Genomic DNA, 118,452 nt, shown 5'->3' on the forward strand with positions numbered 1-118,452 from the left:
TTAAAGAGCCAAAGCACATTTAAGTCATCAGCTAGTCCCACTGCTTCATATTATAGATGGAGACACTGAGACCCAGTGTTAACATGCCTTCCAAGGTGTCGCATAGCTGGTCAGAGCAACCGTCTTATCTTGACTCTAAGGATCAGAAGTCTTCTCTTCTTAAAGCACAGCAAGATTTTATAAGAGAGACCCAGCAGAGCCTACAAGGTAGGTGTGAATTTAAGGCCTGAATACACTCATTCACTCAACAATCATTTATTGAGTGTTTATATGAAAAATGGTAAAGGGTGGTAGGATATTGTTGAATTAGACATGATTCTTTCCCTTTCATGGGCTGCCACTGGATTTCTGAAGAACTCACACAGGATGAAAATAGCCAGCGTTTAAGTGCTGTGCCACAATTCAGATACGCACTGATTGTCCTGTGCGTTGGGTGGAACCAGCTTCCCTCCCTGTGGGGTGGGGGCTGGGATGGGGAACTGACTGATGCCCTTATCATGAACCTATTTGATAAAATGAAGATGTATCAGAGATGATGTTTGTGTTTTCACATCACAACTTCCCCTCATCCCTAACATCTTCATAAGGGGCAACATTGGTTCTGCTGTATTCAGGAGAGAGGACCTCTAATAAGAAATTTGCAATCAAATAATGATTTAAGTGGTTTAAACTCTTTCAAAAACTAATGAATAAGCCTATGGTTTTGCCTCCCTGTAGTTTTGTAATAGCTGTCTTGACTTTCTATGGTAACTTAATGGCAATTTCACCAAGAAGGAAGGGAGAAAGTTCTTGGATGTGAAGGAAGGGACTTAGGAAGAGTCATTTCCTTTCTTGCTTGGCCTTTCGATTCTTTAATAGGCTGTGGGCTGAGGTCCAGGCATAGCACATAAGCAGGGTGACAATAAACGTAGAGCAAAACCTTCTAAAGGAGGCTGCTGATTGTTTTGCAGCATGTATACTATCCCATGATGAAAGAGGCAGGTTGCCTGATGGTAATGTGGGTGCTTGGGTGGTTTAATAGCCATTGAGTGGATTTGATTTCTAAATAAGAGATTTGCTCTTTCTATCAGTCTACTGGGCTGTGATCTTCAAAGTTTCTGTGCTATTTGTGTTGCATCTCATTTCTTCCCGCTAACCACAGCTTGGAATTTGGATGAGTGAAGTATGTTTTGGGGGAAGGTTAAAGTATGTATTAAGCTGTGTTACTTCCTCTTGTCCTGACCACCTTGGTGCAGAGTTTGGCTTTGCTCAGTGTAGTCAGAGTCTTGGTAAGGATATGCAGTATCCTCTCCCACTTGGTAGGCTGGCTGGGAGGAGGAGGGGAACAGAGAGAATAGGTGAGGCAGGCGAGGAGTTACATGGGAGGAATGGGGCGAGGGTAGGGAAAGGTTGGCAGCAGAGTGAGGCAAAGGGCCTTGAGAGAGGAGGCCTCTCCCTGACAGAGGGGGCTTCTCCCCTTTCCCTGGTGTCCAGGTCTATATAAGCCAGCTCCCTTCCTTGTCCTCTGAGAGAGAGACTATGCTCTTCTTGGAGCTCCTTTTTTTTTTTTTTAATAAGGGAAGAAGCAGAGTTTCTTTAAACAAAAGCCATATGGCTGTGTCTTACAATAAGTAATTTAATTGTATTTCTGTCCTCACACCTCATAAAGAGAGGTTTAAGTTCTGTGCAGCAGTGACACTTGTGAGAAAGAGGTGAAGAAATTGTTCTGAGAAGCCTGTGACAGCATCCAAGTTCAGTGAGGCCAAAGGGCGAGGAGAGCAGCCAGAGCAACAAGCATCTGGCGGGGTTTCCCTCCTCACCGGCTCTGTTTTCCTCACTCTAGAGGCCCCAAAGAAGAGGGTCCTGTTGGGGTGCATTATTCCCAGCACTGACTAGAAAGCAAGTACCATAAAATCAATTAAATTTTGTTAATTAATTCGTTAACGCGTTAACTTATTTTGTTGACTCCTTTAAGATTCTTACAATATACGATATAGAGTATACATTTGACTGTAAACTGTGTTAAGTTCAGAGGTGTGTTGTATAAACTTCAGGACAACAATGTAAAAAGGGAGATATATAAATAATAAACTAGTAGTGGGAAAAAAAAAGCAATCACAAAAAAAAATTCTCAATCCCAAAATAATGCAGGGAAAGCAGAAGAAACGAAAAAGCAAAGCAAAACAAACAACAAAACCAGAAGGAGAAAATAGAAAATTGTGAGATGGTATCTGCAAGGAGTCTGGGAAAGCTTCACAGAGGCAGTCACATAAACTAGACCCTCATTTTGTTCGTTATGAAACTAGAGATGAATTTTAAATATGGACAAAACTCCCAACACATTTTATTGAAAATTTGGGATAGAGAAATGTAAAAGTTGAAAACAAGCCCTGTAGCCTTCTGTACAGCAGTCATTTGGCCTCTGGGGGTTCCATCTAGTCCTTATCTGGTCTTCTCAGTGCAGCTACTAGCAGAGTTATTAGCAGAGCCTTGTGTAGCTGAAACACACCGTCACACATTGTCAACAGTTCTAACGCATCTCTCCTCCATTCTGAAAGCTATAAAAATATGTTAGGTAAAAGCAGATTTGTTCTTCCCTGCACCGCTTTAATAGATTCATTATTTTTCTTTAGCCTATAAGAACTGTAGGAAAAAACCCAGGTGCCTGGTAATCACTGAAGACATGTCATATCAAATTTTTTATTCTTTAAGCAAATCTGTATTGAGATAACTGGATATCCACATGCAGGAGAATGGATTTGAATCCCTGTCTTGCACAATAAACACAAATTAACTCAAAGTGAATCATAAAGCTAAATATAAGAGCTAAAACTATAAAACCCACAGAAGAAAACATAGGAATAAATCTTTATGATGTTGGATTAGGCAATGATTTCTTAGATATGACACAAAAGCATAAGCAATAAAAGTGAAAACTGGCAAGTTGGACTTTATCAAAATTAAAAACTTTTGTTCCTCAAGGGACACTACCAAAAAAGTAAGAAGGCAACCGTGGACTGGGTATCACACATCTGATAAGGGACTTATATCCAGAATGCATAAAGACGTCTTACAACTCAATAATAAAAAGATAAATAACCCAATTAAAATGGACAAAGGAATAGTTATTTCTTTAAAAAAATACACAATGTCCAATAAAGACATAAAAAGATGCTCAATATTATTAATCATTTGGGAAATGCAAATCAACAACCACGATTAGATTTGACACAACATTGTAAAATGACTATAACTCAATAAAAAAATGTTCAGAAAAAAAACCAAACCACGATTAGATGCCATTTCACACCCAGCAGAGTGGCTGTAATCAAAATGATGTACAGTAATGAAGATTGATGAGGATGTGAAGAAATCAGAACACATATACATTGCTGGTGGAATGTGAAATGGTGTAGCATCTTGGGAAAAGAGCGGCAATTTCTGAAATGTTCCTGAAAATGTTAAACATAGGTTACTGCATAACCCAGCAATTCTACTCCTAGGTATTTTCCTTCTTTTAGTTGGGTTAGAGCACCAAGTGACCTGAAATTGACACTTAGTTAAATATCTCTTGGCAGGAATTAGTTTGTCTGGCTGACCCCTTGTCACAGGGTCTACCTGCGGCAGGGCAAAGAAGTGGACACAGACGAAGAGCCATCAGAGGGAAGAGACTTGAGTGGTGCTTGGAGTGCCCTCTGGTGGGGACTGTCTAGATGTGCAGCAGGGCCTGTGGGCAGTTGGGGGTTGGGATGAGAATTATGGGCACCCCATGGACTGGGGAGAGAGGCCAGAAATGAAATAAGGGGTAAATTTCAAAGGAGAGAGAGATGGTTAACTATAAGGAAGACAAAGAACCTGGCTGTGAGTTCCCCATCACTGGAGTGTTCAAGAAGAGTCTGGTAGATGACTTGAGGAAGGTCAGGTTAAATGGAAGCCATGGTTTAGATGAGCATTCTCTAAGCCCACTTCTCAGTTCATGACTCTTAAGTGCTGGGCATTGAAGACAAAATTCCTGGTTGACAGGTTTTCTTGTGCAAGCCTGGCCTGCAGTTCCAATTGGTTCATCGAAATCAATCTAGCCCTGCAGAGGATCTCTCAAAGCATCAATAATTTAGTTGCACTGGGCTCCGAGTCTGAGCCAGTAACACCTGGATATAAAGGATGGAAAAATGCAAGACTCAAAAAGTTTAGCTCAATTCCAGGGATAACTATCTCCTGAAACACCAAATTCTGGGCAACAGCTACTAAACGTCTGACTACATAATTGAGGTTAGTGCACCAAAACACTTGCACGACTTGTATTGAAGGGAGTTAGTGAAAGAAGAAAGATGGAGAAACTGATAGAGGAGAAGAAGCTCTAGAAAGATGATACATCAGTGACTTGATGATGCAGATCACTTTATTAGACAAAAAATGTTTTCTTCATGCATTTTTAGGAGAAAGAAAAACATTACAAGAAAGCAAAATGATATTAGAGATGTCTTTTCTTTGTCAACTTGATAAATAATTTATTTACAACTATATCCATTTCAAGTATGTATATGAATTTGACAGTTACATACACCCATGAAGGTACCACTCCACTCATGATATAGAATATTTCCTCATCCTCAAAAGGTTCCTTACGCCTTTTGCAGTCCATTCTTCCCTCCACCCCCGGTCACAGACAACCACTAATCTGCTTTTTCTCACTGTAGGTTAGTTTGCATGTTACCTAAATGGAATCATACACTGTGTACTGGATTATGTGTGGATTCTTCACTCAGCATAACGTAACAGTCCAGAGCATCATCCATGTGTTTGTGTGGACTAGTAGTTCATTCCCATTTAATGCCCAAATAATACTGCATTAAATTTACCAAAGAATATCACATTTATTTATTCTTTCACATGTTGATGGATATTTGGGTCATGGCTAGTTTTTGACAATTATAAATTAAAATGCTATAAACATTTGTGTACAGATTTTTGTATGAACATTAAGTTAATGTCTAGTTGCTCCAGCACCATTTGTTGAAAAGTCTCTTTTCCATTGATTTGTTTTGCACTTTTGCCAAAAACCTGTTGACTATATTTGTGGGATCTATTTCTACACTCTCTATTCTGTTTCACTGATTCGTGTATGTCTTTTTATCAATACTGCACTGTCTTGATAACTGTAGATTTATAAGTTTTGATATTGAATAGTGGGATACTCCAATTTTTTCTTTTTTACAATTGTTCTGGCTATTGTAATTCCTTTGCCTTTCCATATAAATTTTAGAATCAGCTTATTATTATCTATAAAAAACCTTTTTTTTTGATATTTTTATTTGTATTGCATTGTAACTACAGCTAAATCTGGAGAGAACTGACATATTAATAAGACTGAGTCTTCCAATCCATGCATATTTATGTAGGTCTTACTTGATTTCTTTTGTCAGTGTTTTGTATCATTGTTTTTCTGTATACAGATCCTGTACATATTTTGTAGGGTTTACATCAAAGTAGTCCATTTGGGGATGTTGATGTAATGACATTGTTTTACAAATTTTGAACTCTAATTTACTTTTTCAAATTTTAAAAAGTAGAACCTTAGATTTCTTATTTCCTAAGTACTTAATGCTATAAATTTCCCTGGAAGCATTGCATTAGCTTCATCCCACAAATTTTGGTATGTTGTATATTCATTATCATTCAGTTCAAATATTTTATTTCCTTTATGTTTTATTCTTTGACCTTTGGACTACTTAGAAGTGCTTTATTTAGTTATCAAATATTTCAAAGTTTTTCAGATATTTTTAAGTTACTGGTTTCTAATTTGCTTCCAATGGGATAAGATAACATACTTTGTATGGATTGAATCCTTCTATATTTTTAAAAACTGCTTTGTGACCTAACATATGGTCTACATTTGTAAACGATCAATGTGCACTTGAAAACAATGTGTATTCTGCCATTGTTGGCTATCGTGTTTTTTAAGTACAATGTAAGTGAAGATGATCAATAGCAGATTCTACTTTTAACTTTTTTTGGTTTCGTTATTCCATAAATTACTGATAGAAGGTTGTTAAATTCTTCTGTTACGATTATGAGATTGTTTATTTCTAAGTCTATCAATTTCTGCTGCACTTATTTTGAGACACTTAGGGATGTGTGTGTCCATTTTTTTATTGCTATATCTTCTCAATTGAGATAAAAAATTAATAGATAACATTAACATTATGAAATGCTTCTCTTTCTCATTGACAATGCTTTTTATCAGAGAGTCTGTTTTATCTAATATTGATATATCATTCCAGCTTCTTATCTTGACTGTTTATGTGGTATATCTTTTCCATGTATTTGCTTTCAATTTTTGTGTCTTTATATTTAAAATACATCTCTTGTAGGCAACATAGGTTTAGTTTTGCCTTTAAAGAATCAAGTCTGATACTTTTTGTTACGTTTAGTCCACTAGCATTTAATGAAGTTATTAATATGACTGGATTTGAGTCTACCAATTTATTATTTATTTGGTTTGTCCCTTCTGTTCAGTGTTCCTCTATTATTCATTTTCTGCCTTCTTTTACATTATTTATATGTATTTTAGAATTCCATTTTAATGTTATGTATTGGATTTTTAGCTATACTTCTTTGTGTTATATTTTTAGTTAATGTTTTAGGAATTACATATCCATCCATAGCTTTTCATGGTCTTAGAATGAATCTTAGACTTAGTAACTTTGAATTAATTTTATATCATTTCATATATAAATATATATACATTCCTTGCAATTGTGTAGATCCATTCATTTATGCCCCACCATGCTTATTTTGTAGTTGTCATATGTGTTACATTTACCTACATAGTAAACTCTATAAGGCAATGTTAAAATTTTGTCTTTAAACAACGATCTGTGTATTATAAAGAAATTAAGAGAAAAAATCGTCTTGTACGTATATCTCTATACTTACTCTTAACTTGAATTTTCTTGTGGTATCATTTTCCGTCAGCCTAAAGAACTCACTAACATTTCTTGCAGTGCAAGTTTGGTAGCAATGAATCCCCCTAGGTTCCCATTATTTGAAAATATCTTCATTTCACCTTCATTCTTAAAAAATATTTTTTGTGAGATACAAAATTCTTAGTGAACAGTTTTTACCACTGTGTGCTGGCCTTTGTGGTTTCTGATGAGAAATCATGATCATTCAAATAATTGTTGAATGTTATGTGTCATTTTCAGAAATCATATTTCAGGATTTTCTTTTTATCTTCGGTTTTTCAACTGTTTGAACGTGATGTGAGTAGGTATGGTTCTCTTCAAGTTTATCCTGTTTGGGTTTCATGAAAGTACAGAATTTGTAAATTTAAGTCATTTACCTAATTTTGGAAGGTTTTGGCCATTATTTCTTAAAATATTTTTTCTGCTCCTCTTCCTTTCTCCTCTTTGTCTTTAACTGCATTTACTTATGTGTCAGACCTTTTGAAGCTGTTTCCTGTATCCATGATGCTATGTTGATTTTTTCCCTGTTGTTTAGATTATATACTTTCTATTGATCCACCTTCAAGTTACTGCCTTCAGAAGAAAGCCACAAAAAATAGAGGAAGTTATTGTTTCCCATTGTGTTCCTTGCAGCAGATTTCAACTCTCCTCCAAAAATTGCCTGCTTTTTTTCCATCTCTAGAGTCTCAGGTAATTGTTTTTGTATTTTGTCCAGCTTTTACTACCTCTTATATACAGCAAGATCAGGTTATTGGGTGTTCATTTCCCAATACAGTAATCAAAATAGCAGAAACCAAAGATAATATTTTACCTTGAAGTCAACATAGGTTTAACCCAGTCCCTTACAATTTATACAGTCATATTCATAGACAGTTCTTGATGAATTAATAATAATAGTGACTTAAAGTCTGTAAAATAAAGAAAGGTTTTAAATTATCCATTGTACCACACTTATTAATGAAGGAAAGAACTCATACATTTACTACATTTTTCACTGATTTACTCCTAGTTAACATGAAAGATCTTGCTGACTCTCAATGCCTTGGTTTCATTATCAGTTTTTTAAAAAGTTAGAGTATATTGGCCTGTCCTGAAAAATATTCTGCAGTAATAAGAGATGTTGTTTGCAAAAAGGTTGTGTGAGTAAATACATTTGGAATCTGTAGGATTAAAAAAAGTTGAATAGGATTTTTTTCTGTAGGATTTTTCAGAGCCTTTAATATTCTAATACATGTTCTGAGTTTCCAAAAAGAGGATAAGGTATTACTTATTTTTGCTTTTGTCTTAGGTTTTAAAATGGCTTGGCATGCCACTGTTACCGATTCTGCCTTTGTTTAAAACCTCAACATTTTATTCATCATGGACTTTTTAAAAAACATTGATTTGTCTTTAAAATGCTGCATTAGAATATTATTTATCTTGATTCCTAAGTTTTTTGTGTCTCCTAAAATTTTGCACTTGGAGTCAAGTATCTCATTCCCCTCACTTGCATCACTCAATCCTGTGGCTGATAGCAGCTGAATTGATAGATTTTCTAATAAGGCTCTGTATTTCATGAAGTCAAATTTATCCGCTTACAAGATCTTCTATGGCTTGGCTCGTATCTTACGAACCCCTTGTGTATTTTTTCTATACTCAACTTCCTTCATGTCATGTTAACATTCTGCACTCAATTACGTCTTCAAACTTTTGTTCCTCTTCCACGCAAACCAAGAATATCTCCCCCACTCCATTTATTTTCCTCAGCTAGTTCAACTTTTTCTTCAGAATCCTGCTCAGGTCTCACTCCCTTCTTTCAAGTTCCCCTGACATCTAGAGGGAGGTCAGACTTACTCCCTTTGCTGATCTGTAGTTCATGAATTTCTCAGTGATCCCGTACAACTTGCATGTAGAGAATTCTTAGTTGGAAGCTTTTTCCTTTCAGCACTTTGAGTGTGTCATGCCACTCCCTTTTGGTTTGTAAAGTTTCTGCTGAAAAATCTGCTGATAGCTTTACGAAGTTGCCCTTGTATATAATAAGTTGTTTTTCTCTTGCTGCTTTTAAGATTCTCTCTCTCATTTTAATTATAATGTGTCTTGGGGTGTGTCTCTTGGGTTTATCTTATTCAGAACTCTGTGTGCTTCCTGGACCCGGATGTCTGTTTCTTTCCCCAGACTGGGGAAGTTTTCAGCCACTATTTCTTTAGGTATTTTCTCTGGTCCTTCCTCTCTCTCAACTCCTGGGACCCCTATAAGGTGAATGTTATTTATTCTGCTTGATTTTGTCCTGAAGGCCCATTAAAGTATCTTCACTTTCTAAAATTCTTTTTTCATTCTGCTGCTCTTTCTGGGTGAATTCTGTTACTTTGTCCTCCAGCTTGCTGATTCGTTCTTCCACCTCGTCTGCTCTGCTGTTGAACTCCTCTCCTGCATTTTTCAGTTCAGTTATAACTTCTGTTTGGTACTTTCTCATATTTTCTATATCTTGGTTGAAGTTCTCACTGTGTTCACCCATTCTTCTCCTGAGTTTGGTGAGTATCTTCAAGACCATTAAATGAACCCTTTATCATGCAGATTGCTTACCTCCATTTCATTTAGTCCTTTTTCTTAGGTTTTTTATCTTGTTCTTTTGATTGGACCATATTCCTTTGTCTCCTCCTTTTGCTTAACTCTCTGTTTGTTTCTATGTATTAGGTAAATCCACTATTTTTTCCCTGTCTTGAAGGAGTGACTTTATTTAGATGTCCTGTGAGGCTTAGCAGTACAATCCTGCCTGACCACCAAAGCCAGCTGCTAAGGGGTGTCCTCTGTGTGGGCTGTGTGCGCCCTTCTGTTGTGGTGAGTCCATGGCTGCCGTGGGACGTTGGTGGGCAAGACTATTGCTCAGTTGACTGTGAGGTCTGGCCACGTGCAGACATGGGCGGGGCTCTTGATAAGGCATGCCCACTGGTGCTAGCAGGTTAGATAGAGTATTCCAAATGGTGCCTGCCAGTGCTCGTGTTATCAGGGTAGCCTGAGATCACATAAATGGCTCTCACTAGTGACCCAGTCCCTGGGGAATGTCCTAAGTGGTTCCTGCCTCTTTGGCAGATGCTTCAAGATTAGTAAGTAGGCCCTATTTACTTATGGTTCATGCATTTTTCAATCTAGTGTCTTTGCAATGGTTTTGGGTTGAGGGAGTCTTTGTGCAAACCCTTTAAGAGTTTTTTTTTTTTCCCCTGCAACTCTAGTTTTCCTGGGTGTACTCCCCATTGATTTTCAAAGCCAGATGTTTTGGGGGCTTATCTCTCCTCTGTCTGATCTAGGGGCTGAAGTGCCTGATATGGAGTCTGTTGCTTCTCAGGGAAAATATTAATACCTTTTTGATCCCTTCTGGTTGTGGATTGATGTGGCTGGGATGTGGGGTTTTCCTTGGCAAGACCTTATTTCCCCCTCTCCTATCCATCCAGATGCTGTCCTTTCACCCTTGGTTGTGGAGGCTCTGTTCATCCAGTATTCAGGCTGTTTTTCTGAGGGAATTATTCCATATGTAGTTGTAAATTTGTTGTGTTTGTGGGGTTTGAAGGAGTTCCTTCCAAGGATGTGCAGGTTCATGAACGCTTTCCTGCAGACAGCCCTCAGCTCCTCAGGGGTAGATCTAATGCCTATGGTAGCCCAGGTCCCAGTCTACTTCCCACCAGCATAAGTAGCAGGACTTTTCTTGCTTGGAAATGTAGACATCTGACCAAGGATATACCTGATGGAATAGTGTGTAGGGTGGTGTGTGTTCTCTTAAGACATTGTCTCTATTCTGTAAACTATCGGTTGTTTCATATCCTCCTTCAAAGAGAACCTTTAAGCAATGTTGGGTCTCCCGCCCCTCAAACTTATCTCTGTACCCAGTAATTTGCCTGCCTCATCTGTTGCAACCAGGAGGGAGTGAATGTTTAAAGGATTCTTCATGGCTTACTGCAGGTTTTCTCTAGGAAACAAACATTTGAAGCTTAGATGGAGAGCGAAGTGCTCTGGAACTGAGAGATCTGGTGATGTAATCCTTCTTAGTCTTCTTTCTGTTAAGTTAGTCTTCATTATCAGAAACAGAGCCCACAATTTGTGCAAAAAGATCATAATCAATATGACAAATAATTGATTCTCTGAGTCTTTCCATTGACTCTGTCTATTTTATGAATGCATATTAAATGTAACTGTGTCTATTTTATTAATGAGCGCCTTGCACCGCTACAGCCTGGAATACAGAACAATCTAATGCTGGCTTGCTAATTGATCCTCTTCTAGAAGGGCTGGTTCAGGGCCTTTCCAATGGGAAGAGGCTGCCTAAGCTGGTGTCTCTCAGGATGTGCAAGAGAGAGAAAGGGCTTTGAGAAAGAAGACTGGATTGCAGTCAGATGCTTGTCATGCTGTTTTTGTCTTCATGGTGCCTGTATTGTTGTAAAAGTGAACACAAGTCTGGGCAATGAGAATTATTTCTTACATCAGTTGTTTGTTCAACTGAGCTGACCTTTTGCCAGCTCCCAGGAACCCCCAAGATTAGCTACCATGGCCAGCACAGGCTCTCCAGGGAGCTATACAGAGGAAAAACTTCAGGCAAAAACAATGTGTTATTGCAGGTTTTCCCTCAGATGTGTGGTGAGCTGGCTGACCACTCAGCTTCAGAATGGATTAATGCTGACCTCAAAAGCAGGTAAGGGGGTCTTTTGATCACTTTGTCCTGGGCCACTCCCTGTTCTCTTCCTCCCAGGTGAGGGAAGGCTAAGAGAAGTAAAGTCAAGGAAAATCTCATCAAAGACTGAAGGAGGAAGGGGTTTCCTTGCTAACGTCTTGTTCAGAGGTCACCTAGGTCAATCTATTTGCCTTCATACTTGGTGTTCAAACTTCCCAGGAGGTCAGGGGACAGAATAAGGGGCTTCCAAACAAGAGGAAACACCAGAGTGATCTTATAAGCCAGGAGTAGGTACAGATAATAAAACAGAGACCCAAAGTGATTAAAAAGGTACATTGCTTGTGATAGCCACGGTCCATAAACTAGCAATGTATATATTATATATCACAATAAGAGGGATTATTCCACAGACATAAGGATGGCTCAACATCCAAAAGGGTATTAGTGTTATTCTTCACATAACAGATACAAGGAAATGCTATATGATGATTCAAATAGGTGCATAAAAAGCATTTGAGAATCAATACTCGTTGTTAGTGATTAAAAAGAAACTCTTAACAAACTAAGAATAAAAGAAACTCCTCTCTTGATTTTACAAACAATGCCCTTCAAATGCTACAGAGAGGATCACATTTAAGAGCTAAACCTCAGGGAGAAGCGTGCTTACCTTTACAATGCAAAATAGCATTAGAGGTCATAGCCATTAACAGGAGATAGGGAAAAAAAAATAAGGTATGGGAATTGAAATGGAAAACACAAAACCATCTTTATTTACAGATATATTTTTGTTTTCATAGGATTCCAATGAATATGAATACAATGAGTAGAAATAAAAAGAGAATTAAGGAAATGTTTTGGTTAAAAGAATTAACAGAAATTAATAGCTTTCCTTTATACTAGAAATAATCAATAGTTAATAGAATAAAATGCCATTCATAGTAGTAACAAAACCTGAAAGGTATTTAGGGATAAATCTCATTAAAAATGAAAGATGTACTAGCCCGTTTATAGAGAACATTAGAAAACATACTGAAGGACAAATTATACCTGAATCAACAGAGAGCTATACTGTGTTCCTAGATGAGAAGAGTGAAAAATAGGAACTTATCAAGTGTCCATGTACCACTTCATAAATTTGGTGCATTTCTGGTAAAAATCCCAACAGGGTATTTCATGGAACTTTATGGGCTGATTCTAAAATTTATAGGAAACAGATAAGAGAAAGCCAATGTGAGCAAAGACAGTTTTAAGGGAGAAAAAATTTAGTAGCCTTTCCTAAGCAGAAATAAAACTTATTTTGAAGATACAGATATTAAGGAAAGTATGCAATTGAGTTGGGGAGAAACAGTTAGGCTACTGGAATAGAATGTGGACCCTGAAACAAATAAATTCATAATGATGTTGATGATATTTTATATATATATAATCAGAAATGGCAGATCTTACAAATGGGGAAAAGATCACTAACAGTCATTTCTGGGACAGTTGACTAATTGTCCACTTGGGAAAAAATTAGATTTTGGACTCATTTCATACAAAAAATAAATTACAGTTAGATTAAAGGTCTAAATGTGTGAAAGTGAATTTTTAGGAGAAATTATAGAAAAATATATTTATGACTGTGATACAGGAAAGAATTTCTTTAAAAATGACTAAAAAAAGTGCAAAAAAGAAAACAATTGATAACAACTTTAAAAAAACTTATGCAGAAAAAAATGTACGATAGAGGTGGTTAAAAAGACAAGCCATTGCCTTAAAGAATGTATTTGCAATAAACATATCCAATCAGGAACAGTAATCGAGACTATGTGCACAACCTTCACAAACCAGTAATCCCCCAATGGCAAAGATTTTGAAGAGGCAATTCATGGAAGAGGAAACCTGAACAGACAATTACTCTATGATGAGAGGCTCAGCTTCATGACTGGTCGGGAAAAAACAAAAAAATGAGATATTTGGCACCCATCAAACTTACAAAATTAAAATATCTGTCAATACTGAATTGTTGGCAAGGATGCACAGAAATGGAAACTTTCATACAGTCACTTTGCTTATGTTACAATTCAACAATTCTACCTTTAGGCACATAGCCTGTAGCTGCATTCTGTTACAGTAGCCTCTAGCCACATGTAGCTATTTGAGCACTTGAAAAACTGAGATGTAATTTAAACATAAACATCAGATTGAAAAGACTTAGTATAAGAAAAAGAATATACAGTATCTGATTCACAATTTCGTACTGATTACTTACTGGAATTATAATACTTTGGATATGTTGGTTAAATACAGCATAGTATTAGGATTAAAATTTAACCTGTTACTTTTAATTTGTTAAAATGTGGCTACTGGAAAATTTTAAATTATATATATGGCTAGCATTTTATTTCTACTAGACAGTGCTTGTTTAGAGAAACTCTCACACATCTACTCAAGAAGACACGTACAAGAATGCTTGTGGTCGCATTTTTCTGCAATCACAAATTTAGAAACAACCTCTATGTTGATCAACAGGACTATTAATAACTTGTGTCCATGCAGTGAAGTTCTATACAGAGTTAAAATAAATAAATTAGAGCCACCTATGTAAGCAAGGAGAAAGCTCAGAAACAGGTTATGGAATATTATGCAGAGTATTTTAGGCAAAAAAATACAGGTAGTAGAATATTACATTAAGTGTGATATCATTCATTTGATGTTTTAAAAACTCCACAGAAAAATAACAAATGTTGTTTATGAATATACATATGCAGTAGAAGTATAAAAACACAGGAATGATACAAACCAATTTTGGAATAATTATTGCCTCTGGGAATGGAAGGACGAAAATGAGTTTAGGAAGAGTTATATCAGAGTCTTTAACTGTACTATTAACATTTTATTTTTTTAAAAAAAAGATTAGAAGCAAAAATGGCAAATTGCTAGAATTTGTTAAAGCCATAAAGTACATAGATACATCATGTGTGATTTTTTTCTCCATAGTTTTCTCTATGTTAAAAAATTGTTCGCATAAAGAGTGAGACTATACTGTGTGAGACGGATTTTTAAAAGACTAAATTTCAAAGACTTGGCGAAGATACTGCAATCTAAGAAATGTGCAGGGAAGGAGGTTGTGTTTACACCATGAGCTGGAAATAGAGTAGCCTGAGGTAGTGGCACACGCTTAAAGCTTCGGAGAAAGACCACCCAGGTTCAGATCGTAGCTGGGCTGCTTTTAAGCTGTGTACCCTTGAGCCATGGCATTAAGTGCTCATGTCTATGAAATGAGGATCACAGTATTTGCCCTTCAGGGTCGTTATGAGGTTCACAGTGACATACACACCAAGTGTCTGGCACAGCCGACATTCTGTAAGCTGTAGGCTCATGTACTTCAGTGCAGATTCTCATTCCCTTCCTTTCTGTCTCAGACTTTCCATACACCTCCTGCTTTCTTCCTCACTTCAAAGCCAGAAGAGGAACCCCTCTCAGATAAGAATCACACCACAAACACATATGACTGTGTCCCTGAGAAAAGAGAAAGGCTGCTAACATAATGAATATACCTGTTTTGGCAGGATAGAATTTAAGCAAAGCTTTATTGTGTAATGGAAATAACACTTGTCTAGCTGATCTCTCAGAGCAGCTATGAAAACAACTTCTATGATGAGTGGGAAAGCCTTCTCTGGACACTGACAGATCCTTGCCTCGTCTGCAGTAGTTGATTTGGGGGACTTGCCCTCATTTTGGCAGGTCCGAAGTGGAAAACGTGTAGGCAGAGGGGGCTCTGAAACCAAGAAGTGGAACTGCAGAGATCTTGGGTGCTTATTATCAGGATGACCTTAAACCAGTTCCCAGTGAATGACAGCTAGGGTTAGAATTGAAATCATCTACAGCACAACGTTCTCTAGTGTTCCCCACAGATACGCAAATGAAGTAAGATTTTCCTAAGGGATACAGCACTCTGCTTATGGAGGTGCTCCAAGGACTGACAAAATTGCCTGAGTTCCTTCCTTTGTCAGTCAGTCCACACATCCATTTATCCACCCAGACATTCATCCTTCCACCCAGTCAAAAGAGAAGGCAAACCATAAAGGAGAACCTACTATGTGCCAGGTGCTATGTTATGTGTACTGTGTGATAATTGTAACCAGGTTGTTTTGTGCTGGGTGCTCTACTTAAGAGTATTGAGGTGAATGTGGCATAGTCACCGAATCAGAGGTGTGACAGGGGAACAGGGGCAATATTACAAGTACACAAATAGCTAATACACACCTCAAAACAAAAATTGCCAGGCTTAAAGAAAATGCTACAGGAATCAAAGGAAGAGATGTCAAAACCAGGGGCCAGCCCTCAGAAACCATGAAGCCTTTGAACTGGTAACAAGTAATTAGGCATGGCCTGGGCACAGAGCATCCCAAGTGTAGGAAAACAGTGCACAAGGCACAGAAGAGGGAAGTTCAGGCCGGGAGAGAATTATCATAAAATATGAACAGATGGGATTGGAACCATGGGCCCATTCCTTTTATTAAATGACTTTGCTGTAGTCCAAAGAGGGTCCCTCTACCTTCAGCATCCAACCACCCCAAAAACCACGTGTCTCCTACACTGTCAGACACTTCTAGCTCTGATCATTTGAAAAATATGCCTAAAGCAAAACTGAAACTTCACATTGTGAACTTCTTCCTTTTTTACAGTTTGGTATTCTGGGCCCCTGATTTTCTTCTTGGGTGGAGAGTTTTTTTTTTTTATTGATTTATAATCATTTTACAATGTTGTGTCAAATTCCAGTGTTCAGCACAATTTTTCAGTCATTCATGGACATATACACACTCATTGTCACATTTTTTCCTCCGTGAGTTATCATAACATTTTGTGTATATTTCCCTGTGCTATACAGTGTAATCTTGTTTATCTATTCTACAATTTTGAAATCCCAGTCTATCCCTTCCCACCCTCTACCCCTCTGGTAACCACAAGTCTGTGTTCTCTGTCCATGAGTCTGTCCTGTATTTATGCTTTGTTTTTGTTTGTTTGTTTGTTTTTGTTTTTGTTTTTGTTTTTTTAGATTACACATATGAGCGATCTCATATGGTATTTTTCTTTCTCTTTCTGGCTTACTTCACTTAGAATGACATTCTCTAGGAGCATCCATGTTGCTGCAAATGGCATTATGTTGTCGGTTTTTATGGCTGAGTAGTATTCCATTGTATAAATATACCACCTCTTCTTTATCCAGTCACCTGTTGATGGACGTTTAGGCTGTTTCCACGTTTTGGCTATTGTAAATAGTGCTGCTATGAACATTGGGGTGCAGGTGTCATCCTGAAGTAGATTTCCTTCTGGATACAAGCCCAGGAGTGGGATTCCTGGGTCATATGGTAAGTCTATTCCTAGTCTTTTGAGGAATCTCCACACTGTTTTCCACAGTGGCTGTACCAAACTGCATTCCCACCAGCATTGTAGGAGGGTTCCCCTTTCTCCACAGCCTCTCCAGCATTTATCATTTGTGGATTTTTGAATGACAGCCATTCTGACTGGTGTGAGGTGATACCTCATTGTAGTTTTGATTTGCATTTCTCTGATAATTATTGATATTGAGCATTTTTTCATGTGCTTTTTGATCATTTGTATGTCTTCCTTGGCGAATTGCTTGTTTAGGTCTTCTGCCCATTTTTGGATTGGGTTGTTTATTTTTTTCTTATTGAGTCGTATGAGCTGCTTATATATTCTGGAGATCAAGCCTTTGTCGGTTTCACTTGCAAAATTTTTCTCCCATTCCGTAGGTTTTCTTCTTGTTTTACTTCTGGTTTCCTTTGCTGTGCAGAAGCTTGTAAGTTTCATTAGGTCCCATTTGTTTATTCTTGCTTTTATTTCTTCTAGGAGAAAATTTTTGAAATGTATGTCAGATAATGTTTTGCCTATGTTTTCCTCTAGGAGGTTGATTGTATCTTGTCTTATGTTTAAGTCTTTAATCCATTTTGAGTTGATTTTTGTATATGGTGTAAGGGAGTGTTCTAGCTTCATTGTTTTACATGCTGCTGTCCAGTTTTCCCAACACCATTTGCTGAAGAGACTGTCTTTATTGCATTGTATATTCTTGCCTCCTTTGTTGAAGATGAGTTGACCAAAAGTTTGTGGGTTCATTTCTGGGCTCTCTATTCTGTTCCATTGGTCTATATGTCTGTTTTGGTACCAGTACCATGCTGTCTTGATGACTGTAGCTCTATAGTATTGTCTGAAGTCTGGGAGAGTTATTCCTCCAGCTCTTTCTTTCTGTTCAGTAATGCTTTGGCAATTCTAGGTCTTTGATGGTTCCATATAAATTTTATTATGGTTTGTTCTAGTTCTGTGAAATATGTCCTGGGTAATTGGATAGGAATTGCATTAAATCTGTAGATTGCCTTGGGCAGTGTGACCATTTTAACAATATTGATTCTTCCAATCCAAGAGCATGGAATATCTTTCCATTTTTTAAAGTTTTCTTTAATTTCCTTCATCAATGGTTTATAGTTTTCTGTGTATAATTCTTTCACCTCCTTGGTTAGATTTATTCCCAGATATTTTATTACTTTGGGTGCTATTTTAAGGGGATTGTTTCTTTACTTTCTTTTTCTGTTGATTTATCGTTAGTGTAAAGAAATGCAACTGATTTTTGAATGTTAATTTTGTAAACTGCTACCTTGCTGAATTCTTCAATCAGCTCTAGTAGCTTTTTTGTGGACCTTTTAGGATTTTCTATATATAGTAACATGTCATCAGCATATAATGACACTTTTACCTCTTCTTTTCCAATTTGGATCCCTTTTATTTCTTTCTCTTGCCTAACTGCTGTGGCTAGGAATTCCAGGACTATGTTGAATAGGAGGGGTGATAGTGAGCATCCTTGTCTTGTCCCAGATTTTAGTGGGAAGCTGTTGAGTTTTTCACTGTTGAGTACTATGCTGGCTGTAGGCTTGTCATATATAGCTTTTATTATGTTGAGATATGTTCCCTCTATACCCAGTTTGGCGAGAGTTTTTATCATAAATGGATGTTGAATTTTATCAAATGCTTTTTCTGCATCGATTGAGATGATCATGTGGTTTTTGTCCTTTCTCTTGTTGATGTGATGTATTACATTGATTGATCTGCGTATGTTGAACCAGCCTTGTGTCCCTGGGATGAACCCCACTTGGTCATGATGTATAATCTTTTTTATGTGTTGTTGGATTCTATTTGCTAAAATTCTGGTGAGGATTTTGGCGTCTATGTTCATCAGTGATATTGGCCTATAATTCTCTTTTTTTGTAGTGTCTTTGCCTGGTTTTGGTATCAGGGTGATGGTGGCTTCATAGAATGAGTTTGGGAGTATTCCCTCCTTTTCAATCGTCTGGAAGAGTTTGAGAAGGACTGGTATGAGTTCTTCTTTGTATGTTTGGTAGAATTCCCCGGTGAAGCCATCCGGTCCTGGACTTTTATTTGTAGGGAGGTTTTTAATTGCTATTTCTATTTCCTTTCTAGTGATCGGATTGTTCAAGTGTTCAGTTTCTTCTTGATTCAGTTTTGGTGGACAGTATGTTTCCAGAAACTTGTCCATCTCCTCTAGGTTATCCAGTTTGGTTCCATATAGTTTTTCATAATATTCTCGTATGATATTCTGTATTTCTATTTTGTTTGTTGTAATTTCTCCATTTTCCTTTCTTATTTTGCTAATTTGTGCTCTCTCTTTTTTCTTCTTTGTGAGTTTGGCCAGAGGTTTGTCGATTTTATTTACTTTTTCAAAAAACCAGCTTTTGGTTCGGTTGATTTTTTCTGTGGTCTTGTTAATCTCTATTGTATTTAATTCCTCTCTGATCTTTATTATTTCCTTCCTTCTGCTGCTTTTTGGGGCTTTTTGTTCTTCTTTTTCTAATTCTTTCAGGTGGTGGGTTAACTTGTTTATTTGAGATTGTTCTTTTTTGAGGAAGGCCTGTATCGCTATAAACTTCCCTCTTAGCACTGCCTTTGCTGTGTCCCATAGGTTTTGAGTGGTTGTGCTTTCATTATCATTTGTCTCAAGGTATTTTTTAATTTCAGCTTTGATTTCCTCATTGATCCATTGTTTTTTCAATAACATATTGTTTAATCTCCATACTTTCCTTTTTTTCTCCTTTGTTTCTTATTGTTGATTTCCAGTTTCATGGCATTGTGGTCAGTAAAGATGCTTGAGATAATTTCTATCTTCTTAAAATTGTTGAGGTTTCTTTTGTGCCCAAGTACATGATCGATCCTGGAAAATGTTCCATGTGCACTTGAAAAGAATGTATATCCTATTTTTGGGGGGTGTAATGCTCTGAAAATATCCACCAAATCTAGTTTTTCTATTGTAGTATTTAATTTCTCTGTTGCCTTGTTTATTTTCTGTCTGGAAGATCTGTCTAGTGATGTTAATGCAGTGTTAAAATCTCCAACTATGATTGTATTCCCATCAATATCACCCTTCATCTCTGTTAGTAATTCTTGTATGTACTTAGGTGCTCCTATATTGGGTGCATATATATTAACGAGTGTAATGTCTTTATCTTGTATCACTCCTTTAATCATTATAAAATGTCCCTCTTTATCTTTCTTTATGGCCTTTGTTTTAAAGTCTATTTTGTCTGAAATCAGTACTGCAACACCTGCTTTTTTGGCTTTTCCATTTGCATGGAATATCCTTTTCCATCCTTTCACTCTCAATCTATATGTGTCCTTCTCCCTAAAGTGGGTCTCTTGTATGCAGCATATTGAAGGTTCTTGCTTTATTATCCAGTCTGCCACTCTATGTCTTTTGACTGGAGCATTTAGTCCATTAACATTTACAGTAATTAATGATAGATGTGTGTTTATTGCCATTTTGAACTTATCTTTGCAGTTGAATTGGTATATCCTCTTTGTTCCTTTCTTCTTCCTTTTGTGGTTTGGTAATTTTCCTTTGTATTATCATGGATTTTATTTAATTTTTGTGACTCCCTTGTAAATTTTTGACTTGTGGTTACCCTTTTTTGTAAATCTATTAACCCCTTACTATAACTGTTTTTATTAAAGTGATAGTAACATGATCTCAAACCCATCCTACTGTTAAAAAAAATTTAAAAAAGAAAGAAAAAAATATTCTGTATTTCCCTGCCTCCCTCTCCCACTCTCAGCGATTTGTATGTTTTCTTTATTTGTAATTCATGAGTTATCACCTTTCCAGTTGTGAGTTTCTCATTTCTGTAGCATCCTGCTGCTTTTCTATTTAGAATAGCCCTTTCAATATTTCTTTTAGCATGGGTTTAGTGTTGCTAAACTCCTGCAGCTTTTTTTTGTCTGTGAAACTCTTTATTTCTCCTTCTATCCTAAAGGATAGCCTTGCTGGATAAAGTATCCTAGGTTGCATCTTTTTCTCATTCAGGGCTTTGAATATATCTTGCTACTCCCTTCTGGCCTGTAGTGTTTGTGTAGAGAAATCAGCTGAGAGCCTTATGGGGGTTCCCTTGTAATTCACTCTTTGCTTTTCTCTTGCTGCCTTTAGAATCATTTCTTTATCCTTGACTCTGGCCATCTTGATTATGATATGTCTTGGTGTGGGTCTATTTGGATTCTTCCTGTTTGGGACCCTCTGAGCTTCCTGTACTTGGATATCTGATTCCTTCTCTAAGTTTGGGAAGTTTTCAGTCGTGATTTCTTCAAAAACCTTTTCAATCCCCTTTGATCCTTCTTCCCCTTCTGGGACCCCTATTATGCAAAGATTGGGACGCTTTATATTATCCCATAGGTCCCTTATGCTATTTTCATTATTTTTTATTTGCTTATCTTATAGTTCTTCTGAATGGGTGCTTTCTATTGCCCTGTCTTCTAGATAACTAATTCGTTCCTCTGCGTTATCTAGTCGGCTTTGCACAGCTATTAGATCATTCCTCATTTCTTTCAATGAGTTTACCCATTCTACTTGGCTCTTCTTTATAGCTTCAGTTTCATTTTTGACATATTTTATATCTCTAAACACTATCTCTTTTAATTCCTTCAGCAATTTGATCACTCCTTTTTTGAAATCTTGATCTAGTAGGCTATCGATGTCTATTTCATTGATCTTTCTTTCAGGGGATTCCTCTTGTTCTTTTAATTGGAAAAGGTTTCTCTGCTTCTTCATCTTGCTCATACCTCTCTGGCACTGTGGTTTATGGAGTATCAGTTGTCTATTTTGGATCTTAAGGATTTTATCTATCTAATGCCTATTTAGGAATAGAACTTAGGAAAAAAAAGAAAAAAAATAAGAGAGAGAGAGAAAGATTTTTAAAAGAAGGGAGAAAGAGAGTTTGAAAACAGTGTATAGTGAATAATAGAAGAGCGAGTTGAAGCAGAGTATTAATCGGGTTGAGACGTCCTGGGTGGAGAGTTGAGAGCACTTGAACGTGCTTGGAACCTGGAAAGACTAGGTACCTTATAGACGGCACAGCAGTGGCTTAGAACCAGCAAGAGGCAGAGTCACACATGCTGGAGCCACTAGGATTTTTGACTCCTTCCCTCCAACTGCTTCAGTTATCTGAACTACATCCTCACTGTCCTCTTGATGCCATGAAGGCATGCCTACCTTTCCTCTGCCTCCATGAGGACCTTGATGCATTCCTGCATGATCTTTATCATTAAACTCTATTAGCTTTAAGCCTCTCCCATTAAAGAATAAAAGCAAACTCTTTCCTAATGCCAAATCCGTGCTACTTTTATCAGTCATCCATCAATCCCTTATAGTCAAGTTCTTGAAAGAGTTCACCTGCATTTCCATTTTCTATTTCCTCTTATATAAATCACTGTTTAGCCTATTGTGTCTTGGATTCCACCCCAATGCTCCACTGAATGGCTCTCAGGGTGTTAGTTATCTAATGCTGGGTAACAGATTACCCCAAATGCTATCTCACACATTTTCTTAGGATCAGGAATTTGGAAACAGCTTAGTTGGGTGGTTCTGGCTCAGGGTTTCTCACATGCTTGTGGTAAAGCTGCCAGTGGAGCTGTGGTCATCTCAGGGTTCAGCTGAGGCTGGAGTAGACTTCCACGTTCCCTCAGATGGTTGATCCTTCGGTTCTCCCTAGCCATTGTTCAGAGACTTCTGTTCTCATCACATGCGACTTCTCCATGGGGCTTCTCACAACATGGAAGCTTGCTTCTCCTAGAGCAAAAGACCAGAGAGGTAGACAGAGACAGAGACAGAGACAGAGACAGAGACAGAGACAAAGAGAGAGTGTACCCAAGACAGGTGCCACAATCTTCTATACTCCAAACTTAGGTGTGACTCATCACTGCTCTCATCACATGCTGTTGGTCATGCAGACCAGCCCTGTCGTGAGAGGGATCACGGCAGGGTGTGAACACCAGCAGGTGGGGGTGGCAGCAGGAGCCCTCACGGAATTAGTGCCCTTAGAAGCAGAAACATGGGACAGTTTGCTTCCTCTTTCTCTCTGCCACATGAAGATGTAATCAGAAAGAAGGTTCTCTTGGTTGGCACTTCCATCTTGGGCTTCCTAATCTCCAGAACTGTGAGAAATACATTTCTATTGTTTAAGCCGCCCAGACTGGTATATTTGTTGCAGCAGCCCAAACTAAGATACCAAACAAGGAATTTTATCTCCGTGTAGGATTTCACTTACCTGACCACCCCCTCTTCTCTCCTGGTGTTTGTGATCGTCCCCTCCTTTGGATTTCCTCCAACTCCTTGGGCGATTAATTCTCAGCCTCCACCCCTCCTCCTCCTAAGGATTAGTGTGCTCCCGGGAGAATGTCCGCAGCTCCCTGATTTCCTCTCCCAAACTGCGTGGTCCCAAGCTGAACTCATAATCTTCCTTTTATAACCTGCCCTCCTTTGGTCACCACGACAGTAACTGGTCTGGGACCTCAATTGCTCCCCAACATCAGGAGTCTCTGCAATATCAGAATTATTGGCTAAACTCTAGGTTGCAAATTATGGAACCTCAGGAATACGTTGTTTATTTAAACTAAATAGTGTTTACAAAAAAGAAAAATGACAAAAATCCAGATTTTCACTTACCCTTTAGCCCCAAATTTCCACCTGACAACAGTAAGTGGGAGCTGAGTGGCAGCTACCCTGTTTATTCTAAGCACATGCCACCCAATCTGCTATGCAATTTGTCACGGTCCCCACTCCTGCGTGTTGATCTCCAACAAGATACCTGACATGCTTTGCTTTTTAAAAATTACTTGCACAGACTTTGTAGTAAGGTGTATCATAGATTTGTCTGGAAACATGCTGGTTCTTTAAAAAATGCAGAAGTATTCATTGCACGTGCAAAAAATAAAGATACTATTGCAATAGTATAGGAAATGTGGGTTTTACATTGCTCCAGCTCAAACACTACCTGAAGGAAATTGAAGTCATTTCCAGAGTGAAGTATCTGTGGCAGCTGCTCCCTGCCCCTGGTCTGGTTTATGCTGTTAATTAGACATAGCAAATAAGCTGCCTGATGAGTTTGCACTTGTCCAGCATTTAGAGAACTTAGAGCATACTTGGTCCAAAACCTATGGTAAGATCCCACCCAAGCTCAGTGAACAAGCCACCCAAGTTTGTTCAGTGATTTCTGCTCTCTTGGTTGGGCCCATTTAGTTGAGTCGGATGGGTTGCTGCTGAATACAGCTCTCCAGGTCATCCATTTGGATAGAAGGTGTGTGTCACTTCTATACACCACTGGCTTATTCCAGCGGGGGTGGAGTCAAGTCCTCAGGAAGCAGGGCAGTTGCTTACACGTTTTGGAGATTTAGCTCCTTCCTGAGCTGAGCTTCTAGGTAAGAGAGAGTGCCAGGCTTTGGAAATACTGGGTTACGGGTTGGTAAACTCAGCTGGATGTAACAGGGATACCAAGGGCCCACACCTGAGCCTGAACAACTGTTTCTTTAAACAGAAAACAATGCTTTTGAAAACTCCAAACAAGAATTTATTATAGTATTAAATCAGGGGTAAATAACATGTAGGAATAGATTATAAACACAGAAAACTGCTACTAAGTGATAGATGGTCTGTTTAATCTGTTTCAGTTCACTGATAACATTTTGCAGGTGTAATCAGGGTTCTGCTCTGCTAACCTGGGCCACAAATCACCTTGTCTGCCTGCAGTTTGCTGGTTTTATTTACAATCCTATTTCATCCACATGTAAAGATCTCCAGGAACCTAATTTTTCCAGAAGTCTCCCTTCCTTACAAAAGTTTATGTACTGCTCTCCCATTTCCTGTCATAAAATGGGGGATACATTTTAAGAATACGTTTCTTTGAAAAGATCCAAACAATGTTTTTTTCTCTTTTTCACTACACTAAGCTATATTAAATACATAAAAATGTGTTGTGAGCCAAATACACTCATATTTCAACAAAATACAGTTTCTCTGCAGGCACTGAGATTTAAGTATCCTATCAAATTAAATCAGCTACACATTGAATTCCCCTCTCTGAGCCACCAAACTTCTGAGATCTTATTACTTTTGGCAATAGAAGAAACTGGTCACTCTTACAAGTAATTCAGGCTGGACAGGTTGGGGAGTAAAACCTGGTCTCTTAACTCAAGGGAAGCCAAAGAATTAAGGTAGTCTTAAATGGCACCATTTGCTGCTTTAACCCGAGTCTTACTTTCCATAAGTAAAAGTAGGGTTTGAGAATGAATGTCAAAGCAACTTGGCCATCTGCTCCAATTTTCATTTTATTTTGGCAGCTCTCCTTTGGCTGGGTGTATATGAAGTTGACTCTTGATTCAAAAAGAAAGCAGGATAAAAAGAGAAGAAAGGAAGAGTAAGTAGATACTGGGTGAAGGGAGTGGGAAAGGAAACATCTATTGAGAACTGACTATAGCGAGGCATTTTGTTTATTTTATCCCATTTAATGTCATAAACCCCTGATAAGTAGGTATTGTGTCCACTGATGATATGAGACTTTGAAAGACTGGCGAATTCACAAACCCATGTTCTTTCTATTACTACCTAGAGAATAAGAAAAAGTGAGAAGGAACAAATTTTAAAGATTATGACCCATCCACTTCAGGGATTTGTTCAAAAATTGGTGCAAGGGAGGTGTGGGGCTCAAAGGGCTAAGTTAAGGATGAAAGGCTAAGAAGTATCATTGTAAAAGGCTGAGAATCAAATGCAAGGTCCAAGAAGCTCTGGTAAATTTCCTGAAGCTTAAGCTTGTGTTTTGATGGTTTTGGAGTGTTTGGAAGAGTTCTGTGGTTCCTTGACTTAGACTGATGTGAATGGTGAGTAATAGAGAAAGCAGTATGTTCTATGCATTAAGCAGCAGGTGCCAGACATGATCTGACTTGAGCGTTAAAAGGATGACTCTGCTTGCTTTGTAGAGCATAGACAATAGGGCCTCAGGTGTAAAACAGAGCACACCAGCCATGGGGTATGGCAGTAGTCTAGGTGAGATGGGATGATGGCAAGAACCAAAGTGGCAGTGATGGACAGAGTGAGAAGTGGTTGGATTTATATTACATTTTGAAAGTAGAGCCAATCTGATGGCTGATGGATTAGATGTGATATGTGAGACAAAGAGAGCTCAAGAATAATACCAAGATAGTTTTTGTTTGTTTGTTTGTTTTCGGCCTGAGCAATTGTTTGAAACTTTGATGGGGGACTATCTGAGGAGAAACATGTTTGAAAAGGGTGAAGAGGATTTAAGCCCCAGTTTGGGATGGAATAACTTTGATATTATCTATTTGTCATTCAAGTGAAATTATTTTAAAGACAGTTAGATACACAAATCTGAAGATACTGCATCAGGACTGGAGGTATGTACAGAAATGTGTGGCATTTATATCTGTGAGACTGGATGAGATCACTATAGGGGTGAGGGTAGACGGGGCAGAGAAGAGGTCTGTGGATTGAAGGCCACTCTGGCTTTTGTGTTAAGAATCATTACTGGTCCGTCTTGGAGCCATCCACAACTTTCCTGTGTTACACCCCGCATCAATTTCATCAGCAAATCCATGTTCTCATGATGACCCACAGCTATCATTCCAATCCCAGCTGCCATGATGACGCCACTCGGTGATGACAGTAGCTTTCCAACTTTGTTACTGCAGCCTGAGCAGGCTAATGCAGATGGTAGTGGCTTCTTGCAGGGCCTGATCTCTGGGTGACAGTACCTCTCCCCACCTCTTCCCATTTTGGTTCTCTAGTCCTTTTTAACACTTTTAAGCAGTATCTCCTGCATTAAATCCTTTTGTGCTGAAAAGCGCCTAAGGTGATTTCCATTTTTTTCTGACTAAATCCCGATTGACCGAGTATTTGCCTCCAAGGATGATGATACATCATATTGGATCAAAGTACGTCTATTGATACAGGTGCAATTGCCAGGGATTTTGAAACTTCTGTATTATCTTGAGCAGCTGGAGGGGTTACTATCAGTTTGCTTGTTTGGTTAACTGAAACCTGGACTCCACAGTGGCCTGATTCAATGAAGCTGACATGCTACAACTTCTTTGGTGTAACAGAAAGGAAGATATCCAAAGGCTTAGGGAGAAGATTGGAATACATTTTTCAGATGTGACCCCCTCCACCCCACATTCCACTATGTCCCCAGGAAGAATCAAAGCATTGAGGAATGCACTGATGAGGGAAACACCATAATTCTGTAAAACTCTGTACTGCCTGTCTCTTGCTGGCTGGGCAAGAAAGTGATAGAAGCCACTTTACAACGCACCCTAAAAAAGTGCCTAAGACCAAGTGTCGGCACTAAGCTGCCTGAGACAACATGGCCGCCATTAGTGAAATGGTCAGTAGGGGTGAAACAGCCATCTGAATGTTGTAACCCATTGTGACAATCTGACCAGCATCCTTGGCACTTTGGTCCTGGATACTGCACTCTACTGCACTCCTCCTTCATCTCTTTTCTGGTTCCTGCTCATCCTAACCTCTAATCTGGGAGTTCCCCAGAGCTCAGTCTTAAAATCTCTTTTCTTCTCATTTCCTAGGTGACCTCAAATAATGTCATCATTTTAAATACCATTTATATTGTCTTAGTGCGTTCAGGCTGCTATAACAAAACTACCATAGACTGGCTGGCTTAAACAGCAAACATTTCTTTATCACAGCTCTGGAGGCTGGAAAGTCCCAGATCAAAGTGGTGGCAGATTCAGTGTCTGGGGAGAGCCCACTTCTTAGTTCATACAGGCCATCTTGTCATTGTGTCTTGACATAATAGAAAGGGCAAGGAAGCTCCCCAGGATCTATAAGGGCACTTATAAGGGCACTGATCATCTTCACAAGGGCTTTGCCTTGATGACTTAATCACCTACCAAAGGCCTCATCTCCCAGTGCCATTGCACTGGGGATTAGGATTTCAATATATGAATTTTGTTAGGGACACAAACATTCAGTCTATAGCATTCTACTCTGGCCCCTCAGAATCCTTATCCTTCTCACATCCTAAATTTATATCTCAATTTTTGATGTCTCCCCTTGCTTCTAATCTTGTAAACCTGAATATTTAATAGACATTATAAGTGTAACAGATCCAGAGCAGAACTCTTGATCTGCCATCCTCCAAACCCATTCCTCTCCCATTAATTTCTCACTATTTATCGAGTTGCTTGGATCAAAACTTTGGAGTCATTTTAATTCTTTTCTTTCCTTCATACCTCACATATAATCCATTTGCTAATCCTTCAACTATATCTTCAAAATATATCCTTACTCTTTCCATTGAACTTTATCTCATTCTTACCATTCTGGTTTGTGTCATTGTGGTTGTTTTAAAATATTTTTATAAGTTGTTTAATTATCTGCTTTCAAAAGTTGGAGCTTAATTCACCTCCTCTTGAGTGTGGGTTATACTTAGTGACTTATAATAAGTACCATGTGGTAGAAGTGACGATGTGAAATCACTTGCTCTGGAGAAGGCCAGTTGCCATGTCATGAGGACACTCAAGCATCCTTTTGGAGAAATCTACATGGTAGGGGACTGAGTGGCCCATCTTGGAAGTGGATGCGTCAGGCTTATTCAAGTCTTCAGTTAATGTCAGCCCTAGCTGACGTTCCTGATTGTAACTTCATGAGAAACCCTAAGCCAGAACTACCCAGCTAAGTTACTCCTGGAAAATAAATGTGTGTGATGATAAATGTCTATTATTTTAAGCTGGTACGTTTGGGGATTTTTTAAATTCAATAATATATAAATAATATACTTTATTAGTTTCCTTGGGTTCCCATGTCAAATTACCACACACTAGGAGGCTTAAAGCAACAGACATTTGTTTTCTCAGTTCTGGAGATCAGAACTTTGAAATCAAGGTGTTGGCAGGACCACATTCCCTTTGAAGGGAGAAATCCTTCCTTGCCTCTTCCAGCTTCTGGGGGTCCTAGGCGTTCCTTAGCTTGGAGCTCCATCACTCCAGTCTCTGCCTCCATCTTCACATGGCATTCTCCTCTGTCTCTATGTCTTCTCCTCTTCTGTCTCTTATAAGAACATTTGTCATTAGATTTAGGGCACATTTGAAGAATTCAGGATGATCCCACCTCAAGATCCTTAATTATGTGTGCAAAGATCTTTTTTTCCAAACAAGGTCACATTCACAAGTTCCAGAGGTTAGGGTGTACAGTATCTTTTGGTGGGGGGAGCACCATTCAACCCACTATATATATATCATTATTTCTTATCAGAATTGATGCAATAGCTTTTTAACTGGCCTCCATCTTTTAATTTTTGTATCCCCCTAAAAATACATACAGAATTTGTTTTAGAATAGAATGCAAACTTCTTAGCATGACCCACAGAGTATGTAGATCTGGCCTCTGCCTATCTCTGACCCTATTTATCAGATACTACTGATATCACCCAGGCTTATAAGTAGCCTCCACACAGGGAAGACCAAGGGCCAGTCAAGTTCTCATGAGGATGGGAGGCCAGCCATTCTAAGAAGGGGTATGTAAATAACACATACCCAGAAGCTTAAGCTGAAATCAGTACATAAGTTTCATAGAGGCTGGAGGGAACAGACAGGGGATGAGATGGCTGGGAACACTTCTAGGGATTGAGACTCAGAAGGAGTGGGCAGAGTAGACATCAGAGAACAAGGTCAGAGACACACTTGTGGGGCTTGGCATAGGCAAGGGAGCTGAGTCCATAGGAGAGACAGAGCATTGTTATGGCGACTGATGAGAGTCTATTCATTTCTTTGTGCATGGATCCTGCACATATGTAGTGGTACCAGAAGGAGGCAAGACTCCATAGAAACTTGTAATTGACTGCAGTGGTTACCTCATGTTTAGGGAATAGACCCTTTGCAAAAGTGAATTATCCAGATTTGTGAATATCAGAATGGTGGAGTAAAAACAATATGAATCAGAAGTTCCAGTTTTTTCACTTACTAGATACAGACTTAAGTTACTTGGAAAAGTAACTTTGGAAAAATTCACCTGGGGAATGGGGACAAAAGCATGTGTGCTACAGATTATGCACTTTCTCTTTGGCCAATAGCCAGATCTTACAGAGAGCATGCTGAGGAAGAAATATGTCCAAAAACAGGAGTCTGTGCTGGATGCTCTGTGCTGGGTCCCTTGGTCGCCATTTTAGCATTCTTCTTGCTGGAGAGGCTAGAAGGCTAAAAACTACATTTCTCAGATTTCTCAGTTCAAGATGTAATTTTGTCTTACCAATTGATACATTTGTATGATTTTTAGTAAGTTAGAGGTGAAAGGAGGCCATTTTCCTGGAAAGAAGTTGTAGAAACATACAGCATCCCTATAGATGTTTGTAGGGTCCAGCTTCCAGCTTCCTGAGGATAGAGAAAGAGTTGTAGTGTCCACAGCTTCTTGGTATGACTTCTAATCCTGATGATAGCAAGGACTGTCCATTCTCCAATTTTCTGAGTGTAAGAGGTAGTTGGCAGGGTTATGGGTTTTTGTTTTTTTGTTTTTTTTTTTACATTTTTATTGATTCATAATCATTTTACAGTGTTGTGTCAAATTCCAGTGTTCAGTACAATTTTTCAGTCATACATGGACATATACACACTCATTGTCACATTTTTTTCTCTGTGATTTATCATAACATTTTGTGTATATTTCCCTGTGCTATACAGTGTAATCTTGTTTATCTGTTCTACAATTTTGAAATCCCAGTCTATCCTTTCCCACCCTCTACCCCGCCCCCCCCCCCCTGGTAACCACAAGTCTGTATTCTCTGTCCATGAGTCCATTTCTGTCCTGTATTTATGCTTTGTTTTTGTTTGTTTGTTTGTTTTTGTTTTTTAGATTCCACATATGAGTGATCTCATATGGTATTTTTCTTTCTCTTTCTGGCTTACTTCACTTAGAATGACATTCTCTAGGAGCATCCATGTTGCTGCAAATGGCATTATGTTGTCGGTTTTTATGGCTGAGTAGTATTCCATTGTATAAATATACCACATCTTCTTTATCCAGTCACCTGTTGATGGACATTTAGGTTGTTTCCATGTTTTGGCTATTGTAAATAGTGCTGCTATGAACATTGGGGTGCAGGTGTCATCCTGAAGTAGATTTCCTTCTGGGTACAAGCCCAGGAGTGGGATTCCTGGGTCATATGGTAAGTCTATTCCTAGTCTTTTGAGGAATCGCCACACTGTTTTCCATAGTGGCTGCACCAAACTGCATTCCCACCAGCAGTGTAGGAGGGTTCCCCTTTCTCCACAGCCTCTCCAGCATTTGTCATTTTTGGATTTTTGAATGACGGCCATTCTGACTGGTGTGAGGTGATACCTCATTGTAGTTTTGATTTGCATTTCTCTGATAATTAGTGATATTGAACATTTTTTCATGTGTTTTTTGATCATTTGTATATGGGTTTTTGTTTCTATAGCTACAGTGACAGGCTCAGAGGAACAGCTCCCACAGCGGGATCAGTTCTCTGTTTCTGGGGATTTTTCCAGAAGGGCCAGTCTGGAACCTGATCCTTAAGCCCTTCTGATGATTTTGAAAAGAACTAATCCTCTGAATCAAATCCTTTCTTGCTTAAAATTCTCAAAGTAGTTTCCTTTTCCTGAATTGGAGAAGGGGACCCATAGAAAGGCACAAGGAGTGCTGCCTGGGAAAGACCAGTTGACTCAGCATGAAGCAGCCTCACAGTATAATGTGGCATTTACCTTGGTGAGTACACTGAGATCCAGGTTGGGCCTTTGGCTTACTGTAATTCCCAGACTTGGTTTTTGGCACCTCACCTCTTCTTTTTCAGGCCAATCTTGTGTTTTCAAGCTGTGAATATTAGCACTTCTTATGGCATCTTAACCTTGCCTTAGGTACAGAGATGAGGACCCTCAGTCAGTAGCCCTTAGAAGTCCATGCTTGATGGGAAAATGTCACTGTCCGAGAGAGGGCTGGGAAGTGTTGACACAGAGACAAGACATGCAGGCAGGCAAGGGGGAGACTGCAATATGAACATAGGTTTGTGTCTCTCTAGGCGATTTGCCAGCAAAAGACTCCAACAGGACTTTGTTCTAATTTCTGTCTAACGTTCACTCTCTTTAGAAAAATGTGCAAGATCTGAGCAAAGGTCTGCTGTCATCAGGAGGAGTAGGCTTAATATTGATTAATGAAGAGTCAACTTTGGCTCTTAAAGAAATGATTATATTTAGCAGAACATCTCAGTAAGCTATGTTTTGACATGAAAGAGTAGCCCTCAAAGAATTTTCTGGATTGGCTAACATCAATCTAAGAAGACCAAACCATTTCTGTACAAATAATAAAAGGAGAAGTTTGAGTGACCAAGGGTAATCTAAGGAGGGATAAAGTGAGAACACCCTCCATCCCTGTTATCTTCCTCCTTCCTCCAAGGACACAAGGAGTAATCTGAGGGAAAGAGAGAGAGTGTCTTGGGAGGCAGTACAAGCAACAGCACGATGAGCACAGCTGAGGAGGGGAGGCAGGTGAGAGGTTCTATATCCAACCTGGGAAATGTGTGGCAGCTGTGACGTTCCAGCCTGTGTCCCAGGGTCTTCATTAAAACCCTCCTCTTCATAACTGCCTATGTGGTGGTGCTTTGGAGAAACAGGGGAAAGGGACTGAGCTCCAGGTTTGGGTTGTTGCAAAGTAGAGAAGACACTGCAGGAGGGAGGGTGGCACCGTGTGCAAGAATTCTGTGAAAGGAGGATTTGGATCAAGTGATGACCAGGAGGGATATATAAGCCGTTAAGAATCCCCAGTGATTGTGGTAGAAGGAGAGTGCCGAGCATGCATCATACTCAGGATCGAGTTCAACCCACCTTTACCTAAATCCTAAATGACGGGCGATCTGGGTGTGCTGGAGAGCACAGGGCACCCCGCATCAGTGTAGTCAGGGGCTTCAAGGTTGGTTTAAAGAAGAGGAGGGTGTTGAGTACAAGACAGTGTAATTAACCCTTGTGTCCTGCCCTTAGAACAGATAATTGTAACTTCTTAGTATTCCTCTTGTCCTCTTGGAAGGTGCTAATAACTTAACTTTGCAGAAGACAGAGAGGGAGGCTTTTCTTCTAGTATTTCATAGACTCTTTCCCCTCCACACTGTGTTGTCTGACTGACCAACATGCTTTCCTGCTAAACCTGCTAAAAGCATCCCTGTACTTTCTTCTAATTGTACACAACAGGAGGTATACCGATTCATGCTTCTCTGGCTTTGAAAGACACATTGCGCCTCTTTGTTAATTTTAAGAACTTTGATGGAGAACAATAAAATTCTGTCCCACTAAATAAGTTAATTGCAGGATTTTAAATGCTTGACAAAAGGCCCTTTCCCTTGAGGAGAGAATATCTTCTTCCAATTAGAAAGAAATGATCCTCAAGGAAAGTCACACAGCTCGCTGCGTGGTCCCCACAGGAGGCTTTTACGGGCTCCCCAGCTGGGTTTGAAGTCATGTGGCATAAGAAACTCTTGAAGAGACCACTGAGTAGGGGAGTAGGAATAGTCAGACAGCTACATGTGTTCTCTGGATGATTCTTTGTGGCTGCCAAATGCTTCCCCTGAAAGAGTGGAATAGAGTGTCTGGGGGCAATTTTGACAGTAGGCTATCCAAAGCTTTTAAGAGCCTTAGTCAGGGCCAGAAATCCTTACTCATCAGAAAGGATTCTGTGGGTGAAGGTAAAGTTTCAAACTTAGTTTTTTCAACTTCATGAATAGAATCATAGTGAAATGTATAGTAAATAAAGCTTTGTGAGTTACAGCAATGTTGTTCACAATAGCCAATAGGTGGAAGCAACCTAAGTGTCCATTGACGGATGAATGGATAAATAAATGTAGTATATACACACAGTGGACTATTATTTCACCTTGAAAAGGAGGGAAATTCTGACACATGCTGCAACATGGATAGACTTTCAAGACATTATGCCAAGTGAAATAAGCCAGTTACAAATATACTGCATGATTTCACTTATATGAGGTACCTAGAATAGTCAAACTTATAGGGACAGAAAGTAGAATGGTGGTTGCCAGGGGCTGGGGGAGGGCAGAATGAAGAATTATTGTCTAATGGGTGCAGAGTTTCAGTGTGAAAAGATGAGAAGAGGTCTGAGGATGGATGTTGATGATAATTGCCCAGCTTTGTGAGTGTACTTAGTGACACTGAACTGTACCTTTAAAAATGATTATGATGGTAAAAATGATTCAGTTTTGTGTTATGTATATTCTGACACACACACACACACACACACACACAAAGCTTAGTGAGAAAGATGTGCTGTTTGCAAAATTTTGCATTTCTTTGAATCATGTTCTTCAACATGTGTTCCGTGAAAGTACTCATGAGAAAAAGATTCTGTTGTTTGAATCAGCTAGGGAACCCCCCAAATACAAAGCACATTAGGTATAGAAAAGTCTCTGACAAACCTGCATTGAAAAATTTAAGCTTTGTTTAATCCAGATTTTCACATATGTGTTTGACCCTAGAACACCTTTTCCCAGAGTTCCCTTAAACTCCTGTTAGAAATGGTATTCTGCAAAGCTATCAGCTTGGAAAGCACTATTTAAATCTTCCTTCAACCTGTATAGGAGATGTGTCTAAAAAGTAATGGATGGTTTTCTTTGGAAGCTCCATTCTTTATAGATAGACCTAGTGAACTTTGTGATTAGAAGTTAGAGATTAATTTGTTATGCTATATTAGTACAATAAAGAGAACATAAATAAAAAGTTCTTAGCATGTGGATAGGTCCTCTGACCCACCTACTTGAAAATAGTCTGGATTTTGCTGATAATGAAGTCAACCCCTGTCATTCTGATGGCAGCAACCTGGACTGCAAATAAAAGTCAATCAGGTGACAATAACAACTGTCCCACAACTGACTTTTTAAAAATCTGCCAAGGGCTCCCCTTTACCCTGACTGATATAAGTGGTCTATTAGTCCTGCATGGATGGAGAAGCTGATGTAAGGAATGATCTTACTTTACAGCTATCATTTTATGCTTGAATTTTGACCTGTATCTCCATACAGGAACAGTTGCAGAAATAGAAATTATCTAACAGTGTATCTCATGCCCACAAATGAACATTTTGGGCAAATTATTTCCACCTTCTGGATTTCATATTCCCCAACTCTAAAATAAAGAGCTTGGATTAGGTTGCAAAAGTTCCTTACAGCTTAAAATTTTTTTTTCAGATAAAAGGGGGTCATTTTCCTTTTTATTGCAAGTCAACATTTCTGTCTTTACCTTATGAAGATTTTGAAGTCTAGATATTTCTTGTTTTATAAGTAGTCACAATTTGCATACAGTGTTTTTTATATTTCATACCTACAAAACACTTTTTGAAAACAGTTCTGTTGTTCTGTCACTTTTATTGCCAGGTTTTTGACCAATTGTTCTTAGAAAAGGTGGAAGTTTTAAAACTACAGCTATTTTAGAAGAGAATGGAACATTTAAAGTGAAGCAAAGCAAAGTTTTAAAAACACCTATAAATGGCAACATTCAAGGACACCCATTATAAGAATTGAAATGGAGTGTAAAACTTCCAAACTAGAAAAGAGAAAGAAATGGAAAAATAAAATAAACATGCCAGAAACTCAATATTTAAAAAAAAGAATCCTATAAAAGAAAACACAAAGTAAAATGGTAGAAACAAGCCCAAATATTTAATCAATAAAATGTAATGACTTAAATATTTTAGTTAAAATAGATTTAGAATGGTTTTGAGAACAGTAACACAAAATTCAGCCATGTGCTTTTACAAAAGAGGTAATGAAAACTTACAGACATTAGAAGGTTAAAAGTAAAAATGATAGAAAAATATAAAATGTACAAGTCCTAAATAAAATAAAACTGGTAACAAGATATTAATTTCAGATAAAATAGACTCTAAGACAAAAAACATCTTGAGGAGTAGTATCTATTCCTGCCCCTTCATCATTCTTCATCTTGGTAAACTTCACTTAGGTGGAACCAGCTCCATCTTTCCTGCTACCTTCTTCTCATTCACTCCTAATGCCTTCCTCAACACACATTTTAATTCATCACAAAATGCTACTGATTCTATCTCTAAAACACGTTTTTTGAGCTATTACAGACGCATCCATATCTGTCTCTAGACATTTAACCCAAGTCACCATCATCCTTTAACTCCTGCCCAACCTCCAAACTGATTTTCCTGTTTCAACTCCTGCCCAAATTTAATCCACTCTCCATGTAGCAATAAAAATGATTTATAAATAGATATAGGATAATGTCTCACACTTACACATAAATTGCACTCCACCATGATGAAAAACTATCAATGGCTTATTTCACTTAAAACACAATAAAACCCATACCATGGTCTCAAGGTCCTGAATGATCTAGCTTTCCACACCAACCTCCCCCTGAACTGCTTTTCCACTCACTCACTGTGCACTGATTTCCCTCCTCCCATCAGTACTTCAAGTAACTTATCTTTTTTTCCATCTCAGGGTGTTCGTACAACATGTTTGCTCCACAGAGAACATTCTTTCCACCAATCTTTGCCTGGCTAACTCTGAGTCAGCACTCAGTTCTAACATCACTTCCTCAGTACAACTAGCTTTCTGCTTTTCTGTCTCTTGACAGCCCATTGTTTTCATTTTAACAGCCCAGTTTGTAAATATATATTAATTTGTATATTTATTGGTTTAATGTCAGTTTTTTCCTAAATATTTTTAATCTCTGTGAGGACAGAGATCAGGCCGTTTTTGTTTATTTGTTTGTTTGTTTTTTCCACTGTGTATCAGTGGGTATAGTTCCTGGCCCATAGTAGATACTCAATAAATATTTGTTGAATGAATTTTTAAATTGAATATAATGTAGATAATGATAAATTCTCCAACCCCAGGGCAGGATCAATTATTTTATTTTTCTTCATAACTCTCTCTACTGCCTTAATCCCTAGCACAGCAGGAGTATCATTTCTTCCTACAAAGTTATATTTTATAGCCCTCTATATTTATATATACAGTGCTACTAAAGTCACATAAATGAGAAATAAATCACTTTTTCTGTAAATTACTGAGGTTTGGGGGCTGCTCATTGCTACAGTTTAACCCAACCTACACTGACCCATAGACTGATTTCCTTAAAGTTAGATGTGGCCAATATGACTAATTCTGCCAAGAAAATGTGAGCAGCGGATATATGCATCACTTAGTCATATCTCTTTAGGCTTCAGAAGTCATGCTTCTGGGTCCAAATGCAGTGGAGTGAATCAGGAACAAGATGTAGAGAAGATTAGATATTTATGACTTGGTAAAGAAGGAGAAAATGAGATTGCCTGGAAGAAATTTTTGCATCTTATTCAAATGTGCCTTGACTCTCATCCATATCCTTACTGCTGCCTTTGGGCCACTCAGCATTTTCTTGGATAGGACCAGCCCTAAGGGTCCTGAAGTCCTGGATGTCAGAGACTTAGTCCCATCTTTGCGTGGCTCCCCATACGTGAAGTGAAGGGATGTTGTACCTTACTGCAGCAGTGTGGCCTAAGGCAGGCTCTCAAGAGGCGTTCAGGCTCTCAAGAGGCGTTCACGCTCTCTTCCTGCCCCCTGGTGGTTGCTGGTGTGTCCCAGTGTGGGATTCAGGGCCTTTCCCCCATGAAGTGCCTAATTGACATCACCAGTCTATTGATAGATGCATGTGTAGGAGGTTCTTGGGAGAGAGGCTAGCAGACATACTGCCAAGCTCCAACTTCTGTTTCAGGAAACATTTCCTGAATACTTGCTCTATTCCTGGCAATTAACAAACATTTCTCCTTGCAACCACCAGGTAAGGAAAATATTGTCTCCATTAGACAGATGGGGATTTTGGTTCAGAGCACGTCTTGCCCACGGGTGCAGAGCTAGTGCGTGGAGAGCATGGGATTTGAGCACAAGTGTTTGAATTCCTTTCCCCCTTCCCTATTTCTCTCTTTGACTATGTACTAGTGATGGTACACATACCACTAACGTGTAACTAATCTCTTAATATTCCCGTCTCTAAATCTCATTCCTGGGATCTGCATTATGTTAAGCTTTGTACTGAGCGGGTCTTCCCGCCCTTCTCCCCCACCTTTCCCTTCCTTTCAGCGGATGCTGGTAGGAGAGGGCTAGATCTCTAGGCCTGTATTGAAAGGGAAGGCAGGGGCTGGCTGTGTGCAAATGGATGCCATGCCAATTACTGTTTCTTGGAGTTGATCTCTGCCTCCATATCCTAGTCTTACACTTGAAAGCTGGGTTGGTAATTGCCGGCAGGAGCTGGGCTTTAACTTACTCCTGGTCTCATCCTGCACAGTTCAGTACAGCACCATGCTGCTTCCTACACCATGTGAAAGCGAATGGCAGCTTCCACACCTTGTGTCCGAGCAGAAAGGGACTGTATGTGGGGGTCTTTTACTTAATGAGGGGGCACAGGAGAAACCTGGGGAGACCTTCTGGAGGAAAAGGGAGGCTCTGGTCTGACAGCCCAGCAGGGGGGTTGTTCCTTTCCAGAGGGAGGTAAGAAGAGACTGTCTTAGCTTACTGCGGATTTTTGTAAGGTCAAGCCTGTGACATGAGCCCTTCCAGCCAGAGCTGACTCGGTTGGTTGGGTGCAGTTAGGTTGGCATCATACCACTGGAAACCATGAGGCCTAGGAGAGGGCAGATGTGCCCAGCTCACCCTCCCTCTGCCTAGGGTTGGCTTTCTTTGAGCCACTTCCTGGTTTCCTTCCTCAACCTCTGCCCAGACCAGTTTTCCCACCAGTTCCTTTCTAAATGTCCTTATAACTTTCACTCATCCATTTCTGGAACACTTCCATCCCTTCAGCAAACATTCTTTCCAAACTCATTCTGAAATATTCCTCACAAGGAAGCACCCAATACCTGCCGCGACAGAGTTCCAAACCATGAGTAACTCCCGTGTGACGCACTGTTTTGTGGAAAGTCCTGTTGCACATAAGCTAGCGTTTCTGGTGACTGGGGTTTACTGAAGCCAAACTCTCTTTTTGATTCCTGGGTTTTCATTGTTGGTTGTTGCCATTTTCTTTTATAAATGTTAAGGGTTTCCTCCCTGACTCTTCCTCATGTGTCCAAATCCAATATTGATTAGATCTGTGGACTGGCCAGTTACCAGGATCTACATGAACTTCTCAGTCTTGAGAGCAGTGTGGGTGTTCAAGTTGTAATCTTGGGGATCCAGTAGAGAGGAAGGAGCCCTGGACCTGGATTTAAAACCTGTGGTTCAAGTCCAAACTCTGCTGCTCGCTCATGCTCAGAACCTATCTCTTCAGATGAAAATGGGGCTTATAGCTTTATGTAGTGCTTATGAGGATACCTTGCATTGACGCACATAAGAGAACTGTGGCGCCATACAGCCGTAGTGCGTGATGACGGTGGAGGAGAGAGTCGCAATGAAAATAAGCCTGAGGTTAAGCTGACTTTCTCTTTTGGCTGGGAGGGAAGCCGACTTAGCCAAACTGTGTGAGAAGACTCGGTGCCTTTCCCTCAGCCCTCTAGAGCTGAGTGGAGGTCACTGAGCATATTTATTGACCTCTACCGTGTGTTAGTAGGGATTCAAAAAAGTAGGAGCTGGTCTCTGCGTTATGTGCCGTAATAGAGGTAGGCATACAACACCATGGAAGTAGATGACGGAGCAGTGACGTTTCCTCAGGGTGGTTGTGTACGAAAGTCTGAGGCTGTGGGCTTTGAGGAGCTGGTTGCATTTAAGCTGAGCTTTCAAGGATTTCATTAGGGGGAGAAGTGGGGAAAAGGAGTTCTAAGCTGAGGGAGCGACCTGGGAAGCATGGAGGTGTGGTGCTGCGTTCAGGGGTTGGGGAATAGTCTAATGGCCAAAAGATGGGTTGTGTGGGTGAGGTGGCTGAGAGTGGGACTGGAGGTGGGCCGGGTCTGGATGCATCCTGATGGCACAGCCCTGTGTGCTGGGGCAGAGTGGTCTGTGCTGGACTCCGGGGCCTTCTCACTGTCCTTGGAATCTTCCTGTTCACATTGATTTGAATTTTAGGGCAGCTTTTCCCTTAAAGCCGTGAGTCTTTGCAGTGGATCATGTACTTTCCCTCCTCTTTAATAATATATATACACTCAAAACTGTTGCACGCGCATCACTTTCCACACCCACTCCCAGTATCTGCAGGGCAAGGGTATAAATGGAAGCCCATATGCTGAATGTTCACATATTTAAAAGTTGTAAACCAGCTTAACAAATGTTAAATCAAAAGGTCCTGTGCTCCTCGCTTGACAAATGCATCTTCATAAGCACCTTGAAGGCCAGGTTTTAATTTATAATTTTCAGACTCTCAGAGAACTGCCCTCCCCTGCCTCATAGTCCATCTCTCCTTCCCACCCTCAGCTCTGCCTCACCCTGTGATGGTCCTCTCTCAGTCAGACGAGTGGACAGTGCAGCCCACCTGTCCCAGCTATGCCCACTATTCCCAGGAGTCGCCTTCAGGGGACCTCGGGATGCACACATGAGGAGCCGAGGGGCCGGCATGATAAGAGTGCAGTTCTCCTTTGCAGAAACAGACCAAGGAAAATGGCCAGCTTGGGCCTTGAAGTGAGCTGGGGGCCATTTGGCAGGAACCCGGGTGTGTGTGGAGCATGCTATAAAAGGGGCAGTGAAGTAGGCTATGAATGGTTACTTTCCTTAGGCCCAGAGGACTTCTCACCCAGTGGGGAGGGGAATAACCACAAGAGGAGCAGAGAAGGGCCCTCTAAAAGGCAGCCCCAAGGCAGCACCACCTCTTGCCTGGGCCTCGGGGTGGGCCTGTGATGAGCGTCTCCTGCCCTTGGTGAGTCCTACTTTCAGGGTTACTAGGCTCACTTTGTAGGAGTACCTGACCTTGCCAGCAGGAGGACTTCTTGTCACCTCCATCCCTCCATTATAGAGTGGATCTTTTAAGGGAGTCCACTCTACACATTGGTGGACACAAGCCTCAGGCTGACAACATATTTTGGAATGCCACAAAATGCTATGAGTATTCCAGAAGCTTATTAAAGAGAGAATTACCCAAGAACACTCTATATTAGGGATCACTGGTCCAGACAGTTACATGAAAATGATAAGCATAAAATAAAGCACTTTTATCATCTGATATTATTTTCTTTTCCTTAACATTCTGGCTACACTGATGTTGGACAGGAAGTGGGAGAGTCTTGTAGTAAGGCACAACTTGCTCAGAGATAGGTGAGGCTCAGGGGACATGACTAAAAAGAACCATTGCCCATTTGAACAGGCTATGCCATTGGAAAGAAGGATGCTAAAAAAAAAAAGAAGTCCAAGTATTATTCCACGCCATAATACTCTGGAATGCCAGGACTGGGAGAGTACGTGGGGTTTTATAGAAGGAAGGGGTCCTGCCAGAAGTGTCAGGGAGGAGCAGATCCTTGGTTGTCACCTGAGTTTCTTGTCTTCTAGACTGGGACTCTTTCCTTGGCTTCATCTCAACTCAGTGTTCAGTTGCCAGAATTCTTTAGGCCAGTTGAATGGGGACTCTGTTAATAATAAAGGCATGGGAGGCTGGTAAGATTTCGCCTTGGAAAAAGATGTTCTTTTTTTTTTTTTAAATAAACAAATTCACAAGCTCTGCTCACAGACCCATCATTGAAGCACTCTGATTTAGCCTCCAGGCGAGGTGCTTCACACGTTTCCTGGGAGCTAATACTTAACTGGCACCCCGGACATGGCTACTGGGGCTGTGTGGGTCATTCAGAAGATTCTTATCACCCTCATTCCTACTTTCATAAGAGATTCTCAGAATAATGGTGATGATTAGATAGAGATGATGAATAGGGAACTTTTTATAAAGTGGAATCACTGATAGTGATCGAGACTGAAAAATTATAGTTGCCAGGTCACTAACTAGTCTGGTCTGGCTGCTCACCTGGGTATAGAAGACAGCCAAGAACAGCAGGGATAGGAAATTTGACTAAGAGGCCTTGGGCTGGTCCCTGAGGTAACCTCAGTTGCCATTCTGTTTTCATCATCCTTGGGGTCCACTCCTGTTACTCCTTCCTCTGGGTGATCTGTCATCCTTTTCGCCTGCTCATGTCCTAAATCTATCAGTACTCTGCTTGGGCCCACAGATGTCACTATGGGGGGTTAAAACCTTTCCCATCCAGGTTCATGTTCCCTCCATGTTCCAGGAAGCTACCATGCTACCCAGGGGCACTGCCTTCTAGAAGCTTCCTGCTTCTCCTAAAGAAAAAGGGCCAAGTCCCAGTGTTGGGTAGATCCTGCAAGAATGCTCCAGCCTTTGCCCTTCTCTGCACATCCTGGGCCTGGGGTTCTGGAGGAGAATGGCAGTAATCACAAGTTCTGTTTCATCTGCTTCTTCTGACAGATGGAGGCTGGGACCTGGGACCTTTATCTTGGTCCCCAAGGAGTCAGTTGTCAGATGTGACAGCTATGATTGCACTGACTTCCCACTGCCTGTTTCTTCTCTCTCCCTGGATCTTTTTTACACTCTCCACTTCCTTTGGGATTATAGAATTCCTTAAGATTCTTGTAGTCTGAGGCCCGGTTTCTGCTCACTGTGTGATCTCTGTTCACAAAGCACTTTATGAGGACTATAAGAAGAAAGACAGAGATATAAACTATCTCTGTGTTTTTTCAGAAGACAGATCTGAAGGGCTCCAAGCCAGCTTCTGCCCCACTGCACACCAGTCCCCTTGCTGTTTCATTCTCTACTCTCCCTGCTCTGATCCTCTTAAGGCCAAAGTTTCTCACTGCTGATACCTCTTCAATGTTAAGTGAGACCTTTGAGACCTTTACCAGTGAAGGAGTTTCTCCCCTGTCTCCAGCACCTGTAATGGGTGGTGGTGAGCTAGGAAAACCTTGTCTCTACTCTTTATGGTTTCAGAAGATTCTAGAATCAGAGGAACTTCAGTTCAAATCCTGGTTTCCCCTTACCAGCCATGTGAATTACTTAACCTCTCTGAGTCCAGACAGCTTTTTCACATAGAAAACGAAGTTCATCTATCTTTACGGATATTGGAGAAAGTAAGTGAGATCCACATAGAACTCCTAACTTAGGACCTAATACTATTAGCAGCTTCATAAATCTTTGTCCTCTTCAGAATGTCTCCACTATGGAGGTGATTTAACCTTGACCAGTAAACTAGCCTCAGGACTGGAGGCCTTCCATTGCAGCATTTATAGTAAGAAATATATACTCTCCTAGAAGAGCTTAAGGTTACTTGCTAGATCAGTGAGGAGATGTGCATGTCTTAATTTTCCCAATAATCACAAAATGCACTAAAATAAAGGTAACAGTATAAGAAATCTCAAATCTCTCAGTGAGGATTGCTTAGTGTGCTGTGATGTGGATGCAGCACTGGAGCTCGTGAGATTAAAATTCATGCTTCACAAGTGGAGCTTGGGAAGCTGAATAGCTGCATGTAAATCAGTGAAGTTAGAACCATACACAACTCACCATACACAAAAGTAAACTCAAAATGGCTTAAAGACTTAAACATAAGACAAGACACTATAAACCTCCTAGAAGAAAACATAGGCAAACATTCTCTGACATAAATCTTAGCACTGTTCTCCTAGGACAGTCTACCCAAGCAATAGAAATAAAAACAAAAATAGACAAATGGGACCTAATTAAACTTATAAGCTTTTGCTCAGCAAAGGAAACTATAAACAAAACAAAAAGACAACCTACAGAATGGGAGAAAATATTCACAAATGATGTGACTGACAAGGGCTTAGTTTCTAGAATATACAAACAACTCATACAACTTAATTAAAAAATAAACAACCCAATCCAAAAATGGGCAGAAGAACTAAATAAGCAATTCTCCAATGAAGACATTCAAATGGCTAATAGGAACATGAAAAAATGCTCAATATCACTAATTATCAGAGAAATGCAAATCAAAACGACAATGAGGTATCACCTCACACCAGTCAGAATGGCCTTCACACACACGCAAGAATGCACACACGATAACTGCTGGAGATGGTGTGGAGAAAAGGGATTCCTCCTACACTATTGGTGGGAATGTAGTTTGGTGCAACCATTATGGAAAACAGTATGGGGATTCCTCAAAAAACTAAAAATAGACTTACCATATGATCCAGCAATCCCACTCTTGGGCACATATCTTGGGGGAACTCTTAATTTGAAAAGACATGCACTCCAGTGTTCATAGCAGCACTATTTATACCAGTCAAGACATGGAAACAACCTAAGTGTCCATTGACAGATGACTGGATAAAGAAGTTATGAGATATATATATATATATATATAGATAGATAGATAGATAGATAGATAGATAGATAGGTAGATATAGATATAGATACACACACACACACACACACACACACAAAGGAATACTGCTCAGCCACGAAAGAGAATAAAATAATGCCGTTTGCTGCAACACGGGTGGACCTGGAGAATGTCATTCTAAGTGAAGTAAGCCAGAAAGAGAAAGAAAAATACCATGTAATATCACTTATATGTGGAATCTAAAAAAAAAGACACAAGTAAACTTATTTACAAAATGGAAACAGACTCACAGATGTAGAAAACAAACTTATGGTTACCAGGAGGGGAAGAAGGTGGGAAGGGATAAATTGTGAGTTCGAGATTTGCAGATAATACTTAATAATAGATAAAATAGATAAACAAGTTTATACTGTAGAGCACAGGGAATGATATTCAATATCTTGTAGTAACCTATAATGAAAAAGAACATGAAAACAAATATATGTGTGTTCATGTATGACTGAAACATTACGCTGTACACCGGAAATTGACACAATGTTGTAAACTGACAATACTTCAATTAAAAAAAAGAATTGATACTCTATTCAATATCAAGAAAAAAAATCATGCTTTGGAAAAATGGCAAATATTATGTCATAAAACTTTGGAATTATTCACAAACAGCTAAAATCCCAAATATTAATCCACAAATGCCAAGGATCAACTGGCCTTCAAGGCTCTAGAGAGAAGGGTAGACAGTGGGAGAGAAAATGACAGCCTGGCCATTGTGAATATCACTGTCACCCATATTACATTAATCAGAACTCAGTAATATAGCTTTATCCACAATAAGAGGGCTGGGAAATGTCGCTTCTGGCTGGCAATGGTTTCCCAGCAGAAACTCTCCATTAGAGGAGGGCATGAATATTTGGTGGGCAGGTAGACATGTCTGCCACACTTACCTTCTATTAGGTGCAGGGAGACAGACAATACCCATGTAAGTGAGCACATTATATAGGATTTCAGAAGATAATAAGAAAAATAAGTCAGAGGAGGGGAACAGGGGCTGCAAACAATTGTGGAAATAGTTTTCCCCAATGGTCCTCATCCAGCCATACTGTCTACAGAGAATATGCGAACTGATCCTTTGAGTGAGCCAAGTAGTAAGGACCCTCCTTCCTGAATTGTGCTGGAGCAGCTCAGACTGGAGAGATACCTGACTTGGTATCCAGACAAGCCCACGTTGTCATTGTCACACTGATGGTAAGATTACAGAGTATATTGAAAGACATAATAGATGCACACAGATAAAGTGGATTTAAATTTGCTTCTGGGCCTTTTCTGTTCTTTGAGCTTTTTGTCTGAAGTATTGGCCCAGGCTGAAGTTCAGATGCTTTTAGTTTTGACTCTGTATCCGCTTTTAGACAATCCTACCTTGTTGATTATAAAAGGATCTACTTCCCAGACGTATATAGGAAATAAAAGGTTGATTTTCTCAGTAGTAATAGTAATAATAGTGTGGCCTTTATGCTGAAGAGTACTAGCTGGTTACCTAATATCAACGACAGAAGATTAGTTGGAAAGAAGCTGGTGAGGGACATTAAATGGTGCTAAGAATATATGATGTGATGGAAGAAAGTTCCATTATTTGGTAAAAGGCAGAGGCTTAGACATTTCTGAAACCTCAACTTATTCCCTGCATTGTGGGCTCAATTCAATGAGAATGTATTCATCCTTTTTCTATACCTGGCCATATGCTGGGCACCAGCTATATAGCTGTAAACAATTCTGCTCCTGGTCTCAGGGGTTCACCATCCAGGCATGAGAGAAAGACACTTCACTGACCAGAAGGCTGGATTTCAGCCCAGCTGAGAAGGCTCAGGAGTGCTATCCTAACAATCTTGGGTTTCATGCTTCCTAGTTCGTGAAGAACCATCAAAGAGATGATTTCTATGCTGGGTAGTGGGTGATATATGTAGAAACTGGTACTTGCTTACTGTATGACAGTTGACAACTCAACCTATCTGACCACCATTTTCTTTGTCTAGAAAGGGAAGATAATAATAATTTCCCTGCTCATCTTGCAGGTATTTTATAAGGATCAAAAGAAATCACATTATGCAAAAGAAATGTTATTCAGGCATCAAGAACTATTATTAGGACTGGTTAGTAATGTAGACATCTGGGAGAACATGGGAGGACTTGAGTGCTGGGCAGTGATGCTCTGAGAATATAGCAAGACCTTTCATCTGGAATGGGCATATGTAGGAGGGAAACCAGTATTTTTTTAAAAAGCCAATAACTTAGTAAAAAAAGAATAATCTGAACAGAGGAATATTTTGAAAGAAAAGTGATTTTTTTTCTTTTCAAGTACAGTTTGTTGTAAGTGAAGAAAATGGACAGGAGATGCCTGTTGGGCATAGACAAAAAGGCACATCTGGATTCAAAGAGCAGGAGTGAGCAGACCAGAGGCACGGCTGCAGAGGCAGGTTACAGGCTGGTAGTGAGACTTCTGCAGGGATCCGGTGGTCTGCCAGGGCACAAGCTACTTGAGAATCAACTCAAAGGCAGTAAAGGCTTTATAGCTGTCGACCCAACCCTGATCAAGTCTTCAGGGAACACTCCAGGGTTTTCTGAATTACTCTTCCTTTTGCAGGGAGCACTGGGCCCCAGGAGAGCTCATTCTTCCAGAAATAACGACTTGGCTGTTGGCAGCATTTTCCCTCTTCTTATCTCTTATGATTTCCTGAAAATGTTATTCTAAGAAGAAGAGGCTTGTATCCAGGAGGCCTCAGGGTTTTCCTGTGGACTTTGGGACCCCACAAGCCAATGAAGTGCATATTATACACCAAGACAGTCCTTAGGAAAATGGAGGAAATTAATGTAATGTAAGTTGTAGTTGGCCTATTTCAAGACCATGAAGTTCCATTATTCAGCCCAAGTTTAAGAATTCATCCCAACGTTGAAAGCACATACAGAAGATCTTCAGCTTAGGGAGGGTGATATTTATTTTAGTCTGTGTCCCCCTAATTTATAGCATCTTGGAAAATTGCAGAGAAGGACATAGTCAGAAATATTTTTCTGAATTAGAAGTAATCATACTAAGTCAAAGGTTTTGCTGAGTCTCAGCATTACAGAAATAAACTAGTTATTATAGTTATTATAGAAATAAAATCTGAATGACAGCATAAGCCCTTAATGAAAATGTGTTTCACTTTCATTTTCAGTGTTCCATAGTAACTGGAATTTCATCTTCAAGTAAGAGAAGGGGGCTGAGTGGGAAGTAAATCAATCTCTATAGTTGGATCTCTGTATCCACGGATTTCAAATCTGCAGATTCAACCAACCAAGGGCTGGAAGTGAGATCCAGGATTAGTTGAATCTGCATGCTAAACTGTAAATACAGATGTAAAGGGCCAACTATATTCACTGTACTTTTATATATCATTTTATATAAGGAACTTGAGCTTCTGCAGATTTTGGTATCTGCGGGAGTCCTGTAACCAATCCCCCGCAGATACTGTGGGGCAACTGTACATATTGAGTATTTACTATGGACAACACATCTTACCTCTGCCCTATTTAAGTCTCACCAGAGTGGATTCCTACAGAGTAGGTATAGTCATCCCCACTTCCTAGATGAGAGTGAAGCCAAGAGTTATTTTTGCCATAAGTCACACAGAAGTGTTAGGGCTAATATTCAGGTTTGTCTGCCTAACCCCAAACTTGAGCTCTTTAGTCAGCCTTCCCCCTTTACCTTCAAAGTGTTCTGAGACTTTGGCTAGAGACTGGCTGGGAGGAAGTGGAGGTCTGGTAAAGCTGAGTAGATCAGTGAATAGAGGGAAAGCTTCTCAATCCCAGAGGTGTGGGCACTGTCTGGGCAATCAACCCATTACAGAACACCACCCAAAGCTGAGCCCCTCTACGTCTTTCCGACTCCTTTCTTCTTACTCCTTTTAGGGCAGGATTTCTTAGTAGTGACTCTATTGACGTTTTAGACCAGGTAGTTATTCCTTGCAGAAAGCTCTCCCGTGCACCTGTAAGGTTAAATGTTCAGTAGCATCCTTGGCCTCTATTAATTAGATCCCATTAGCACCTTTCCCTAGGCATGACAATAAAACCGATGGAAGAAATTTTCACATATTGAAGTACGGGGAAGTCATTCTGGCTTATATATCTTTTAACTTAAACTTTGTGCTAATTAGAACAGCCTATTTTGACTATTAGACATACATTGTACATCTGCTTTAACTGATAAAGAGAAGGGTCCATTGGCCAGAAGTAAAAATATCTGTTTTAGAGATAAAGATTAAATGTCTCCCTTCCTGGGGCACCAGCGCTAGTACTACTTCAATGATGAGGCTCCTTTCCCAAGCCCCAGGGCCATACTGCCTCGCCGTAGACATGTGTGTACGTGATGATCTGTCTTCTTTGGAACCTTGAAATAATGTACGCTTGTCATGTTTGATGTTCTTTGTTCTGACACGTTATAAACCTGTGCTGAAAACCATGCTTCTCTGAAACAGTTTCTCACAGCAATCTGGGAGGCTGTCTCCCAGACTATAGTCCTCAGTTTAGCTCAAATAAAACTCTCTTCTATTCTTGTTATAGATTGATTATTGATGATTTTCTTTCACATTACTCGGTGTAGTCAGCAGGATATCTGAAAAACCCACCTGAGGTCACCTGGAGTCTACTATGGACCAGCTCTCAGTACCAAGCACAGACCCCGTGAGCACCACCACCCCGGCTTCACCACATTCTTCTGGTGCCTTGGTGAGTTCTTCTGATATACGGACCTCCTTATCTTAGGTTTGACCTTCCTTTGACTTTTATTCTAGTTGTTATTTGAAGACTTGGCATTTTATTGCAGTATCAGTGCATTTCCTAGATAAAAAGGAACTAGGAGGAGATCCTAGGCAAGAAAAGCCTAGAAGAAACTTTGGAGTGCTTTCCTAGGCAGAGACCTTTTGGTGATTTCTTACCCAGAGACCTAGAGGGAATTCTTAGACTGGAAAAGCCTAGAATGAACTTTAGAGTAAACTGGGTTGGCTGACCTTTTTCTCAAATTTGGCTTAAATTGGAAAGATTTGTGTATATATATTATGAAGTAGCTATTTGACAGCAAAATGAGAGATCGCATCCATTCAGCTCTCAAGAGAAGGGCGCTAGTTCCTACCAACCTAGAGACATTCTCAGGCAACCTGGAGGAATCATCTGAGAACTGATCATAGTGATGAGTAAGGTCCCATAGGGAACTCCATCATGACACTTCGTGTAATTTATAATTCTCCTGGGATGCACACGTAAGAAATGGTCTTTCAGTGCTCTGATCCCCCACAGTGGTTTTAGACCACTACAGGAGAAGATGAGACATGAAAAAGCTAGACCAACTCAAGGGTGACACCTTGATAAACTTAAGCTCACAGGTAGCACACTTCTGACCCACTACACTGCCCTTAGAAACTGTTCAGACCTTATAAATAAAATGAAAGTAAAGGAAAATGGGAAATAGCACTTCTAAAGCCTCCCAGCTCCCAGCTGGGCAGCTACCCACTAGCAGTCGGGCTGACTTCATGGAAAGTTGATACTGAACCAATACTATGAAGTACTTACCTGGCCCTAACATGACCAGGGTAGGGCTCTTCTGACATTCTGAAACTGGTTTTATGTATGCAGCTGGAAAATAAAGCTGGCTTGATAAAACATCTTTTCAAAATTCTGACCCAGAGGGAACAAAGTACTTCTTGGAGAAAGCTTAAAATTCTAACTTTTACCATGTCCTTGAAATGTAAACATAGCCCACATCACCTGAGACCATAGCCTTGGCTTAATCAGTAGAACCTAAAATTTAAAACAAACAGACAAAAAAGAACAACAATTAAAAAAAAAAGAAGAAGAAGAGAAAAGAGGCCTTTTCAAACTCAAGCGGGAAAACTATTAGATCTCTATCTGTGTATATCTGGGTATATGTGTGTCTATGTTTGATTATAGACATGGTATGTCTCTACCTTTGGATGGTATTGTCAAAATTAATTTGTAAAAGAGCTCTATTTCATTGGCTTAAACAAGTAAATGCTTATATAAATTCTCAGAAATAAAATAGGAACTCACTCAAAGGAATTTTGGGTTCATTTGATCTGGGAAATATTCATTATTAAATTAATGTTCAGTATTAAAGTTAGTTTAAGCTATTGGTATAATTAATACAGACATGTCTTTAGAGTCATCAACAATGAGAATAATACTTTTATTGTACCTGGCTTTACAGAAAGTCAATAAACTCATGTTATCTCTGTTAGAAGATTTGTCAACAAGAAAATTAACTTGATATGATGATATTTTCATAAGTAATAAAATAGAGATAAATGGTTTTTAAGTAGATTACTTAAGAATAATTATGTTTTATGGTATGTCTACTTAAAAATATTTTTTCCAGGTTTTTTGTTACTTGAAACTTTAGAGTTTTGCTAAATTAAGTTTAATGATGGGAAGTCATTTAATGTCTAGATCATTTTTAATAATAAGATACTGAAATATTAATTGCCAAGCAAGTCTATGTTAACCTACTTTTGTCTTTTATTAGAGAAAAACTAAAGATGTTTGGTTTATTGCACACATGTCTTATATCATATTGAGGAATGAAAGTATGCTGTGAGTGTATGTATGTTTCTTGAAGTTATGGAATATTGTATATACGTTTGCCAATCAGGAAATGCTAGTATGGCAGTTCGCAATTGTTGCTTCTTGGGTTTTGCTAGAGATTAAGGCTCAAGGGTTAAAAATTGTAATATATATATATATATATATATATATATATATATATATATGTAAATTAACCTACTAGAAATAATAAGAGAAACATTTCAGTATGCAAGGAAAGTAGGGTGTGTGATTCCAGTAAAAGAAGGTATGAGAAATGGAAATGCATTTTGTTAAGGTAAAAAGAAAATGATTTTGTCCTGAATCTGGTTATTTCTAAATGGGAAAGAAAATAAGAGACAAACTAATCTGGGTATAGAAAGTTGTGGGAGGTTTGTGAGAAAAGAGCTTTGTGTGTAGTCAGGACTGGCTAAGATTAGACTGAATTTAACTGAGTGAATAAATTTTAATATTAAAGGTAAGGTGCGGCAAAACTAGAATTTGGTTCTCTCTCAGTTAGGATGACAAAGTTTTCTTGGAATATTGATTTGTTTTGATAACAGATTGTAAAGGTTTCTTTACACTTTGAGCAATCTGTTGTCTTTCTGTATTTGCATTTGAAATATTTTATATTGTCCCTTTGGTTAAGTGAATGACTAAGCATTTTTTGACAGTGACTTATTTGACTAAACATTTGAAAAACCTTTTTGTATTTTTGGAAAACTTTCCTATATTCAAATCCTAAATGAAGTCTTTTGGTTTGAAATTAATTTTGAGATATTTCTCCCTCCTTATAAAAACAGATGTATTAAACTAATTAGGCACATTGTCATGGGAAGCATTGTCAAATAAAAAGTAAGATTCAGTCTTTATGTAGTGTCCATGTAAATATGCATTATAAGTGTTCCAGAGATTACATGAAATTCCTAGGAGTCTTACATGTCCTGACATAAAACAGTATCTGTCATCAAAATTGAGACTTAGACTAAAGGGACTGAACCCAAGTATCAGGGAAATGCCCTAGCTGACTTTTATGAAAAGGCAGCAACAACAGAATCTGTAAAGATTATGGCATGTGTAAATTAAGTCCAGTCTTCTTCTGCAGAAAAAATTAATTCCCCATTGTCAGACTTTTGCCGTCTTGATGTCCTTGAAACATGGCAACAGTCTGATCCCAGATCAGAGAAATTAGGATGAGTAAGGAATAGCTGTGAATTACAAAGTTGGGCCTTGGGAAACCCAAGATGACCACTTGGCTCTTCCTGGATCCCTGGCAAGCCCCAGTTTTCATTTGATGGGTTAAAGCCTTCCCTTACTGCAAGGCTGATGCCCTCACAATGACAAAGAAACTGCTATAAAATACGTTTTTTATTTGAGGTATACTGTCTACAATCTCCAGTGATCAGTGCACCCAATTTCTGGGCAAAACATATGAGCCTTAACAAAAGCCTTGCAAACTTCTTCAACTTGTCACTGACACTATCACCCTCAATCATCAGGCAAGGTGGACAGAACTAAAGGAAAAACTGGGCTCAAGCAGACCAAGAATTAGTTACATGGGATTGAATGAACTGATAAATATAATGATAATTTTAGTGATATTTTTGTCTGAAATATTACTGACTTTTCATCTTTATTTTTCAGATATAAGGAGACCTTTCTCTTAAGCTAATTATGACTTATACCAATTTGGTAAATTACACCTTTGTATTCAGAATTCAATCTTTATCTTTTCTCCCTACCAGATCCCACCAGAATTTGGAAACTCTTAGTGAATACTCTTATTTTCATGGCAATATAGTTATTTGCATAAGTTCAGTAAGAATTTGTTCTCCTTATAACAAGACACAATTGGAAACATTGACTATATTACCATGGCTTTGACTGAAGTGTCATATTCAGGACTATACATAAGATGAAATATGACTAGATAGTTTTAAGAAACTAGGGTAGACTTTATGGAACTATAAAACTCCTGGTACCTTGCTTACAGGGTTCCCAGCAATCTTACCAGATTAATAAGGAAGGCTACTTTCTGGCACTTGCAGGAACCTCAAGATATTTTTGACCTTGAGAAGAGAGAAACCTTCCCAAACCTATAGGTATTGCAGGCAGAATCTGATGGCAAGTCTTTGACATGGCTTTCCTGGCCTGGAGAAGCCTTTTGTAAGTTCAATTTGGGATTCCTTATGAAAAGTTCCAACAAAGTCAAACGTAAAAGAGCCTGTAAGATCAAATAATCAAATAATAATAGGGTAACTGTGTTGAAATCAGACATATTTTGCAAACAAATTAGTCTTAATTTGGCTGTATTTTGTAGAAATGATGATAATTTTAGAGAGAAAAAATTATGTTTCATTTATATACCTTCATGGATATTAAGTTCTCATGTAGTTAATTATCTGTGAGGTTTGGTATTTACTGCCTGAGACTCACTTCCCAGATGGCTCCTTTTTTCTGTGTAGCATTATTATAAAGTTTAATTGAATTATTAAAAGGACATTCTAAGCTTGGTTCTGAAGCTTACCTCATTAAACTATCTTTGAACAAAGATCAGATGCCCCATGACCTGAAACCAGGAGATGGTGCACATTGGAAATAAACCAAACAAAATGTTCTTTGCAGTCATGTTGGACAGGACCTTATCAGGTATTATTTACTAATCCATGTGCTATCAAATTAAAAGGCATAGACCCATGGATTCACATCTGTCATTTAGAAAAGGCCCCTCCACCTGAGTAGACCTTGACACCTATTTCTGACACCTATTTCTGGCACCTGGCTTCTACTGACTAAGGCAAGCACCACCGAAGCCAGGATAAGATGACGACAGTGGTAGACAGCTGACCCAAGTATCCAGAGACTCATCCTACCAGTTCTATTGAACTGTTTACCAAATGTTTGTCTCCCTATCAAATAGAAAATTGTCTTATTTCTGACTATACTTTTGTCTCAGTGTTCAGGATGGAAAGAACATTCTCTAGTAAAGTCACAGAGTATAGCTACTGGGGGAGATATAACAGATTGTTGAATCTGTCATCAAATTCCTTGGTCAATACAAGACTGACAAAGGCCCCTCATAATACCCTCCACTGACTTGTCAGATGCTCCTAACATTACCACTCATCTAGACTGACCTCTCTCTGGCCTAACATTTCAGGTTCAAATTCTTCAACATATTAATGTGTACATCCCTTGTCTGATACAGTCCTCAGTGTTTAGAGACCAGACACAACTTTCCCTAGGACCACGTCACTCCTTTTCCTATAAAAAAGAAGAGAGGAAGTCCTAGTCCTGAGAAACATATTGGGCAGGCAGCAAGCATTCTGGCATCAAGGGACAAATATTTTGATCATCAGTGTTTTCTTTTGAGAGATTTTGTTTCAATCAAAAGAAGGAAATGATGGAAGAAATTTTCACATATCAAGGTATATAGGGAAGTCATTCTGGCTTATACATGACCTTAACTTTATGCTAACCAGAGCAGCCTGTGTTGTGGCCTATTAAACATACACTGTACTTCTGCTTTAACTGATAAAGAAAAGGGCCCACTGACCAGAAGTAAAAATGTCCATTTTAAAGATAAAGTGTTTCCCTTCTGGGGACACTGGTCTAGTACTCCTTTGATGATACGTCTCCTTTCTCCAGGTGCCAGGGCTATGTGGACCTACTGTGTATGTGCTGATCTGTCTTTTATTTATTTATTTTTTTGAAACCATGAAGAAATGTATTCCTGTCATGTTAGATGTTCTTTTTTCTGACAAAGTATAAAACAGTTCTAGAAAACCATGTTTCTCTGAACAGTTTTTCAGTTATCTGAGAGACTGTCTCCCAGATTAGAGTCCTCAGTTTGGCTCAAATAAAACTCTTCTATTACTATTATTTTTATAGATTGATTATTGATGACTTCTGTCACCAAAACATATCACCAGAACAAAACGCCAGACATTGCCAGGAGACTCCCGGGGTGGGCATCCCGACTCCCCAGTTAAGAACCACTGTTCTATGATGACCAATTATCTTAATTTTCCCTGGACTGAGGAATTTGCCAGGGATTTTTTAGTGCTAAAACCAAGACAGCTGGGGACAAACTGGGATGATTAGTCCCCCTTCAAGTGGAATTTCATCTCCTGACTAAATAAAGGCTGTTGTGGAGAGGGGTACTGTGCTGATAACATGGATGTTATCCTGGCTGTCTTCAGTTTCTCTAAGTTATTTCTATACCAAGCACATCTTCCCATTACTGCTTTTGTCCCCCTTGAGCCTTTGAAAGGCTAGCTGAGTAGAAGACCAGAGGGAATGCTGGGGTGTGTGTGTGTGTGTGTGTGTGTGTGTGTGTGTGTGTGTGTGTGTGGTGTGTGGGGGGTGGTGAGGGGCAGTTGGGTGCTGGACTTTAGAGAGCCCATTGGTGCTGCCCGGGTGGGTGATATGCATGTGTGTTTATACTCGGAGTTAATGGTTACTGGATGGGTGAAGGTTTTCAGCTCTGTATTAATTTGACCTATGCCTATGAGATATGCACATTTTATTTGGTACAGTATTTGAAATATTTTTATGAGTTATGCTGACAATTTAATCAAGGGCATTTCCATGAGAGAAACAAATAAAAAGAAGTTCTCAAAAGTGGTTCATTATCGGAATTATTTTTGTTGTGCTGTTGAGAATACATTTGCAATAGTAATAAAAATTTGGGTTGTTTACAAATTTACAAAGCACTTCCAAAATACATCATTCATCCCTTGGCCTTTTGCTCTTGGTGTCATTCATTTACCTATTTACAGGATGAAAATAAGTGAGTTCTGAAAGTGGTAAGTGATCTGCAGAGGTCAAATGCCAGATTTTGCATGTGAATCACTGGGCTCTGCACTTTGTGACTCCATCCTTCTCCAGGCTGTGAGAGAATGAGCCCTGCATGTGCGTGCTGAGTCTGGGTTGCTGTAAACCTAAATGGTAAAATGAAAGTGTAGATGCAGAGGCTGTGAATCATCTCTATAGCTATGGCTATGACTATGACTATGACCATGGCCCTGCCCCCTTCTCTGTCTTAACCAAGGGGATGTTGTAGTTTCCACGAGGATACAGCCTAAGACCCATGGTCATCTGGCACCAAGGCACCCTGTCCCCCACCTTGGTGATACCTGTCTGTGTCTTCCTCTGTGCTTTTTCACAAGGTGTTAGGGATGTGATGTGCTATGTATAATTGTTTGCATTTTCCTTGATTATGTAAACCGGTGGCTTTTGCCAAGAACTCTCCGTGCCCTGAAGCTCTAAGCTGTGTCCCTCCCATTGGCTGACTTCATTTCATTTTGTGGGGAGGAGTGTTTTTCAGGTTGCAGAGCAGTGATAACTGGCAGTGTCTTTTGGGTGTAAGGTACCTGGAGTTCAGAGACCCCCAACCCCTGACAATGACAGCAGATGAGTTGGTTTTCTTTGTGAATGGCAAAAAGGTAAGCAGAAACTGACCTCTCCTTTGGTCCCCCTGCTCCCTAGGAGGGGTATGTATCCTCTTGAAATGGCTCATTTTTGTTCTTTCTCTTTTGTGTTCTCTATCATTTGTTCACCTTCTCTCTTTCTTTCTCTTCCTTCAAAGCTGTTGCTGCATTTGGGGTAACGTTGGGGAAAGAAGACCTTCTCAGAACTAGAACGCTGTCAAGATACTCAAGGGGCAAAGGAGTGATGGGGAGGGAAATGAGCAGAAAGGTGTCTGTGAGCTCCACCCATGCTCCCTGCCGACTTTTTGCAGTAGTAGAGACACTGGCATGAAGAAGAGAAAGGTGGACGGGGTTCTAGTGATACTTGAAGGTCACCCACCACACCTCTATTTCTGTGTTTAATCAAATATACCCAAAGATTTTTGTTGCTCTCTTTACTGAAAAAATGAACAGGAACATGTTTTCTTGCTAATCTCAGGGTATAAGATGTACATAGGTTTGATTCTCATATTTCATCTCTAAAAATGTAACAGCTAACTTGTATGAGGACATATACTGACATCTTGTGGCAAACTATAATTTTTGTTTCATAAGGGGCATGCTCCCCCCATCCTGACACTTAGTTATACATACAAATATTATGAATCTCTTTGATAAAAATTGCCCACTTGGAGGGACCCAGAGGAGGTGGGGGTGAGGTGGGGCAGAGTGGGTCTTATGATATGGGTACCAGTTCTTGCAGCACTGGAAGGATGAGAATCTTTGCAGATTTTAATGCAGATCCAAGGAGAGAGTGTGCAAGTACATCACATTGTCTCCACTGTCCACTTACCCTCCCCACACCAGTGCTGAGCTGCTTGCACCTACTTTAGCTCTCTGGTTGGGAAAGAAAGGGGCAGTAAAAGGGCAATCGTGGCTACACATTGTGAAAGGCCATGTGGACAGTGTGAGTAATGGTTGTACCCAGTGGTCAAAGAGCAATTTTATTTGTTTTGCTATATTGGCACTTTTGCGTTAAGAAACTGGACAACTTTGGAGGCAATTTTTAAGAAATAAAATGTGCTTCATAGGACGTCTAGAGCTTAAATTGTTAGGGTGTGTTTGGGGGACTAGCAGGGGAATTCTATGAACCATCGCAACATCAGTGTGCCCAGGTCTGCTGGATTCAGTTTGAGTGGTAGCACTGGGTGGGACCGGGGAATGGGGTCTGCCATGCTCTTCCAGGTTCCGAGTTGTCCCTCTGTGCCAACTTCCTTTCAGGATTGGCCTCTGGCAGCAAACCAAGAGGTAGGGCAAAGCTTCCATGTTGGTGGTTGTAAGACTTTTGCAGCCAAGAATTCTGACAACTTTGTTACATTCAGCAACTACACTGTAGAGATTTGCAAAAGTTGTTGAATTGGCTTTCTTGACACATTACTTACACAGAGGCATCTTCTTTGGCATCTTTCTAAGCAATTTTTACATTGGGTGAACAGCTGGATTCAATGACTTCCAAGGCAAAGTCTCACTCTAAGTTTTCATATTTATCAAGACATCAACTCATGTGTCACAGGACAAGTTTCTGCTCCTTTTTAGGGATGGTTTGCTATGATGCACTCGATCTAGTAAGGAGCATTTCAACATAAATCTAGTTTGGTAAAAATTGTTTCCCCATGTATTTTATCTTCACATTAGGAGAGCAGTTTAAAAATTGTCAATGGTATCATCACATCAAACTCGACTATCTCTTGAAGCTTCTGCTACTACCAGTTTCAGTGATGAATATCCATGCTTTTAATTTTATAAACATTTGGCCTCTTGAGAATCTGCTGGAAAGGTGGAGAGGCAATGAAGGAGTGATGAGGTGAAAGCAGCGTTATAAAAGCTAGACCAAGCAAAGGAATTCCCAGTCAAATCGAGGCAGCTGTAAATTTGTTCCCAATTCTGTCCCCAAAAGTTCTAGATCTTTTGTTACCTGGTATTGGCAAGGACTTTACCAAAGGAGTTGTTGGAACCTGGTGACTCGCTCTTAAATACAAGCTTCCTACTCTCCCTGTTTCAGACCACTGCCCAGGACTGTCTTTACTCATTGTGGTCCTGGAGAGGGTGTGAGATGCAAATGATCAAATGCCTCGAGGGCCTTCTGTGGTGGTGGTGGGCCTTGCTGACTGTCATTTCCACATCTTCTGATCTATAGTCAGAGTCAAAGGGAGAGAGCTGCCCAGGATTTTGGTTTCACTGTAGTGACCATCCTTTTGCAGGGCAGATTCTTGTTTTTCCAAGCAGTCACTCTCTGGTTAGTGGAGATGATGGCACCTGGAGGAATCTGGGAAGATTCAGCATGTAGGGAGCAACTGAAGGTGTCCAGGAGTGACCCCCACAAGAAGCAGCAGTCAGCAAGTGAGTCAACACTCACTCGCCCGTCCACCCACGTCGTCAACATTTACAGGCTCCTCCTAGGCCTGGGCCTTGGGGACACATCTGCACTGGAGGAATAACACCTCTAAGACAGGCACTTACCACCTGGGAACCTGGGAACTAGTTGTAGAGGTGGATTATGATTAGCTGAAGTACCGTATTCCAAAATGTATTTCAGAGACAACCATCCCCATGAGATTTCCTTCTTAGATATTCTTAGACCACTTTGTACAGTGTGGGCACATAGTAGGTGCCCAATTAATGTGGACAGAATGAATGGGGGAATGTTAAAACCTTGAGAAATCCTCCACTGAAGGAATTTATTTTTTAAACTTTGTGTTTTATTTTAAATTTACAAAGCAGTTACAAGAAGAATACAAATAAATGTTAAAAAGCCTTTACCCACATTTAACACCTAACATTTTGTCACATTTTCTTTATCTCTTTCTCTCTGTATGCGTTGATCTATAAGTACAAAATAATTTTATATATTTATTTAGTGCATATAATTAATCAGAATAAGTTCATAAACTATAAAATTTTCTTTCTGAATCATTAAGGATAAATTTCAGACATTATGCTCCTTTAACCTTTAAACTAAAAATAAAGGCATTTTTACAGAACTGCAAACCATTTATAAAAATCAGGAAATCGAGTGTTAATATAACCCTAGTATCTAATGTATAGGCTTTATGCAAGATTATTCCAATTTCCCCAGTAAGGTCATTTATGACTTTCTTCCCACCAATCCAGGATCCAGGATCATGCTTCATACTTAGCTGTCATGTCTCTTTAGTCTCCTTTCATCTGGAACAACTCCTTAGCTTTCCTTTGTCTTTTGTGACATTGATGTTTATAATGAGGACAAGCCTTTTTTTTACAATGTCCCTCCTTTTGAATTGGTGTCACAGTTTCTTATAATTAGATTCAGAGTGTGCATTTTGGGCAGGATACCAGAGAAATGATATGTCTTTCTCAGTAGGTTATATCAGGAGGCACATGTTATAAACGTCCCCCTTTATTTGTGTTGTGAACTTTGATCACTTGGTTAAGGTGGTGTCCACCAGGTTTCTCCACTGGAAGATTACTCTTTTTCCCATTATAATTAATGAGTAATCTGTGAGAAGATACTTTGAGGCTATGTACATACTTTTATTACCAAGCTTTCACCCACTAGTTTTAGCTCGCATTGAAGATTCCTGACTAGATCTATGATTGTGCTGATTACACAATGGCCAACCATGTGGACAAATTGGCATTTCTCTGTCAGGAAGAACTTTCCCTTCTCTCCTACTTATTTTCTTGTTTATTTATTAATGATCAGTTCAGACTCATGTGTTTTATTTCTATTTAATGGGCTGTAATCCATTATGGTTATTATGTTTTGATGCTTGAGTTTTACCAGAGCAATCTGCTTAACCCCAAATTTCCTGAGCTCACTTCCCCACAGTGCTTTTCCTTTGGAATACCCATTTCCTTTGAGCATCCTGCTGGGAGAGGGTTCAGCAGAGTTTGCTGGGGCAAATGCTACAGACATGCCATGAGAGTGACGTGGACATTCTCTGTAGGAATTCAAAGAAGGTCGGACCACTTGTGGCTGGGGTGGTATGGAAAGCCCTTACTAGGGAAGTGTTTGGGGTCTTCTGATAAGTCAAGATGAAGGTGGAAGACGAATGGAGTGGCCAAAGGCTTAGGATCAGAAGGTAAACGTTATATTTTCACTGAAATACGAAGACCAGCTTGGTAAGGAAGTTGGAGGGGGAAAGGCTGAAAATGAAGATTGGGGACACGTTGAAGGGCCTTGAAAGAAAATCTAAAGAACTTGGGTGCTACCTTGAGTATGTGGGAGGTCACTGAAGGCACCGGGCAGGGAACTGATGTGATGTGATAAAGGACAGCAGCAGGACAGGAGGAAGGAACAACTTCAGGGGAAGGTAGTGTGCAAAAAGGCTCTTCCTGCCACCTGGGAGGAAAGTAATAAGGATCTTTATTTTGTGCATTTATAATGACTCTTTGTGTGAAATTTGTAATCAGGACTTTGAACAAGCTGGACATGTGAGGTGTAATCATAAAAGAAGATTAATTTTATCTTCCAAGGGGTAAATTCTGGTAGTTTCATGACCTCCTGGGTTACTCGTAGTCAATAAAAAAATTCTATAGACAATTATAAGTTTCCAAACACAGTCTGAATTTGGGACAGAGAGGAATGGGTAGTGAGAAAGTTCTTATTTAATTGGTGCTGGTGTAAGATGGCTTCCCACCACTGGGATCCTTCCATTGCAAGTCTCACTACATAAGAGATGTGTTTTCCTCAGTCTGGCTGCTCTTCCTCAGCCCTCAGCCTTCACACAGACTCTGATGGAGGTCCCATCACCTCCTGTAGTCAGTCTTTTGGGAGTTATTTAGACACCTCAAGCAAGCTGTCTCTCTCATGCATGGCCTCTGCATGTCCATGACTGACATTTTCACATCCTTTGCTCTTCCCAACTCTTATCACACCTTCTCTCCCCTTGACCACCCCAATCACCCAAACTCTTTTACCCTTGATGATGCACAAGGAGAAGCGAAACAGATTTTCATAGATTTCGTTTGATGATTTCCATCAGGAACTGGCCCTGCACCTTATAGACCACCTTTCCATCTTATTGAATATTCTGTTCGGGACTTTGGTTTGAGATTTTGCCTCCATTTCTAACCTGTGTTAATCTTGCTGAGTGTGATAACCCAACGCATACAACACTCCGCTATGAGTACAGGCCGACAGACTGCTGTCTACTGCCTGAGAGTGAACACACCAGGAGGCTCAGCCAGAGGTCTGCTTGCTGCAGTGCTCAGCTGTCCCCGGTGGTCACAGATGTGATCTGGCAGCTGGAAATGAGAGGACATGCTCCATTTGAAAGGGACTTTGCCTTGGTCAGCCCAGCAGGGCAGGTGCAACACCTCTGGGTTCTGTGGTGGGCCTGGAGCTGAGCACTGATGCGAAATTTAGGATCACAGAGTGTCAGCATGTACACAGTTTGGCTTGCAGTTCCTGTGTTCATCTTACAGAATTATCAAGAAAAATACCTTCATTTTCAGGATATGTTTAGCACGTCCCCATTAACTTGACAAATTCTTGGATGAGACAATGGCTGAATATACCTATGATATAGTTTTCACTTGTTTTTGTTTTTATAGGTGGTGGAGAAAAATGCAGATCCAGAAACAACCCTTTTGGCCTACCTGAGAAGAAAGTGTATCCTGACTTTGGAGTGGGGGTGAAGCCGAGGGGGCACTGGAGGGTCATTCTCTGGGCCTTATGCCATTTGCTAGTGACTGGTCTGGGGGCCGTGAAGTGCTGAGGAAAGAGCCCTGGGCCAGGGCCCTGGTCACTTGGTCACTTGCGTTTTCATTGCAACTCTGTCACTTGGCAGCTATGTGACTTGGGAAGTTATTTGGACTCTGAAATTCTCAGCTGTCCAGTAAGGATATTGTTCTTGATACTCTTCAAGGTCTCTTGCATTTAAGACTCAGGTTTAGTCCTGGGCCTGTAGAACAAACGGCTCTGTAAGGCCCTCATCAGCCCTGGCCAGCTTCATGGTCATCCCTCCCCACAGGAGGAGTGGGCCCTGCCTCTGCAGACCTCTGTGAACACATACATGGACTTCCCAGGGAGCGTTTCCAACTCTGCCAAGTTGGAGGGGAAGTCCAGGGATGGGGTGTTTCTTGGGAAAGGGGTGCCTCAGGTGGGAACTGTGTAGAGGCTCCCTGCACTGTGGGAGTGGCGGGCACTGGGAAGCCTGGGCTGAGGGACTCCCAAGCGGGTTGGGGTACTGCTCTGCTCCCGGTGTTGGGGTGGAGCTTCTATAAGACCCCCATACCTTTGGTTTTTCCAAAGTAAGAAAGTATTCTGAGGCCCCAGGAAAAAAAAAAAAACATCAAAGATAGGAGCTTTTGATGGCAACTGACCACATAGAGGTGAATTTCAACATGATGTGCGTAGGTTACCTCACTATCCCACAGCCATTCCCTTGGATGGAGGAGGAAGTGAGGCTGGACGTGTTACGAGACACTCCTCTCCCACGTGTATTCTGGGCACATGCTGGCAGACCTGGACTGAAGCCCAGAGCCACACTCTTAACTTCCCTCCCACACTGGCAACTCTCTGGGGGCCTGTTGTGGACCAATGCTCCTCTTGACCTCTGTCAGCAAGCCCTCATCTCTCCCAGAAGCGGAGTGTCTGGTGACTCCTTCTGGTGATGTATTTGGGAACAACAAACAACACCCACGGAGACAAGCCTGGACTCCATGACCTTCCCTCTGGTTCTTTCGCCTCCTGTCAGAGAGAGGCTGGCTGTCATGTACTTTGTCCTGGATTTTTGACCTGGAGGGGGCAGGTCTGGAGGTTCACAGAACACAGACCTGATGGCGTTTTTGTAGAGGTGGAATTGCTCAGTGGGGTCAGGGGACTGCATGGAACTCCATTTCCAGCCCATCTACCTGGGCTGTCTGGGAAGAGAGGCTCATTCTCAGGGATTGTTAATATCTATTTCATTTTTCTAACAAAGTTTTGAAGGCTGGAAAGCCTCATAAATTCTTGACCGTAGTGGTTGGCTGGTTTGAGGGACAAATCTCAAATGAAATCCAAACCTGAAAGTTGGCGTATATCTCTGAAGGCCTCATGGCTCGTTGCTGCCCATGCTGAGGGTTCATCTGTGGGAGTTCCGGGCAAAAGAGAAGACCCTGGGCTCAACTTCTGCCCTGGCTTCCAGAAAGATCCCCTGGCCAGCAGGCGACCTCCAGACTGCTCTGAGCACCTTCCATTTGTTCCAGTGTGCCCCTAGAGTGGTCTGAACTGCTGATCTTGTATGTCCTGACTAGTGAAAAAAAAATCACTCAGGATCTAGTAGGCCCTCTTCAGCTGTGTTTTAAAAGAGGCGGCAGTGTGGTGAAGGTGGAGGCCCCATGTCTGGAGTTTGGGCCCTAACACTCAGGGTAACAGGAGTGACTGTTACCTTGCAGGACTCATGCCACGTCTTGGGTCTTAGTTTTTTTTTTTTTTTAAATACATGGGGAAATGGTGGTTTATGCCCCACCTGCTAACCAGATTAGTGTGTCAGTGAAACCGGTCCAAGGATAAGTGCTTTCCAAGTATAAGATGCTCTGTCATTATTAGTATTCATTTTGTCTCTAAATCCATTCATCTTTATCTCTATTAATTTCATCAGCTCCCTCCATTTTCAGTAGGAAGCTGGATGGTCTGGAGGCCTGTGGACCTGAGGGAAAAGCAGCAGAGGAGCCCACGTGTCCCAGGGAAAGAGGCCGCTATAATTGTGGTTCTCCAGAATAATCTCTTTGTTAGTTAGGCACTTTTCAAATGCAAAGTATCAGAGTCTTTATTTCCCCAAGTCTATGTAAGAAAGGGCTCCAGTATTGATTCCTGACTTCAAATATATCTTCATTTTAATTCCATTCACGTATCATATGGGCTGGAGATTCAGAAAGCCCTAGTCCAGCCCTAATTTTGTTCCCTGGACCTCATCAACCCAAAAGGTTTTAGGGGGAAGGCTGGACTCAGCAAGTCCCAGAAGAGATCAAGAGCTCATTCTGGTCCGAATGGCTTCATTGCACGTGGGCTGGGGGACGTGAGGGCTGCCCCACACGCTCAGTCTCTGGGATGCCTGATTCACCTGCCCAGTGAAACCGCAGGGGTGGGGCTCTGTAAGACCATGCCTAGAAGACCCCAATCCCAAGGAGAGTCTCCAAGACTAAAGAGGAATAGAACTCCAGTCCCAGGAGATGAGACTTGGGTGCGGATGCCTTTTCTCTCTGTCCAGTGGGGCTGGCCCCATGTCCTGCCTCCCCAGGGACAGAAACCTCTCTAAACGGAAGGGCACCTGGGTCTGCTGCCTCCTGGGTCGAGGAGCCTGAACCTGTGTGTGGACGGATGGCTCTGCACTCACAGGTAAGCCCATTCGTTTTTCAGCAGCCTAGCAAAGAGTCTTTCCTCTGTGTTCATGTTCCTTAACCTTGACCATCCAGTGGGGCTGAGAGGGACCAAGCTGGGCTGTGGAGAAGGGGGCTGTGGGGCTTGCACAGTGATGCTTTCCAAGTATGATTGTCTGCAGGACAAGATCGTGTATCCTTTGCCTGCAGGTGGATTGCCCTTGTGAGGACTAGGGTGCAGGGGGCCAGCTTTTGACTGAGTGTACATGTGTGTGTGTGCACGTGTGGATGAGCCCCTGCATTTCTGAGAAGGCTCTGATCATGGACAAGCACATTATAGAATGACATCTTAGGAAGTATCTTCCTGACTTATAAATATAGACAAGACTCTGAACTGCTGATAAAATGACCTTTCTAAAATGCAGACTCATTCCACATCCCGTGAAATCCTTCAGTTGGCCCCCCATTGCCCCCAAATTAAAGTCCAATCTTTTTGCTCAACACATGAGGCCCTGCAATTTGCCTCCCCTTTCCAGTTTTCTTTCTCTTCATGGACCCTGCACTCCATTCATGCAGAAACATTGGTGAACTACTGATGCTTCATACCCACTCATTTCTTGCTCTTTGCATAAGCTGTTTCTTGTCTTGGATGTCTTTTCTTCCAGGATTTCTCTAGCTGGCTAACTCTTAATAGTTCTTTAGGACTGAGCAAAACATCCCCTCCTCCAGGAAGCCTTCTTTGACTTCCCAGATTGGGTTAGATACACCTTGTCTGTGCTGGCCCTGTAGTGCCCTATGCACAGCCCTCCTGAAGCAGTTACTGTAAGATATTTAAACTGCATCTTCACACTGGCTTCTATTTTCTTGAATTGAAGGCAAGCTATTAAAGGACTGAGACGTCATCTTATTCACCTTTATTTCCTCAGCCCTTGGCAGGGTGCCTGGCTTATGGTTGGTATTCAGTAACTCATATTGGCTATATGTATGATTGAATGACTGATGAGTAAAGGGGTGGATGTGGGGAAGCTCTAAGGGGATGGTGTTTCATGTCACCTCTGGATTTTCCTCTCCGCCTCCCTGCAGAGGAAGGGGTGAAATGGAGGTGGGTGAAAGCAGGGAAGCAAAAGTGACAGGAAATTCTGAAATTAAGGAGGCTAAGGAAGGGCCCAGCAGAGAGAGGAGCACGTGCTGGGCCTGGAAACTGCCAGAAGCTTCCTCTTTACTCAGTCTCCAGGGTGGGGCTAAGGAAGAGGCAGCTGAAATTGACACTGGCTCCAGTGTTCCAGCTCAAATGCCTAGGTGCACTGATGCCTGATCCCAGAGGACCCTTAAGGGGTTTGGGCCCTGAGCCTTGGGTGGAGAGGTGAGGACACCTGTGGAAAAGACAAGAACATGATGTATGTATGAAGAGAAATGACACGAAGCATCACAGATCTCCCAGACCCTGCACTCAGGTCCACTCTGATGACCTGAGAGGACAATGAAATGACCTTAATCTGGGGTTCCAGCCACTTTTGTGCCAATGCCTGCCTCACTCCCATCTGCTCCTTACACCATATTGCCGTGACAACCGTGGAAGGAATAGGAAGCACCAAGACGAGGCTGCATCCTGTCCAGGTAACCGGAGGCTCTTACCAAGGCTGCAGACTTGTTCTGGGTTGTTGGGTTGAGTGTCACTGCCTGGGCAATGGAGGCATTCTGACCTGACCACCTCTCATCTCCTTGTGGGTGGGCATGGGGATGAGGGTGGCTGTGAGGGAGAAAGAGGAGGCACCTGAGCCCGAAGTCCCCTCCTGTGGCCTGGTGGATGTAACATTGCATGGCCTCCAGGGAACCAAGAGATGAACTGGATCTGGTGGCTGGGAAGTCCAGCTGTGCTAGAGCTGGAGGGAGGAGGGGCAGGGGCACTTCCTCACCTTGTGCCCAAGTGGGCTTAGGAAACCCCTGCCTTCTCAGATGGACGATTCCAAAAGCTCTGTGCCCCTTGATAAAAGCCCACTGGCTCCCTGCTCTCTCCCATGGTAATTCCATTGCCCCTGTTACCTCCCACCCACAGATCATACAAACGTGAGCTCAGCCAGGGCTGAGTCAGAGAAAAGAGACACCCGGGTGTCTAATCAAGGCTTTCTCTCTGATGGTTTCAAGCACCTAAGGAGGGATTGAAATTGGGAATGTTTCGGGGAAGAGTGGGCAGTAGTCTGAGGGGTTCATGGAGAGAGAAAGGATGCTCGGAGACAAGGTGGAATGGAGCCCACCTGGAAACGGAGCACTGTGGGAAGGAAAGGGCACTGTTCCCTGTGCTTCTTGTTTAGGGAAACCAAGGCAGGAGGTCACGAGAGATTACAGTCACAGAAGGTGCCTGAGCCAGGCCCTTTTCTTAATCTTCCCTTGACCATTTGAGGAGACATGCCATTCAGATCATGCCTCCCTTGGGCCACTCACGTGCATCCTGGAGCCTGGGCCACGGTTGAAGTCAGCTAATTATACGTCTCTGAGGGAGCATCTTGGACCAGTTGCAGGGGGTCAGAGCAGGGTAGGGTGGGATTCCTTCATCTCTGTGACTTTGCTTCCTAGGCAGGAAAAGGGCAAATTACTAAAATTGTCCAACCTGCAGCAAGTATGAGAGGATTAATGAGGACTTGTAATTATCTTTGAAACAAATAGATGAACGAATGAAACTTTTAAATGCTGAGATCATACTCGTATAATCAGGCGAAAACCCTCCCTTTCCAATGGTGCAGATCCTTATTCCTGATGCACTTCTTTTGGATCCATATAAGCTGCAGGGCCAGACTACACTTGGCCTTGTCCATTTACGTTTTTCTCTTGGTTCCTGTGACACTACACTTCCCTTCCTTCCTCCCATCTCCACGCTTGCACCGTGTGCGGCGGCTCCTCTGCTCAGTCCCTAATCGCTGCAGCACCCCAGGGATCTGGCCTGGGCCCCTTCACTTCCCCATCTTCACACTCTCCCCGGGTGAGTTTAATACCATCCACATGTGAAGGCACCCATATTTCTTTCTTCAGCTTTGACCTCTCTTCAGAGGTCAGACTCCTATTTCCAGCTGCCTACTAGACATCACTAGATGGATGTCTAATCTCCAACTTAACAAAACCCTATTCCCCCAACCTTCTTTCTTCCCAGTCTTCCTCCTTCTGAGTCAGTGGCAAAGGCATTCACCCGATTGCTCAAGACAAAATTATAGGAGTCATCTGTGTTGCTTTCTCTCAGATACCCCACCCAATCAATCCAGAAGTAGCATCTCCTCTTCCTCCAAAACCTCCAGTGAAACCTCCATGTTTTTCTCAGCTTCCCCTATTACTGCTTGGTCACAGCCACCACCCCCTCTTGCCTGGGCCACTTTAGTGTCCTGGTCCCCTGTTTCTTCTCTTGCCCCCATAACCCATTCCCAACAGCTAGAGTGATTCTTTAAAAATGCAAATTAGATTACATCAAGTCCTGAAATTCCCCTAAAAGGTTCCCATCTTCACACCCAGAGTAAAAATCCAGGCTCCTAACCCTGGCCTATGACAGGCAGCACGGTCTGGCTGCCGCCCCTTTTCCCAGCTGGCATCTCTCTCCCAGGGGCCCCACCCACCCTGGCTTCTCAGTGGCTTTAGCACACCAGACTCTTTCACTGTTGGTGCTCAGAGCCTTTGCACCTGCTCTTCCCTCTGTCTGGGATACACTCTTCCCTGTTCCAAATCACATTATTAACTTAGACTTTAAGGTCATATTTTCAGAGTGGCCATTTCTGACCACTCCAAGTAGCTACAAGTAACTCTGGGTCATGTCATCTTGTACTAATTCTCTACATAGCGCTGACCTCCACTTTAAATTTTTGTCAGTATCTTGCCTACTAGGATACGAGCTTCATGAGACCTGGGACCTTGTCTCCTTCACTCTCCAGCCCCAGTGTCTTCACCACAGCTGGCATGTAATAAGTTCTCAGTAAATATTTGTCAAATGAGCAACTGTATATACCTGGCACTGGGAATACAACATTCTAGCAATTTTGCTTAACATAAGCACCAAGAGAGATTCCCAAGGGACTGAAGAATAGTATGGATGAGGAGACTCTCCTTGTAACCTTGCAGGGTTGAATGAGAATTCTGTGACATTCAATGAAAGCACAAATTCTACATGACACATTTCCCAGATCTTACGTCTTGATTGGACAATACAGTAGCATTCTAATTTGAAATGAAATGCATTCATTTGGTCGATTTCATCTTGTGGGTAGTGCAGTGAAAGGAGCCTGGCGCAGCGCTCACCTTCACCTTGTGTGATCTTGCATAAACCTGTTAAGCCTCTAGGCCTGCTTCTGCCTCTGTCTAGTGAAGGGACTGGCCCTAGTAGTTGCTGTTCTTTGAGGAGACTTTCCTGTTAATAACTACTGTTGGTCGACTCCCTGCTCTGTGCCAGGCATGATGTTAAGAGTCTTATATGAATAATCTCATTGGAGCCTCAGCACAGCTCTAGACACAAATGCTGGGAGGATCCTACAGACAAAGCTTAGGGAGGCTTGGGAACCTGGTGGAGGGCGCAGTTGGTAAGTGGCAGCAGTAGGATTTGACTGTGCAGTGACTGCTACACTGCACTGCCTGTCAGCGGGACTGGCTTCAGCTGAGCCATGTAGGGAGCCTGCAAGGGGTTCTGCCAAAACGGATGTCTACATCGTCTGTCCCTTTTAGGAGAGAATTGCCAAAAGCCATGGCTCCCAGTGCGGGTTCTGCACCCCCGGCATCGTCATGAGCATGTACACGCTACTTCGGAATCAGCCCGAGCCCACCGTTGAGGAGATCGAGGATGCCTTCCAAGGTACGGCCCCTGAGGCCCGGCCCAGGAGGTGGGGTGGCACGTGGGGCTCTGAGGAGGGCAGGCAGGGCCAGAATGGAAGCTAGGAGTGGACTAGGGGTTTGAGGCACTGCCCTCTGAAGGAAAGGCTTGGGCCATCCCAGCACAGTGGCTAAGATTTATTGGAAGGCTGGCCCTTTCCTATTAAAAAAATTTTTTTAAACTTTATTTATTTATGTATTTATATTGCATAATCATATTTTAAAAATTAAAGTGTAATTGATGTACAATATTATCTGTTACAGGTATGCAATATAGCAATTCACAATTTTTAAGGGTTATGCTCCATTTCTAGTTATTATAAAACATTGACTATATTCCTCATGCTTGGAATACAATACATCCTTGTAGCTTATTTTATACCTGATAGCTTGTACCTCTTAATCCTCCATCTCTGTCTTGCCCCTGCTCCTTCCCTCTCCCCCCTGGTAACCACTAGTTCCTTCTCAACATCTCTGAGTGTTTCTTTTCTGTTATATTCACTAATTTGTTGTATTTTTTTAGATTCCACATGTAAGTGATATCTTACAGTATTTGTCTTTCTCTCTCTGACTTGTTTCACTTAGCATAATGCCCTCCAAGTCCATCCATGCTGTACACCAGAAACTAACACAACATTTTAAATCAACTGCACTTCAATTAAAAACCAAGCAAGCAGACAACCCATTTAAGTGACACGGCTTCCGTCCCCTGCAGCTTTCCCCAGAACAGGATTCTGCAGGGCGAAGGCCACGTATGAAGAAGGTGGCTGGGATTCTGAGCCTCAGGCAGGGACTGGCTACCCAATTTGCCTTCTGTGAGTGGGCTCAGGTGTCTGGACCTGGTGTCTGTTTCTCTGAATTGAATGGAGAAGGCTCCCCATCCATTCATCGTTTCAATCCATCATTTATGCAATCAGTTATATTCAGTCCTATCGTATGTCAGTCACTCTACAAGATACAAGGGACACAGGGATGAAAGACTCAGTCCCTACTCTCAAGGAATTTGTACTGTGAAGGGGAAGAGAGTTTACAATGTAGTTTGATAAATCTATGACTAGGGACCATGGGAGCATTTAGGAGGGGTACTTGATTCAGTCTAGGCATTCTAGGGAGGCTTCCTGGAAGGAGTGGTAGATGTTTTGAAGTCAGAGATGCAAGCAGGAGGAAGGGCCATTCTGAGCAGAGAAAACAGAATATGTAAAGAGAGCATCTGTCTGAGCTGGGAGCAAAGCCACAGACCCATTACCTGCCCTGGGGCTGCACTGACATTACAGCTTTTTCCTTGGACCATAGGAAACCTGTGCCGCTGTACAGGCTACAGACCCATCCTCCAGGGCTTCCGGACCTTCGCCAAGGTATGTGGGGGCCCCAGGACAGCAGTGGCCCTGCTCCTGAGGCAGCAACACTCAGGGATCACAGTTGGGAGGGATGCCAAGGGCCTCTAGGTTACAGAGAAGAAAGATAAGATGGCCAGTGATCAGGTCCTCCTGCTGCAGGTGCCTGGCGTGAGCGTTGGACTCTGCCATTCTTATTCTGGGATGTCGGGGGACGTTCTCATCAATAGCATGGAGACTTTCCTTCCAGGGAAGTCCTGGACAGCTGGTTCCTGGAAGAAATACACTGCCCAAGAGTTAACTTCCTCCAGGGCATCTGGGCTTGGCAGCCTTCCTGAGCGAGACAGGCACACTCAGCCCATGGCACAGGTGCTGAACCTGGCATTTAACAGCAAACCAGCCTGACTCAGCACTCACCTCCCTCTTCTTTTCCTGTCTTGGTTGGTTTCTGCAGTTGGCACTCCCCTGGGTTTATGAAACTGGTAATTAGATCTCCAGACAGTTTGTGAATCCCTGCACTATTCATAGAACTCTAAGTGAGAAACCACAGCTGGGGTGCATGGGCATTGATTACATAACACAGACACACACCTGCCATCTGGGAAGGAGGGCAGAGGGCTGGCTTCATCTGCCCAGATTTTACCTGGTTCCCCAGGTGGGTCAAGTTGATCCTGACTCCAACCAAACTGTCACATCTCAATTTGATTCTGGGTTGACGGGAGAGTCACAGCCTCCCGTGCCTTTTACTGACCTTTAGAGTTGGGTACAGTGCGAAAGGGGTATTGTGTCCAAATAGTCCAGAAGGGTGGAGGTGGAGATGGGGCTTCTAAGGATGGAAAACACCACACCCTGGTAAATGCTGTTGGTGAGAAGGGACCAGAAAGTATGGATTTAAATGAAAGTGACTGAAAGTTTAGATTTAGTGACTGCAAACCTGGGTTCAAGTCCCGTCCCATCACTTCATTGATGGATGACCTTGAGCAAATTTCCTTGTTTCTAAAATGGAGGTTATAATAATACCTACCTTACAGTGTTTGTGGGAAGTATTTCTTGTAAAGCCCTTAGAACAACACCTGGCACAGCTGAAATAAATGGCAGCATAAATTATGATGCTGGTATATTTCTTTAGTTATGCAATATTTGCTTAGGCTTCCCTGAGAGCCAGGAATTGTTCACCTTGTCCATGTATTTATTTCATAGGCAGCTTCTCAGAGATACAGTCTAACCAGCCCTGCTACAGTCTCAAAAGAGAAGGGCTTTTGAGTGTAGCTGACAGTTATGCTCCTTCCGAGCGTCAGAGTTTAGCTCAGTCAAATGGTCCCTGAGTCCAGTGTGTGGCAGCACCTCCCGCACTGTGGCTGCCTGGCATGCAGAGCAGAGCTGGGTGCTCTCAGCGGCCAAAGTGACTGGCACCCAATGTGCACGCAGAAGCTCATGCATGTTACTCACTGGAGGCCCTCAAGGCCTTTATTCAGAGCCTTTTAACTCTTATTTTATGCACAGTTCTAACAAACTCAATTATCTAGTTTTCATGGCCATAGCACACACCAGAGAAGGGTGAGGAGGGTCTGCTAGGGGGAGGCGGCCTGTTCACAGCAAGAAAGGACAACAGCCATTGAGCAGCAAGGAAGGAAACGCACAAGCCCTGTAGTTTTTGCCATCGGAGAAAAGTGGAAATCTCTCGAGGGAAAAACCCAGCCTTCTCCAACCTCTGTCAGCCTTGAGGGCGGTGACACATTATTGCACATCCCAATAACTTATGTCATGAACCTATCAGTGAATTATCAAGAAAAAAGATTCATGTAAGAATGTGCTGGTACTTTAATTATCTGGAAAATATGCATCCTTCCCCATAAGGACTGGGTGAGTGAGGCTGTCGTCTTACTGTATGCAGGGCCTGGTAATCCCTTCATGTTACTCCCTCTCCAGAAAGAGGGATGGGAAGAGGCACTATAGGAGCCTCTCTCTCTTCCTTTCCGTCCAGACGCAGAGGCCGAGGTCAAGGTGGTGGTGGGGAGGTCCTGAATAGATAGAGCAGCTCTGAGACCCAAAGGTCAGGCAGTGAATGCAGGAGGGATCTGCCCGCAGGGCAGCATGTTCAGGGGCTGCAGCAAGTCTGACAGAGCTTTCAAGTTCTCAAAGGCCACACCTTCGGCCTCCTTGGCCCTCTGAGAACTTCCTTGGGAAAATTGGTGGGCTGTGACTCACTCTTTGGGAACTGTCAGCATGCATGGTGTGTCCCGTGATTCCTGTCTGAAAGGGCCATCCCCAGCCTCCTCCCCCAGGATCTGGCTGCCCCGGCAATGTGTCTGGGTCTGTGCCTGAGAGTTTTCCCCACTTTTGCCTCTTGGCACAACCCTACGATTCTGTAGTTCTTCTGAGGCCCTGAGCTGAGACTCCTGCCTCCTTGGGGCAGATCAGGCAGATGGACACACCCTTTCCCCATCTTCAGTGCATTGGTTCTAGGAGGTAGCAATCGGGGCTCTATTCCATGCTCTGTCACTGGCACCCCAAGAGGTCCTGAGCGAGTCCTTTCCCCATAGGCAATGGGTCATCAGACCTGTACCCTTCCTCCAGATCAGGCCCACAGTGAGGAATGGAGGGTGAGCTTTCTGGCAAGAAGTGCCGAAAAAGTGCCATCAGGCACAGGGGCTGGCCTCATCTCTGGGCCCAGATCTGGTCTTGGACCCCTTTAGCAGGAGTCCCACAAAGACCCCAGCCTGGGAGGCGCCCAGGCATTCCCCATGGACCTTGACTGGTCTACAAATGGAGGCTCTTGAGTGCCGAGAAAACTGAAGGGGATTTCTCTTGTGGGGGCTTCCTCAGGAAGCTGTACCGAAGAGGGAAAGGGCTCACAAAGAGGTGCTTTGGTAAAATAAGATCTAGCTTTTACAAAGTTTCTTAAAATTGAATTTCCCTGCAGCTTCCAGGAGAGGCCTGTTTGTTTATTCTCGCATTATCTCATCTATATTAATTAAGTGAGAGAAAGTAGTTAAAGCAGAGGCCTTACCTTAAGCAGAGGTGAGTGGGAGGGGGCAGAGGTAGCTGCTGTTCCCCTTGGTGCGGGGACAGGTGTCACACCCTGATTTCATCTGATAGTAATAATCTCGGTTCTCTGGCTTCTGTGAGAACTCTTTGCAGATATCTCTGTGTGAGTGTTGGTCATCTCTCTAGGATGGTGGATGCTGTGGAGGAAATGAGAACAACCCAAACTGCTGCATGAACCAGAAGGACAACAAGGTAGGTGGGTCCTTCTCTGCCCAGAAACCTGGGGGGCCACCTCAGATTAAAGCAGCAGGTGGGCCCCCTCCACCCTCTGGGCAGTGGGGGCCGGGAGAGGAACTGGTTAGGCCAGACCACGAGGGCAGTGAGTGCGCACGTTAGCCCTGGGTCCTCTGGCAAGACCTCCTTGTCCTTGCTTCCCAGGAGCTACCTGCCCTTCCATCAGCCTGCTGGGGGCTGTGGCCGAGCTCACCTGGACAAAGGGCTGGGCTGGTCCTATGGGGCATTTTAAAGGAAGGGACAGCATACCACTCATATGTTCCCTTCTCCAGCAGGTCACTCTCTCGCCGTCTTTATTCAGCCCCGAGGAGTTCATGCCCCTGGACCCCACCCAGGAGCCCATCTTCCCCCCAGAGTTGCTGGTAGGTGATGCCCCTGGAGCCCCTTGGAGACCTGCTTTATTTCATTTCTGCTGGGACCTTTGGGTCCTCCTTGTCCTGTAGATTTCAGCCTGAGTTTCCCTTCCTTTCTCAGACCCTGTGCCATACTCTCCCACAGGGACCCGCCCTCCTCTCCTCACACGTGGCACTCTGAGGACAGGCAGTGGGTCTCTCTGGTACACCGTGTCCAGCAACAGGAGCTCCAGGAGGATTTGCTGACCTCCTGGCTAAATCTAATGTATAACCCTCAAGCAACCCACTCTCCTCTCTGTAAGCAGTCCATTTTTTAAGCAAATAAACAAACAAACAAGCAAAGAGAGCTGTGTTCAAAGGACACTGACAAAAAATAAGCCACTCAGAGCTTTTCAAGTGTAGATTTCAGGGGCTGGTGCGCACACACAGACTGCTTTCAGTGGGCCAGAGAGAGTGGCTTTGCAGCAGGCTGCTGGAATATCTTTGTCTGGATTGTGGAACCTTGGAAAAACCATCACTTTGGCTCGGGGAGGTGGGGGTTGTCTCCTAGTCCTGCGCCACCATTCGTGCACTAGACCCAGCCCTCCACTGTATTCCTTTCTGACGCCCCTTCTTTCCTGCCTTGCATCTCCTCTCGCACGTCCTGGAAACAGTGTGGGACAGGTCAAGTCACCTTGTGGCAGGTGACCTGTGGCAGGTCCCATAACCTTGAGTCTCAGGCTCATCCTTCACCTGTAAAAGATGTGGCTAACGGTGCCCCCTTCACTGAGGCCTTCTAAAGACTAAGTGAAACGACATCTATAAAACAGCTGCAGCGTACTTCCTGCCACCGTGCATAGTGTTTCCCAGTGCTTCTGCCCTGACGTGCATTTTCATCCTGAATTCAGTATTAAACGAGTCAGTGGCAGAGTTGATCCCGTGGCGAACTCAGAGCAGCAGCCCTGGGAATGGCAGCGGGAAGGCGGAGGCAGCACAGTAAGAAAACGACCTTTTCCAGAGGCTGAAAGACATTCCGCAGAAGCAGCTGCGCTTTGAAGGGGAGCGTGTGACCTGGATCCAGGCCTCGACCCTGAAGGAGCTGCTGGACCTCAAAGCGCGGCACCCCGAGGCCAAGCTGGTGGTGGGGAACACGGAGATCGGTAAGGGCCCGTCAGCCCGGTTCTGCCCTGGCAGCTGAGTCCTCAGAAAACGGACTTCTCCTCCTCTGTCTCCTCTTCCCCATTTCATATGTGGAGGTAGCAAAACCCCCTCAAATGGTTGTTCTGAGTGTTAGCCGAGATCCTTGCTGGCTGTTCTCCATAAACCTTTCAGAGAGCCAGCCATGGGCCAGGTCCTCTGGGAGAGCTGGTGTCCCCAGGTCACCTGGACAAGACTCCTTCCCTGAGTGTCTCCCAGCCTGAGGGAGGAGGAGGCCATGTAGGTCAACGGTCTGGGCTGGTGCCCGACAGACACTGGGGTTCCATAAATGTCACTCCCTTGCCCATCCCCCTTTTTCTGGGGGTGGTTGGTAAGGCAGGGGAGAGGAGACATCCAGCTGTGGCTGTGCTCATGTTGCCTGTGACCATGGCCACCTGCCCTGTGGTGCCACCAGCTGTGACATGAGGCCCACGATATGTGATGAGTCCAGGAGACTCAAGATGATGGCTCTCGACCCTGGTGCTTGAAGACACAGGAGCAGAGGTTCCCAGGTCCCTGCTAATCTCCATCCATTTCTAAACCCAGCTTGGCCAGTTTCCACTTGGCTGGGCCCCAAATCCACTGAGGATCCAAGGGAAGAATCATAGCACAGCCAAGGTCTGCCACAGAGGACCCCTGGTCTGGGGGGACTTGACATGCTTTTAAGCGGCCAAGTCTAGCTTGTGGGGGGTCTCCAGGCTCTGGCTCTGGAAGGAGCCCCTGAGCTCTGGGTTCTGGTTGGATCTGCAGCCACAGACAGGAGGGCCTGACTCAGGTCCGTGCTAGCAGAGTGCAGAGCTGGGCCCCTTGGTGAGCTCAGGTGCAGTACAGAGTCCCCTTCTGCAGTAATGTGATACACTGGGATGGCAGGGTGGCCTGTGAGATGTGCCTCAGGAGATGTGATCATGCTGATCAGCGTGGCCATGGCCCGAGGGTCCAAGGTAGCATGAGTCAAGGTGGAGAATGACCAGCTGGAAGAATCTTTGCGGTCCTTTGACGTATGACATGTTCCTTGCCATGAGTCACACAATGTCTGGACCCAGTTAGATTCCAAGGGAAAGGAATTCACAAAGATATTATAAACTCCAAGGTAGAAATATTTTCTTGAGACCACTCCACAGCTGCTCCCGCTCCCCACTTCTGCACATCCCCACGGGGTACTCACCTACAGCCCTGATGTCAGGGAAAGGTGGCGTAGAGAGAGCCTTATCAGGATGGGCCATTCACTGCCTCCATCTGTAGTCTTTATCCTATGAGCTAATATTCAAACAGGCCAGACTCCTCAGAGCCAGGCCACCCTTCAGAGACCCTCAACGGCACGGCAGGAGAGAAGGTGGAGACGAGGCAGACGTTTCTTTCCTAACTCTTCCATCTCTAGCCCTGTGGCGGGGCTGGGAGCGGCGCTGTGCTCATGGGTCTGAGGAACAGAGCACGTCTGTTCACAGGGGTTTCTAACTTCTTTTGCTGGAAGGACAGAAACTGGACACAGGCATGCGGTCCCCCCAAGCCATGCACCTTAAGAACTCAGACAGCTATCAGGGGCGGGGAGGCAGATATAAAGTTATCTCTTTCAATCAATTTTCCATTTTTGTCCGAATGTTAGACTTTCATATTATTATTTTTACATCCCAACTCTAATAATTGCTCCAGTGCTGAAATGTGCCCACTCTTAGCTGTGTAATGTGGGCAAAAAACAACCTCCCTGTGCCTCAGTTTCTTCATCTATAAACAGAGGAAATGACAGTATTTCACAGGGTTATTGTTAAAGTTAAATGAATTAAAATATATGAAGTGCTTAGAAGGGTTCCTGACTTATTTTAATGCCCTGTGTTTTCTGATATTGTTATTAAACACACATACACTCATGCACACACAGAAACACGCGAATTCAGGTTTGTCCTGTTTGAATGCTGGTGGGATTTTTTTGAGAGGGAAAGACATCTCTTTCAGGCTGAGAGTGTGGAAACTGCATTTAATCCCACATCTCATCCCCTGCACCCCCAATCCCCAGACATCCTCAGAGTACGTTACAATTGTGAATATGCCCTCCATCCTGTGTGCAGTGGTGGCAAACAAATGAACTGGGACCTATAACTTGAGGCTTCTCATTTCTCTCGAGGCATTGACATGAAGTTTAAGAATCAGCTGTTTCCTGTGATCATCTGCCCAGCCTGGATCCCTGAGCTGAATTCAGTGGAGCATGGACCGGAGGGTAAGGGGAGGTTCTCCTGAGCCCACAGAGGGGCTGGGGTGCAGGAGGTGGGTCCCATGGTGGGTGGTGGGTGCTGGGAAAGCCTCCCCTCTAGCTCTCACTGCTTCCTGCCTTTTCTGGAGCCACCCTGCACGGGGGAATCAGGCACCTGTCCCTGCCTTCCTCCCCTGAGCATCTGTGATGGGGTGCGAGTGGGCAAGGGGCTTGAGATTTTCCATAGTTGTTCTCAATCCTAGCTACACATTAGAATCGCTCATGGCAATTGGGAGTAGGTGGGAGGAGTTCTTGGGTGCTTTTTTAAAAAAATGCCAGGACTTCACCCTCAGAGATCTGCTTTATTGAGTTGAGAACCACTGATTTAGAGAAAAGAGCATTCTGGTTGTAGGATCAACAGGCCTGGGGTTGAGTTCTGGCCTTTTTATTAGTTGTATGGCATTGGGCAGGTCACTTGGCCTCTCTGGGCCTTAATTTCTTCATCCACATAAGGATGTGAGTCCTGGTTCAGCCTTCCTCGGGTTGCTGTGAAGCTTCGTAGGGGCTGTGTGTGGAAGGGCTTTCCCAGCTGTGGTGGGGATAGCTGTTACCCTGAGCATATGTTCCCAGGTATCTCTTTTGGAGCCGCTTGCTGCTTGAGCTGCGTGGAAAAGACCCTGCTTGATGCAGTTGCTAAGCTTCCTGCCCACAAAGCAGAGGTGTTCAGAGGCGTCCTGGAGCAGCTGCGCTGGTTTGCTGGGAAGCAAGTCAAGTCAGTAGCTGTGAGTCCCTCTTCGGGGGCCCAGGATAGGCATTTTCATCTCCAGGCAGGGGTTGCTGGTCTGACTTCTGCTGCAGAACCCATGGGCCTCCAACTTTAGTGCTTAGGATTGCCTGGGGTGCTTGTTAAAAATGCAGATTCCTGGATCCCATCCTCAGAGATTCTGCCAGCAGGTCTGGGATGGAGCCCAGGGAGCCTGTGTTTACCAAACCCCACAGGTGCTTCTGATGAGGTGGCCTGCGGGCCATTCTGGGAAGCTCTCCAGCTGTGACTCAGTCTTTACTCCTGAGGCCTGTCCCCTCTTCCTGAAGTTGACTGAGGCTGCCAGCAGGTGGATGAGAGCTAAGTTAGGGAGAAGCCAAAACAGGGCAGGGGACTGCCTTTCAGAGTCCGGGGGAGAACCAGAGATAGACCCCTTGAGAGAAGGGAGGGGCACAACTGTTGACTGTTCTCAATCAACTTTCAGACCAGCCTCCAAATTCCCAGTTTGCAAATGGGCTCACACACCTGGTGCTGAGTCTCACAACCACTGATAGTGTCAGAAGGAAAGCTGGCTCTTCCATTCCAATTTGTTGTTGTTTTAAATCAGAACGAAATAACAAAGCAAAACAGGCCACTCATCCCCTCACCCCACCCCACGCACCTGCCTCTTCCAAGTATGGGTGAGGAGCATAAACCCAGGAAGCTCTACTGAGTCCCCCAGCTCTGGTGTAATCTGCTTCCAGGAAGGATTTTTTTTCCTGGAGCAGGTGGTTTTCTTCCTGTTTCCTAATTATGGGGACCCTGTGTCTGATACTCCTTATATTCTTTGCCAAGGAAGCTCAATGAGAACAAATTGTTTATCCTTAAGGCTTCCTCCTCTTTTTCCTTGATCTTTATCTTTCATTTCTCTTTTACTAACTCTCTTTGTCCTCTGTGATAAACCACCTCAACCCTTTCAGAAAAAGTCTGGGTGAAATCAGTCAAACAAACAAATGTAAAGGGGCTGACCCTTGTTTACCGATGGGTAAATTTCAGAGCTGGGACCCAGTCCCAGGTGTTGGGATCTCAAGTTTTGTGCATGCCTAAATGCCCACGTTCTCACTGTGCTGAGCCTGTGTCTGCAGGGGTAGGAGGACCTCAGAGCTCTCCCTTCAGTAGGTGTCCCCCACCTTCAGTGTGTCCAGGAGCCGGCTGTGTGAGCAGGAGTTTCCCAGGGCAGGCTCTCATGCACTCTCTGCTTGTCCTAGTCCATTGGAGGGAACATCATCACCGCCAGCCCCATCTCCGACCTCAACCCTGTGTTCATGGCCAGTGGGACCAAGCTGACCATCGTGTCCAGAGGTGAGCTGCCTCAAGCAGAGGTCAGGAAAGAGGGCCTGATGGGGGAAGCGGGTGGAGTCTCACTTTCTGGGGAAATAGAGCCTGAAGCTCAATGATGCAGCTTCCCCTAAGTTTGGATCTCTGGCAACTGCAAGGGAGATGCACAGAGCTTGGGGGCCAGGAGAGCTGGACCATCACTTTACCAAGAATTCACAGCAGGACCTGTCATCCTTACTTAGTGGTGGGCTGGGGCCAGAGTACACACGCCACTCACCACAGCTGATTGCTGCGTTTTCAAGGACTTGGAGCATTTGTTAAACATGGCCATTATTAACAATTATACTATATAAACTTACAATGAAATAAATTATATTAAAAACAAAAGTAATGAATACTCAGAATTCACCACTTCCTGATTATTTTACTTCATTTTACCATTGTCTATGCCCTTGAGGTGGTTTTCCATTCATTATGTTTGTGGAGTGGAGATGCTACATAGTGGGGTGCTCCTGTGCATCTTTCCCTGTTGGAGGCTCCCCAAGACCACCTCCAGGTTTGATGTTCAGCATAAACCATTTGTACAAACACTTTAGGCACAGTGAGCCATTCTTACCAGGGAATGGTGGGAGCGCTCCTGAAATCCAAATTCCCAGAGGACAGCCAACAGCCAACCTTGTTAGCAGGCCTTTCAGAGGATAGCAGGTCTGCTGTGTCAACTCTTTGCCACCCTCTTTCTAACTTCACATTTAGTGATGTAGCTCTGACAACTTGACATTGGCTGTGGTAGGAGTATTTATACCACAGAAAATGAATCAGGGTTTTTTCTCAAAGAACTGTTTAAGAACTTTCTTAAACAGTCAGCAGCATACTGTTGCTTAAGGATTTCAGTTGGAGCACCTTGGTCCCCATTGTGCCAGCCACTCCCTCTGCCTGTGGGCATCAGACACCAGGATGGAGAATTTGGCTGGTGAGCTGTTTTATGCTTCCTCACATTGGTCCCTCTTTATCTTGCCTCTGGACAGGCACCAGGAGAACGATTCCAATGGATCACACCTTCTTCCCCGGCTACAGAAAGACCCTCCTAGGTCCAGAGGAGATACTGCTTTCCATTGAGATCCCCTATAGCAGGAAGGTAAGATGCTGTCTGAAGCATCTTGAATCACTCCTACTCCTGCCAAGCTCCAGACAGGGAGACCAGAATTTGCCACAGGGACCAAACTTAGCATCTCTCAGCTTTAACACTGATGTTCTTGTCTCTGAACCTTGCCTTTAGCCAACCATATTCCTCTCTGGACACTGAGGAGTTTCAGGGTAGGAGGCACAGGGCATAGACTAGGAAACCAGACAGGTAGATGTGTGATCCTGAGTGAGTCATTTGACTTTCTGATTCCCAATTTCTCTGTAAAATGGACCCAATAAATGTTACTGAGTGTGCAGGTTACTGAGAGGACTGAAAAGAAATAATTCAAATGGTTCCTGACAGATGTCTGGGAGCTGGTGGAGACTACCAGCTGGTAGCTAGCAACACAGTTCCAGGAATACATCCAGCTGTCCCTGTCCTAGGTTTCATGTGATGAAGTGTGGGGTTTGCATGCTGAGTGGGGAAGCTACATGTGAGTCGGGTCCTCACATGCTGACCTTGGGCTTGGCGAGGTGTTTTTTTTCATGGACCTCACCCCAGGTTGGCTCAGATGGATTTCTGCTTCACGAGCAGGTGTTCTGATCTGTTGGGGCAGGTCTGGGTGCCTCTGGCTGCCTTGCTCTTGTTCCCCGGGGCCTGTGGCATCTTGACCTGGTGTGATTTTGTCCCACACTTTCTGCAATGGGCCTTTTAGAAAAGTGATCTGTGAGAGGCCGGGAGCCAGCGGTAAAGGAGAGCACTAAGGGCTTACCGCAGGCAGTTCTGTAGCGGATGTTGCAAGACATGTTTTGTCCTTGCTGACTTTGACATCCTGAACAAGAATGCTGATTCAATTAGAGCAGTTTTGTCCCTGAGGTCATATCTTAATGATTTTCCAGCTTATCCTTGTAAACAATTTTGAAAAGTGATTCCCAGAGGTTTTGTATTTCACCAATCAGTAATTTTTTAAAATTAGAAGATGGGGAAAGGAGGAGGAAATGGGCATAGCACTGCCCAGTTTTTATTTTGCCAGGTGGGGACATTAACAAAAAACGTTTCATAAATGGGAAGAGATTTTAATACCCAGAATTAGGAAGGTTTTCTCAAGAGAGAACAGCTGATGACCTGACGATGACATTGCATGAACCCCGGGGTAAATTATCACCATGGACCGGCACAGTCCGGAAGGCAGCAGCTGGAATCTCTATTCCAGAACTGAGTTCAAGTTCTGGGCTCGTTGCCCTGGGACCATGTTAGACACTGGGAATCTGGACAAGCTTTACCATCAGGTGGGGTCTCTATAGCTTCTTCAACAAAAGCCTGAGGCCATTTTGGACCTCAGCAGTGGGGCTCCTTGTTTCTGCAATAAACCTTTCCTTAAACTTCCCACGTTGGAAGTTAATCAGAACTTGTGGTTCCAAGAGAAGTTCAAACCTCAAGCAGAACCTGACACAAAAGGCTCTTACCTGGAAAGCAACTCACATTCTCCTTCCCCAGAGACAGAGCCTGGCTTAAACCCAGGGGAATTGTATGTTCAAAGCACAAAGGCAGCTATTGCCTCATACAGCAAGTCTTTCTTTCAGGAAACAAGATTTCTAACTGTAGTCAGGTGAGAGAGACAAGTCAGGGAGAGCATCTGTGGAGGCCGAAAGCTGAAGCTGTGTTTCAAACACCCTTTGGCATCTCAATGTACCTGCTTGAGAGGTGGTCAGGCCAACACAGGCTTCAGCACAGCCCTGGGGGAGGCCGGGTGGACTACGACACTGGGCACCAGAATGGGGAAGACGTGGGGGGCTAAGTAGGGCTCTGAGGAGCCTTCATGGAGGCACCTTTCCTCCTCCAGCTGTTGGGCTGAGAGCACCCAGTTCTCCTGTGTCTCTGACTTTACATTTTCCTGACTGACAGGAGGAAATCTTGGCCTGTTCCCAGCTTCTGGGAATGTTATCTGGAACTTCTGGAAAGGCAATAGTTAGGCCTCGATCTTTGATCCCTGCCACCAGCTCCTTGCTGCTCTGTGATGGTCTTACCACCTCACCTCACCCGTATCCCTGCTTCAGGCCATCTGTGTACAGCCCTTGCAAAACCAGGTGGGAAACTGGTACTTTTCTGTTACTTTTAGGGTGAGTTTTTCTCAGCATTCAAGCAGGCCTCTCGGAGAGAAGATGACATAGCCAAGGTGACCTGTGGCATGAGAGTCCTGTTCCAGCCTGGAACCACACAAGTAAAGGAACTGGCCCTTTGCTACGGTGGAATGGCGGACAGAACCATCTCAGCCCTCAAGACCACGCGGAAGCAGCTGTCAAAGTAAGAGCTGACGGCAAAAGGAAATTGCTGCTGCTGCCGCCGCCAATATTACCACTGTCGCTGCCGCGACTGTGACTCTAAGAGTGTTACCATCGCTGCTGCTGCTGCTGCTGCCATGGCTGCTCCTATACTGGTGTGGCTGACTACTGCTGCCACTCGTAGCATTACCGCTGGCAGCGTTGGCTGCCGTGCTACTACTGGCATGGCTGCTGCTGCTCCTACTAACGCTGTTACTGCTTCCTACTGCAGCTACAACTCCTGTTACTACTGCTACCGCTGCTGCTGCTGCTACTGCTGAAACTACCGCTGCTCGTCATTTCTGCTGCTGTCACTACTGTTCTGCTGTTGCCGTCACTGCTGTCCCTCCTGCCGCCACGACTTTGACTAATGTTACTGTTGTGGCTCCGGCTACTGTTACCGTTGCTACTGCGAGCGCTCTCTCTCCTACTACCAGTGCTATTATTGCTGCTGCTCCTGGCGTTCCTGCCACGGTGTTGCTGCCGCGCTGCTGTTACCGCTGCTGTTATGAATGCTGTTACTGTTGCTGTTGTTACTACTGTTACCGCGGCCACCACTGCCCCCAGCGCACCTAGTGCTGCTGCTGCCCGTTGCTCCTGACTGCACCACTGCTGCTGCTGCCGCTGCTGCTGCCACTAACAGTGCCGCTGGGGCTGCTGTTCCTGCCGTTACTCCTGGTGCTTCTCCCACTGCCTTACGGCTTCTGCTTCTACAATTACTGTAGCTTCCACGACCACCGTTGTTACTGCTTCTGTCGCTGCTAGTACTCCTACTACTAGTATTGTTGTTGCTGCCGCCGCCACTATTGCTGTTCCTGCTGGTACGTTATTACTATGGCCATTTTATGGCTACAGTGGTACCAAGCACTTTTCTGGCACCATCCAATGAAATCCTTGCAATAACCACCCAGATCAAGTTTAGCTTTGGAGTTTGGCTTCTTGGTTCCAATCCCTGGCTCCAACAGTTCCCAGATGGGTCGTATAAGTCAAGTCACTTCATCTTCCCTTGCCTCAGCTTTCTCACTGGTAAAAGGAGTATAAATTTCCCCATACTATAACTTTTAATTTAAATTAAAAGTGATGTTTTATATAAAGCACTTGTGACATTGCCTAGTACATGTTAAGAACTCAACAGATTTAGCTGTTATTATTTTTGTGGCCTTTTTAAAAATTGTACCTATTTTTAAAGGTGAGGATACAGAGGCTCAAGGAGGTTAAGTAACTTGCCTAAAGTCTCATAACCATAGGTATTAGAGCCAAATTTTGAACCGAGGTTCATGTGACTCCAAGGCCCTGTGCAAACCACTGCACACAAGTGATTCTGGGAGCTGGATGGGAGCACTTTTCCATGGCCTGCTCTCTGGCAGGTTCTGGAATGAGAAGTTGCTGCAGGATGTGTGTACAGGCCTGGCAGAGGAGATGTCCTTGTCCCCAGACGCCCCAGGTGGCATGGTTGAGTTCCGGCGCACCCTCACTCTCAGCTTCTTCTTCAAGTTCTACCTGACAGTGCTTCAGAAGCTGGGCAAAGAGGACTTGGATGATGTGAGTATGGGGGCCTGGGTGAGGCAGAGACTCCCTGAAGCACTTGTGTTTAGGAATCTGGGAAGCTGGCCTGAGTGGGAGAGTGTGGTGGACCAGGTGGTAATGCTTCTCTCCTCTGGACGTCTAAGGGCAGAGGAGCAGGGAGCAGGGACACAGCCTAGGGAGCCACATAGAGATGGGAGACAACTGGGTGGCTGAGAGGCAGAGCACTGTGCTGAGGGCTGGAGATGTGGGTTCTTATCCTGGTTGTGTCATTACCTCAGATGAGAACTTGAATAGATCACAACTCTTTGTAAGTCTCAGCTGTAAACTCTGGGGGGCGGGTAGACCAGATGACCCTTCCAGCTGTGTAGCTGATATAACTGTGGTTGTGCAGTTAGAATTGGAATGTAGTGTGATGAAAATATAAGGTGGGGCTGCTACAGCTGGGGGGATGTGGTCATTGTAAGGATGTGCGTTCAGGAGAGACTGCTGGCTGAGGTGGAGTCCAGCTCTGGAGATTGGTTCACTAGCAAACATTTATTTTGCACCTTTTACAACATAAGATTGCACTAGGCATTGGGTGGAGGGGGGGTAGCCTAGTGTAGGAGAGAATGGGGTCAGTAAAGGCCAGCCTGATGTGACAACTGAGAAGATGAAGTATGGGGGCAGGGACCACAAAGGAGAGAAGGCTTCATAGCTGTGGGGACAGCAGAGTGAGGCCCCTCTTTTGAAAACATTCGTAATACTTAATATTCTCTCAGCTTATATAAGTAACGAACTTGTGGAAAACTTTAGAAATACAGAAATGTATAGGGAAAAATTAAAATTACTCTCAGATCCTAGAGAAAACCACTGCTAATATTTTTGCTTATTCCTCTGATCTTTTTTCTACACTTATTTGTCCAGCTGTCATCCTGTTTGTCTGCTCCATCTCACTCTCTCTTCTATCTGTCCTTCCATCCGTCTGTCTGTCTATCTATCATCTCCCTATCTTTTGATCCGGATATAACATTTTCTAAACAGATTTTGGGTCATGTTACATAGAGAGTTTCACGTCCCCCTTAATTCTGTTGAGATTATATTGTGAACATATCCCAAATCATTAAATATGTCCCACAGAACTGAGGAGAAAAAGGACGACTCTTCCAGGAAGGCTGGGGGAGGAGGATATTCCTAACGGAGAGCGCAGCATGCGTACATGCAGCAAGGAGGGAAACCTTGGTTCGGAGTGTCGGAAGAAGTAGGAATCATTCGTTACACAGGGTGTGGAGGTGGTGGAAGAGACGCTGCCAGAGCCCACATTTGGATGTCGAGTTTGATCCAGCCAGTACTGGAAGGAGTGTAAACAAGGAGATGAGAAAGTTGTTACCACTGGGGGACCACCAAGGATGGGATCAGTGATAGAAACAGTCCTGATCACCTGTTATCTTGTCTCCACAGACGTGTGGTAAACTGGACCCCACCTATGCCAGCGCCACCTTACTCTTTCATAAAGACCCTCCTGCCAATGTCCAGCTCTTCCAAGTGAGTACAGACTGTATACAGCTAGGATCAGGGACCCTCACAGGACACCTCAGATGATGCTGATCGTTGGTGATGACCATTTCACACTGAATGTGGGTGCCTAAAGCTCCTTACTGTTGTGCATACATATCTGAAGAAAATGGGAATTATGTTAATGCCGATGAAGCTATTTCCTCACTGGCTCACCTAAATTTCTCTCTTTGGATTACTCTCATCTTCACCTCCTCCTTAAAGAAAAAACTTTTTTTTCCGTTTTGTCTTTTCTGGTTCCTCTGTGGGACTGATATATAAAACCAGGAGTTCTCTTGAACATGTAAACAAAACAAAACAAAACAAAACAAATTTCTATCAACAGGAACTTCTTGAGAGTACTTAGGTTAAGTGTCAGCTTTTCCTATAAACATTTTGGATTTTCTGGGCCATGTAGTCTCTGCTGCAATTTCTCAGCTATATCATTATAGCACAAAAGGGGCCAGAGGCAATACGCAAATGAATGCGTGGGGCTGTGTACCAATAAAACTTTATTTATAAAAACAGGGAATGGGCCAGGTTTGGCCCATGGTCCACAGTCTGTAGACCCTTGCTCTAGAGTGTAATGGTCCAAAGCATGAACCCTGGGCCTAATGACCAGGACGTGAATCTAACCTCTGCCATTATATGACAATGTAACCTTGGACAAGTTACTTCCTCTCTGTGGGTCTTGGGTAAGTTAATTATGCCCAGACGCAAATGTGGGTACTTACGGCCCCTGTTTTACAGCATTGGGTTAGTAAAAGTAAATAGCTTAGATGGTTCCTGGCATACAGTAAACACTCAATAAATACTAACCATCGTTATTATTACTTTGAAAAAAACACATAAAACAGCATTTTATTATAAACTGAATACATTTTAGAACATTTTGAGAAATATAGAAAAGTATAAAGAAGAAAATAAAAATCATCCCAGATCCCACCTCTAAGAGAACATCATTATGTTTATTTACTTCCTTCCATTTTTTTCCTATCCATATATAGACATGTTTCTACTGTATTTATAACATATTTTTCCTACGGAATTTGAAATATTATATATACACATGCACAATGTTGTATGTCCTGTTTTTACACGTAACATGAGCCTTCTTTCCTTCTAATTAAAGTTCTTCAAAAGTATGTTTTAACGGTTGTATGCTATTCCGTAGCATGAGCATAGCATAGTTTATTTACCCAATCCTCACCGAATGGACATGTAGGTTCCTTTTTCATTTGTCCGATATACAGTCAGCCCTCTATATGTGTGGATGTGAAATCCGTGGGTATAGAGGGCTGACTGCACTACACCATTTTATATAAGGGACTTGAGCATCCACGGAATTTGGTACCCATGGAAGTGGGATCCTGGAACCAATCTCTGTGGATACCTATGGATGATTGTATAGTGATTCTGTGACCACCCTTCTCAATGACTTCTTACCTGCCTTTCTGCTTCCTTTGTCCTGTGCCCCCACTGCCTCCTCCATTCTCACTTCTCACATTTGCTTGGCCTGAAGCTCTCCATGGTTTCCCTGGGCCTGTAGTGTCCTCTGCAGCTCAGCCTGACTGGTGACCATGTTGTTCCAGGAGGTGCCCAAGGGTCAGTCTGAGGAGGACATGGTGGGCCGGCCCCTGCCCCATCTGGCCGCGGCCATGCAGGCCTCTGGGGAGGCCGTGTACTGTGATGACATCCCTTGCTATGAGAATGAGCTGTTTCTCCGGCTGGTCACCAGCACCCAGGCCCACGCCAAGATCAAGTGAGTGCAGTAAAGACACTCAGGGAGAAGGGCACCAGCAGCACCCTGCCAGGCACAGAGGAATGTGGGAACTCATCTTGAAAGCAGTCTGGAGAGGAGCAGGAGACTTAGGGGCTCACTGGTGCCTGGGAGGGCGGGGGGATGATATTGGAGAGGTAGGCAAGGCTCAGATCAGGAAGGCCGGGCCTAGATCAGGAAGGCCTTAGAGTACTGAATAGGGACATTCCACTTGGCCCACAAAGCAAGGAGGAGCTGCTAAAAGGCCTTTCTTAGATCTGCACTGTGGATATTGGGCTAAACTTCAATGCAGATCTTCAGAAGAACTTGAGTCAGCACTCAAGGGAAGAATGAGGCCTTAGAGTATGACAGACTTGGCATTGAATCCCTGTGACTGTGCTTAGCAACTGTGACCTTGGCCTGTGTGCTTAAGCTCTCATTTTTTCCCATATGTAATTGGCTATTTTTTGAGGATCAGCAATAGTGTCCATGAAGGACCCAACAGAGAATAGTCACATATATATTTATTGAATTTTGAGAGCCCAAATGGCAAGAATTATCACCTCTATAATAATAATAGTAATAATAATAATGTATTATTATATGATTATTACTATAGAAGACTCATATCACACTTAATATTTGCTGCAGCCTGGTTTGAAGCATTTTACATGTATTGGCTAATTTATTCCTCATCGTACTCATGTAGGCAGATCTTATTATTATTCCCATGTTCTAGATGAGGAATCTGGGTGGTACAGCAAGGGCCCTAATGTGCTGATCCTGGTTGGGTATTAGCTGTGATGTGGGCTTGGTTGGAGCTCTCCAGAGTAAACACCACTCGTGTGATTTGGATACTTGTACTTGGAGACCAGAGCAGGGCATTATACAAGGACCATCGGGGCAGACCTGTCCTATTCATCTTATATCCCCTGCAGCACTCAGCACAGTGGCCTCCACATGGTAAGCATTTAATCAACATTTGCAGGATAGGATGGGAGGTAGAAAAGGGAAGAATTAGGGTGGAGGAAAAACTGTCAAAAAGAAGACAGTGTTATCCAATTGGATGATGGACCTTTTTTGTTATTTTGAAGATGAAAATTTTCTTCCATTTAAGTTCATGGATCCTTGGATTGTATCAGCAGACCCTTGAGGGCATAGATCCCTGTTCTAGATGATGGTATCTGTTCTTCCTATGAAGGGATGGGTGGTACTGGGTGGGGAACTGCAAGGAGCAAGATTTATAAGATACACAGACACAGCTGAAGATATTTCAGAAATCTCTATTATTCAATCTTCTGGGAAAATTGTTGATGTATAAGGTGGAAGTGCAGTGTAGTCCAGCATTTTGTCAGGTGACCGGTCTTCTGCTTCAGTTTCCCTCCCTGGCTCCTCACACTGCTCACTCCTGCAGGTCCATAGATATTTCAGAAGCTCAGAAGGTGCCAGGGTTTGTTTGCTTTCTCTCCGCTGATGATATTCCTGGGAGTAACAAAACTGGACTTTTTAATGATGAAACAGTCTTTGCGAAGGATAAGGTATGTCTTGGATTTTTTTTAAAATATGAAGTTAGTGGAATGAGTATTTAAGTTTTAATTTGTGTTCATTCCTCCAAATCTCTAATCTTGAAAAAATTATGCATTTGCACATATTGTGGGCATCATCCAATTAGCCAGTATTTGGACAATCAGTAAAGGAACAGAATATACCTGATAGCACTTTTACTTTTTACTTAGTGTTTATTTACATATTTAATTGATGGCTGCTGCTTGTACATAGTATAATACATAATAGGATAACTCCATGCCAAAGTTGCATTAAAAATGTCTAGTGATTATATTTTAACAGTCAGATTCTTAAGGGTACAATATTAAGCTTCTTTATTAAAAGAAAGTTAAAAAAAAAGTAAAAATGCATTAAAGAAGCTAACCGGAATAAAAATTATAATTACAATATCACCACTATGTATATTGATAATTCACTTACATGAAAGTTCATCTATATTGATTTCAACCGTATAGGGAGTTCTGCCAAAAAAGAATTCCAAACATTCAAGACAGCTGCTATAAAAATCCATATACTTAAGGATAGTTGTCAGTCATTTTACAATTCCAATACAGATCACATGGTGCAAATTGGAGGTGGGTAGGTGTTGCTGAAGTACAAATTCACCTTATTGACATACAAGTGAAGGAGAGAATGAAAAACTGTAACCCTGAGACAGGGACTCCAAAAGGAGAGTATCTGATAGAAGACAAATTGCTTTACAAACTTCAAGAGCCTCTAAGACCATTATTAGCATTATGGTTAGTGAGAATCAGACCAGTTCAACAGTCACTGTGCCAATAACTTACCAGATTATGGAAAACAGAATGGAGATTCCTTAAAAAATTAGAAATAGACTTACTATATGATCCAGCAATCCCACTCCTGGGCATATATCGAAAGAAAACTCTAATTCAAAGAGATACATGCACTGTAATGTTCATAGCAGCACTATGTATAATAGCCAAGACATGAAAACAACCTAAATGTCCATTGACAGATGAATAGATGAGGAAGATGTAGTATATACATACAGTGGAATACTACTCAGCCATAAAAATAACATAATACCATTTACAGCAACATGGATGGACCTGGAGAGTCATACCAAGTGAAGTAAGCCAGAAAGAGAAAGAAAAATACCATATGATATCACTTATATGTGGAATCTAAAAAAAAATGACACAAATGAACTTATTTACAAAACAGAAACAGACTCACAGACATAAAAAACAAATGTATGGTTACCATGGGGAAAGGAGAGGCTGGAGGGATAAAATGGGAGTTTGGGATTTGCAGATACTAATTATTATATATAAAATAGATAAATGCCAAAATCCTACTGTGTAGCACAGGGAACTATATTCAATACCTTGTAATAGCCTATTTTATACATATATATATATATATATATATAAAAACTGAATCACTATGCTATATATCAGAAATTAATACAAGACTGTAAACCAATTATACTTCAATAAAAAAGGTAATTTTCAGAGACAGACATGTTAAGTATTGGTTCTTACTGGATATCAGAAATCTCATATTCCAAAGTGATGTGTTTTTGGTTTATTTTTGTGGAGATGTTGGAAAAATTATCCCTGAAAGAAATCAACTAAGTTTTTATAGGAATGGAATTTACTAAATGAAAAGAAAACAATAATCATTAATTATTTTACAAATCTAACCATGAAAAATTTGGTTTATGGGTCATTAAGTATGAGCACCAGCATTTAGCAACTACTGCTTTGAAGCATCTAGATGAAATATAAGATATGATTGCTGCCTTAGAGAAGCTTCTAGTATAAATTTGAGAAACAGGAGATAAAAGAGAGTGGGGTGATAGAAAGAAAATAAAACTGGGAATCAGGGCCTAAGATTTAGTCATGGCCTAGTAATAAGCCAATTGTGATCTTGCTGTCCTGGTCTCCATCTCTTCATATGAAGGATGAGGGTGTTGGGGTAGGTCTGAGTTGACAGCTACACCTCATGGTGCCATACCTTCCATTTTGCTCCTCATGGCAGACATTGCTAATCAATCACCACATTTTATCCTGGGCAGTTTCTCAATAGGGTGCCAGTACTAAATCATCAGAATCGGCCCTTGAGATGAAGCAAGTTTGTCATCCTGATACTAGTTATCCTATTTCAGTTCTGCTGATTCTAAACACTTATGAAGAAGCACAAAACCTCAAATAGGATAAGAAAATGAAAAGTCTCCAGGACATTCCAAAAAAATTGTCAGGGACTTTCCTTGCTTTTTTGAGCAGTCCAAAATAACTTGCTTCATGAGGAGTGTGTTATGTTCTTGAGTAGTCTGGCTCTGCTCCCAGGTCACTTGTGTTGGGCATGTCGTTGGCGCTGTGGTTGCTGACACCCCAGAACACACACAGAGAGCTGCCCATGGGGTTAAAGTCTCCTATGAAGACCTTCCAGCCATTATCACGATTGAGGTAACTGGGGAATGGGCTGCCTGTGGAGAGGGGTGAGCTACCTGTCCCTGGAGGCACCTTTATTAGGAGCCTCTAGTGGAGATTCAAGCAACAGGTGGGACTAGGTAGGTTTTAAGTCTCCTCCAGCCCTGTGATTATGTGGTCCCATGGATCCTTCCTCATCATGATCCTAGACTCAGTCCACTAATGGCCAAGCCAACTTTTTCCTTCCCAATGACAATTCCAACTGTGAGGGATTCTTTGCTTTTCCTCAAGATCCAGGGTTGTCCCTTTGTATCAGAGGGAATGGAGAAATAGGACACCCTGGGCTACAACTGAACTTACTTCAAGTCTATATAAGAAACTGATGGAGATGCCTGTGTGACTTATGCGAGGAGAGAGAGGTTACAATTCCAAGAGCTTCCTTCCCCAATCAGAAACCACCTTCCACCCCTTGAAAGCCAAGGCACTGAAGCTTCTTTTTAATCTTCAGGATGCTATAAAAAACAACTCCTTTTATGGATCTGAGTTGAAGATCGAGAAAGGAGACCTCAAGAAGGGGTTTTCGGAAGCGGATAACGTTGTTTCAGGTACAGCTGCAGCAGGTCGCAGTCGGGGTGGCATGGCCCTAGTTTATGAGTTAAATCCAGCAGCTGTACCTTGGCCCTGGAGCAGGGGAGTGATTTCCTCACAAAGAAGTCTCCCTGAAGTTTGTAACAAAATACTAGACAAGTGGATGAGAAAAGCTTCAGCATCTTAATCTCCACTCTCCTGTCTCTAGACTGGACACACCTAAGTGAGTCTGGAGAGATCATAGTGCGTTGGATTTGGAAGACCATGTAGGGAAGATAAGGGTCACAGACGCCTGATCAGCCTTGGGTCTGCCAGGCCTCCAGCTAGACAGACGCCCAGTCCTCCTCATCTGCCTCGAGGCAGTCCTCACCCACCTTCAGCTAGTGCCCTCTCCTCTCCTCCCCTTCTTCCTCCCCTACTGTGAGATTAGGTCCAGAGCTCTCACCCCAGGGCAAGGCTGCCAATCAGCCCCCTTTGGGGACTGTTTTCTACATTCGCTTTTGTGCCTTGCTAAGTTACTAGTAAGCCACCATTCCAACTGACCTGATAGCCTGAGCTGTGGAAGATGCTATTTATTTTCAGCTTCTCAATTGCATCTGTTAATCTTTTTTTACTTTTTCCCAAATTTTATAATGATAGTTTAAAAATCTTTGATTTCCACTGGCTGCAGTGAGAAGGGACCTTCACACCTGATGCGTTTCAGTGTCGTTCTAGTTTCTTTGTTGGGGTCACGGGTTCAGCTCCTAGATGGCTATGACTTTGAGACCCTTTCCTACGCGAGTTGGGCAACTGGAAGTTCACCTGTGAACAGTTGGCTCCTGCCCAGGGCCCTGGATGAGTACATTCTCTCCTTAAGCAAACTCACTGCCTTTGCAGCATTGGGCTGACTATATGGGAAGTCTTGTTTCTTCCCCAGGTGAGTTGTACATCGGTGGCCAAGAGCACTTCTACCTGGAGACTCACTGCACCGTTGCTGTCCCGAAAGGTGAGGCAGGGGAGATGGAGCTCTTTGTGTCTACACAGAACGCCATGAAGGCCCAGGTAGGTGTCCTGTGAGTCGGCCCAGGGACCTGGGAAGAGGGAGGTCTAGGCTGGCTCAGGAGGGGATTTGAGGAGCCAGGCTCGGTGACCAAAAAGCTGGTGTCACCGAGCTTGTTCTGTAACCGTTCTCATCTGTAAAATGGGGCCTGGCAGGGATGCTGTAATGATTAAGTGAACTTTAATACGTATACAGAACCTAGAAAAGTTTAGCGTTTATCATTCCAGTGCCATATTGCACGGGTCAAATCATATCCAGCCTCAGTTTCCTCATCTGTTAAATGAAGGGGTTGTACTAAGTGATAGCCACAGGGACCACTAAATTATCTGCAGTAGCTCACATATTCCCCATGTCCCTGTGGCATGTAATATGACAGTGGTCGCCAGTGTTTTTGACAGCCGGTCTACCCTCATGACCCACCAGTTCCTGCCAAATGGAATCAGTTTTGGCTCTGAAAGTATGCTATAACCAGCTGCTCACCCCTTCAGTTAAAAACAAGAGTCTGAAAAAAAACAAAACAAAACAAAAAAACAAAAAACAAGAGTCTGAGTCCAGTGTGGTGGTTGCGGTGACTGATAAGCACCGGGCCATGGCACCTACCCAGGGGCTGCCCTGGGGCAGGAAGGGGATTCTCAAAGCAAGGAGTCTCAGAATTCACAGCAGTACTTAGGCTTCTGCGTGTTGGGCAGGCTCTGAGTCAGGGAAGGAGTAAGTCCAGATGCTGCATTCATTGGGAGTGTTTTGTTCTTTCGCCCACAGTCTTCTGTTGCAAACATGTTGGGGGTTCCAGTAAACCGGATTTTGGTCCGAGTGAAGAGAATGGGAGGAGGCTTTGGAGGGAAGGAGACCCGGGGTATCGTGATGACTGTGGCAGTGGCCCTGGCTGCATACAAGTGAGTTCCCCCAGTGGGCTCTGGGAAGAAGAATAAGGATGCCTCTGGCAGGAAGTCTTCCTGGATTTCCCTCTTTGGGAAGTAAATACTTGTTGCTTTGAATTTTCCCAGCCCTCTGTTTTTAGAACTCTTGGATATAGGGGTGAGGGCAACATCACCTGGTTCTTGTGTTCAGACACATGTGTCCATGCCCTATCTCCCCTACTTGGCAGGGAGGGCCCCAATGGCAAGGACACACCTCACCCATCTACTCCCTACCTTGTCCAGAACAGTGTCTAGACAACGAAGCAGGCCAGTGCACTCTGCTCAGTGTGCCAGGTGGAAGAAGAGTGCTTCCTTGCTGTTTGCATCCCTGAGACTCACTGGGCTGGGCTGTTGTAGAGGTTTCTTACCTTCTGGTGCTTCCCTCAGGACCGGCCGCCCTGTGCGCTGCATGCTGGACCGGGATGAGGACATGCTGATAACCGGTGGCAGACATCCCTTCTTGGCCAGATACAAGGTTCTAGATGTCGGGGGCTGTTCCGGGCAGGCAGTGCCATCTGCTTAGGAAACTGTGGGTGAAGATTCAGGGATCCTGGGATGTACTCTGATGTTTTTTATGACTCCCTGTAGACGTTCAAAGAAGAAAGAGCAAGGAGAGAAATTCAAAGCAGGCCAACAGCAGCACAGAAGGGTGAAGCTGGGGGAGGCTGGCGGGCTACCTCCCAGGAGATGTCCCAGGGTGTTGTGCATGACTTTTGTGAATTTGCTATGGTCCAAATCTGGTCTTTGTCCACTCAGGCTCAGAAACATGATTTATCAGCAGATCTGGGCTAAATTCATCCTGCAGGATGACCTAATGTTGATGTGTTTACAGCCTGATGTAAAAGTCAGAATGACCACTTAGTAATTTGCAATGAGAAATACAACTTCCCAGGGGCCTGGACAGGTATAAGCTGTTAGGGCATCTGCTCTGCTAGACCATGTATGGCTGGGCACTGCCCAGGTTCTCTGTGGGACTGTCCCTTTTCTAGGCTTCTGTGGATGGCCAGCTCCTGTTCTGACCATGCGTCTTTCCCTCTGCACACCAGTATAACCTTACAGGTCCTAGTCTAGCTCTATAAACCTGGGAGCCTTCTCTCTCCACAAGCTGGCTCTGAACATCTACTCCTTGGCCTCTTCTGACTTTTGTTTCACGATTTAACTCCCAAAAGGGATTGTATTTCTCTTATTCCCAAATTCTTGTGGGCTCCAAGAAAGTAACTTGGTCTTTTGGGGTCCCAGTTTCCTTACTCATGAGATGGTCTGTAAGGGTTTATTTAGATGGTTAACATGAGGTTAAGGATATAAAAGGACATTCATGTTTGTGCAGAGTGTAACTTTTATTGTCTGCTGTCCAAAAGCTGTGAGAGGCATCTCCAGTTTCTCTCCTAGTTTCTCTTTCCAGCCTTCCCCTCCCTGTCCTATCATGACCAATGTTCTCTTTTCTGTCTCCTCACTCCCTCTGGAAGAACTGGAAGCCAGGAGTAGGGAGGAAGAAGGAGGACGTAGGGAGAAAGAGTGTCCGGGGGGAGGAGCCCAGGGTACATCACTGGGAAGATATGGGTTCCTCTCTTCTTCATCTGTGAAGTCTGGTGATCCTTTAAGTTCTCCTTGTTTTCATGGTGTGATGTCTTGTTCTTTCTCTTTCCTGTGGGTAGCATAAGTGGGAGGAGATGGTTAGAGGCAGACAAAGGAAGGGGACTGTTGAGAACTCCCTCTCCTTTGACTCAGGTTGGCTTCATGAAGACTGGGAAGATTGTGGCTCTGGAGGTGGATCACTACAGCAATGCCGGCAACAGCCTGGACCTCTCTCATAGTGTATGTAGGACCTGCCCCTGCATCCCGGAGTGAGTGGGAGGTTGTGGGTGTGCCCCATAGCCTTTTGCACATGCAGAACAGGCGTCCCCAATTCTTGCCTGTTATTATTGCAGTAGTCTCCTACTTGGTCCTCACCTTCAGGTCCTCCATGCTTGCCTAATCTCTAAAGCACAGAGATGATCGTATTACTTCTCTGACTAGAATGTCATCCTTCTAGTGCAAGATATTTTGCCAAGCAAGCAAAATCAGTTACGAAACACTATGTATAGTATGGTGACACTGTGTGCACATAGTATTAAATTTTTGTGTGTGTGTAATGATATGCATGAAAAAATTCTGATAGAACATACACCAAACAGTGATTGGGTGGGATTAAGGAGGTTCACGGTGTCATTGTCCATGTCATGCTTTTCTGTGATGTTTGAATTTTAAGTAATGACTTGATTTACCACTTTTTAAAACAGTTTAATTGAAATATAGGTTATATACCCTAAAGTTGAGCCATTTGAAGAATAGTTGACCCTTGAACAACGCAAGCCTTAGGGGTACTATCCGCCCTGCCCTGCAGCTGAAAATCCGCATACAGCTTTTGACTCCCCCGAACTTACCTACCAACAGCTTGCTGCTGACTGGAAGCCTTACTGATAATATAAACAGTCCATTAACGCATGGTTTGTATATCATATATATTATATACTGTATTTTTAAAATAAAGTAAGTTAGAGGAAAGAAAATGTTATTAAGAAACCCATAAGGAAAAGAAAATACAGTACTGTACTGTATTTATGGATTCCGTAAGTTTAAGTAGCCTGCTTACAAGATAAACCATCTGTCTATAAGTACCTACATCAGTATTGTCTTATATGATACAAAACACTGTAGGTGTTACATGTATCACTAACGCTAGACATCAGCAATGAAAAGATAATGTGAAAGAGAAATTCATACTTATTTACAGATATAGCAACCCATGCATTGATAATGAGGAAGAAGCAATGTGATTTGCTTTAACAGTAGCCCAATGTGATCGATGTGATTGCTTCAGGGTAGCCTAGCCCACACACTAATGAACAAATCATTACAAAAATTGTATGGCCTACAGTGTTACAGTCATATACATAATACAGTATTGAGAATATTGTTACATTAAAAAACCCACTCACTTGCGATGATAGGCTGACACAGTTTCTCCAACTGCAACAGAGAGGCACGTTGTATGGTAATTTAATTCTTCAAAAGCAAAGGTATAAAACAGTAAGAAAGCTAACATATTAATTTTATATTAAATATTGCTCACATTACAGCTATGTAAGGATAGGCTAGTATCTACATATATCTTATGCATTCATGCCATACTTAACTTTTTCTTAATTTTTGATATTTCTAGCCGATGAGGATCATCTGTGAGATTTTTCAAATTGTTGCATATCTCCAAAAATCTTCCAATATATTTATTGAAAAAATATACTTATAAGTGGATAAACACAGTTAAAACTGTGTGGTTCAAGGGTCAGTTGCACATAATTTAATGATTTTTGGTGAATTTAAAGAGCCATGCATACCATTATCACAATCCAGTTTTTGGACACTTCCATCACCCCGAAATGATCTCTTATGCCCATTTGTAGTCATCTCTGTTCCTATCCCTCTGGCCCAGACAACCACTAATCTGCTTCCTGTCTTTATAGATTTTCTTCTTGTGTTCAGTTCGTATAGAATCATATACTCTGCAGTCTTTTTTTCTCTCAGAATAGTATTTTGGAAGTTCACCCATGTCACACTATGGATGACTCATTCCTTTTTATTGGTGAAGAATATTCGTTGTGTGGCTAGACTGTATTTTGTTTTCTTTTCACTGCTTGATGGCCATTTGGGTTGTTTCTTACTTTTAGCTTTTATGGATAATGCTACTTTGAACCGCCTCATACAAATCTGGTATAGATGTATATTTTTGTCAGTTTTGAAAATTAACAAAGTTACCTTGGTACAACCTTTTAAGATTTTTAAATCTTAACTTTATAACCATATTAGTTACATGTACATTGAGTCTTGTTAGATAAAATAAGTCAAACATTTCAGGAAAAGCAGAAGTCCCCCATTTTCCCCACTTTGGATGTGCTGGAGGCTTCTTGAATTGGCTCATTTAGGAAGCTTCATATGTCAGATCTAGTGTGAAAACTATTCCAGAAAGAAAACATATCTGGCATTCTCACCAATTGCAGTACTTGCTTCTCGGTGTTGTAGGAAACATCAGCCCAAAAAAGATACAGGACTTGTCCCCAAAGATTTTACAAGTTTTAAAATTCAATCCTGCAAATATTTATGGAGTGCCTAGGGTGGCAACATAAAGAAGAATATGACATTGTTTCTGCCCTCAAGAAATTCACAGTATAGTGGGGGAGACAGAAAATAAAAGACAAAATGAAATAGAGATACAGCTTGACAAAGTGCTAACAGAAAGCAAAAATGGAGTTGAGACATATAAAAATCATCTAGGATGTCTAAGACTGAAAAAATCAAAGACCCAGAGAGCAGCCTGTGGGAGAGAGACTATAAATCAGGAAATAAACTAAAACCAAAATGAGACAAACAAATAAAAGCTACTATTTAGCTCATCAGAGAGATGAGTTATTACACCTCAGAGAAAGAACAGGATGCTATAAAAATGGAACAGTCTGAGAATAAAAATGATGTGTCGTGAATTAAAACTGTGAAAACAGAAGGGTTGAAAGAAATTTGAAGCATGCTCTTAAAAAGAAAACAATGTGGGAAAATAGGAGAGAAAATGCAAGAAAATTTGAGAACCATTCAAGGAGATCCAAATAATAGAAGTTTCAAAAAGAAAGAAATGAGAGGAGGAAACTATCAAGAAGGAATTAAAGAAATTTCCCAAAACTAATGGGCATACATTCTGAGATCAACAGAGCCCATCCACTAACCAGCACAGGGAGGAAAATAGATGTATGCTAAATTATATTATTGTGAAATGTTAGAAACCTGAGGACAAAGGAGATTTTATAAATTTGAAGGAGGGGAAAAAACAGAACTCATTCTAAGAGTTGGAAAGGTATTGACTGGATTTCTCAATCTAGAATGCACTAAAATGCCTTCAAAACGCTGAGGGCAGTTGGGGAAATTATTTCCAACCTAGAATTCTGTATACAGCCAAAGCATTAATTAAAGATAAGAGTAGAATAAGGACATTTCAGACGTGCAAGTTCTCCAAAATGTGCCTCTCTATATACTTTGTGTGTGTGAAGATATTGAAGTTTGTACTCCAATAACACGAGGGTATAAAACTAAGAAAGGGGAAGGCATGGGATTTAGGAACAGGAAATTCGATATAGAGAGAGACACAGGGAACCCCTGGGGTGGATGTGAGGGGAAAACCCCCGCGTAACAGCTGAACAGAAGCCTAGGGGCAGCCGATTTAAATCAGGGCAGGCCAGAAGCTCCAGAAACAATTTCTTCAAAAAGATGAGACTGATAAGAAATTGAGTGTTTGAACATATTGAGAACAGATTTCTAGTAATATGTGCATTGAAAATGAAGCCAATGAAAAAGAAGAAAGATAATGATTAACTCCAGGGGGGAAATATTATCAATAAAGAGAGAAGTAATCCTAGTGTAACTATGTGATTGAGCTCTAAGTAATGTTCAGAGAATTATTACACTGACTGTTGATCAGATCAAAGTAGAACTATGTAGTGGGGGATGGGGGATAAGAAGCTGGTGTGTATGTAGAGAAAGAGGATTAGATGGAACCAAACCCTCCTTTTCCATGATGGGAAAACAATCTAAAAGTGTAAAGCCAAACAAGTCAAGAAATGGCAATATGAGATACAAACTACTGTATGCAGAATAGATAAACAACAAGGTCTTACCATATAGCACAGGGAACTATATTCAATAACTTGTTAATAACCTATCATGAAAAAGAATTTATATATATATGACTGAATCACTATGCTGCACACCAGAAACTTACACAAATTGTAAATCAACTATATCTCAATTAAAAAAAAAAGAAATGGTAATAGAAACACATTATTTTGAGATGTGGGTGACCAGGTAAATAGCTAACAAAGAATAAGTAGTTGCTTCTGGGGAGTGGAAGGAAGGAAAGTGAAGGGGACCACTGTTTTGCCTAACATGACTTAAGGAATTATTTGAGTCTTGAATCTATTTGTAGTATAATTTTAATGGGAATAAAAGCTAATTGAAAATTGGTTCATAAAATCACCAATTTTTTAAAAGAGGCAAATCAGTTCCAACTAGAGGATCTAAGAAGGGCATCCCCGTGTGCAAGCTGACTGGGGATTTTAGCAGGTGGACATGGTGGGGACAGGCATTACAGGTGAGAGTAACATGAAGTCAGAGAAGAGGATAAGGAGTATATTGGGGAAAGGTCGTAAAGTGCTCTGAGTTCCATGCTTAAAGATATACTGACTTTACTTTGGAGATAGTAGGTGCCATTTTTAAGCAGGTGCCTGATCTGCTATGATCTTATATTTTGGTATGAGGCATAGATGAGGGGGGAGGCCCAGAAGGCTGGGAGTGCACTAAGGATGCTGCAGTATCCCAGGAAATAAATAATGTGGGCTGGAGGAAGAGCAGTTGACAGTGGGGCTGGCCAAGCAAGGAGGAGCTTGGCCTTTTTTGAGAAGCCAGTGAAATCCATGCTCTGTTCTCTGCCATTTTTGTTTCTTCCATTTCAGGTAATGGAACGAGCTCTATTCCACATGGACAACAGCTATAAAATCCCCAACATCCGGGGCACTGGGCGACTGTGCAAGACCAACCTGCCCTCCAACACGGCCTTCCGGGGCTTCGGGGGGCCCCAGGGGTTGTTCATTGCTGAGTACTGGATGAGTGAGGTCGCCGTGACCTGTGGGCTGCCTGCAGAGGAGGTAAGCTGGAAGTTTGGAGACACAAGTCAGAGTGGGTTAGCCTGCTTTGAGGGGACAGTGGCTTTGTATCTTGGACATCCCCCATGGGCACAGAGGATAGGCAGGCAGGTGCTCGAGAGGGGCTGGAAGCTCAAGGTTCAGGTTATGGCCCCTGGTCTCTTGCCACTAACATGGCCTCAAAGTCTCTCTCCTTGGGAAGGTACGAAGGAAGAACCTCTACCGAGAAGGGGACCTGACACACTTCAACCAGAGGCTCGAGGGGTTCAACTTGCCCCGGTGCTGGGATGAATGCCTGAAAAGCTCTCAGTATGATGCTCGGAAAAAGGAGGTTGATAAGTTCAACAGGTAAGCCCAGGGAGGGAAGGGGAGGGGCTGACATTATGGGGCTCTCTGGGATTTCATGTTCTATAGCCTTTTTGCTGAACTCAAAATAAGAAGCTGATAATTTGATAGCTTAGGAGGCTGCTGCATTTGCTAACTCATTCATAGCCATCTTTTTAAGATCCTGAAATGATCTTTAACCCCAGGGGCCAGGGGCTCACAGCGCTCAGCATCATAGCCCATCAGAGTGGTTCATGTTTACACAGTTGTCTGCCTTCTGGGCAGATGATGTTCTAGAGAACACCGGCCCGAGGCTAAGAACATCACAGTTACAAGCTAGCCTCTGACACTAATCTATAAATATGACCCTGGTAGTCACTCCATCTTCCTGGGTCTCAGTTTCATCATCTGCAAAGTGGGGACAATTGTGCTGGCTCTGTCTTTCACACTTGGAGAGCCAAATACAAAGCACAGAGAAAATATTATGATCGTCAATGAGCTACGGTTCCTCCCTGGGGTGACTGCAGTCCAGGATCACAGAGCACTCCGATCCAATCCAAATGCCACTCAGGGAAGCAGAGAGGTGGTACTTTAAAGTTGAGACTTTCAAGGATGGGCCCTGTTCCAGCTGCACTGAAGGATCCAGAACCCAAATTCCCACCATTCTCATTTTTGTGTACACAACTGAGGCCCAACTCAATTACAACAAAGACTGTGTGGGCACTTTCAAGGATCCCTTGTTCCAGTTTTACAAAGATGTTGACTGAAACTATGTCCAGTCTGACATGAATAAGGGTTGAGAAGTTGCAGTGAGAATGTTTTTTTATTTTTCTTCCAGGGAGAATTGTTGGAAAAAGAGAGGACTGTGCATAATTCCTACCAAATTTGGAATAAGCTTCACAGTTCCCTTTCTGAATCAGGTAATTGCTTTATATAATTGTGTCCATCTCCTCTGCACTGGGATCCCATTTTCCCCTCTGTTTACACTGTTGCAAGGAAAAACCAAATGTTATGGCAGCAGCGCTGACCAGGGGAGCTCTTTCCTGTTTAAATGAAAGTTCGCTGCACATTCCTATTTGTCCATTATGTCATGGGACGGTGAAAGCAACACGAGACTCAGAGACCTGGGCTCAATTTCTGGTTCTTACTCTTCCTGACTGCAGGACCATGGACAGCTACTCTGCCTTTCAGATCCCATGATCCCATTTCTTCATCTACAGAGTCAGAACAATATTTGACCTACTTCCCTCTGAGGATGGGAGACAGAGATATGGGGAGAGGTGGGGGAAAGTAGTTTTGCAAACTACTAAAGGGCTATGTAATTAAATCATGAGATTGACACTGCTTTTATTTTTGTCTGAGGTTTCTATCCAAAATGCTGCCACCAGTTTTCTTTTTCTTGGGCTCCAGTACTTTTGGTCCCAGGCCTTAAGCTGAGCTGGGATTTGGTGAATTTTGTTTGGTTTCCTTCTCTTCCCATAGGGAGGAGCCCTGATTCATGTGTACACAGATGGCTCTGTGCTGGTGAACCATGGGGGCACAGAGATGGGCCAGGGCCTTCACACCAAGATGGTCCAGGTGAGCAGTCTGGAGACCATGGGAGTCCTCCCTGGCACCATGGTGTCTTCATGAGGGAAGAGGCTGTGAGCATGTGAGCAGTGCCAGAAGCAGAGGCAGGCCCAAGTTGTGGCTCGGCTCTGCTGCTCATTTCCGGGTGACCTTGGGCAAGTCTGCTCCTTCTCTTGGCCTCAGTTTCCTCATCTGTGCAAAAGGATTGGCCAGATGATGGTTCAGGCCGCTTTCATCATCAACACCCTAGGGCTCTGTGACTGTGTAAGGAGTGTGAGTGATGTGTATAAAAGTAGCCAGACACACGAGACTCCTCCCTCTGGGCTGGGTTAGAGTTGGTGCATCTGCCTGGCTCATGGACACTGGCTAAATTGAATTTTTTAAAAAGCCAGAGTTAGTTTAAAAAGGCACTGTTTGTCACCATTAGGTTTATGAATTTTTTTATTCAACAAAAACCACTCCATAACATGCTGCTTCAGATTCAGACAGATGTGAGAACATCCCAGTCTTAGTAGAGTTAGGGTTTATGAAATTATTTTCTTGTCTGCAGTAGTGAAACTGAATGCCATCTTGGGGAGAAGGCAGCGAGCCCCTGACAGTCCCTCCCCTAGGGGTGATGCCCCCTCTCTTTGCAGGTGGCCAGCAGAGCTCTGAAGATCCCTACTTCTAAGATCTACATCAGCGAGACGAGCACCAACACCGTGCCCAACTCCTCCCCCACGGCAGCCTCTGTCAGCACCGATGTCTACGGACAGGCTGTCTATGTAAGGAGCCTTGGGGGCCCCCGAGCTGAGGGCCAGCCTAAGGTTCTAGGCTGGGAGAGTCCCAGGGTGGGAGCTAGAATGGCTCCTTGCAGGCTCTTGGCTATGGCCATGCCTTTGGCTCTGTTCTCCAGGAGAACACCAAGCTAAAAGAGGGGCCCAAGAACTATCATCACTTCCATTGAAGCCAGGAAGGATGAGCGTACGAGGGGGAGGGGAGTTGGAGGAAACACAGAGAGGTCTGGGAGGACACACCCTGGTATTAGAACCGGACACAAGACCATGGAGTGAAGTTGAAATTTGATTGTGGGGTCAGCCAGGTCAGACCCACTTACTTCTCCCCAGGGTGGGGGCTGTCATCAAACAAAGGAGTTTGATGGGAGAGGACACCTCCTTGGGGATCCCTCCACATTTCACCCTCTGTCAGCCTGAGAACTGGGTCGGGAAGTGCTCTCTGAGCAAAGGCCAGCAGCTCCTACCCTGGGCCGTGGTCTTTCCGGAGAGGGCGGCAAGGCTGTCTGAGCATTACCCTGTGCACAGCGTTGCTCGGAGGTCCTTGGGGTTCTGCCTGGACTGGGGAATTCTGAGGACTGATGTGTCTGGTGTGTGGGGACGTGTTCTCTAGGAGGCTTGTCAGACCATCCTGAAAAGGCTGGAGCCCTTCAGGAGAGAGAATCCTGGTGGCTCCTGGGAAGACTGGGTAAGTCCAAGCTAATTCAAGTTGCTTTTGTAAATGAAAGGAAAATGGGCAATGGGGAGTCATCGAAAGCTCTGGAGTCAGGGAGTGACATGGGTGGTGTGGTGTGTTAAGGATGATCACTCTAACTGGGCTGGGCTATGTGGTGACTTTAGGCAGGAAAACCAGTGAAGAGGCTACGTTAGTGCTCCAGGCTTTAGATGATGAGGACTTGTGCAGGGGGTGAGAATGTAAGGTAAGGGGTGGAGGTGGGAGTCACCAGCTTCCAGATGAAGAGGATGAGCTCCTGAAAGCTCAGTGCTGGGTCGGGGCTTCTGGAAACTGTGCTTCCCCCTTCCTGACGGCCGTTTCCTCTCCTCAGGTCATGGCAGCCTACCTCGGTAGAGTGAGCTTGTCTGCTGCTGGCTTTTATAAGTAAGTGTGGCACTGAGCTCACCTGTCTTACAGTGTGTTGTCATCCTGACCTCTGAGGTCCCCTCCAGCACTGAGTTCTGTGGGCCTGTGGTCAGGAGACAACACTTCTCTTGAAACGCTTATCCCTTCAATGGGCTTCCACTAATTTCAACTTAAAGATGCTCTAAAATACATGGGATTACCCAACTATGTGCCAAAAGTGTGAGCTGTCACGTTGGAAGACCTCCATTCCAGTTCTGGTCTGAAGGTATGCTGGTCCACTTGGGGAGATCAGTGATTCTCTCTGAACCTGTCTTCTCACTGATGACATCGTGGGACGATGACCAGCCATTCCCCCCTCAGCGTTCTCCTACAAGAGCCAGGGTGCCTGGTGTTCCCAGATTTCTTTAGGGAATCTTTCCTTCAAAAGAATGAGAGGAGGAGTTAGAGCATGTGGTCCTGTGTGACAAAATGCAAAATTCAGTGGAACTTGAAGTGAAACTTAGAAAAAGTATTTATCCCCTGCAAATTTAAAATTCAATAACTGGGACCCTGCCTATCCGATTTAGAAGCTGTAAAAAGATATGATCAAATTTACTGTCAGCCATAGTGTTTTAGCTTTCTCTGGGAAATTTAACTAGACCTTTTCTTTCACAGATCAGTGGATTTGGCAAATAGTCCAATGTTTGCTTTAAAACGTCTTGTGTGAATATAGGAATATAAATATATATATATATATATGTGTGTATATATATATATATATATATATATATATATATATATATATATATACAAAGTAATGTTTTGCCAGTGCTCCTTGGGTTATGTAATATTTGACCTACACAAACAAACTAGTGCAGATTTTCGCATAAATTCCTATTTCGTTTTTGGAGGGGATAAAACTGGGGTTATATCAGGGAACACTCAAATGAAGATGGTGGAGTCAGAGGTCAAAGAAGGTGATGGTTTCTCCTGGGAAAAGCCTTTTCCTTCAGCCCTGTGCTGGTTTTGTTTTCATGCAGATTCAGAGGATATCAGCTCACATTATTATTTCTGTGTAATGTATAGAATAATGTAGATACAGAATACTAAAAACTCCTGGTGTGAAAATACACGCACACACACTCATATATGTGACTCATGCAAAATTGAAATTGCGTAAGATATCCAGGATTGCGAAAGAAAAAATAATCAGAGAGCATCTGCTTTTATTAATAACGCTTTTCTCAAATCATTTGTTGAAATTTAGAAGGGGCCAGTAGATAAGGAGTAATACCAGGCTGCTTAAAGGTGCACCAAGGCTATGAGGTTCTAATCTTGTTGACTTTCACCTTGAGAAAGGTGAGCAGCGCCCTGAGCAGGCATACTTGTATGAACAGCCAGGAGCCAGCACAGGAAGATCCTTTGGCTCTGAGATCTTGAATTCTAATTCAGTAGATCCTTTGCAGTGTGACTTTCACATCCTTCATGAGCTCAGGCAAATCTTTCACCTCTGTTTCTACCATGTAGAGACCAGCGTGCTGGCACCTTACACTGCTCAGCTCCACAGAGTAATTCATATAAAGGCCGTTGGCAAAATAGAACAGAGACAAGGGACAAAATATTCCAGAATGCCTGGGTTTCGTAAACAGGTTCGAAATGTTCAAAACCCATGGACTTTTTTGAAGAACAGCAGAATAAAAAGTAAAACCTTTCGGGTCTTAAGATTTTATGGGACAGACTGTGTGTATATGAGTCGGGGGCACGTTCATCTTAATACACGTGCCGTATTTTCCCTTTTCTCCCCCAGGACACCCAACCTTGGCTACAGCTTTGAGACCAACTCAGGGAATGCCTTCCACTACTTCACCTATGGGGTGGCTTGCTCTGAAGTGGAAATCGACTGCTTAACAGGGGATCATAAGGTAAGAAGTTTGCAAAACTTTAGTACCAGGGGGAAAAGAGAAGAGAAATATCTAACTGTGATGCAAAGAGCTGATAGGGCAGAAACTTCCGGTTGGGAGAACCGTGCCCTATCTCATGGCTTACAAACTTCCTACACAGCACCAGGGAGTAAACATTTTAGGTTTTCTGGAGACAGAGGCTCTGCCTCAGTCATTCGACTCTATCATTGTAGGGCAAAATCAGACATGAACTGACAGAAACAAACGAGCATGGGCGTGTTCCAATAAAATGTAACTTGTGCACACTGAAGGTGAATTTCATACAGTTTTGAGGTGACACAGTATATTCTTTTTATTTTTGTCAGTCATTTAAAAACATAAAAATCACTAGTTCACAGGCCCTACAAAAACCGGGGTTGAGCTGGACTCAGCTTATGGAACATAATTTGTCAATCCCTTCCTTACGTGACCTGCCCTAGACTCAGGTTCAGAGCCCCAGAAACCTAAGGACCTGCCCTTCCTGCTGACACTCCTGCCTGAGTGTGCCCACAGCACTCTGATTGTGAAGTGCTGTTCCGGCTGGCACTCAAGAACCTAAGGGTCACTAGACCCATCTGTCATTCCACACAGCCCTTTCTTCTCAAACTGTTTCTCTAACTGCTGTCTGCTTTAGAACCTCCGCACAGACATTGTCATGGATGTTGGCTCCAGCCTGAACCCTGCCATCGACATTGGGCAGGTAAGACTCACGGGGGACCAGGGTGGTGATGGACTTGGCCACTGATATGCCACAGCATCTTGTCCAATGTCCTTTTCAAGTGGGTCTGAGCATAGTACCAAGTGAGTCTCCCTGAGAGTGGGGTTTAGACAGATGAGAACCCACCTAGCTCTCGAGGCAGAAGACAAGTCCATGTGGATAAACCTGGAAAGGGCATCAGAAAACAAGATGAATGGTGGAAATGTTGGGTGCATGTGCACACGCACGTGCGTGCACACACACACACACACGTCATTTGAGAGGGAGGACAAGGTGAAATGGAGACTGACTTTGGGATCAATGTGCGGGCACTGGGGTCTCAGCTCAGAGGAGTCTTCTCCCTCCTTATTCCTTTTCCACTGAGGACAGCTGTTGCACTCTAGGACTTAATGCTCCCAAGCATTTGGTGGTGGAGGGTACGGGGGACAAAAGAACGAGAGGAATAAAGGGATGGCCTGAAGAAAATCACTTTTGGAAAATATGAGAGTATTGGGCAGAGCAGGTGGAACAGAAAAGAGACAGAGGGAGGAATCAAGAAATGAAGTATTAAACATCTGACAGAAAATGTTCCTTGTATTTCTCAAAAATGGACAATCACTGAGTATACAGAAACTTAGTTATTAATCTGTCCATTAACTCACTGAACAACCACCAGGAAGCCGGGAGCCCCTCCTACAGGCAGGCACTGAGCTGACACGGCAAACACAGAGGGGTCAGCGCCTGGTCTCCCCTGTGAACATGCTTGTTTAGCTAGGGGCTGCCTTAGAGCACAATCCTGAATAGTGAGGCTGGGGAGCAGATGTGTGGGCCAGCAGAGCATCTGTGAGCTCCAGCAGGGGTGCTCTTTCTCCAGGGGGTAGGCAGGACTGGGCACTCAGAAAGCCCCGAATCTACAGTCCAGGAAAGCCCTCCTCTCTTGCTTGGTCCCACGTAGCACACAGGAGGGGTGTGGGCCACTGAGGGACACAGCCACTGCGAGCCCATGAGCTCCCTTCTCAGCTTGAGGTCCCCACTTCCCCGGCGGCAGTGTGGAAGGAACACCTCCATCTGCCCTGCGCAGGTTCTAATGGGAAATTATGCCTCCACTGCGTGTCCCTCCTGGAATCCCCGACAAGTTCTGAAACCAATTTCAGTGTTAATGCCTTTGTTCTGCCTACACCGATGTCTGGCAAAGGCCTAGACAGGCAACCCCAGGCTGGGGCAGGAGCCGGGGAGGCAGTGGAGGGCTGTTCACAGCTTGTCTCCAGGCCCTGCTGCAGGTGCAGGCAGACTTGGTGCCTGCTGTGGGAAGCAGCTCCTGCCTTCGGGGAGTGGGAGGCAGGGTAGCCACGATCTGTCTGCCCTGCAGGTGGAAGGGGCATTTGTCCAGGGCCTTGGCCTCTTCACCCTGGAGGAACTGCACTACTCCCCCGAGGGAAGCCTGCACACCCGCGGTCCCAGCACCTACAAGATCCCCGCGTTTGGCAGCATCCCCACTGAGTTCAGGGTGTCCCTGCTCCGTGACTGCCCCAACAAGAAGGCCATCTACGCGTCCAAGGTACTGTTGCCCTAGGCCCTGCACTGCGCTGCGGGAAGCCATGGGTGGGGATGAGGGGCTCCAGCCACCTGCTCTGTGGGCCTGCAGGGGCTCATATGGAAGAGAAAAGAGGGCTTGGCATGCCCTTGGTGAGGGCAGTGGAGGGCTGGACAGTCCAGCCTGGGAACATAAGAAAATGGGTTGAGGACGACACCACCTCTGTGTGGTCAAAGCCAGCTGATTTGGGTGCAATCAGAGGGGTGCCTTAGTTCAGTCCTGTAGGTCAAGTCCTGACCTACAACCATGTGTCAGGTGTGCATCCCTGATTCTTGATCCTAGAGATGACACAGCCCCCCTATTGTCCCACGAGAATCGGCATCTTCACTGCACAAGGGGCAGCGCCTCTGCACACACTTTCGCCTCCTTCCGTGGCCACCACTAGACCTTAAGGCTTGATCAGCATGTCTAGAGGGTTATAACCATTTTCCATTTCCTCCTTGTCCCCAATAAGTATGAAAAGATAGTTGGAAATCAATTAAACTGATTGATACAATTGTTGGTCTGAGAAGGAAGACCGGTAATTACTTGTACCTGATGAAACACACCCCTTTCCTCATCTCATGGTTTGCTTCATGGTGGGAGGGCCTGGGACACTTTGTGAGCTTTGCTTTTGACTCTCACGTGTTAGCACGCTGGATCGCTGGGAGCTCGTGATGAAAATGCAGCTCCATGGGGCCCACCTTTAGAAATTTTGATTTGGTAGGTTTGGGGTAGGGCCCCAGAACCTGCATTTTTTAGCCAGTGTCCCTAGTGATTCTGATATAGGCAGGCTCTGATCTATGCTTTGGGGAATAAAACCACCTCTGCTAGAAACTACTTTGATTCCTATTTGTCACGATGTCTGTATCCCAGCAAACGCTGCATGTACAGTTATGGTGCCTGCAAGTGTTGGTGACGGAGTTGCAGGCAGATTATTCCCCTAGGCTTATCGTTGTGGAAAAGGGTTCAACTTCAGATTTTTTTGTTTGTAAAATATAATTATCTAATAAAACTTTTAATGGTGCATTATATTTGCATGGTGTCATCAGGGAAAACCACATAGTAAAAGTTAAAAGAAATATGCCAGCCAAGTTGAGTCATTTACTAGGCTGATTATTCTCAGCCCCTGATTCACTCTGACCGCCCTTCCTGCCTTGTTCTGGGTGGCCGGTGCCGGTGTGGAGGCCGCGCCCTCTGCCTGACTCCCTGCCCGTGCTCTGGCTCTGTCTGCTCAGGCTGTCGGGGAACCACCTCTCTTCCTGGGCGCCTCCATCTTCTTTGCCATCAAGGACGCCATCCGTGCAGCTCGAGCCCAGCACACGGATAACAACACAAAGGAGCTTTTCCGGCTGGACAGCCCCGCCACCCCGGAGAAGATCCGCAACGCCTGTGTGGACAAGTTCACCACCCTGGTACGATGCCCGCTCAGTCTGGGGAGGGGGGGCATAGGCCTTCCAACGGCGTGGGGTGGTTCTGCTGCAGAGGGAGGGCTCTCTCTCAACTGGGAAACCCTGGGTCCACATCGCCCCCTGCTGTGTTGTTAAAGCATCCCCTCGAACTTTCAGGAAGATAACAAGAAATCCCCTTAAAGCTGCAGCTTGCAGCTAGGCCTCCTGAGAGGAAGGAGGGCTGTTTGATGCACAGCTATCACCCACAGATTTCGTTATTTTCCATAAAGATGAGAGTGATGGATAAAACTCCAAGAAGAGCCTAATCTTTCGTGTCCATCCCTTGCAATTTTGAGACCCTTCTTTGTTAAAGACATTGTGTGAGCTTCCAAGGAGATGGACAGAAAAAGAGGAATTAATGTATGAGATGGACCACATTTGTTCTGTGATTACCATGTGCCATGCTGATCCTGGGGACACAGGTGCCCTTGAGGACTCGGCAGCCTTTTACATGCATTACATGGTGATTGGTTACTATCTTGGAGGTGTGTGAAGCAGGATGCAGTGGGAACTCCATGGTCAGCAGAATCATTTTGGGAAGCTCATGTGTGATACTTGTGGTGGACTCTGCCTGGCAAAAGATAACCATGCTAGGACAGTTTCACCCACTGGTAGAGCCTCAGAAGCAGCCCTGTCTCTGAGTTGTGCTGAAGTGGGCACCATGCACATAGGGCTCTCCAAATGCCTTTGCAGCCTCTGTTGAGTTAGCAGAACTGGATTCTTTTTGATACCCCAGTTGGATTTCCTCATGGGCAGTTGACAGGAAGTTTGCTAGGCCTTTTGGGTTTAGATGAAGTAAGTGCTCACGAACCCAGTGTTCCAGGTATGCAGAGGGTACAGGAGAGCCCTCGGGGCCGGCAAGTCTGCATCAGGATTGATGGGTCCCCAGTCAGGCTGCCCTTCAGGTTTTCCACTAACTTTAGCTACAGGGTGAGAACCACACAGACCATGTGTGGGGCTCCCAGGCAGTGAGGATGCCCACAGCTGTGCAGCAAACTTCCCGTAGCCCAGAACCTTCCTACCACGGCCCCAGTGCTGACAGTTACCCAAACCCCATTCCCTGGGAGGAGAGGCCCTGCATGGCTCCCAGGAAGCTTGCAGAGATTGCAAAGCTAGCTCCTTGCAAATAATCTGATGCAGAGCTAGTGATTCAATGAGCCCCTCCCTCTGAGGCCCCAGACCTAAAGCCAAGATTCTAACCCACACCTCTTTGCTCTGTAACAACAAACCAGTGATTGAAATTCCTTGCAATGGATTTGCATGAGCAGCTGGTCAGGCTTTTGAAGGACTGAGTGCCATGTGAGAAAAGACCACTTCTGTATTTGGTCATCCCGGTATCTCCAGAGCCCACCACACAGGACCTGCCACATGGAACATGCTCAATACAAATAAATGAATGGCTAGGAAATTACAGGGTCCTGCCTGGTGGGCACTCCCCACAGCTGGGACTGCAGAGTGGTGTTGATCTTGGAATGGTGGTTGGCAGCAGTGGGAGGTGGCACCATATTCCGAGCTGTGGGAGGACCCTGGCAGTAAGTTCTCCATCATTCCTTTCTAGTGTGTCACTGATGGACCAGCAAACTGTAAACCCTGGTCTCTGAGGGTCTGAAGAAAGAGCCTCCATTGGAGTCTTATGCTACACTGGGGATTCCATGGAGGATGGAACCCGTCCTGCAGAACATGAGTCTGTAAAAGTTGCAGGATGACAACAGTGATTCATCAGGATTGTGTTTGGAAGAACATTGAATGCATTGGAAGATTTTGATCAAAAATATGATTTGTAACCATAATGATAAGCAAATTCAGAACTGTTAGGCCCAAGAGGCCAACAGGCAATTATGGTCACTTCATGTCTACTTTAATCATGTATTTGAAATAGGTGTAAGAAGTGTTTGTGCTCCATCCCAACTCCTGGACAGCCTATGTAACCTCGTGTTGACATTGTGCTTCGAAGAGGACTCCCACAAATCTCTGAAGTGAACCAAAGCTACTCTAAATCTACATCCCTTCCTCAGAAAGCCTTTCCTTCAAACCTGTGAACATCATAGTATAACTTCAGATCCACACTCAGACTTGCAGTGGGACAGTGGAGCGAGCTTCACACCTCTAATCACTTTGGGGTCATTGGAGAGAATAAAGAATGAAACAAATTCAAGGTTGATTGGACTTAATCTTGTTAAGCTGCATAAAGTAAGACTATTCCCCAAGACCAAAAGCCAACCAGCTTTTCTGAGTTTCTGAGTACCTACGATGTGCTGGTTTCTTCTTTTTTGTGCATTATAAAAAAAATTAGATTTAAAACTCTTCAATTGAAGCCAGTAGTTTACATCTAGAAATGAGGCTACCCAAGTCCAGATCAGCCAGAGAAAAACAGTCAGGGAGCCTGGGTTCTCATCCCAACCGTGACTCTTAGCTATCTGTGTGATCTTAGACTGTCACCTCCCTTTTCTGTGCTTCATTTTACTGCAAAATGAAAGGATTGGCCTGGAATAATCTCTCAGATCTTCTCTGGATATAAAAATCTATAAATATATGACCTGAAAACTCCAGTTATATAAGGGATCTGCAGCTCTCAGAGACTTGGCTCCCTTACTATGATGTGGTACCTGGCCCTCATGAACCTGGCTTAGATGCCCCTGTGTTCCTGAGGTTGGAAAAGAGGACAGGAGAAAGGCAGGCTCTCCTCTGCCTGTGGTGGTTTCGTCACTGTCTGGTGCTGGGTGGGCAGTGTGACCTTGTCGTGCGCCTTCACTTTTAAAACATCCAACCTTCTGCCAGATGGGTCCGTGATTCTGGCCGCAGAAGAGAGTGGAAACCATGAAGTTGAGCCCGGTGCTTGATATCACTAAGAAATGAAACTGTCAGCTGGTTGGCAAGTGAGAACTGCTTGTTAATCATCATAATCACATCAAACGCTGGCATCTGCCGTATCTCAGCCAGCCTTCATTGCTAGAGAGTGCTCACACCAGACACTCCGATGCATGCACACACACACATGCTTGCTTACAAAATTCCTTTCCTCAGAATATTCTAGACTGTCTTATAGCATGATTAAAACTGAAGAGCTTCAGAAATAAAGCCAGTATTTGCATTGAGGTTTGCACAGGTTCATTTCATGGATTTTCTGGACTGTTCTAGGACATGGCCTGAAACTGAAATGTGTCAGCTGTTTTTAGTGAGACTGTCAGGGCTGAACAATGACTGTGAATTCCTTCTGAGCTTAGGAACAGAGGCAAGACATGTTGTCATGAAAATCCAAGAAGCAGGTGCTTTGTGAACTATAAATCGCTGTGCTATTCCGGGATGTGGCCCTCTTCGGACACCTGGCCCTGCCCTGCTGTCTTCACCTGTAACTGCTTCAGCTCTATATAAAGTGTGGGCCCTTGGTCTTGTGTCGTGTTAGGGGTGCCCGGCACTGCCTGCAGTATTGCACTGAAACCTGCAGAGGGCAGTGGAGGACTGGACATGAGACCATAGTCTCCAGCTGGCCCTGCAGCACTGCAATTACCAGGGAGCTGATTGAGTACTTTAGAGTAGACCAGGTGTCTTCAAAGATCTCTTAAAGACCAGAATTTGAAGCTGCATTAGGGTTTTGGACTGACAAAAATCTCAAAGAAGCTCTCTGAAGATGTGGACTGGCCATGGGAATCTGAGCTGAGGTGAATGACTGGCTGGGAAAGGCAAGTCATACTTTCTTAGCACCTGCCACTTGTCAGGTACCAAATTACATGTTCTAGAGGGTCTCATTTAATCATCCCAGTGGCCTAAAGAGGTAGTACTTCAGTCTCTGTAGCTACACGGGGGAGAAACCCTACAAACAGCCGTGCAGAGGGGTCACTCACGGGCATCCAGCTCCTGGAAAATGGGCTGCGACCAGGCCATGCAGGAGGGGAAACGTGTCAGAGTGGACCCATGCTCACCAGGCTCCCAGAGGCTGGTGGAGGCCCAGAATGCCTATCCGTTCACCTGTAGGCAGGTTAGGGTTCTCCCAGTGGCATGGCCGAGCTGTGGACTGCTGTCAGAGGCAGCTGGTGAACTTCATCCTACTCCAGCTAAGGTGGCTAGGAAACCAGGATGGGAGGACAGGATGGCTGGAGGTCGCAGGAGGAACCCTGGGCAAGGGATAAAGACAGAAATAGTTCGAGCCGATTGATTTATGACTGGGAACATCCCCGAGCCCATGATATTTTTATCTTTAGCAGAGGGGGAGCCTGGAAACCCTTCCCTTTGCTGCCTATTTTAGATCCTGGGACAAGGCTCTTTGGAACACGCAGCTTCCTTGACCTGAGGCTTGACGTTGCCCTGGGGCCCCCCAGGCTCAGGGACCTGTCCTTTTGTTTTGTCTCTATCCTGGACTGGGGAAGTACATGTCCCCAAGGCAGGAGACAGATCCTGTGACAATCTTGTCACCTGAAACAAAGCAGTCCGCCGATGGGAATGGAAGGATCAGGCACTGCCCAAAGTGTTTTTGGCATCATCTCTGTCCTTGAACTGGCCTGGCCCTGACCTTGTAGAATTTCGACCAACTCAGCATCCCAGAGCTGGAAGGACCTTGGGAACCATTAAGCTCAAGCTTTTTGTTTAAAAGCTGAGAAACGTAAGCTCAGAGAGGGTAGTTGACTTATCTAGGCTCCCACAGCCTTTTAGTGGGAGAGATAGGCTTAAGACAAGGCTGCCTAGTTCCTGTTCCAGATGCTTTAAACTAGTCAAGTGAGCCTTCTCTTATCCAACCTTTAGGTTATATTACAGGGAAAATGATAGAAATCTAGTCACACGGGGTGGGAAGGAGATATGGAAACCATGGAGCCCAAGGCAAACACTGTGACAAGGAGGGGCTTAAGTTCTACTGTCTGTCGCCGAGGTTCCAGGGCCAGAGGCTACAACGGGAATCCTTCTGAAGCCCTACAGGTGGGAACGAGACAGTACGTGCGAAGCATCCCCTTGTTCCAAAGTGAGGGGCTAAGTCATTTATGCGAGACTTGCCAGGGACGGGGGGCTGGTGGCTGGAAACTAATTTTGCCACCTTTAGCTCATCACCTACTGCAGGGAATAAAGAAATGAAATGTAGAGCTTGAGGGATGTCTTTGAAGACAGCAAGATGTATATCCTCCCTGTTAAAGAGTGTGTGCATATGGGGCAGGGTTTTCCCTCACCAGGCCAGGGAAGGGGAGATTCAGGAGAAGCACTCAGAGGCTCAGATCCTGAGAGCTGCTGGAGTGGCTGTTTGCATCAGCCTGAGGCAGCAGGGCAGCAAGAGGAAGGGGGCGAGGGTGAGTTGCACTCCCCCCAGCCTCAGGGCAAACCAGTATGGCCACACTGGAGGAAGCCACTCAGGAGGACTGTCTGGAGGGGGCAATATAATCCCAAGAGGGAAGGACCATTTTATGCCCAGGGATGGAAATAGTCTCAGGAGAGCTTGCTCCAGTGTGGCCCATGAGAAATACTCACACATCCTTGCCCTGTCTCCTCTGTTCCAACCTGACATTCACCATCGCACCCCCTCACTCCCGACACACACATCTTTCAGCAGGGAGGAAGGGAGCAGAGCTTTCTACTGTGCCTTTGTGATGGCTTGAGCTTGAGACGTGAGACTTCTCACTCTGAGATCTTTCCTGAGACAGAGCCCTGAGTGTTGGAGGAAGGGGTGTAAGAAGAGTGGTGCCCGGGCTCTTCCCATTGCCCTGATGTGCTCAGAACATCAGCCCTGGGAGCACAGAGCATATTCCTGAGAGTCTGGGCAGCCTGTGGCTTGCTGCCCTCTCCTGCCTCCCCATCTCCATCACATCCCAGCTGGGCTGGAGACCAGGGTCCTTTCTCTGGGCAGCCAGTTATCCTAACCCAGGAGCTTAAACAGACTGACCTAGGCGTTTGCCTCGTGTTCTTCCTCCCCTGAGATGTATATTTCCTGGGGACCTCCTGGCCATGTGACATACTGGAGGGGTGCTGCAGGCAGGACTTGGTCATTTAGGAACCGAGTATCCCATGTGGGCATGCCCAGCCCCTCTGCTTCTCCTCTTCTTCCTTCTCTGTTGGGCCACTTAGCTTCTCTGAGCCTCAGTCTTTTCATCTGTAAAATAGGCATGAATAATCATACCAACCCTGCTGGGCTGTGATGAGGACTGAAAGAGTGAGTGAGGTCACACCGAGCTTTGGAGCATGTGTTTGTTCCCAGGCCTTTGACCGCAGCTAAGGGGACAGATGGCCTGCAGAGCATGAGTAAGCTTTCCAAAACACGGGTCCAGGGAAGATGCAGGAATGGGTCAAACTCTTGACCATAGTGAAGTGTGGGGTGGTGGGGAGCTGGCAGCCTACAGATAGCTGTGGTCTTAAACCAGGTAAGACCAGCTCATATTATTATATTTGGACACAAATGACAAAAGTGATTGATGAGCATGTCTCAGCTTCTCACACAAATGTGATTTTCCCAGCACACTGGGCTAGGGCGGGAGGCTGGCTCTCAGCTCCCCACAGCTGACTGTCACGGATGCAGTTAGGGCAGAGAGCCCATCAGATCACCCAGCTGTCTTCACAGGCCTTTGTCAAAGGCTGGAAGGAAAAAGTCCCTCACTTGTGTGACTCATGCTGTTTAACCTTGTCTGATAATGACAAAAATTGACATTTGTACAGCAACTTGCAAGGCACTTTATCTTGCACTGTTTCCTGTAACTCTTGCAATAGACCAATGAGGTATATTTTACAATCATACCCATTTTATAGATGAGGAAACCGAGGCACTGGGGAGAGGGTGGCGCAGTCGTGCCGTCAAAAGCACTAGCTCTGAAATCAACAGACATGTTCCAGTCTTGGGACTCCTGCTTAGCTGCTGTGTGATTTGAGCAAATTGCTTAAATCTTTGTGCCTCCACTTTCTTATCTGTGAAATGGGGATAATGCTGGCTCTCCCACAGGGTTGTGGGGAGGATGGCATCGGAATGTGCAGGTAAAGCACTAAACTCAGTGCTTGGCGAGGAAGCTGCTACTTTTACAGCAGAGATGCCGGAGCAGTGACTTAAACCCAGATCTCCAGATGCCAAAGTTTGCGCTCTTTCAACCGGGTGGTGCTGGCTCGTAATTTTTCACTTTGCACACTTCAGTTAGCTGCTAGCCCTGGAAAGCACACTTGCAGACGTGTCTTTCTATTTTCTACCCACTCCACCCAGTCTCTGAATCCAAGGGTAAGGGGGACACCTGGCTCATTGCCGGAAGGAAAGTACCTGCAGCAGGAGGCAGAGCCCTTCATCTCTTTCCAGACCCTGAACAGCCACTTCAGGGTATCAAACAGAAGTAAGATGGAGAAAAAAATAAAAGACATGTAGACTTCCTACCCAGTTCTGGACATGTTTGCCCGTATTTGTTTCCCACATTTAAAAATTAATAAGTGCAGTTGAAGCCTTGCATTTTATTTCCCCACTCTCAGAGTTTCCTCTCTGCCTTGAGGTAATCAGTAACCTAAGGCTGATGTATGTTCTCCCCATTCGTGTTTTTATATTTTAGACACACACACACACACATTATGTAATATATATATATTCATTCATAGGCAATGTACAATAGTTGTATATGAGTGTGTTTTAAAATTCACACCCATCAACCACCAGAATGACTAAATTAAAAAGACTAAAAAATCAAAAGTGAATAAGATGGAGAGTAACTGGAACTCTTACACACTACTGGGAAAGTAAATTGGTAAAAGCCACTGGGAGAACTGTTTTGGAGTCTGCCAAAAGTTGAAAGTTTGCCTTCCCCTTGACCCAGCAGACGGTGAA

The 118,452-nt window shown here is 43.3% G+C and overlaps 1 protein-coding gene across 1 annotated transcript; it reads left to right on the plus strand.

Moving 5' to 3' along the window:
* Nucleotides 1-56,157: 56,157 nt before the first annotated feature.
* XDH (xanthine dehydrogenase) lies at nt 56,158-112,811 on the plus strand. Its single transcript, XM_031684926.2, has 36 exons — nt 56,158-56,253; nt 61,813-61,870; nt 64,657-64,753; nt 66,069-66,177; nt 69,256-69,382; nt 70,693-70,754; nt 73,908-73,973; nt 74,288-74,377; nt 75,366-75,507; nt 77,664-77,756; nt 78,360-78,511; nt 79,740-79,833; nt 80,835-80,944; nt 83,052-83,236; nt 84,621-84,795; nt 86,218-86,301; nt 87,903-88,072; nt 89,484-89,607; nt 91,951-92,070; nt 92,543-92,639; nt 93,539-93,663; nt 94,421-94,554; nt 94,966-95,053; nt 96,307-96,393; nt 101,112-101,303; nt 101,503-101,648; nt 102,463-102,544; nt 103,107-103,202; nt 103,829-103,957; nt 104,580-104,654; nt 105,013-105,065; nt 106,834-106,948; nt 107,601-107,666; nt 109,033-109,221; nt 110,475-110,651; nt 112,246-112,811. Exons 1-36 carry the CDS (start codon nt 56,212-56,214, stop codon nt 112,294-112,296), a joined length of 4,002 nt encoding a protein of 1,333 aa, XP_031540786.2. The 5' UTR covers nt 56,158-56,211; the 3' UTR covers nt 112,297-112,811.
* The last annotated feature ends 5,641 nt before the right edge of the window (nt 112,812-118,452 follow it).

Source organism: Vicugna pacos, chromosome 15 (assembly GCF_048564905.1).
Source record: "Vicugna pacos chromosome 15, VicPac4, whole genome shotgun sequence".
Classification (NCBI taxonomy): domain Eukaryota; kingdom Metazoa; phylum Chordata; class Mammalia; order Artiodactyla; family Camelidae; genus Vicugna; species Vicugna pacos.

Excerpts from the sequence above, each read along its gene's own strand:
- XDH (XM_031684926.2), top strand. The coding sequence starts at position 56,212 with ATGACAGCAGATGAGTTGGTTTTCTTTGTGAATGGCAAAAAG. Across the intron at positions 77,757-78,359 it reads AGTGGAGCATGGACCGGAGG|GTATCTCTTTTGGAGCCGCT; the intron begins GTAAGGGGAGGT and ends ATATGTTCCCAG. Across the intron at positions 105,066-106,833 it reads TCTGCTGCTGGCTTTTATAA|GACACCCAACCTTGGCTACA; the intron begins GTAAGTGTGGCA and ends TTTCTCCCCCAG.